The following is a 144,179-nucleotide window of genomic DNA, read 5'->3' on the forward strand; positions in this document are numbered from 1 at the left end:
TCCCTAAATCAGTCTGTAACCTTTCATTTTTTAAATATATATATATATATATATAGATATATATATAGATAGATATGTAAATATATTAATGTTATGGTTAGATAAAATGTTCAGTTTTGAACTCTAAAAGCCACTGAAATCCACTTGTTATTGTTAAAGTGATCTCAAGAAACTAAAACTTGTTCCTTAAGGTAACTGAGTTTTGCGCCCTCACCATGCACTGACTCGATATTACATCATTCATGACACCTTCTTCAACATCATTGATAATATTACTGTGCATTGCCAGGTCCTGCGGCCAATACCCCGCATGCTGCCAACCCCACGCTGTAGGGGGTTGTCCCCAAGGCCTAGCTTATGGCCAGATCCTGTGGCCAAATCCCCCACAAGTAGCTAACCCCTCCCTGTGCATGGACAAAAGGCACGAGCAATGGGGGGGTTGAACACAATGTCTCGCTTGCAGTCAGGCGCTTTGGCTAAGTCCCCCCCAATGGCAGCCAACCCCACTATGGAAAGAGCCTTCGGCTGTGTGTAGCAGGAGGTTGACGACAGGGCCGGACCATGGGACCCCCAGGGCCACATGGACCCCTCCATGAACCTATTATGGCCCTAGAGACCCCATCCTGCAGGGCCACTAACTAAAAATAAGGGGAGGGAAACACACCACACCCCCTCCCTGAACCTATTTCAGCCCTGGGGACCCCATCCCCTGGGTCCTGACACATTATTTGGGGGAAGAGGGGCACATGGTCCCCCTACCCTGGCCGATTTGGCCCTGGTGACAACATACCCCTGGGCCTAGCGCATTGTTTTGGGGGAAGGTGGGCACAGGGCCCACTTCTCTGGGCCTCTTTTGGCCATGGGTACCCCATCCTCTGGGGCACAGCAATGTATTTTAGCATGAGGGGGCACACGGTCCCCCTCCCCAGACCATTTTATCCCTAGGGACCCCGCTCCTGTGGCATGGGCTGATATGTAAATGGGGAGTGTACACATGTCCACCCTCCCCAAGTCCTTTTAGCCCCAGGGACCCCATTCCCCCTGACCTGGCACATTTTGTGGGGGTTTATGTGACCCTTATGTGGCTGCATTTGGCCCCAGGGACACCATCCCCCCGGGTCCATCACATTTCTTTAGGGTAGTGGGAAACGTGCCTGGGAGCAGGCTGGGCCAAGAGTGGGCCCGTTCGAGGGGCTACCTTGGGTGGGCTGGTTCTACCCTCTAGGTCTTCTCATCAATGATCCCCAAGGAACCATTCTTATTTTTGGCAACAAGTAAGCAAGGCATCCATTTGCTTTTATGTGTTCCTACTCTCCCCTGTTTTCATTGATTTTGCGCTTTACCTCTAGCTTGGACAGTGGTCTGTTTGCTGCCATGCTTTTACACTTAGATCTGTGAAAAAGAAATGTTCTGAATCCTAAATCCACCCTGGCCCCTTACAGTATGACTATAGTCAATTTTCTGGCCTGAGCAGTGGGTGTAATCACTAAGGAAATGGACGTGGCAGAAAGATGCCCCATTCCTTGGACCTTTTTGGCTCATCAAATTTATCAATTTCTGATAATTCTGTTCTGCAGGAGGAGACCATGGCCATATTGGATAAGGAGGACATCCCACCCCCCTGGTCCCACCCAGGCACCGTCAGTCCAGCCGTTGCCTTATAATTGCACCCCAGCTGAAAAGCAAAAAAATAAGTCCAAGTATGTTACCTTAGGCTCAGAAGGCACTGTCAATAATACCGTTGGCCCTTCCATCATCTTGGCCAACAAATTCCCCTGCGCCCTCAATAACTTAGCATGGGCTCCCCTTTTCACCCAACTTGCAGCTATCCTTAATAACCACCTTGCACCTGTAATTGAAAAGCTTGTTAAAATCAACACTAAAGTCACCAAGATTGCTAGATCTTGTCATTTTCACTCTAGCACACCCCCGTCAGGTAACCTTGGTCCCTAATCCAGCAGCTGTGCTCATGTCCAAGCCCAACTCCATCATGCTTAGGGATCCTTCTGCCTTGCTCAACAATACCACTCAAAGCTTTTGCTTTAAGGCTCCAGAGAGGCTAATATATTCATCTATCCCCTAATGTGCTGCAAATGCTTCATATCACAATTTTCCTCACTCTAGCCCTGATCCATGCTTCAACAAACTTTTATCACATGTAAGCATATCCCCTGAAGGTTGTGCTTTAATTAAAGTCCTGACAAATATTCTGAAGCTAGAGGATACTAGAGCAGAGTCTTTTACTCAACTAAAAAATAAAGTATGTCATTGGTTAGCAGGCCACTCGAACTTTTCCAAGTGCCTCTACCAATCACATCTTGATGGTTCATGAGCTGATTGGGTTGGGTCCTCTGCAAAGCCAATTAATGGTGATTGTATATTCATAAATAAGAGTGGTGGAAGTTGTAGAGTTTTCTCAGTGGAATTCAGCTGAGTTAATTAAAAACTCTGCACAATTCCATGGAGTTCTACAAATGCCAACAAGTAAGTCAACCACTGGCCTGATGGGTCCTGTGAGCCATGTCACTGATCTCTGAATGACTTCTAGTTCAACATGCTGCTCAGCTGGAGCAAGGTGTCTTCCCCTCTGATTCACAGTGGTGAGCTTGCCAGAGGAAGTATCTGCAGGGAGTGCAGATCAAGTTGTGTTGGGCCCCTCTTTGTACCCTTCAATCAGCTGGATGTGATGGTTAAATCCGACTGGTGTCTTTCACTCGGAGCATGGACAGACTGGCCCACTGTGTGTACAGCACTTGGAGCATGTGCAGACTGGCTGGACTGCTCCATGATAGAACACTTGGAGCATGCACCATATTGGCCTGACTTTACCGAACACTCTGTGGGACTGTGAGCATGCACAAACCTGTATTCTTTCCACTTAAAAGTAGTTACTGACCATCGGAGCATGCACAGATGTGCACATCCGTCTTGTGGTACCTTAAGCTCCAAGCATGGGCAGATTTCACATCTAGTGATTTAAGGTATGAGCTGAAATTAATCAAAGGCTGTTAGAGTTCCTTGAAGTGACATTTAGTTTGTTGGTGCCTTTCATACCTTAATTAGAAAAAATAAGATGATGCCTGCACGCGACCTCTGTGTAATCTGACAGAGTGGGCTGGACGGTAAACTCCGCCACTCCATGCAGCAGAGTGGCTGCTAAACTTTTTAAGCCAAGCAGAGTGCGGAGTGGCAAAACTTTGCTCACTCGACGGGTTAAGTGGAGTTTGCTGACCAACCCTAATCATACACTTTAGACATCAGCTTTTAGCAAGGCATTTCCGCTCCCACACCAGCAGCTTGTGGCTACAGAAAGAAACATATGTATGCTGCCCATAGGTTTTGTTTACAAACATCTACAAAAAGACCTGGCTTCGATCCCTGCAAAGTGAGCACAAACTGCAGCTCAGGCTAAAGACTCAAATATCCCTTGAAGAAATCGCTTTGCTCCCCTGGCAGAACTTAGGAATATGTACAAAGGTCATCAGCATTTAGATGGTCCAGACAGTATTTATATGTGGCCAGGACCTTCATGGGGTATACCCAAACGTAGCTCACAAGGTAAACCATACATCTGTTGTTTCACCTTCCCCATGCAGCTGGGTGATAGGGGATATTGAGCCTTTTAATCTAGCTCTTACCACTAACCTACCCAGTCTTTTTGGGGGTGGTTGCTCAGGTTTTCTGTTGAAACTTATCTAGTGAAATGTATCTGGTTGGTTGTCCAAGTTGAGGACTGGCTTAGTTATGTCACAAGGTTTGACTTTATTCTATTTTAAGAAATCTGGTGCTTGGACAATCGCACCGGGGATGGGTCTCAGAGTTTTTGTGTGCCAGCCCGGAGATCCTGCAGGAGCTGAGCCAGCAGGGGTCTAACGCTTCTTGTTCATGCAACATGCAATTTTATGATCGTTCTGGTGCCTACAAAGCATGTAGGAATACAAATGTTATGGGCAGTATATCCCAATCAATTTAACTTTTGCATTCTTAACTTCCTCTGGCAATATCTGAAATATTGATGATCTGTATTTTCATTGTGCAATGTGTGCAATGTCTTTGCAGAAGGTTTTTTTCATTGTTTAATCATTTTAATATTCTAATTTGGGGGGATTTCAATGCAAAGTTGGGCCTGAACCATACCATGCTTCAGCCATTCCAGGTCTACCAGGAGGAATGCACATATGGGTACTCTGATTGTAGCGGAGACAAGTTGACTTTGGGTTGCATTATGCTATGGAACTACAAAGGAACATCAACTCTATTATTCCCACCTTTACTGGGAGGGGACGGGGCTCAACCATTGATTATATCCTGGTTTCTTCCCTCATGGGTTGGTTAGGTCACTCATTAGCCATCTTTGTAAGTGCCTTTGGTGACCACAACCCCATCAAGCATTCCCTTAATCTTCTGTGGACTGTCAACCCTCCTGCTCTGATTGGAGCAATAGGTATTTCCTCTCATGATCAGGGGATAAGGCTCAGGTGATGGGGTGCCCATGTTCCCAGACTCTTCACCTTGGTGATTTAATCAAATTTACCCTGATTGAAAACTCCAACTAGTGATACCATCCTGCTAGCTTTCCCCTCACTGAATGATAACAGCATAAGTAGTCTCTTATGTCTGGTGCAAGTTAGTAACAACTCTGATCCTGGCTGGATAAACAAGGATTTGCAGGGTGCCTAACAAGCGGTGACTTGAAGTCATCAAGTCTGTCCCTAAGGATAGGTCCAATTTGGTGGCCTGCTTCATCACATATAAGTGATCAGGGACAGAAAACGGGCAGTCAAAGAGGAAATGTGGGATAATTTGGTTGCAGCTATCGCAGTTAAGGACAAGAGTGGCTCTTCTCTGTGGTTCTTTGCAGAGATTTTGAACGGAAACCATGTACTTTGTGCTTGCAAGAGACATTTATTGCTTTTAAGAGACTACAGACACCTTGTATGATTTCTACAGTGATATTTTCAACATATACTTATTGAATCTTAATCGTTTTGACCTGCATTTATCCAGATAAATATTATATATTTTTCTAAAATCCGTGTGGTGTATTTTTCTGGTGCTATAATGTGTTATTGCATGATTTATTGCACAAATACTTTACACATTGCCTTCTGAGTTAAGCCTGACTGCTCAGTGCCAAGCTACCAGGGTGGGTACAGGATAATTTGAATTGTGTGTGACTTACCTTAACTAGAGAGAGGGTCCTTGCTTGGACAGGAGGTGACCTGACTGCCAACCAAAGAACCCATTTCTAACACAGGCCAATCTACTTACTAGACTCCACAGTCAAAGTTATTGGGCATATCGTTCTTGATAGGATTAAAAGGTAGGCTAGCCTCAAGCAAGTGATCTCCCCTGTGCAATTTGTGTTTAGAGAAGGGCTGGGCACCATAGAACAATTCCTCAATCCCCCCTCACTTAATTGTCAACAGGCGTATGATTTCTAAAGTATACGGTTATCAAGCTTCTGCCCTTCATGGATCTAAGCAGCGCCTTTAAAATGTTGTTGACATGGGGCTGTATTATGATCTGGTTGTTGTTTTGGTGGGTCTCACATTTTAAAGTGTGTGTAACTGTTAGATAAGGATAGAGAGGCAAACACACTGACTTTTTTGATTTACAGCGAGATGTGCACCAGGACACTGTCCTGGTACCCATCCTGTTTCTTCTTAATGGCCTAAATGAATGCCTTGGAACTTGAGGGAAGGACTTGCTCATGATGAAGTCCACTTTAGTATTGGCTCTGCTTTATACAGACAATGCTGTTTTCATGTCTTGTATCCCCAATGGACTGAGGTCTCAAATCAGATGTTTTGTAGCCTTTATGGATAACCTAGCCCTGGAAACCGATATTTCTCAAACAAAATGCATGGTATGTGATTCCAGAGTGGTTAAAAGAGTGTCTTTTGGATCAAGGGTGGGCACATTCAGCAGGCTACCAACTTTCCATGCTAGAGAACCATATTTTAATCCAAAGTCTTGTGGTTCCCCTGCATAGTAAACTGATGTCTATGCTTCAAACATGCGGTTACATAGAATAAATGCAGGATACCACCCAAAAACCATTTGGAATGATTTTTCCTTCATATTAGACCAATAGCTGACAATTACTAGTAACGTCACACACAGAAGGATGACGGATGCATACAGATTGTAATTACCTGCTGAAACATGTATCTACACGATGTAGGTGAACATTAATAAATGGTTCACCATTGATTATTCAACTATAAGATGTGCTTCCATTGATGGAATCAGATTTGTTTTTTCAGCCCATTTTTGCAGCAGTCAAAGGACCTGTCTGCAATGTATCTTCAAAGTCCAATACCCAATGGCTATAGATCTATAGCACCAGCTTTATTTTTGTCCTCTTCTTAAGTTTGGACTAAATGGCTTTTAGCATCATTTAGTTCTGTCCATAGAGTAATTGTGTATTGTGTATGAAAAGCAGTTTGCTTGAGCCATTGTTACCTAAGTTTTACTGCTATTGGCAAAATCCTTTGGCCAGTGTTGTGATGTTCAGATGTGTTGATGCTACAAATTACTAGATCTTCAGTAACAGATGCAAATTGGGCTACCCCTAGCTGGTTTCCTGAATCTATTGCTCTTCTTTGTCCCAGTCAACAGGTTATTTTGCATTGATGCACCACTGTTGCTAGATGATGCTGCTGTACTGGAACTAGGTCGCCATCTGGGTGAGGTACTACACAGTGCTGAGTCCGATTTTGCAAGTGGTGGCACTTCTGCACAGAGCACAAAATGTGTCCTGTCTTGTGTACATATGTGCCCACTACATGGGAGGCAGATGAAGCAAACAACCATATACAAAACGTCAAGGGCAAATGCTAACTTGTACATAACTTTGCCGTTCAGTACTATCTGGGATAGCGAGAAAACTAGCCACTGCTTTAAGGAGCAGGTTTGCCATTGCCTGCAGGTAAGTTGCCACTGCACCATTTAGCACACAGGAGTCAACAACTGGCTCAAACACACAGACACCCTAATGGTACTTAGTCGAAAAGAGAAGAATGTTGACTTAATTTGAGGTTGATTGATTGATTGATTTATTAATTGATTCAAATGGACTAGTACTATGGAGTCTACAAACAGTGTCTTTAGAAAGATCTGAATCATGTCCTAGGATTAGTGGAACTCTAGGGCTAAAACCACTAATCATTGACACACAGGGATCTACAGAGAGTTCAGAACCAAAGGGGGTCCAATTAGGGATACCAAACAAAGATGAACAGCTGATCAAGATCTCAGATTCTAGAATGGTGGTTACCAGAGTGATCAAAATTTCGGTAACTATGGGAAGAGAAAATAAATAGCTCAGAACCACTACCACGATTGTAACACCGGGTCTAGGTCTTGTAAACCTAAATCAGTGAAAACCATTAAACTAGCAATAAATGAAGCCAATCATAGTACAATCTTAGCCTGGAAGCAAGGTCTTGAAAAGCACAGGCCTCAGATACTGAGTGACAGACAGTGAGTGCCAGGGACTACAGGGCATGGGTTTACCTACTACTGCATGCGATTAGATCCACGGGTATCTCAAGCCTTTCTATAATCTCTTGCTCAAGCACTATCACTTAACGCCCTTTGTGGGTCAAATTGTATGTACACAAACATCCATAGGGTGGGTGGAAAGAGTTGTAAGAGATCAGAGGAGCTGAAGCACCGCTGAAAGACAAAATCTCCCTGCATGGTACACTCTACCTCGAATCAGTTTGCTGCTCCGGGTGCTTAGATCTGAAAAATATATTATTTCTTAAGGTCTGTGATAAAGCAAGTTATTTATTTGGCACATGAAAGTGTATAGATCCATAATGAGCGACAGAAAAACATAGTTAAAGGTGTTCTGTAGCCTGTCTTCATGGAAAGCAAATGAAATATCCTGTCACAATTGAACCATCCATCCAATTTATTGATAGTATCTTGAACAATTACAATAATAATGATGATTGTAGGTCACACATTGTTTTTACAGCACTTACTAGTTGGCTGAAATGTTTGCCTACTTTACTTTATCTTTTCAGAAAAATGAGGTTTTCCCCATGCAGGGGTTTAAACGTATGCCCTGAATATTACATTTGAGTCTATGTAGTAGGTGCATAATCTGAGTTATCCTGCCACGTTTGAACTTGGGAACTGCAGGTGGTTGCACCTAGATGTTTGCAAGATATGGACGAATCATGTAAGGTTTACATGATTCGTCCATATCTTGCAAACATCTAGCATGCGACCCCCTTGATCTTTACATGCGGCCCCCTGGGCAACAAGAGTACAGGGTTGTTCACTCAATTCAGCTATAACAATATAAAGATCATAAATAGAGAGGCAATCATTTATTTCAAGGTTAACTGGTGTTAAGGAAAGGAAGAAACCAGGGAGTCCTGAGCTCACTTTAGAAGCCGTTCATTTTTAAAGACATCTTACAGCAAAAGCGTAAAAATATAACAGTCACTTCAAAATTCAGAAAGTGTGTTAAGTTAACATGCAGTCCATTTCACCTAAGTATAATTTATTGTATCAGTGCAATGAGAAGTATTCATTTAAATGCGATAGTTTTCAAACATGAATTTAGAAACATTCATTTTTACCCCTACCATGACAAATTCGCCAATAGGGAATTAAACAAGTCAGATGTTGTGTGCACTTTTTGAGTGGCCTGGGTTCCTATTATACATGAACAATATTATAGTTTATTAAATTAAACACAGGACAGCTTTGTACAGTGCAGACCCTGATTTCAATGAACTCATATGTGATAATGAAGAAAAAGGAGGGGAAGTGAAATCAAGCAATTGCCTAGGATCACACAATTTGGAAAATTGGGGAAGCCAACATTAATCCCAGGTTTTCTAGTTACATATTGCTCAAATTAGCCACTAGATGTATAGCCTTCGCTACGCCTACCGATACTTAACTGCCAATATTCCCAACCCTTTCGCCCAAACTCCATTCCGTTGGCATCGATGCGGCCCTTGGGCACATCACAGACCAAACATTTTGGCCCTTGGGAAAATGTTTGTGAGTACCAATGATGTAAGCTGTCTTACCAGAGGTCTAGAGATCAAACCGGTGCCCTCCAGATGACACTGGCTGTGCAGAGGACACATTCAAAACTTACTATCTTTTCATCAGTATCGCTGGATGCACGCAGATATTGGTAAAGCGTGTCTTAGTCAGTGGTTGCGGGAACGAGACAGTGGTGGCTGGAACGATGTAAGTAGATCTTTCGGTTGAGACAAAAGATGGACACTTTTTTGGTGAGACCAGATTCGGAACCTCTGACCAGCAAGTTTAAACTCGTTTTGAAAGTAAGAGTCATTAGAAAGATATAAACCACACTCATTGTACTGGAGGACCAATTTGTATGGTAACTACTGGAGCAATGAGTACAAAATGCTAAGTCAGTTCAGCGTTTTACACTATTTTGTGTCGAAATATGTACTTTTTTGATATGACCTTCCAAAGGATCCCTTTAGTTCAATGCCCGCCAGTGTAAAATGTAAGTATGCAAGCAAGACCAGCCCTTTCATTATCAGAAAAGAGGAAAACCATTGACTGAAAGAGGTACTGGTTGGGTAATTAGCTTCATGGGGTGGTACTTGTGGTAGTCATGTCTGCGGATATATCACAACTTGCAAATGGCAAAGAGAAAGAGCGCGGGCCGGGAGGCGAAGCTGGGCATTAGAGAGGCCTGCGGTGAATGCCTCCCGGTGGCAAAAACCAGGAGGAGACGCCAGCAAAAAAGCCCGCAAAGGGCTTATTGTGGATTGGTTGTGGGTTTTGAACCCACCAATCAAAGGCAGGTGAGGGCTGAGACCCAGGTGCGGCCCGTCCTTTAGAGCATAGGGGCCACGCCCCCCCACCAGAGTGTCTGTCAGGCTGAGCAAAGGTCAGCCTGAAAGACACTCTTCATGTTCAAGTCAGGCAGCCAGGAGCAAAGGTGCCTAGGTGCCTCGAGGCCCTCCCCGGGTGACGAGGGAAGCGTCACCCATTGACTTCAACCTGGGCGCTTTAGTTTTAGGCCCTGAAGTGCCCAGGGCCAGTGTCAATCAGTGACACCTCATCACAGAGTGGGGTGGGGTCAGCAGTCTCACTAACCCCCATCCCACTCTGTGACGAAGTTGGGACTGCTGCCTTCCCTCATAGGCTGACCTAAGGTCAGCTAGTGAGGAAAGGCAGCAGTCCCAACCCTCCTGGGGCCTCCGAGGCTGAAGGTTGTGTGTGGGTGTGATCGATCTTTTTAAATGAATGTTTGGTGCGTGCATGTGTGTATGTTTGAATGTTGAGTATTGTTAATGGATGTGCATGCATGTGTGTGTGTGTGTGTGAAAGTGTGAGTGTGCTTATCCTCCTAAAACTGCCGGCCACCACTGCTGAGACCCAAAATTTAGGAAGGGGCCAACCCACCTTAGAATCATCATGGATTCAGAACATGCCAACCCACCCACACAGGGAGCGGGCATCACAGCCACAGGGAAGAGTAGTGGAGGGGTGCAGTCAGCAGTCAAACATAGGGCTCAAAAGAGGAGGAAGTACCCCAATAGCGCCTCTGGGATGCCCAATGGCAAAGACGGCGAGGGGCAAACAAGACTTGGTAAAAAGGGGCAGCAGCAGGCAGGCACGGCACTTGCGGCCCGAGCAAAGCCAGTACCGCCCAAAAACACTTGGCAGCAAGGGAAGCCTAACTACTGGGACACTCTGGGACCCCGATGGGCAGAACATACAGTAGCTTATGAAAGGATTGGTTGTATGGGTCATAGGATTGACTGCAATTTTGTTTGTTGTTAACCTTGTGCGTGTTTGATTTCTTTTAAGTCTCTTTGCCATTAGCTAAATATTTGAGTGATAACAGTCTGTAAGGAATGTCATGTCTCTATGTCTACATTAGAATACTGCAAACCATGTTCTTAAGGAGAAAGGCCCATTGTAAGACGCAGTGAACTGCCAAAGGGACATTGGGTGGAGCATTTAGTGGTCATTAGGCTTGCTTAAATACTCCTGAGGCCATTGGCACCGAGGAAATGGAAGGTCATGGACAGTAACACCAGCTGTTGTGTAAACGGATGCCCCAGAAACCAAACGTATGATACTGTTAATTTGTCACACTCTGAGCCAAATGTGCAAAGCCTCTTTGTTATTACAAAGATTGTAATTAACAAAATCAAAATTGCTTTTTAGAATCTGGTACTCCCAGGGTGAATCACAATTAGGAATAGGAGTAAAAGGGACATCCTCGCCTAATTGCAATTCGGGATGGCATGTATCAATGGCTTGTGACCCTTATTGCAATCACAAGCCATTAATCAGTTACCAATACCACAAAGCAGGTGGTAACTGATTCACAAAGCGGAGGGTGTCCCTTAAGTACTGTAGTGTCTTGCAAGTTTATGATGTAACTCTTTTGGCTTCAAACAGACTCCGTAGTTTTGTGACGTGATGGCTAGAGTGGAATGTAATGAGAGCTTGGTTTAGAATGTCAGAGTTCACAGGCAAAACACAGGAGAGTAAAGATGTGTAATTTACAGCTCTGTGTGTGGTGTAGTCATTGGGGGGTACCTAGGCTGGGGAGGGCACAACAACGGGGAGCGAGATAGAGGATAAGTAAAACGACAAAAGATCGTGCTCTCTGGTGCGTGCTTCGTGTGTCGCTGGTAAAGTACGGAACTGATGCTTCATGCATGTGGAGTCAAAGCACAGGCCAATGGACTTGCTGAGCGTTATATGAGTACATTCATTAAAGCTGTACAGTGTGCAACTCTTGAGAAGCTCAGTTTGAAAACTACTAAATTCTACTCTATGAGCTTATCGTTCAGCACCCCACTTGACCACAGGTGAAAGTCCTGTGACTCTGATGTCTGGGAGTGCAATGAAAACCAAGTTACCCCATGGACCAGCAAGAGATAAACAAACAAGAACATGATTCATACAAGAGGTTAACGTGCAGAAAATAAAAATGTATGCAGACAATAGACGACAAGAAAAGGACATCATGTTTAGGAGAGTAGATTTGGTGATGCCCGATAGATGTGCAAACAAAACTGTTATGCTCCATATGATGCTGAAACATTCCATGTGGTGCCTACCAAGAGACACATGCTGACTTCACAGCACCCTAGGAAACCCGTAACCAGAGACTCGTTAGAAATGGGGTCTCTCATTTGCAGTCAGTTTGCACTCTGTCAAAGCAGGGACTCTCACTCTAGTCAGGTTAAGGGAGTTACATTCCTAAGACAACCCCTGCTCACCCCCTTGGCAGCTTGGCATAACCAGTCAGGCTTATCTCAAAGGCAATGTGTAAATTATTTTTACCAACACACACAGTCACACAGAGAAAACACTACAAAAGGGACACCACACGAGTTTAGAAAAATAGGCAATATTTACTTAAATCAAACAAGACCAAAACGACAAAAAAAATCTAACATACACAAGTCAAGATATTAATTTTGAAAAGAATAAGAGTCTCACTCCAAAGAAAACAATAAAAACTTTGATTATACACAAAGTACCCGGTTTGCAACAAAAATAAAGCTGCATGGCCGAGCAAGTGTCGAAAAAGACAACGATGTGTCAATTCCTTACTCGCAAGTGAGGCCGTGTGTCGTTTTTTCTCCGGTCAGGTATGCACTGCATAATTTTCCTCCCCACAAGAGAGCGATGAGTCGATTTCCGGATAGGGCACCTTGAATCCGAGCAGGTTCACAATGACTTTGACGTCCAGCAATGGTGCGTGAGAAATCTGGTTGCACAGTGTTAAAAAAACATGCTGCGTGGGATTTGCATCGTAATGAGCAGCCGCAAGAGAATGTTGCATCGTTTCTCTAGCCGCGATGCGTCGATTTCCCAGCTGCGATACAGGTGTGGCGTCAGTTTCAGCAGCGAAGCAGGTGGCGTGTCATTTTTCAGCCACGTTGCAGGTGATCCGCCGAAAATGTCCCCGCATGGTGTTCTGTGCATGGATTTCAGTCCTTGTTCTGTGAACTTCACCTTTCAAGGGCCCATGGACTGGATGGGGCAACACTTGGCAGGGCTGGAGTCTCAGCAGAGAGTCCAGGTGCTGGCAGGGGAAGTCTTGATGACCCTGAGACTTCAAAACAAGAGACAAGCTCAGTCCAAGCCCTTGAAGATTCTTCTCAAGCGGTAATGCACAACAAAATCTAGTCTTTTTCCCCTTTCACAGGCAGAAGCAGCAACTGCAGGATAGCCCATCAAAGCACAGTCAGGGGCAGCACTTCTCCTCAGCTCTTCAGCTCTTCTCCTTGGCAGAGGTTCCTCTTGAATCCAGAAGTGATCTTGAAGAAATCTAAAGTCTGAGGTTTCAGGTCCACCACTTATACCCATTTCTGCCTTTGAAGTAGTAAACTTCAAGGGAAAGTCACTGTTGCCCAGGGCAGGCCCCCGACACACACCAAGGGGTTGGAGACTGCACTGCGTGAGGGCAGGCACAGCCCATGCAGGTGTAAGTGATTACTCTTCCCTCCACTCCAGAACAGATGGTCATCAGGATTTGCAGGTTACAACCCAGCTCTGTTTGTGTCACTGTCTAGAGGAAATTCACAAACAGCCCAACTGTCAGTCTGGCTCAGACAGGCAATCCACAAACAGGCAGAATCACAGAATGGTAAAGCAAGAAAATGCCCACTTTATAAAAGTGGCATTTTCAAACTAGCAATCTAAAAACCAGATTCACAAACAAATTGTGAGTTCAGAGACCGACAAATTCCACATTTCTATCTGCTCTCAAATGGAAACTGCACTTTAAGAATTTTTAAAGGCAGCTCCATGTTAACCTAAGAGAGATAGGCCTTGCAACAGTGAAAACCAAATTTGGCAGTATTTCACTGTTAGGACATGTAAAACACACCAGTACATGCCCCACCTTTAACACAAACTGCACCGTGCCCAAGGGGCTACCTAGGGCCTCCCTTAGGGGTGCCTTCCATGTATAAAAAGGAAGGGAAGGTTTGTCCCTGGCAAGTGGGAACACTTGCCAGGTCGAATTGACAGTTTAAAACTGTACACACAGACACTGCAGTGGCAGGTCTGAGCCATGTTTACAGAGCTACTTATGTTGGCAGCACAATCAGTGTTGCAGGCCCACTAGTAGCATTTGATTCATAGGCACTAGGCACCTCTGGTGCACTTTACTAGGGACTTACTAGCAAATCAACAATACCAATCATGGAAAAGCCAATTACTCATACAATTTACACATTGGGAGCACTTGCACTTTAGGACCGGTCAGCAGTGGTAAAGTTCCCAGAGCAACAAAAACAGCAAAAATAGATTCCAGCACACAGCAACAACCTGGGAAGCAGAGGCAAAATGTTAGGGGAGTCCACGCCAAGAATGCCAGGTCTAACACAACTCTTCTAACTTTAGGCCTTTGATTCATCAGTCTTCAAACTGAGATGGTGAAAGATAGACTGAACCTGAAAACTCAGTGACTGCTGTTACCTCTTCACTATCTTTAATGATCTCTGACACTGAAGATGGCAGCGTACAGCTTCCAGTAACCAGATCCGGTCGAGCGACCAAGGTGCCAAGAAGGTTGCTTGAAGAGATAAAGTTGTACATATGTATGTATATATATTTTTTTTAACAAAGCACGCCCTTCCAATGCGAAGAGAACCAGGACACCTCCGTATAAAAGTCCAGTATTTTATTTAAAGCAAACGAAAAACTCCAACGCGATTCGGCGACAAGGCTTTATCACGGATAGAATATTACCACAACTCCTCATTCAAATATCTTAAATCAATTACATAGATGACAGACTAGTTTCTGCTCATACACTATTTAAGTTGTACCAATGGTGGCCATGTTGATATGTCAACATACAGAGTAAAATCTACAATACAATATTCCCAATTCAAGTTTGCAATAATCAAATATATTGTATCCTATTCTTATTTATTTAAGACTTACTCAAAAATATATGCTGCACATTCCTCTCCTTAATTCATACTTTTTAATATATGTCATTACCCATTAAATCATTATATTGATATCAGCAAAAGTCAAGCCTATAATGCCCAAGTGGGCAGGAGATTTTTGTCCTGGTAAACATACTCAATATAATTTAAACATGATCTTAACCTTACTCTTCAATGCTGAGCATAATTCAGTCCTCATCTCATTAGTATAAAAAAATACATTAACCCTGAACAACACTCTTACTTGTGAAATTACATACAGTCCAGCTGTTACCCCAAATGAATACTCAACTCTTCACTAGAGTTCAACCCCACAGGTTCCAAAGTCTCAAAGTCTATGATATATCTTGATTCCATAATTCTCAGTAATCGCTCTCTATTGCCACCCCGTTTATTGAACTTAACCTGGTCGATGACTAAACACTTTAACAAATTTTCATTAGCAGAATGTTGACTAAAGAAATGTCTCGCCACTGGATAACTCTTGTCTTAATTTTTGATCGCTCGTCTGTGTTCTAAAACTCGTTTTTGCGTACTATGAATTGTGCATCCTACATATTATTTGTCACAAGGGCATATTAGACAATATACACAGTATGATGTACCACAATCATAGCTTCCTTTGATAACAATATCCTCATCTCTCCCTGGTATTTTCAACTTTCTACAGCTACTACTTGTTTTACACACTTTACATTTCATGCAACCCCCTTCCTGTATTGCTCTTAGCATTACCCTCACATGCTATGTCACTACGACATAAGTCATCCCTGAGCGATCTACTCCTCTAAAACGTTATTTGGAGTCTCTCATTAATGCACTCATTCAAAAGTGGATCAGTTTGCAAGATATGCCAACTCTTGTTTAGGATGGTCCGTATTTTCTGTGCTTGATTGCTGAATGGCGTTATAAATCTAACTTTATCCTCCTTCTTTCCCTGTTTACTGTTTATCTGATAAAGTAGATCATCCCTATTCAATTTTTCCACTTTCTGTCTCGCTTGCTCAATAATCTTATCCCCATAACCTCTCTCTTTAAATCTTCCACACATTATCTCACATTCTTGGTAAAAATCTGACAAATTACCACAATTCCTCCGAGCTCTTAATAACTCACCATAAGGAATAATCTAAATCAAACTGGTGGGATGTGCACTGCGAGCATCAAGAAAACTATTGCCAGCTGTCTCCTTTCTATGTAGTTTCGGAACCAAACCACTAGTGGTTGCCGTAACTTCAACATCTAGAAACTCCACATTCGTAGGGTGAAGATGTTCCCTAAATCTCAAATTATATTTATTATCATTCAGCTTCTGCACAAATTGCATTGCTGACATCTCATCCCCTTTCCAAATCATAAAGATGTTGTCAATAAATCGGCACCACAGGATCAAATTTCTATAAAATTCAACCATAGCTTCCGATACCTGTTCCTCCCACCAGCCCATGAATAAATTTGCGTAGCTGGGGGCGAAGCATGTACCCATAGCTGCCCCCTGTACTTGTCTATACAGCTGATTATCAAAGATAAACAGATTATTCCTAAGGCAGAACTTCATCATATCACACAACATTTCTGAATGAAAGAACAGTGATAATGATCTTGCTCTCAGAAAGTGTCTGGTGGCTCTCACCCCCAGGTCATGGTCTATACATGTGTACAGACTAGTAACATCCAAAGTTAGTAACAAATAGTCATCCTCCCATTGGATGCCCTCAATGATCTTTAAGAAATGTGTCGTATCCTTCAAATATGACGGTAGTGTCTCAACAAAGGGATGCAAAAAGTAGTCAGTGTACTTTGATGTATTTTCTAAAAGAGAACCAGTAGCTGAAACTATAGGCAGGCTGGAGGATTTACCTTGTCCTTATGAATCTTGGGTAGAAGATATAATATTGGGATTTTGGGATAATCACATTTAAGGAATAAGAATTCTTCCCATTCTATTAAACCTTTCTCACTCCAATCAACCAACATACCATAGTACTCCTCATTCATCAATTTAACATCCTCATAGCAGACCTTTTTATAACAATCACTATAATTCAGCTGTCTTAATCCTTCTGCCACATATTTGCTAACATCTTGCACCACTACATTGCCTCCCTTATCAGATTGCCTGATGACAATAGTACAATCTTTTTTCAAAGTCTTGAAGGGCTTTCCATTGCGCTCCTGTTAAATTCATTTTTTTCACATCTCTTTCATTATATCTCATCTTTTTCAGATGTTTAATAACTTCCCGTTCAAAAACATCTAAAGCATCACATTGAATCACCGGTAAAAACGTAGACTTATGTTTAAAGTTACTCGGACATGTATCATCCAAAGAAATGCCTAATCCTTCCAATTTCAAAATGTAATCCTCATTAGCAGTTGTCCCATCACACAGATCTGTAAGTGTGTGTAAAATTTCAATATCAGTGATACATAAATTACTGTGCTTTCGTCTTTCTACTGTTTTCTCCTTATTCTTCACTTTAGTTTGATACCATTTTCTTAGTTTCAATTTTCGAATAAATTTAAAGGTATCTATCCTAGTTTGAGCATAGTTAAAATGACCAGTCGGGCAGAAGGAAAGACCCAAAGATAAGAGGCTCTCTTCCACATTAGACAATACTCTACTAGATAGATTAATGACAGACATAATATTTACTTTCGGGCGTGAGTAACCACCCCCACAGATCTTGTATCTTCTTCTACGTCTCCTCTTCTTTGCCTGTCTGTTCCTCTTCTTTTTCCTCTGGGCCCACTCCCTCTGCCCCTCTGACATTGAGAGTCTTTGTACTGATCTGTCCATCCCTGGATAATACCTTGTCCGACACATCAGATAAATTACCATCTGAAACATCACTGTCCACTTGCTCTTCCACAGGAGTATTTGTTGTTTCCAGATTTTTTAGACTTAATTCAGACATTTCATCATTATACATATGGTCATATTTACATTGAAAAGTTAAAATACGACATGCCTGATAATCCTTAAAGTCTCGTATGAATTTTCTTTGTTTTTTGTTAGTGTATATTGTCTAATATGCCCTTGTGACAAATTATATGTAGGAAGCACAATTCATAGTGCGAAAAAACGAGTTTTAGAACACAGACGAGCGATCAAAAATTATGACAAGAGTTATCCAGTGGCGAGACATTTTTTTAGTCAACATTGTGGTAATGAAAATTTGTTAAAGTTTGTAGTCATCGACCAGGTTAAATTCAACAAACGGGGTGGCAATAGAGAGCGATTACTGAGAATTATGGAATCAAGATATATCATAGGTTTGAGACGTTGGACCCTGCGGGGTTGAACTCTAGTGAAGAGTTGAGTATTCATTTGGGGTAACAGCTGGATAGTATGTAATTTCACAAGTAAGGGTGTTGTCAGGGTTAATGTACTTTTTTTATACTAATGAGATGAGGACTGCATTATGCTCAGCATTGAAGAGGAAGGTTAAGATCATGTTTAAATTATTTTGAGTATGTTTACCAGGACAAAAATCTCCTGCCCACTTGGGCATTATAGGCTTGACTTTTGCTGATATCATTATAAGATTTAATGGGTAATGATATATATTTAAAAATATGAATTAAGGAGAGGAATGTGCAGCATATAATTTTCGAGTAAGTCTTAAATAAATAAGAATAGGATACAATATATTTGATTATTGCAAACTTGAATTGGGAATATTGTATTGTACTGGTGATTTTACTCTGTATATTGACTTATCAACATGGCCGCCATTGGTACAACTTAAACAGTGTATGAACAGAAACTAGTCCGTCATCTATGTCATTGATTTAAGATATTTGAATGAGGTGTTGTGGTAATACTCTATCCTTGATAAAGGCTCGTCGCCGAAACGCGTTGGAGTTTTTCATTTGCTTTAAATAAAATACTGGACTTTTATACGGAGGTGTCCTGGTTTTCTTCGCATCGGAAGGGCGTGCTTTGTTAAAAATAAATTTGGGTGTCTGGGAGCCCGACCAGGACCGCTGTGTTGCAGCGTCCGCACTCCGAGGAAAACATTGTGGACTGATATATATATATATATATATATATATATATATATATATATACACACACACAAACACACACACACACATATATATATATATATATATATATATATATATATATATATATATATATATTGATATCTTCTTTGTTTGGTTATATATATATATATATATATACATATACATACGCATATATATATATATATATAAAACCAAATGATCAAACAAAGAAAAGCTGTGGCACCAATCCAATATTAAAGTCCAAGTTTGTAAATCCCAAGGCGTTTCTGCATGTAATGTAATGTTTGCAGGAAATAAAAGCAGGTGTGTTATCTACCAGTCTCTTTAAACCATATCTCACACGACTAAATAGATTAAAATGCAGCTACCACAATGCACATTTCGGCATTATTGTTTTACCAAGTCACGTATAATCTCCATATAGCCTAAATAGCATCAAAGGCATGATAGTTTAACAAGTTTTTCGACGTGCATTTGGTGTAATGTACCAACATTATCAACATGCTTTTACTGCTACTCAAGTATAATAATGGCACCCACAAGGAATCCATGGACAGCTAGAAGTGAGGTAATGTACCTCCCTCCCATCCCGTGCACACCTCCATTACACTCAATTTTTGGATAAACGCCATCTTTTGTGTGAAGGTGACGGGGCAGACACCCTCACATTACAATCCTACTTGCACAATCCTACTTGCAGCTGCTCCGTATCGGACCACATACCCCCCAGGGCGGCTGTGGCTGCAAAGGCAAAGTATCCAATTGCCATGTAGAACCAAACAAAGAAATCTGCGGCACCAGTCCGGTTTTGAAGTCCAAGTGTTTTTACTTAAACCACAGGGCAGTAAGCTTGTAAATCCCAGCACGTTTTGGCGTGTAATGCCTTGTTCACAGGAAATAAAAGCAGGTGTGTTATCTGTCAATTTTTTTGTAACACATCTCATATGACTAAATAGTCAAAAATACAGCTCCCACAATGCAATGTTCAGTATTATTCTATCATGCAACACATAAGCCCATATTTATACTTTTTGATGCAAAACTGCGTCAAAAATATTACCGCCGGCTAACGCCATTCTGGTGCGCCGTGCGGGTGTCATATTTATACTTTGACGCACAGCGGCGAAAACCACAGGTGGGAGTCATTTTTTTTATGCACACCGCAGCGTCAAGTCGTACAGCAAAACGACGTTAACGCGGCGGAAATGACTGTGGGTCGATTTACGACCCCGCAAACCGGATATGCGTCGTTTTTTTTACGCAATAGCGTTAAAAAAACCTGCGAACACTGCCATTTCACCAGAGGAGAGCCAAAATGGATCCCAGATGCCACTACAGACCCCAGGAAGATGACAGCAGACCAGGAACCAGCCAGGATGACCTACACAAGAACCAGGACACTTTTAAGAAGAAAAGAAAGTGTCGCTTTAGTGCAGAGGAGCAGGAAATTCTGGTTAAAGAGGTGAAGGAACACCAGAACCAACTGCTTGTCACCTCAAAGTTGCCAATCAGTAGGAGAGAGGCTATATGGCAACAAATTGTCGACAAGATTAACTGTGTGGCTGAAGTACGCAGTCATCGAGTGCAAGAAACGCTGGCATGACTGCAAGCGCAGGACCAAGGAAAAGATGGCCAGGAACAGGAAGGCAGCACTGCAGACTGCAGGGGGAGTCCAGCACACCAGGAGGCCCTGGACCACATGGAGGAGATGGTCGCAGCCGTCATCCCTGAGGAGATCGTCACAGGGATTCAAGGACAGGACAGCGCAGACTACCAGGAGACAACGCACATGCAGGGTAAGTCGCATGGGGAATTATAATGCAATAATGTCAACTGTGAGCAGGGGGGATACCGACCACAAAATGCATGGAAGTCATCTTATACATGGAGTGGCATGGGTAAAGGGGCACGGCAGGGGGGCATGGCCCGTTCTGTAAAGACCTGGGGCACACCATTACACAACACCAACAACAGTCCCATGGGGGCATGCTGTCATCCCAACAATGGAGCAAAGGGAAAGCCACGGCCGGAGGGAAGGCCTCAACGTCAAACTGACATCCCGGCACACCTCAACCACCATACCCCTACATTAACTAGGGCCCTCTTAACAACCTCTAGCCATACCGACAACTGGAATGTAACTGCGACAACAGTTGCCACTACCACCTCTGCTCTGTGTGCAGCTCAAGTAGCCAATGGCAGTAACCTCCCCATGGATCATACACACCTAAATTAGGGGGTGAGGATGACAACTTCAACAATCCCCAGAAACAAGACAAAGGCCCCAGTACTCTCAAATGTCAATTCCCATAGTTGTCGCAAACATCAGCCAATGTAAACAACAATAGAAGGTACACAGCACTAAGGACACACCCATGCTGCATATTTCAGGGTCCATCCTGTGCCTGGGTCACAATGCAACATCCCAAATGTCATACTGCTCAGACAACAGCATTGAGGGGGGGCACATGTAACTGGTCACTGAAATACACCTGCACAGTCAGAGGAGGAAATAGGACACTGATACGATTATCAGGCCAATCCAATGTAACACACATTCCCCAACATCAGCAGTACACATTTCCAATGTCAACATCCATATCAGATCATAACATTGCCATGCATAGGATATGCCACATGTCAAATACATTTAAGTGGATTTGAAATATCAGAGATTGGGGCAGGTCCAGATTGTTAAGTGTGCTGCCAGGGCCATCAGAACACCCACAGCCAGTGAAAGGTCTCACCATGAGAATGGATGTAGACGGAGGCTTGAGTAGGAAAAAAAGGTTGCAATTCTCTATTTGGCCTAAACCAACACCTAGAGGCGATGAGGCTGACAAGTCTAATAACTCAATAACATACATGTGACATGCAGGTGGGCCATAGGCCTGGAAGAATGCCCATCTGAAGGACTGGAGCAATTAACACAAAACAAGATCACAAAGTGAAATCATCAAAAGGCAGGCACGTCACATCAAAATTGCCACAACACAGACACACTAATTGTACCCTGTTTCATTGCAGAGGAAGATGGATCGCCTGCGGAGATGCCTGTCCCAGATTTCCCTGATGACATAGATGACGAGCCGATAAACATTCCCCAGGAGACTATCCAAAAGGTCCTTGAAACCCTCCAGACCCCACCTTCAGTCACAAGGAGGAGCACAGAACAAGCAGCCATCGCAGAGGATCCACCCACCACCCCAATTGTAAGACCTGCCAGCTCCAATACAGCTGAGGACTCAGACGACACTGGCACCGGCTTTGAGAGAACTGTAGTTGGAGTACAGCGGGAGCTGGCCAAGGAGGTGCGGGTGGGGATGCAAAATATGGCAGCCAGCCTTGAGGGGATGTGTTCGTGCATGATGTCATCTGCAGATCAGGCAGCAGCTATGCAAGCCCTAACATCTAACTTGCAGTAACTGCAGAAAACCCAGAAGGAACTCAGCACAGCTGTAATACAGTTGACCCAACACCTACAACAGCAATCCTGTCAACCCGTGCATGAATGCACCATTGAACCCATCAGGGCCGACCTGGCTGCCTACCATCGTGATTTGGCTGCTATTCTCAAGAACCAGCAGATACTCCTTGCTGCAGTACTGCCCTTAAGACCTTCACAGGGACCAGCGACCGGGATGTCTGACTCCACATCTTCTAACACTGAGGTGTGTGTTACCCCTTCACAACCAACAACAACAAGGACAGAGGAGGCAACACACACATCAGAAGAAGAAGACATGGAACAGATCGCATTCACAAGGAAAATGACCCGGAAGCACTAGTCCCTGCCACATGGCCAACATTTACCAAGGTCCTGCGCTTTGTAACTTGCCAGTCTTGCAACAACTGTACTCAAGCACTGTTCTGCAAACCACTGTATATCTTGTCACCCAGCCCAGTGATTGCCTCTCTCCAACTCATTGACAAATGATGTCCCTCTGCACTGTCTGAAACATCAACCCCAGCATGTCAAAAGCATTTTGGTAAACCCTTGTGTTGGATCACAATGTAAGATGTCACTATAATGGGCTCACAATCATGGACAATGTACAGATAGCACTACAGCACTTTTCAATAAATAGCACTTACACAACAAATCTGTCTCTTGTTAATGTGACATATCAACTGTGAGGTAGATAACTGAAATGTGCCTACAGTCAAATTACGTAGCTTGTCAATACAACTGTCCTGATAATATGTAGTCAGAGAAATCTGCACAGTACCCATGATTGCACCATACTCTGCCCATCCTGAGTGACAAATTTGATGAAGTGAGAAAACATACACCATCATGCTGTGTTGGACAGAAGAATGCTTCCTCAGGGGATAACTAAGTCATCAAATAGTGGCCGCAAAATGTTGTCAACATGCAAAAATAACACAAATAACATGGCACACTAATCTAAGCAAACACTACAAAAACTGCATAAATGAAGGTGTCTGAGTTTACATACAAATAGGTAATCATGCTGAACTGTGTCACAAATGATGTATGAGAGACATGAAGACAAGAATACAAGAATGCCAATGAGAACTAATCTTATAAGGGTGTCCATGATCATCACACTGCAGTCAGACCTAAAACTGTTTCCCCAATACCAAGTCTGGAAGCACTGTTTGTGAGTTTCAAAACACACTTATCAACAGAAAAACATTGTCATCCATATTAACTGTGATTGGTGGTTGGTGGTTGCAAGGAAGGGTTGACACTTTGCAAGGTAGCTCTGGGCTAGCTGCCAATCGTACAGCTCAATTGGGATTTGTTTGTAGCATAGGACACAGATGTTATAGTACAAAATTAATGTACACTGAATCCAAACCCACGATCAAGTACCATTTAACACATACTATTAAGGGTTAACCAAATATTTATTAAATGCTAATCACAGAAGAGGAAACTGAGGGAAAAATCTGACCTGCCCTAATCTACCCTGACTACTCATTACCCACAACTGTCCCTAACTAACCTAAGCTACACTTATCACATACAACGAAACATTCTAAACATCTACCCCCCACCCCCCTTATGAGACGGGACATATGGAGGACAAAACATACTAACCTAAACACATACTATACTATCCTAAACAAATATATGTATTTTTTGTTTTTTATATATATATTTTTTTTAACACACAAGAACCCCAACATAGCCCCCCACCAACCCACCCACACACTTAATAAGTAAAAATATTAAGAGTCTGGACCCCCCCCCCCACTAACACTAACTAAACTAACAGCCTAAACTAACCTAACACTAAACCCCCTAAGCCCACTAACTATAAGAACAAGGAAAGAGGAGGGAGGGGAGGGTATCATGTCCATCAAAAAATGTCTAGAGATTGGCCCTCCGGAGGGTCCTCTTAATAGACTTAACACGCCGGTTAATGTGGCGCACATCCCGGCTCAGGTGGCTCAACTTGCGCAGCACACGGTCCATCTTACGTTCCATGTTGTGGAAGGCTGCAGGGTCAACGGAAGGAGCTGTGGCAGTCTGGGTACCGGTGGAGGAGGTCCCTGTGTGTGTGGTGCCAGGCCTAGTGGGCTGTCCTGCACCGGTGGCAATGCTGGGGCCTGGAAGTCCAGCAGATGTAGGACCAACAGTCCCAGCTGTGGGTGGGACCACCTGGCTTGGATTGGTGGTTTTGCTGGTGGTGGGCAAAGTAGGGCCACCCTGTGGGAAGGCTCTCCATGCCCTGGAGGCCCGTTCATGGCGATATCGCCGGAACTCCGGACCTCCGGAACCCCGACTCCACCAGCAGGATGTGCTGGTATCTCATGGCCCGGCGCTGGAATTCACGGACCTGGTCTGGAGTCATGTTTGCAGCTGTGAAGACAAATGCAGATATTCTACATTAGTAACTGCATTGTGTGAAATGGCCCAAGAAGTTAATCAGACAATACATCTACTGTGCTTGTAACAGCTCATACCACACTACAGATCATTGAATGTCCCTGAGGAAGTACATGGCAGGCCAGCCTACAAAGGTCACATCACACATAGCGCATCCATAACCTACAAGATGGGTAACAACTGGCTTTGACTTGCAATCTGAGTTCTGCCAGTTATCAGCTAAGAATCATGCTGCATATCCTCCGCCAAGACCTGGGCTACAAATGTCAGTGTACGGAAAGCAAAAGTAAAGCCACATGGTCTGCAAGTTGTAACTGGACTTGCCAGTATAGTACCAAGTGCCAAACCTGAGTGTGTATACTAGGTTGCAACCAAACAGTCACTTATTCACATGTATGTATAACATACTGGTAGCATCAGTACTAGGTACCCCATTCACAAACCCATGCATGTGTTTGAGGGTGGGGGGGTGGATAAACAACTATCAATTTCCAACAACATGTACACCGAGGAGTGTATAGAAAACTCCACACATGTTTGGCTCTACACACACACCACAGGTAAGGTCTATCAACTATTAGGAGTCAGCAAACCCTAGAGCAATCATAGGGCCACACATGTCAGGAAATGCAGAACTTGGTACACAACATACACAACATATACTTCCAGTGAGGCCTGACTTACATCAGACACATAGAGGGTCATTCTGACCCTGGCGGGCAGCAGGAGCCGCCCACATGGCGGGAACCGCCAAATGGCCGCTCCGCAGTCAGAAGACCGCGGAGGCAATTCTGGCTTTCCCGCTGGGCCGGCGGGCGACTGCCAAAAGAGCGCCCGCTGGCCCAGCGGGAAAGGCCCTGCAACAATGAAGCCGGCTCCGAATGGAGCCGGCGGAGTTGCAGGGGTGCGACGGGTGCAGTTGCACCCGTCGCGATTTTCACTGTCTGCTAGGCAGACAGTAAAAATCATGGTGGGGCCCTGTTAGGGGGCCCCGGCACTGCCCATGCCGTTGGCATGGGCAGTGCCGGGCCCCCACGACACCCGTTCCCGCCATCCTGTTCCTGGCGGTAAAAACCGCCAGAAACAGGATAGCGGGAAGGGGGTCGGAATGGAGATTCAGCCCATGCAGGGGAAATCCGGCGGGAAACCGCCGGATTCCCTTTTCTGACCGCGGCTTTACCGCCACAGTCAGAATGGGCTGGGAAGCACCGCCAGCCTGTTGGCGGTGCTTCTGTGGTCCCCGGCCGTGGCGGTCTTGGACCGCCAGGGTCGGAATGACCCCCATAGTTGCTAGAACACCCCTGATCATGAATTGCATGCACACCTAGGCCATTGCACTCAAGTTTCTCAATACTTGTAGCACTACATGTGGAAGTACATGCTGCTAGGAGGTTCTACCTACTGTTTCATAATTACGTAGGTAAATAGGGAAGCAGATGTCTATTGGAAAGCAATTTGCTGTACCAATCTTGGAGAATGTGGGTCTGACAGGCTGACTAAATCGGAGCTGACTTCCAGTGCGACTCTTGGTGATACAAGTGTCATCCACATGACTAACCCCTGTACTCACAGTGGGGCCTACAGGAATGGCCTACAATCCCTACATTATACCATTGGATACGCATTGGCCAACTCAAAACATGTGAGAAACTGAATTCCTACTCATGGAACAAGAGAAAAGCTTGCCCAACGCATCACACCTTGCTATGCGTTCAACTCACACGAGTCCATAACCAGCAAACACAACACATAACAGACATATCAACACTTACTGGAGTGGTCAGGGTCCTCAAATGTCGCCACCTCTCCCACAGTGTAGGGTGCCGGTCCACCTGTAAGGTATGGAAGGAAGAAATGTGCTCAAAATATGTGCACAGCGCAACCATTTCATAAACATATACAATGTGTAGGCTGAATAAGGAAATGGCAGCCATTCAGACATGATGGTACTGCATCTGATATATCACGGCCAACTTGTACATAGCATGGGTCTCCTGTGACAGTTACACACATATCTGCACACATAGATTGGCCCTAACTATCTTGTGGTTGCAAACATGCCCCGTAATTGGTGAGCAGAAAAAATTATGGAGTGTAATCGTCTCATCATGTGCATCCTAGAGAGACATCCAAAGCCTGGTTACTTGAGGACTGAATTACCAGTCAAACATGCCTTGTGGCCATGACACATTAATGACACATAGGTACAATGTACAGAGGGAGGGGCAGGGACTTTTGTAAGCCCCCCTGTTGTTACATTTGATTGAACTGATGTGGCCCAGCTCTGCTGATTTGCACCAACCATGGAGATGTGAACCCATGTGCATACACTTGGACTGCCATCCATATTTGGAATGTGGCACAACTAACTCCAACAAACATTCTAAGATGTTAGCTGAGGGCACCTTACACCTTTTCACGATGTTTTCAAATCCAGATCTGACACGTATCCAAAAAGATCAAGGAACACAATAATCCCAAACATTCATAGTACTTCTGTGAATGCTTTCCTTACACACTCACCAGACTCACATGAGACATATGTCTGAGCCACTTTGCTATTATTAATTGACGTGAAGGCAGCACTCATTTTCAGCATCATGTAGTGATTTTAAAGTCAGTCTAGCTATTGCGTCAACAAACTTAGCCAATATGTTGGTACATCTTTATTTCTCTGTCAATAGTACCCTATATAGACATGATTGGCTCCTATTTTGTTTGGTTTTCTGTCAAAAAGGCCGCACCAATTTACTTCATGGAAAAGTATCCTGCAAGTTTGCTGAGCATGTGCTATCTGTCAGCTAGCAATTGTGATCCTTGCCATAGTGCATCAATTATCTCTTTATGTTTCCCCAGCATTACACACAGTCAGCAAGTTAGCTGGCAGACATTGTACAAATCCTCTTATGTCACACTCACCAACAGTGCCACCAATCATGATTCCCAGGTGGTCCAAGAGATCCTGCTCCCTGGTGATGAGGTCCGCCCACCGGTGCTTCAGCTGGTGGTCACTCCTTTGGCTGGCATACACACACTGCAGGTGATGCAGCACCTTTCCCCACCGGATTCTGCATGCCTCTGTTGGATACCCCTGTATCACCCTGCCCCCTGCCTGGATCATGAGTGGCAAGAAATGGCACACAAGCCAGATGAACCCCCCCAACTCCTCTTCACCCATCCTGCCAAGGCGTGGCCTACCAGACATACTTGAAAAGTGAAAGGGAATAGGGGTAAAAGAAATAGAAAGGGGAAAAGGGGAAAGTAGGGGTACAAATACAGATGAAAAGTAAACTTAACCACTAAAAGAGCCCAACTATCCCCAAACTAACACTACCCACAACAGACTCCCACAAACAACAAAAACAAAAGATAAATGGACAAATGTATACAAAACACAGTAGTACAGTATATAGCAACAATATTTAATTCACAAATGGACTTTACAGATAGCACACAGGACAAAAAAGCACAAAATCTCAGGACACCACTCTCTACACAGCCACACAGTCTAGAAGGATCATAGACTGCAAAGTGAAAGTGAAAGTACACCCACTGTACATGATCTGTAAACAGGATATCCTATTACCTCACTTCCTGTATGAAAAGTCCCGCCTTTTTCGCGCTATACGTAATTTTTTGTCTACCAAAACTGTATTTGCGTCATTTGTTTTGACGCACCGGAGTGAAAATTAGCCACGTGTCCACATATTTCCAGTGATCAATTGCACATAGGTGTCTTGTTCATGTGTGTGCTCCAATGATGATCCTGTATATTTTTTGGGGTGTAATTTGTCACAGTTCGGTCCAGGACTCATCATGAGTCAGTGGCAGCTATTCCTGTATCTACTGAGTATCCTTGGTTGATCAATGTGAGTAAAGTGGATGTGGACATGTGAACCTACATGGGGATGGTCCCACCCTGTCACTAAAGACGTCTAATGAGACAGTCAACAGGGCAACCTTGGTGTGCTGAGTGAGATAATGTCTCAGGTGTCATGTTCCGGCAGGTGTCATTACAACATTTGTACACAGGTTAGCCTCTGCAATTCCCACTGCATCTGGGAACATCATAGCCTCTGTGCTGATTATTCTCGCAGCTATTCACCACACACGGCCCCTCACTATGTTGTGAGCACTGGGATTCTGTGTGTGAACTGTCATGGTCCTGACATGTGTGTATTTTTCATTGACATTATCAGAGGTTGCTGGTTGTGCTGAAAGCCCCGTACCCAATCCCTGCCTACGGCCCTGGGACACTGTCACAATTTGTAATTCACGCATAAATGTGACCCAGACAAGGGATGGGCCATGAATTTTGCTTTTCCAAGAGGTTTTGACGCAAATGTTACAGTTGAAAGGCAGATGATGCTATACAATGTATTTGTGTATGCATTGAATAAGCCCATGCCCAATACCCCCTGATGAATGAGAGGTTTGCTAACGCAAGTGTGGTACATATGTAGACACAGGGATACTTTAGTGTGACGCACAGACAGATGCCAGTCAGGCTGACAGAATGCAGGGTGATTCAGGATCCAGCAATTTGACAAGTTACATAATCAGTGGTCTGATTCAGACTGTTTGGAATACAGACTAGAGAGGTGACATGTCAAACTGTGTATGTCCTGTGTTTTTGAAGGTGACAAATGAACCCAAGGGCTGTGTTACACGGCTTAATTAGTATCAATGTTTAACGGTGCAATTGACTAAATGGCAACTCCTATGCCGTTCCAGGCATCAGCAGGGGCAGTGCTTTTTGACATGGGTGGTGTGCACGGAGGTGATCAAAGGTGTGGGCTGCATCTGTTTCTCACCAGTCCTGTAGGTGAGACTGGCATTCTAAAGGCCAACAGACATTTTCACACGGGAAGCAATCTACAGGTGCTAACAGGGCTTTGAAACTAGAAGACAGTGTATAAATTAACCTGATGTCCATGCAGTCAGATGTTCTATGGGCTGACATGTACATGGAATGTCATGTGTGCAATGCTGCTCATATGTGTGGCACTTGCGCTGTCTATGTTCTGCTTCTATGGAACTCTGGTCACAGATAGTCCTTGCAAATATTGGATGCAGTTGGACTTACTGCTGTCAAGGGTCTGGTCAGACATTCCTGTTACTGATGCAAGAACACATTGACTGCCTCATGTATGAGGCTTGTTTTCCCCTTATTGAGTGATGGTGTCTTAGTTGTGTGCCATATGCTGCGTTGGACCTTGATTTCAACATGTATGTGTGGAATAGTTGTGGTCCTCTGCTATTGGCCTTCAAAGGAGAAATATACATGATATATGTCATTAACAGTGTGTGTGTATGTGACCATTGTATGTTAGGCATCACATTCGCTCTGGGGTGTTCAGTGTCCTAATCAGTATATCAGCAATGCTCCATGAGGCAACACTCTTAGTAGAGATGAAGGTGTGCAAAAATGAATAGCCAGACCATGATATGGTGATTATAATAGGTGTTTATTTAAATTAGTTAACAAAAGTGGTGAAGGTGATTATATTCAAAAGAAATTGTTGACGATCTGTTGCCGCCTGCGTATACCAGCAGCCGTGTTCTGTAGTTCCCCCTCATGTTGCAGGCCACCATCCTCCTCTTCAGGCATGTGTGGCTCTGGTTCCAGGAGGGGAATGTTCCTTTTGATGCAAATATTGTGTAATATTGCACATGTTAGGATGATCTTACAGACCATCTCCGGGGAATATAGGAGGCTACCACCAGTGACGTCGAGGCACCGGAACCTTGACTTGAGGAGGCCGAAGGTCCTCTCGACAATGCTGTGTGTCCTCCTATGTGCGTCGTTGTAGGCACGCTCTGCAGCAGTACTTGGGTTGCCAAATTGTGTCATAATCAATGGCTGGATGCCATACCCCTGATCAGCTGCAAGAGAAATTGATTGGGATCATGTTGATGTAGCTGGCCCTATTGAAATGACTTTTCATGGCAGTAGTTGTCTTGTGTTGTCTGTGACTCTTTTGTGCTATAATGTAGCATCCTAGACTTGTAGGATGTACCATCTGCATTGTGTTGTTTCCTTGGCTGAACGAGTGTTTGTCTGCTAACCGTTTGTCAGCAGTATGTTTTGGGATTTGCAGTACAGTGTCCCCTCCCTAGCATTGTGACTTGTGATACAGGTGTCCGTGTGTCTTCACTGGGGGGTGAGATGATAGTTCCATACACAGGTTAAAATTGACAGTGTTGTTAACACGTTCATATCAATGTACCCTGGACATCCCATACCTGTAGACTTATGCAATGGATTAATGTAAACGTCATTGGGACACTTTCAATTTGCAAGGTGACATTTAGGCAACCCACTCCACACGTTGTGATCATTGACGTCTTAACATTAGGCTGTACAGTAATTTCCATTGTGTGACAGGTTCAATGGTGACCTAAGAAACATGGCTAGCAATGTCACGACCTCAGTGTGTTCCTGTTCACATGTTGCTGTTGTGGTGTATGTGTTGTGTGAAAAACAAAATGATGATGGACGGAGTGCTGACAATGCAAACACTCTCCCCCAGTCACAGATCTGGGTTTAATCCATCGTTTTTTTGCTGCCCATGCCATTCCAGTTTGGACCCAGCCATATGCAAATCAGTCTTGACCCTGTTCCCTATGGGAACAGTCCAGCCCGAACTGCCAGGCCAGGTCTTCTCTGGACTGGAAACAAGCATCCTGGGACCGGTGAATCCAGTGGCATGGGAAGCACGGGACCCACGTCTGGGCATACCCTTCCCACTTAGGGTGACATTAGCAAAACAAAATGATGATGGACGGAGTGCTGACAATGCAAACACTCTCCCCCAGTCACAGATCTGGGTTTAATCCATCGTTTTTTTGCTGCCCATGCCATTCCAGTTTGGACCCAGCCATATGCAAATCAGTCTTGACCCTGTTCCCTATGGGAACAGTCCAGCCCGAACTGCCAGGCCAGGTCTTCTCTGGACTGGAAACAAGCATCCTGGAACCGGTTTCGGGGTTTCACCCCTCATCAGCCAGGCTAGCTTGAATCCAGTGGCATGAGAAGCACGGGACCCACGTCTGGGCATACCCTTCCCACTTAGGGTGACATTAGCAAAACAAAATGATGATGGACGGAGTGCTGACAATGCAAACACTCTCCCCCAGTCACAGATCTGGGTTTAATCCATCGTTTTTTTGCTGCCCATGCCATTCCAGTTTGGACCCAGCCATATGCAAATCAGTCTTGACCCTGTTCCCTATGGGAAGAGTCCAGCCCGAACTGCCAGGCCAGGTCTTCTCTGGACTGGAAACAAGCATCCTGGGACCGGTTTCGGGGTTTCACCCCTCATCAGCCAGGCTAGCTTGAATCCAGTGGCATGGGAAGCACGAGACCCACGTCTGGGCATACCCTTCCCACTTAGGGCGACATTAGCAAAACAAAATGATGATGGACGGAGTGCTGACAATGCAAACACTCTCCCCCAGTCACAGATCTGGGTTTAATCCATCGTTTTTTTGCTGCCCATGCCATTCCAGTTTGGACCCAGCCGTATGTGTTGTGTGACCTAGAGGGTTGCTGTGCAGTGTGTATATAAGTAGGTTTTTGTACTTACTAACAAGTAGTCCATTGCCATACCGTCCATCCTGGAAGTGTTCATTGATGGTGCAGTGACGGAAGATGAATTAGTTATGTACACTCCCAGGATATTTAGCCACGATGTTGGTGATCAATCCCTGGTTATCGACTATGGCCTGCACGTTGATGGAATGTGTGTGCTTTCTGTTGCGGTAGAAGTGTTCAGTTGAAGCAGGTGGCACAAGGCGTACATGTGTGCAGTCGATTGCACCAAGGATATGTGGGAAGCCACTAATGAGGTAGAACCCCTGTTTTGTTTCCTGCTGCTTCTGCAGTGTGTTAGGGAAGCAGATGTGGTGGGGTGTCAGTCCAATGATGGCATCTAATACTTTGGGCAAAAAGGCGGAGAATGATGGTTGTGATATTCCGGCAACCAGGGCACCAGTTGTTTGAAAAGAGCCACTTGCCAGCATATGAAGTACGGCAAGCAGCTTGGTTTCTGTTGGGATGGTGCGGGGTGTGAGCAAAGTGGGGGCCAACTGCGGTTCAATGTTGCGCAGCCGCTGCTGAATGGCCTGCCAGTTCAACCGGTACCTCTGGATGATGTTGTGTGCCCTGAGGCCCTGAAGGGTGGTTCTGGGGCGGAATATCCTCTCCTGCCTTCTGTGCTGCCTTTGGGGTCCCTGCAGGTGTTGTTGTAGCTGCTGTTGTTGCTGCTGGGCTCTGCGTGCACGCTGGATTAGAATCACCTCCATGGCTCCCTGTTGCTGCTCTGCTGCTCTGCTCTGCTCTTTGTTCTGTGTGTTCTGATTAAATACAGGTGTGTTTGCCCCATTTTAACGCCTGCCCTGACCCAGGCGTTAAAGTTTGACGCAAATCGGGCTGTGCGTCATTTTCCGGCTCCGCCTCCCGACCGTGCGTCATTTTTGCCCGAAAGCATAAATACGACGCACGGCCATTTAAGTCATTTTCTGGAGGGAACGCCTACCTTGCATATGATTAACGCAAGGCGGGTTGCCGCATCCAAAAAATGACGCACACAGCGGAATTTTGTCGTCCGCGGGCTTCAAATTTTAAATACAGGGCAACGTTTGCGCTGAATGTGCGTCAAAATTTTTTACGCACATTCGGCGCAGACGGAGTATAAATATGCTCCCAAATCTCTATATGGCTTAAATAGCATCTAGGCATCACAGTTGAACAAGTTTTTCAACATGCATTGGGTGTAATTTAACAACATTATCTGTGTGCTTTTTCCTGCTGCTCAAGTGTAATAATGGCACCCGCAAGGAAACCATGGATGGCGAGAAGCGCAACCTCGTCCTGCATTGCTAATTATCCCAGATATTACAGCCCTCATGATAACTTTTATAACATCATTAAAAATATCAATGAAACATTAGCAGTAAAATTATTTGATGAGATACCTGTGCATGGTGGGGGCACAAGTTATAGTTACCTTAGGGCGTGAGTTAGTTACTTTATATAACTCTAACGATAACTGCTGCATTTTTATGGTTTTGTGCGAGTAAATTCAGAACCTAACTATAATGTCCCTGTAACCTTTGATTTGTTCAGTGAAAAAAAATATATAAATAAATATATATATACAAATATATATAGAGAGAGAGATTTTTTGTACAAATTGCATATTTTCATGTAACAGAGGGGTAGATGTAGTGTCTTCCAAGTTTTATGACAGAACCCTTTTGGTACAGAACAGACTCCATAGTCATGTGATGTAATCACTAGAGTGGAATGTAATGAAAGTTTGGTTTAGAATATAGGAGTTTACAAGTACATGCAGAAGAATGAAGATGTGTAATTTACAGCTCCTTGTGTGGCATGACCATTGTCAGGTACCAAGGCTTGGGAGGATGCAACAAGTACCAAGGTCCTTTTACGAATGGTGTTGGGTGACTTCAAGTGGATTGGAGTCAGTGGCCAAAAAACTACTGCCTGCTCCCACCAATGTTTTCCCAAATGGAGAACTTTATTTTTAAAAGTAACTTCCTTTAGGGAATGCAAACATGGGGATGATGGTCTCATGTAGGACACAATTCCTCAGTATGTAGCTAATCAATGGGGGGGGCAAATAGCCTAATTATTGTTATTCCTTAGACAAGCCCTTCTGCAACCCCCTGTGAATGGAAGTTTTGAAATCCGGCCTGTTATTACACAGATGCACTGCAAAATTAAAGACTGGTTGTATTGCGTTTGTGCGCATTTGCAAACCAGTTTTTCAGGGCATCAGTTTAAACTGAATATTAAAACTGCCTATGGACCATGAAAGCCACAGGTTATTGTATGCACAGCACACGGATCGTGTGAGCCAACAATGACTGACTGCTGCACACATTTCTGTGGTTTAGGCCCTTTACAATTCCTTCTTTGCAGCACATCAAAGTGGTGCATTCGTAACCCTTGCTCTTAGCACACATTTGATTGTACTAGGCTTTTATTTTCCTAATTGACCACAAACAGACAGAAGCCTAGCGTTTTGTTTCCTTATTGAACGTTTCACGGTGATTAGCATTCTATTTGCCACTGTCACATTAATTGGTAAGCATTTCATCATCTCGCTATAATCCTATTACTTGGTTTCGTAAGGGTTCTAGACATGCAGAGGCAACTCTGGAACTGATTATACGAGTCCTGCGTTGCAGCGCTAGGTATTTCCTAAGAGAAATGATGCGGTCTGGCACAGCGAAGTATGCACCGTATCAAAAAGATGAAACGGCCGAGACTTCACTGTGGAACTGGCATTAAAGCCCCGGAAAAATAACACACATAAGTTGTGACATGATGTCCTGTGCTAAGCAGGAGTACTGTAAAGTGTCAGGCCATAAATTGAGAACCGGATAATACAGGGGCAGATTTATACTTTTTGACACAAAACTGCACTAACGCAGTTTATCGTAAAAAATCTTAGCACCTGCTAGCTCCATTCCTGAGTACAAGCCAGGCACCATATTAATGGAATGACGCAAGCTAGCACAAAGGAATGGTAAGCCTAAAAAAAATTGACGTTATCGATTCACCCTGTCGAAAAGAAAAATGGTTTACTGCTGCAAAAGTGGGGCAAAACCGTTTTTTGGCACGTAAACATGTCGCAAAAGGGTTACCGCCATTTTTAGCCTGCATTAGCGCAAAATTTAAATGCACAAGCAGGAAAAAGTGCAAGTGCACCTGAAAATGGAAGAATTAGGTGAACAGAGACCCCAGGGAGACCCAAATCTGCCATGAACCAGCCAGGAGGATCCACAGCAGTTCCTGGAGAAAAAGAAAAAGCTCAAGTGTCGCTTCAGTGTGGAGGAGCACGACATCCTTTTCAGAGAGGTTACAGAGCACCAACACCAGCTGTTTGTCACCTCCAAAGTGCCAATTGGTCAGAGAGAGGTCATACGGCAGCAAATAGTGGACAAAATCAAATGTGTGGCCGAGGTGAAGAGAACTGTCACTGAGTGTAAGAAGCACTGGCATGATTGCAAGCATAGAACTAAGGAGAAATTGTCCAGGAACAGAAAGGCAGCACTGCAGGTTGGAGGTGGTAGTCCTGCACCACAAAAGGACCTGGATGAGCTGGAGGAGATGGTTAGAGCGGTCATCATGGAAGAGCTGGTCACAGGAATCCAAGGACAGGAGAGCGCAGACTACCAATCACCACCACAAATGCAGGGTAAGTTTCATGGGGGAATTAATGGGAATCTTACATATGACAGAAGGGGGAGGTAGATAGGAGACACCCAATGCATGCTAAAGGAGTGCATGAGGACACATGCACCCTGAATCCAGATGCCCCATCCCCATACAAGCCACACATGTACACACACCTTGGTTGTGCTATGTCCCCCAACATTTACACAACGTGGATATGCGCCAATCACCAGGGCTATTCACCATGGAAATATGCAGCACATTGGCTGGAAGGGATGTGTAAATACTGTACTTGGGGCTGTGCCATCACAACACCCCTTGCATATTGTCGAACTTCCTGTAACCACACAATGTAGACATCTGAGACTAGGACAGAAGTCAATATCATTGAGTGGGTTCGGGGTGGTGTATCTTGCAAAAATGCTCCCCTACCTCTTTGTTGCATTGCCAGTACACGTGTGTCACATCTTTCACCACACATTGAAATACCACCTTAGCTAACATGACTTGTACATGTGCAGGAAGGGACACCACCCTGCACAGAAACAATTCAACCCCTCAAAGCAGCCACTCCTACATCATGCAGCAACAATGCCTGTCTCGGTGCAGGGAGAACAAATCGGTGCATCTGCAGTGGGAATTGCAGGGCTGTCTCGGATCCCAGTAAACATGGCATTTCCCTGCATAACTAGCCTGGTGCAGTGTTGAGCTACACATATTGGTCCTGACCTGAACTGTGCCACAAGATAAAAATCTGTTCTAAAGCTTGCAACCTGTGGAACACAACACATACAGGGTGAACCCACAACAGCTCAGACACAACCATATCCCACACATGGGAATGGGCAAACAATTGAACAAATACAACACATTGTGCATGTCTGTGAACATAATGGTGTCCATTACAAAATTGGCCGCCGTTATGGGCTGCCCCCAAAGTCCTGTGTTGGAAAGACCGCCAGTGCAGTGTTCTCTCCACAGTAGGCATTACGAGATTCCGGCTGGGACGGTGGGTGGAAACCGTGTTTTGTGCTGCCAGCTCTGTGGGAAAGTCACCACAACATTGACATTGGCTTGTAATATAGCCAGTGCCAATGTTGGGGTGTGTTAATCACTGCCTGTAAATTGGGCAGTGGAAAGTGCAAAGGAGCTGCCCATGGGGGCTCCTGCACTGCTCATTCCAAGTGCATGGGCAGTGCATGGGCACCCACGGGCACCCCACACCCCATTACCTCAAGCCTTTGCATGGTGGACAAACTGCCATACAAAGGTTGGTGGGAAAGTTGGATAGTAACCTGGAGGGCAGCGCTGATTGCAGTACTGGCCTGGAGGATCAAGAACGGTGCCAGGCTGTTGGACCGTGGCGCTTACACAATGGTCCCAATGTGCCACTTGGACCGCTGCAGTTGGCAGTGGTCGAGCACCACTGCAAGTCAGGTGGTCATAGGACCACCAAACTCATCATGAGGGCCCATGTGTGCAGTAGTACAAGTAGCTGCAATACCACCATCAAACAAGATAGAGGCCCTGATCAAGCTGGAAATGAAGGTGGGTGCCCATGTACCAAATTAGGCTGGATCACAAACTGACATTTAGTAAATGCAGACTTGACCAAAAATCAAAAGCATATGAGCCATCCTTGTATGCACCCTTGTGCCTGTAGTAAATTAGCTGTCCAGCCCCAACGCCGCATCACTTGCATCATAGTGCAAGGAAGGCTGTGTTGAGGGGCAGAATATTTTTTGTAGGAAGGAGCACCTTCCTGCACAACAAAAAACTGATATGGCAATCTGCTTGGTCCATGTCTGCAGTGTAATGCAGCACACATTGACAAAGGAAAACATGAGGAGGAAATAAAGTACACGTCAACATTGCACCCTGCTAATGTCACCCCTGGGGTGGTGATAGATATTGGCACAGCCTCATGTCTACAAAAACACGTAATCTTGGGCTGCGTCAAACTGCAATGGGTGTTGGCGCAGGCTGCCCAAAGCAGCAGCCATTGCACGCCCCTTCCACGCAAAGTGCTGCAGGGGAAGGGGCCGATTTTTACAAGGTGGCGTCAAGGCAAAATAAGTGGTTTAATGCCACCTAGTAAATACGACTCAGCCAATAGTGACACTCGAGCTTCCCTTTACGTGACACTTCAGTGGCCGTAGGGGCTCAAAATATATGCCCCATAATGTAGAATAACAACCTTGGCCCTTTAACCAGTCACCGAGCCTCCACTACTGAATACATTATGTGCCATGTCAACTGCCACAACAATCTAATATTGATTTTACTCCATCTCATTGCAGAGGATGATGGCTTCACTCCTGCCGACCTGCCTGTTCCTGGATTTCAATGCTGACCTGGATGACCAGCTGACAATCATCAATAAACCAATTCGCCAGGATGTCCTAGGATCCCTCCCGACACCACCTCCAGTTGCAAGGAGGACACACAGCATTGCGGGGTCTCCATATGAGCCACCCAACAACCAAAATATACCACCTGTCAGCACTGACACGGCCCTGTACTCCGAGGACCCATAGACCAGCTTTCAGAGGCCAGTGGTCAGTGTCCAGTGGGAGCTGGCCAAGCAGCGGCGGGTGGGGATGGAGACAGTGGCAGGCAGCCTAGAGGGAGCAAAGATGTGCCTCATAACGCTTAATGAAAACACAGCTGCCATCTGAGGCGCACACTCCCCACTGCGTGGACTCCAGCAGTCCCTAGCAGACATAGCTGCTGCCATGAGGGAGATGCCACAACAATTCCCCTCCCAAACTTGTAGCAGCATAGCAGACATCAGGCTGGAATCCATTCAACAGGAAGTGGCATCCCTCGGTGGAGACATGGCTGTCTACCACAGCGATGTTGCAGCTATATTGAAAAATCAGCAGTTCCTCCTTGCTGCAGTGATGCCTTATGTCTTACCACAAATGGCAGCTGCTGGGAACTTGGACTCTACATCTTTATCCCCTGAAGTGTGTTGTCCCCTCTACCTCTACAACAGCATCACCAATGGCACAAGAGGCACCACACACATGAGAGGATAAAGATGTGGAACAAATTACTTTCAGTAGAAAGAGTACCTTGTAGCACCAGTCTGTGCCACATGGACAATTCTCCTTAGTTCTTGCCTTAAGATCATGCCAGTGTTGTAACAGTGGGAAATGTGCTCTCTTCACCCACCCACTGTTGACTTTTCTGCTATGTACTGTCATTTTCATCAAATAACTACATCTATCTGACCTAAAATAAACTTACCTTACACATGGAACACCACACTCTAAACATTGCCCCCACTCCCCTCAAGAAATAAGATACAAGCAGGGCAACAGTTATTAAACTACACATGTACTAACTTATCCTATGTCCTATACGAATATATACATTTTGGGGAATTTAAAAGAAAAACTTTTTTTTACATAAATACATATACCCCAACATGACCCCCATCCAACCACCACCAATAAAAACATTAAAATAAAAACCCAACCCCCCCAACATATTTAACCTAACTTATGCCTACCCTACACTAACCTAATACTAGCTATCTAAACCCAAACCCAAAACTAACAAAACCTCAATAGTGATGGGAAAGAACTGAGAGGTAGTCCAAAAGTCCTAAAGTTAATTTTTCCTGTTTTTTTATTTTTTCTTTATGAACTTTAACATCCTCCGGTTGTCAGCCAATTCCTCCTCCAGTTTGTCCAGTCGCTTGAGGATTGCATTCAGGTCCCCCCTGAGGTCCAGCTCAAGCTGAGTCGGTACACGAGCTGCTGGTGGCTGTACTTGTGGCTGTGTGCTGACAGGTGGTGCTGATGTTGAGGGCATAGGTGGAGCTGGGACCCTCCCGTATCCCTAAGGTGCTGGCTCCTGTGTCCCTTGGTGCCTATTCGTGGGACCACCATGTGGAATGACACATCATTCCCCCAAAGCTTTCTCATGCCTGAAATGCCTGGCCATCCTGCGGTATCCCGCTTCCACCTCTAGGATGTGGCGGGAATGTTCTGCCCTCTTCATGAACATGCACCTCTGCTCAAGAGTCATGCTGGCAGCTGAAATATGAGGACAAGCAAAAATCAGTATCAGCATTGGGTGACCACTCATTATGGAGTCAAGGTGTGGCCCATAACAATGTGGGGCTGCTAACTACCAACTTGCTATTCCGAGATTAGGTAAATCTAGATTCAGGTGTTCTGGTGTAAGACCTGCATTGAGTATATGTTACAAGGGGCCACCCCATATCCCATTATGTGCCCACATGTACAATTACTTCAGTGTTGGTAGAAGAATGGTTGGGGAAAGTCTGAGCTGCACATCACAGTTGTCAACACATTACAGAAATGAAGCCCCTCTACGCTGTGCTATGTAGTCCAACATGTGTAAAACGGCACACCCAAGGTGGCTGTATGGATGGCCTGAAGCCCACAGTGATATTGGCACAGCGTTGTGTGCTTCAACTGTATCCTGAAAGGTGTTACATCATTAGCACATGCATGTCATACATCATCAAGGTATCAGCCACACACACACAATTCATATCATTTGCATATGTAAATTGACCTACATGAGTCACAATTATTATGGTGGCAGGACCATGTTGTAAAAACTGCAGACATCTGGGCCCATATTCATGGGAAAATGACAGAGCACGATGCAGTGCCAAAATTTGCAGTGCCACACTCTGTCAATTTCACAATGCAGGGATGCGCCGTATTTATTTGGATACAGCACACACCTGTGTTGTCCCCTGGGTTGGCCCTAAATTTAGCTGTCCGTGCCAACGCAGCCATCCTTCCACCATTGTGCATGGATGTCTGCGTTGAGGGATATTATTGTTCATGTGCAGGAAGGTGTCCCTAAACAGTAATTTCTGGCCATTTTGGTCTTTCTATGCATGCTGCAGAATGGAGCATGCATAGAAAAAGCAAAAAACGAGGAGGATAAAATTATTCCTCCTTGTAGTGCCTTGCTAACGCCACCCATGGGGTGGCATTTGATTTTAGCGCTGCCTTAGGTTTATGGAATCTTGTAGATCTGAGGTAGCATCAAAATGCAATGGGTGTTGCTGTGGCACGCCCACAGCAACACCCATTGCATGCCCCTCTGGTGCCGAAAACTGCGTCGGAGGGGGCCATATTTACAAGGAGGCATAATGCCACAAAAAACACAAAAAATTGGTGCTACACCTAAATATGGAGCAGAGGTTAGCCTGTTTTGAGCATCACGTTAAGTGATGCTCCAGTGCCGCTAGGGGCTATTTCATATGCCCCTGGGGTGGCTGGATCATAAACTTTTCCCACAACCATCTTGAGTGGCTTTGTCCACAAATTGTGTACACTACTGACTGTTGTGCAGCACATAATGGATCCATGCTGTCCTACAAACACATTAGATCTGAAGGTTACAGAGGCACCTGTGCTGTGTGTTTTTCCTACATAATCCTCCTAGTGACTTTTGCAGACAGAACCCACATCTGTACCATCATGTCAAAAAGTGTATGCTATATGTGGCACACAGGGCTGACAATGGTGCTGTGACAAAGTGGTTGTCAACAGGCATGCTATGTACATGTGCAGCTGCCCTCTGACCCATTATGATAGACAGCAATGAATATGTGGTCAGCCATAACTATTCCTATTACACACAATTCCGTGTCCTCATATGTTGGCCCATGAACTACAAGCAAGCCATTCTCATTGCATAACATTCTAAAATACATGATGTCACTATTCATCCTCCTATGATATCAAATCATTGGTCAGGACCAAATACTTCTGTCATTGCATTTCACAACTCTGACTGACTCACAGCATTCCCTGGGTTGACTCACAGGACGCACAATATGACACTTACTGAATGCTTTCTGATCTTGTATATGCGCCACCTCTCCATTGGTGTAGGGGGCTGGTCCATCTGCAAGACATTAATGGAAAACACTGCTTAGTGTAAAAGGCAAGTTGCAGTACATTATATAGTGTAAGCTTGTTAGGCTGAATGAGATAGTTGTCCTAGTGGTAGATCATAGTGACTGACCAACTTCTATGATCACCCTTTCACACATACTCTCAGATAAGGTAGACCCACACACCCACAAACCATTACTGTCCCTGACACTCCTGTGGTGCTTCTCACTGCACCATTTATAGATGACATTGTCATGCAGCTGTCTGGTAGCACAACACCTCCATTACCATATGGGACTGCTTGTCAATGTTTATTCCATCTGAGGGGCATGCAATGGTTGTCACAGTGCCTGGCCCATTGTAACACCCATAGCATTTCAGCCTGCATCTGATGTTGTAAACATCTACATCATTGTCACAGAAAACTGACAAACTACTACACTGGGGTTGTGTGGGTATTCCAATGTGTTGAGGAATGGCATCATCATCCTTCAGTCAAGTAAGTAATCTGTGTGTGCCATTTCAAGGCACACATACTTTCAAATTAGCTATAGGAGTGTACACATGTGATATTGATGTACCTACCTGCACATTGACTGGATGAAATCATGGATGTAGTGCCAAAAGTGTGTGGCCTGTCATTGCTGCCTTGGTATACCATTGTTAGTCTAGTGAGGAATTAGTATATGGGCATAGAAATACGGCTCAAAATGGACACACTTGCTCAGTGGTCAAAAGATGCTTCTGGTGGTGTAGGTTAGTGAGTGGTATGCCAATGATGGAGCTGATGCAGGGCAGCACAACACTGTCAGTGAGAAGCGGCAGGCCTGTGGAATGACTCAGCAAATGTGCCTGGTGATTGACATCATAGAGGCTGTCTGTGATACACAATAAACTGGAACATGGAACTGCCAGTAGTCTGGAACATTGCATGATCAATCACCCTTACATGGCCTTGGCTAAATACACAAAGGGCCCGATAGAACTACAGTGGTGCATTACCAATTGCATCTGTACTGTCCTTGTGGCCCTCAGTGCACCCCTTACTCACTGCAATGTGTATGCTTAGTCAAAAATATGTTACAGGATGATGCATGTGTCGTTCAACATCATCTATTCATGTGAACGTCAATGATGCACTCATCAGGAGATGCAAAAGATCATCAAAACTACTGCTGAGTACATGGGGGCCTTTCTCAAACATTTGTATGCCCACATTACACAGCTTCTCACAGCAGCCATACTGAGTGCTGGAAAATGATACCTAAGGAATTATCTTCTGACTCAGTGGATGAAACTTTGAGATCCCAGCAATGTTTTGAGGCCCCCTTTCATGCATGTTGCATGGCACAGGCCTTGTTTGTAGCTGCTCATTACCTAGTTACACTATGCATGAATCACAACACTTAGAGATGGTTATGCACAGTAAATTATACATCTGTCCTGCTTTTCCTTCCTTGTTGTACAATTATAACACAGCCCTAACGTGGGGCATATACTCTTCATACAGGTCTCATATGACATGTACACATCCATTGCATGCAGTGCTCAAACTTGACAGTAACTGTCATGCATATGCTAGAAAAATGATGTTGTATGGCAAAGGGAGACTTACCAACTGTTCCACCAATCTCTATACCCAGATGGTCAAACAGATCCTGCTTCCTCACCATCAGATCTGCCCAGCAGTGCTTGATTTGGTGGTCGTTCCTTCCTGTTTTGAAAATCCAGGTAAGGTGGTGGAGCATCTTGTCCCACCGCAGCCCCCTTGCCTCCGTGGGGTAGCCTTTGATCACCCGGCCACCCAGTTTCAGCATTATGGGGAGGTAGTGTGCCTCAAGCAAGATTAACCCCGTAGATCATCAGCAGACATTCGGATCATCTTCCCTTTCCCAGACATTCCCAGTGGTGAATGGAGTTCACCCAAATGATAAAGAAATAAAACTTAACCCCTACTCCTACCCCAACTACCCAAACTACCTCAACTACTAAACTACCCCAGACAAACTCCTGGCAATACAGAGACAATTACAGTACTCTCAATCGACAAAATATAGGTATTGAGACTAGAATTATACAAAATAGACACAACACACAGCACAATGTACACGACACACAGCAAACACTCCACAAATCCACCAGCACCAAAAACACAACTTCACACAGTCACAGGGAAACAGACAGTAAAGTTAATGTGAAACTACACTCACTGTAGCATGTTTACAGTGCTGGAGAGTTAATTAGCCAATTGCAACATATACAGGCAGGTCTACTCCCACTCTGTTTGGCACTGTCTCTCAGACATATTTCAACAATGCTGTGCATAGTAGCACATTCCACACCTGATTGCGATGTTGGAGGCCACGACATGTATGGGACTAATTGTCAAAATTACCATCATGCACTTGTCCTGTCCTGTGAGCGACAAGGGGTGGTGTGTATTACTTTGTGCTGTGTGATGTAGTTGTACACAGCATACTAGATATACATGCTGTCACATCAAGCATTGTTGAACCTGGAAAAAACTATGCTACCTAGAACATACACCCACACATCAGAATGCACATGTTTAACTAGATTTGGGCTAGCCATGTGTCAGGACAGATTTGTGTGACAAGTGTGAACCTAATGTACATTGTGATTATTTGCTACTCTGACTACATTCAACCCAGGTGAATATGTGGTGGTGCATTGTCCCAAAATATCAATGGGTGGTAACAATAGGTCATGTGTTTGGATTGTGATTCTGCACTCATAGCTGCTTATGTAGTGAAGGCAAGGCATTGCACACTCCACAGCAAACGTGCATGTGCCTTACATGAGGTACAGCCCACCATGTGCCTGGGTTGTGCACACTTGCGGTGCTGGGACACATTCCCATGGACACACTGTGCAGGCTCAGCATGGGACATTGGTTATAATCCCTGGGCTATAACTGAGGGACCACAGTTCACAATGATGTACCACCCTTGTCACACATGTACCATGCAGGCAATGCTACAGTCACCATGTGACAGTGTACTGTTCCTACACAACTTGTTATCCATTTGGTGACAGCCCCTACCTCATGTGTGCCCGTACTGCATTCATCCTGTTATGTGTGGTGTCCTTGTGGTGGATGAGCTATGTATTGCCACTTTTCCCACTTGAGGGGACAAAATATGTGGTGGTGTATGGATCTAGACCTTCAGTAATTTCCACTGCCCGCAAATTGCGCGCCACTGATATTTGATATGGTGGCAGTAGAACCGCTCATGTCACAAACATTGCTGCTACCATACTAGTCACCTTTCTGTTACCTACCGGCTCACTGTGGTTAGAGTCACATTCCAATGGAGTATGTAGTCATGAATGAGTAGACCAAGGAGATTCCGGTGCAAAGTGATTTATTGGTGCTATTTACAAGATTATGTTTAAAGTATTGTGGTTATAGGTAGATGTTCTCCACAATGCGGATTCTCCTACGAACTCCAGCTGCAATGTTGATGTGTTCCCCCTCCACATGATCTGCTCCATCATCATCCTCGTCCTCGCTGGGAACATCATCTTGTTCATCCCAGGGGATATTTGTCTGGACACAAATGTTGTGCAGGATTGCACAATCCAAGGTGATCTTACAAACAAGTGGTGGAGCATGTAAGAGGCTTCCTCCTGTCAGGGCCAGACACCTGAACCTGGATTTCAGGAGGCCTAATGTCCTCCCCACCACATTGCAGGTTTTCCTCTGTCCCTCGTTGTAGGCCTGCTGTTCCACCATTGTGGGATAGGAAAAAGGGGTCATCACCCACGGCTGGATGCCATACCCTTGGTCAGCTGCAAAGGATAGAGAGGAGATGTGTTGGTAAGTGTTGATAGTGGTTTGGAACATCCCATGGCAATTGCACTTTTTCATTGGAGTTGTGACAAAAACTTGCTTGTGGTGTACTGTATGTTCCTGTTATTTTGAAGTGGTTTCTTTGAACTGTGTGGATAAACATGACAAACTTGGGTAGTGGCTCAAAGGCCTGAGAAGTTTTTCTGTTGTTCTGAGACGTGATGGTCATGATTTGGGCCATGTGTTGTGTAGTCCATATATGGAGCAGTGTACTATTCTTACATGGCACATGCCACTTCTTGGTAGCACAATTAACATGTTGCAATATGCATACAGTATGACACTTAATTTTTAGCCCCTGGTGCCCCCAAAGCGTCACTTTTATAGAAGCTCTGGTGGCGCTATGCCCTGCCCCATATTTAAAGGTGGTGTTATGGCAATTATTGTAGCTTGATGCCACCTTGTGACTAAGGCCCCTCACACACAGCCCTTTGCGTGGAAGGGGCGTGCAATGGGTGTTGCTGTTGGTGTGCCACAGCAATACCGATAGCATTTTCTTGCTGCCCCTGATTTGCGAGTTTTTTGTAAACGTGAGGCAGCACCAATACCTAACCCCACCCCAGGGGTGGCATTAGCAAAGCACAATGAGTAGGAATACTTTTATTCCTCCTTGTGCTTTTGCAATTTCGACGTGTGCTGCACGCAGCTACACACATAGTAGGAGCAAAATGCCCAACATGGTAGTTTATGTGCAGGAAAGTGACCTTTCCCGCACATAAACAATCACAGTCCTCAAGGCAGACATCCTTGCGCGATGATGCAAGGATGCAGTGCAGGCTTTGGGAGGGCCCACAGCTATTTTTCACATGGGTCCCTTAGTACGGTGCATATAAGGTTAGGTATCTCCACTATACACCTATCACATCCGACTATGTCATCTATGAATGTTAGTGTTTTTTCACAGACACAAGACCTTGGTGGAGCATTTCTGGTAGTTGGGACAGACATGGTTTTCTTAGTGGGCACTAGGGGTGCATGTGAGGTGACACTGGAGTAGGTGCTGCCCCATTTATCATGATTCAACCCTATGGTCTTCAATAGCAAATATTTTTGTATGCGAATGTGTGGGACACAATGCAGCAGACAGGTGTATGTGAACACTACAGGTATGTCAGGTATGTGTAGTTGATGTATACTTGGTTATGGCACCACTTGGGTGGCATTGGATTTAGGTTCTGCCCGAGGCTTACACACCATGATTTACGTGGGACTGTGCCTATGTGTGACTTCCTCAACATGACCATAGCCTATGCCATTGACATACCTGTGCACTTCTTTGTTTGGTGTAATGTGTGTGTGTAATCTGTATTTAGTTGCTAACCCATGGACATTCGTAGTGATTTGTGAACAGCTTAAACATGCAAAGGAGACTTGGCTCCACCTTTCCACATGTGGTTTGCCAGTCAGGGTGTTGCTGTGTTATGTAGATTTGGGTGAATGAGTTTGTGACATGCAGTACAGTGTGGTGTGGCATGTGGCTTATATGTTGTTGCCTGTACATCTCTGTGTCCCTGCCCATGTGTATTTCTTGTTGAGTTTTCTGGTTTGTTCTTGATGGTTGGTGTGTTGTGTGGTATGATTGGTATGGTGACTTACCTAGACGTAGCCTATTGCCATATTCACCATCTTGGAACTGCTGGTTGATGATGCAATGGCGAAAGATTTATGCGTCATGGACACTGCCGGGATATTCCACCGGGATGTTTGTGAAAAGCCCACGATGGTCCACGATGGCATGCACATTGATGGAATGTGTGTGCTTACGGTTCCTCTAGAGGTGTTCCATTGCTGCAGGTGGCACCATTTGGACATGGGTACAGTTCATTGCACCCAGCATGTTTGAAAAACCCAGCTATTTGATAGAATCCTTGCTTGGTCTCGTGCAGCAGCTGCTGGGTGTTTTATGAAGCAGATGTGTTGTGGCGTGAGGTGTAGGTTGGCGTCCAGGACATTTGGTAGGTAGACGGAGAAGGATGACTGAAAGATTCCAGCCACTAAAGCACCCGTTGCCTAGAATGAGCCAGACAACATCTTGTGGAGGACAGCGAGGAGTTTTGTAATGAGTGGGATGTTATCGGGAGTTTGCAGCCTTGCCGTGATGTGTAGCGCTTTCAGGTGCAGCAAGCGCAAGATGGACTCCCGGTTGAGTCTGTACATCCGGACCAAATCCTGTTCTCTCATTCCTATGGTGGTGATTTGCTGTCTGAAAATTCACTCCCTCCTTCTGCGCTGCCTCTGAGGCTGTTGTGGTGGGGTTTGAGGTTGCTGCAGGTATGTTGGTTGGATCTGCTGTCTTTGCAGATGTCTGTGGCGTGTGCCAAGCTGGAGCAGTAGCACTTCAGTTCACTACCTTTTTTAATGCCGTTTTTGCATCAGTGGATAAATTTAGCGCTAGGAGGTTAGCATTGTGTTTAGGACGTGAGCGCCTATCTTGCATCTCATTGACAAAATGTGGTTTTGCGCATCCTAAAGATGGAACTAACTCCGATATTTTGACACTTGATAGGTCTAGCCTCAAAATACAAATATGGAGTTAGCTATGCGATGTTTTAGTGTCAAAGTTTTTGGGGCTAATACAGAACAAGCCAAATATGAATATGCACCATACTGTTTTCAGGATGCAAAGCAGTAGCCGTTTTTGAGCAGCGAACGGTTTGCGATCTGTGAATCTTTTTGCACTGACAGATGTACTAAAGTATACAAAAGTGATGGATGGAATGTTTAAATTACTCAGCCACTGGTAATTTTTCGGGGCTGCATCCAAGTCCATTTTTGTTTTGCACAACATGCTAACTCAGTTTGGACCCAGCCATATGGAAATCAGTCTTGACCCTGCTCCAATGGGAATAGCCAAGTCCGAACAACCCAAAGCAATGGATTGTGATGCAGCCCTGAATGATTCCCAGTTGCCCAGCTTAATTCAAGCATTCCATTCGGAACTTTTTGTATACTATATATATATAGTAATCTATCATAGACCAAAAACTGATAACTTTTTCAGACTTGCAAAAATTCTGCTCATGAGTATTGAGGCGCGATTTCCTTTTGCAAATCCTACCAACTAGCCATAAATGCAGTGATTGAGGCTTGCAAGGGATAGCAGACCTCAGCTCCCTCATTGCTGATTGCAAATCCGACAAAATTGTAGTCCCCATCCCTATTGCAGACAGCATCTGCAAATAGGCATAGATGGTGTGAAGGGCATAGGGGGATCACACAGTGGAAGATTTATGAGAAGTTTCTTTATTTGAAAATGGATACTACTCTCTCAGGTGTTAATATCAAATCAGTAACTTTTGACTGTAATAGTGATGAAAAATCAATGATACATCTCATTGAGAATCCCTAGTTAGGAAGGGCACACATTCCACACACTTTCCTACTGATTAGTAAGGAGTCGAGTCACAGTGAGTACATTGTAAATCACAAGGACATGTGCAACTCACATTTTGCCTTTAATAGATTACTAGTCCAGATTTTGCAATTGCAAAGTCTGCAATTTTGTGAATTGGAGGCTTTTGTAATCGAAAAAGCCATATGACTGTCCCCTGTTTGCATGTAGTTATGAGTATGCATAGACAACATTGTAACACAGGAAAGCATGATGTAGTGGAAATTTAGAAGGACAGCAAGATCCAAAGTGTACAGAAGGTGGTTTCATTTACACTGTAGATGCTGCAATGCCCCTTTTGCCTGCAAAGCTGGGAAATTTTGCTGTTTGAGGAGATGGGCAATGTTTCCTGACATCACTGAGGAGACGTTTTACCCATCACGGTCTGCACACAGTCGTCACCTCAGCCACAAGATGTCCTGAGTGCAGGATATCCTCCAACTGAAAAGTGACATCTAAGGCACAGCATGTGATGGAGACAGTGTAGGGGGCATTGGCAAAGTGTTGGTAGCTCAAGCTCTAGTGTTATCACAGGAGTGAATAAAATCAATGCTGATGAGAATGTGAAGGATTCAGACTAGTGGATAGTGTGCAGATAGAGGTTGTTGCCGTCCTCAGGGAGAAGTAGGATACTTGTAGGGAGGTGGGCTCTCAGAGGAAACCAGCCAAGTAACAGCAATCTACTCTTTAAATTTTTGTAGCCAGGTGCAGAGCTTACACTACAGCTTCTTAAGTTGCCCTTTTCAGGTCGAGCCTACCAGAAAGAATAAGGTACTTGGGTCCAGATTTATACTCTGTTTGCGCGGAATTAGTGTAATTTTGTTTTTAAGTTAATTCAGTGCAAACTTAACTCCATATTTATATTTTGACGCTAGACTAGTCTAGCACCACAATATTGGAGTTAAAGTAATTTTTTAGATGCGTGAAATCACCTTGCATCAATGAGATGCAAGGTGGGCGTTCCCATCCAAAAAATCACTCTAAGGCCCTAGCGCCTTATATATCCTACTGTACGAAAATGGTGCACGGGAGGGAGGTAGGCCTATATAATGGCACTAAGCCTGCTTAGTGTCATTATTTAACGCCTGGGTCTGGGCAGGCGTTAGGGGATCTGTGGACCCATTTCAATGGTCAAACACCATGGAAAGAGCCCAAAGGTGCCCTCCCCAATCCCCAGGAACACCCCCACTCACACCAGAGGGACACCACAGGATGGGGGACCCCATCCCAGGTAAGTAGGTTAAGTATAGGTAAGTATTTTCATTTTATTTTTTAAAGTGCCATTGGGGGCCCTGAAATGGGCTCCCTACATGGCGCTGGGTGCAATGGCCATGTCCAGGTGAACCTTGTCCCCTGTGCTGGCCATTGGAGTGGCGGGTATGACTCCTGTCTTTTCTTAGACAGTTGTCATGTGGTATGGATGGTTTTGAATCATGAAATGATGCTAGACTGGTTAGAGTCATCTTTTTTTACTCTAACCAGCCTAACATCATTTTTTGGTGCAAAACCCCCTCCCACCATACCACAACCCGCACCCGGCTAGCCCACCCTTTGCGCCGGATTGCACCATTCCATTAATTTGTCTCCCGGCTGACGTCCTGGAATGGCGCAAGCCAGCGCTATACATTTTGACCCAAAACTGCGCAAATGCAGTTTTGCTTCAAAAAGTATAAATTTGGGCCTTAGTTGTAAAAGACCTATTGTGAGTATGCCAAGAATTTTGCTTTATTATCATTGTCATTTGCTTGCTTCGTATTCAACGATTCATCTTGTCCCAGCTTGTATTTCTAGTGTTTGTCCCTCCCCTGTACCACAGCCTCTTTACTATCTCTCTGAATGCCTGGTTTCCACCGCTCACTGTTAGCTATTTACTTTTGTCTTTTATCTTAAGGTCCAAAAAAGAGTGCATGTGCTTTAAAGTTCTTTTCTCATGTGGTCCTCCCACCACCAAGTACTTCCCCCCGAGCTCTATGTTGCTGATTCTTTTGTGTTGCAACACACTTTGGGGGTCATTCCGGAAACCGCCCAAACACCGCACCGCGGTCAAATGACGGCGGCGGTGATCACAACTTTCCCGCTGGGCCGGCGGGCGATCTCAAGCAGATCGCCCGCCGCCCCAGTGGGAAAGCCCCAGCAAAGATGAAGCCGGCTCCGAATGGAGCCGGCGGATTTGCTGGGGTGCGACGGGTGCAGTGGCACCCGTCGCGATTTTCAGTGTCTGCTTTGCAGACACTGAAAATCTTAATGGGGCCCTGTTAGGGGGCCCACGACACCCGTTCCCGCCAGCCTCTTCCTGGCGGTGTAAACCGCCAGGAAGAGGCTGGCGGGAAGGGGGTCGGAATCCCCATGGCAGCGCTGCATGCAGCGCCGCCATGGAGGATTCCCTGGGGCAGGGGAAAACCGGCGGGAAACCGCTGGTTCCCCTTTTCTGAACGTGGCTTTACCGCTGCGGTCAGAATTGCCCCGGAAGCACTGCCAGCCTGTTGGCGGTGCTTCCTCTGCCCTCTGCCCTGGCAGTTACAAACCGCCAGGGTCAGAATGAGGGCCTTTGTGTACTTTTCCCTGTTGAACTCCTCACTTTCCTGTATGACTTGTTGTTTTCTTGCTCGTGTATTACTCCCCTTGTACTCTATGTTGCTCCCCCTTATGTGCTTCTTTTCCCTTCACCCAGAAACTCTCTGTTGATTCCCCCTCAGCTCCTCCATTGCCCCTCGAGCCCACTTTTTAAAATGTATTTTGTTTTGGGTGGTGAGAGGGTGATGGGGTTGGAGGACCAGGCAGTAAGTTGATTCTGATTCCCCATACTAAAAAACACTTTCACGTTAATTCTTCTCACCATTTTTATGTATCCAAACATTGTGTATTGGTAAATAAAAAAAGTCAATAGATCATCATTGAGGTGCACTGCTGTCACTGCATCATTGTGCCTTCTGTCCATTCTTTTTTTATTTCTGGCGATATTTCAGTGCAGGGGCAAAAGGCAATAGCCAAGCTCAATGGTCCCAAAGGGAAGACCTCTTGGTTTTGCCATTGCTTGTTTAAACATAACAAGTGTCATACTGTTTATGGTGTGCAAAGTTAAAAAGAAATCTAATGTTGTAAGTCATCCATTTTCTCCCACTCCCACACCGTTACCTTGTGTGGAATCAATGGACACAAGGTAATGTAAGGGTCACGCAAAACCTAAATGAGATTTACTGTCACCTTGCGTGGCCACGCGATGCTTGGTAAATCTGGAGTAACGGAAGGTAGGCCCCAGCGGTGTGCTCTATGGGAGGAGCTTGGGTGTACCCACACATCCATCCACGGATTTTGGTGCTTTCCCAGAACTTACCGTAAGTAGTATACCTGAGAATGTGTTAAAATGCCATGCCTACGCACGGGAGGTGTAACAAAGAGAAATATCTTTATTTCTCTTTGTTTTTTCCTTTCTACATGTGCTGCATTCTGCAGCACACACAGAAAGAGGAAAACGCCTCAAAGGATTGTTTTTGTGCAGGAAGTTGTTCCTTCCTGCACAAAAACAATCCTGCCTGCAATGCAGTCACATGCCCCATAGTACAAGGGTGCTAAGTGAGCGCTATGCAGCACATAGTGCACCAGTGCAAGGAGGGGACAGGAATGTGCCACATAATATTAAATGTCTCATTCCTGCCCTCTGTCTGTCACGCAATGCAGTACAGCAAGGTACCTTACTAAGCTGTGCTGCATTGCATGACATGCTAATAAATATGCACCGAAAGCTCCACTACACAGAATCAGAGACGAGACTGCATCAGCCTGCCTATGATCTTGTCCAGTGCTTAATTTGTGCCAGTGTTTACTGGTGGTAGGCACCAACACTCATTTTTGGGGCACAGGAGGTATCTTTCATCATCAGACTTTGACACAGAGCTGGCTAGGGAATGGATGAAAAGACAGTAGAAAGGAGGTACAGAAAGATGTGAAAATCGTGACAAAGGGGGGAAGGAGGGGTGGAACAAGACACTGTAAGGTGAAAGATGGAACTGTAGGGTGGTGGAAAAAGGAAGCATGAAGCAAAATCAAGAAGAGAAAGCCTTGGCATTCAGGAATTTCGGAATTTGGGTGTACTGGAGACGTGCACCTAAGAAAAACTCCGGACTTTTATTTTTTTTAAACACATCTGCAGAACTGTGCTTTGTAACACATTTGGCCTCACTCCTTTGCAAAAGACATATTTGACATTGATGCTCCCACTATTTTAGCCACTCCAAAACACCAAGGTGATGGATGGAACACTTAATTAATCTCAGCCTCTAGCAACTGCTGAGGGTCACGTCCCAATCCATCACTTTTTTGCCACATGCCACCCCAGTTTTCACTCAGTCATATGCAAATCAGTCTTGATGCTGCTCCCCATTGGAACAGTCCAGCCTGAACTGCTAGGCCAGGTCCTCCCTGGACTAAAAACAAGCATTCTTGGATTGGTTTTGGGGTGTAACTCCCCTGTCAGCCAGGCTAGTTTGAATCCAGTGGCACTGTAAGCCCAGGGCCGACGTCTGGGCATACCTGGCACACTTAGGGTGGCAAAAGGAAAAAGTACATGATGGATGGAATGCTTGAATTAATCTCAGCCAGTGGCAATTGCTCAGGCTGCATCCCAGTCCATAGTTTTTTGCTAACCATGCCAGCCATATGCAAATTAGTCTTGAACATGCTCCCGTGGGAACAGCAAAGACAGGGGTCATTCCCCCCTGCCCAATGGCCATGCCCCTGGGCATGGCCATTGGGCACAGTGGCATGTAGGGGGGTCCAAGTTAGGCCCACCTATGCCACTTCTATGTAAAAAAAAATACTTACCTCTACTTACCGTAGATGGGTCCCCCCCATCCATGAGTGTCCTCCAGGGGTGGGCAAGGATGGTAGAGGGTGTCCCTGGGGCAGGGAAGGGCACCTGTGGACTGCTTCCATGGTCAGAGAACATTGAAATGAGCCCACAGGTCCCTTAACGCTTGCCCTGACCCAGGCGTTAAAAAATGGCGCTAAACCGGTTTAGAGTAATTTTTTAAGGCCCTCCCCCTCCTGTGCGTCATTTTTGCACGGGAGTATAAATAAGGCGCAAATGCCTTTGAGTCATTTTTTGCCCGGGAACGCCTACCTTGCATGTCATTAACGCAAAGTAGGTTTCCACTGTAAAAAAAAGACTCTCGCTCCATTAATTTGGCGCTAGATGGGTCTAGCTCCAAAGTTTAAATATGGAGTTAAGTTTGCGACGAACTTGCATTAAAAAAAAATTCTGCAAAGTCAGCGCAGAGTATAAATATGCCCCTTCGTCTTTTCGGTTTTCGTCATTTGTTATTATTAGCTTTTCAAAGCAGCTGAGTACATTCATTTTTTATCATAATTGTAGTCGCTCCTCCAAGCATGCTCCACTGTTTTTAACACCAGGATTGCAAAGAGCTAGGCCTACAATTACAAAATTGTTTAATTGGAGGAATAGAGTTCAGGAAAGAGCTAATTCCGGAGGCAAGACATTTGCTCAATGAGTCTACATCTTTTTATAGTCTGAAGGTGCAAAGTAGGCAAACGCCAGGAATAATTCGTTCAAATATGATTAAGTAGTTTATTCTGCGGTCTCCAACTGAACTGGATGCGATATTGACCTGTCCAGGCCAGGGGAAAAATATCTGTCACCTGATCAAATTTGATAGAGAGAAAAATAAGATCAATTTGCAGCCTTTAATTGGATATTTGGTTAGCCGCACAGAGACATCTATAGCCATTAAAAGTGTCTGGGGTGACGTCCAGATTAGAGGCTTCATGTAACTAAGTTTTGTTGAAGAACAAGACATCAATATCAAGTAATTCATATATGTACTCCCTGTGTTTGGATAAAGACCCACAACATAATAGTGCACAGTGCAGGTGTGAGTGCTTCTGACCTTATTTGGATTTTTATAATTTATTAATAAGGGGACGCTTTAGAAGTTCGATGGACCTTTTGACTGCGCTTAGAGAAATCTCACTTTCCCTTTCTAATAAAGCTCATAACCAAATCAAGTGACAATACTATTTACAACAATCAATTTATAAAAAACCTTGAATCAGTAAATTTCATGCACCATGACCCATGTGGCCATGAAGAACCACACCTTTTAGTAAAAGTTAGTAAAGTTTTCCTATATTAACAAAGCTAGCATCACGGATACTAGACTCAATACCAAATGATGCACGTATATGAATAACACCGGCTGACCAAATCGTCTAAAGAATTTCAATTTAACTAATGCATTTGCAATAAGCATTCAAGAGTCACAGTAGAAATCAATAGCAACAATAACTGTGCCACAGAAATAACATACATCTGAATTCAACAGGTAAACAGAATCAATTCTTGATTAATAACATGTATCAACATTGGGCTTCCTAACTAACCCTTCAATTAGAATAGCCTGTTTGGAGTTCATGCAAGAGCAACTTAGTCAAAAGCTAATTTGAAAAATATCTAACTGCGTCTCTATCAAAATAGCAGTTGGTACCTATACAAGATTAACAAAATCTGTAAAGAACATTGGCGGTTCATATACCTCTCCTCAAAGGATCAGCAAGGTGCAATTATCTTCATTAGTTGGACATCCATCTGGTCAGCTTCAGCAATGGGACAATGAAGGGAATGGCTCAGCCACAGTTGGTCTCTAAGCTAACTGTGCCATTTGGAAGCAATTACTAAGGGATCAGCATTCACCACTGGAAGTTAAAGTTAGAAATAAAAGACCTCTCACACCGTCATTGGTCAGAGTATCGTACGTTTACAGTAGGCCCAATGAAAACTAAAACCCAAATCTAAGATATAACCTAACAGTCTTTCACAAGTCGATGATTGTCTCCTCTTCGCCTGTTCCCATTGTCAGGCTCGTCAGGTAACTCTTTAGTTGCAATCCATACACCAGTTGGTTCATCCATTGTCTGCTCCTGAGAAAATTTCTGTCTTGCATCAAATCTACATTGTTACATTTTCTAGTACAGCGTGGTTACAAAGGCAATTCTCATGAGAAATGTAAAAACACTTACAGATCACTTGGTCAGCACGATGTGAACAATGTGAGTATTAATCCGGTACATTCACAAAACATTTAAGAACATTTATTAAAACAATGCAGCTTGACATGAGGTCTTGCTGACTAGGCCCAACCTCTAAATAAGTCAATGGTTAATGTCATTAAGTCAAGTACATAATATTAATTCATTAATGAGGTCCACTGGTACATTTTACTCTACATATACATTTATTTAACCATAGACATGAATTTAATAATAATCATTGCACAGGGAATGATGGCCACTCAAAGGGGCACATCTTCCAAGACGCACATTATTTTCTATGTTAGCCTAATTCATGTAAATTTTTAATTAACAATAAGATGCAAATTCAATAGTAATTAATTTAACTTTCACACAGGTGTATTTTTTAGAGTTTAAGTGCCGCCCTGCCATAACACGGTGGTGGTGAGGTACTTTGTGATGTCTAATCTGGGGAGCAAAAGAGGTGAGACGAGGATTTAGGAGTTGTTGCCTCTTGTACATGATGCCTGTTGTCCCGGCAGTAAAACCGGAAACCGGAATCATGGCTAGTACTGCATGCGGTCTGGGCACACAGCAGTGGGGGCTGGTGTATTTTAAATGTGGTGACGCGCAAATGTTACACCAAAGTGTAAGTCACGACCAAGTGCAGCAAATGAGCCCAAACCTAAAAAGGTGTGTAGCTGGGGAGGTGGAGTGGTGTACACTGAACTCAGCACCACCCAGTAGCATAAGAGATGTCACACAGACAAGACACCTCAGTAGTTAACCACATTCCTACCAAAACTAAAATTGCTCAACGCTGCAAAATTACAATAGTCAAATATTTCCATTTGTCAGCCAGCCTACCGATGTTCATCAACACAATGACACACTGAAGTTTGTGTACCACAATAGTGGCTACAGCTACAACATATAATTAAAGTCTCTCGACAGGCCTAAGTTATAGTTAAACACTATTCCATGCCGGTAGTCACCTTTTAACTCATTATTTTTACCCGCTCTGAAGCTTATTATTTTTTTCACCGTCTCTGCCTGCTCCCTTTCAGCCAGGATATGTAACACAATCAGAATGAACACTTGGCAGTGTTGCTGCGGAGCCGAGAAATCCTAGCTATTATCTCAGACCAAAATAGTGGATCTTGCGCCTTAGGCTGCTGGACCGCCCCAACATTGATTACAGAGGATGTCAATAGTGCTTGTCATAATCATCACAATAAACATCAATAAACAAGAAATTGGCAATCTGATTTCAATGTAATGTCCACACCAGTTTATTAAGAAGATTTATAAAATGTATTTCCCTATATTAACAATGCTAAGGTCACCAAAATAATTCTCAAGCACAAATGATGCATTTTATAGAATCATTAATGGTTGATTAGAACGTCTTATATATCTGAGTTTAATCAAAGAAAGTAAACACATTAATTTGAGGGTTATAACAAAACTTAATAGCACCAGAATCTGCGTCAGTGAGATAATATACATTGCAGCAATAGATCAAAGAACGTCACTATGAATCATGAGCATGTGATGATAAACTCCCTCACTAACCACTAATTAGCATTAACATGTTGGGCTTCATGTAAAAGTTTTAGAAACACAAGTTTAGAAAAACATACTAACTCGGGTTATAACAAAATAATATTATTATGCAGTAATTAATTCACAAGTTGCACCTGGTACCTGTAAAACAAAAGACACATATAACAATTCACAATTTATACATTACCCATAAGATAACAACAGGAAGATCGCTTCAGTATGGGGACATCATCAGTAGGAATGATCTATAAATCCCCTAAGTCTACATGACTGGAAAAAAAAACATTAATTCTAACTCTGGAAATATCACTGGAAAGTTTCTGGAAAATCTTGTGAAGTCTGCCAATAGCTCTGAACCCAAAGAATAAGTGACAAAATGTTATATTAACTTTCACAAAACTCATGATCGGTCAGGACATGGGGTGTTGCACATTCAGCCAATAAAACTACTGTTAGATAACTCAAATTAATTGACAACATCATTAACTAAACACAATTATAACAATTTCTTCTTCTCTTCCGTCTCGTCTGTGGCTAAATTGTTCCAACTCATCAGAATCTCAGGTTCAGAAGGAAACGTCTAACAATGTTGCATCTACTTCCACCCTTGAGGAAGAAACCACACGTTAGTGACATTTTCTAAACAACAGGACAGTCAAACTCTGGCAATGACCTAATATGTCTGGCCTTGTAAGGCATAACACAAAACTCCACTAGGAGAAGCTATTCACAGGTCTATAAAGTATTAAACACACTCTCTTTTGAATAAGCATTGAGCAATGAAAAGCAACTGCAAACTTAGCTAAAGTTAGCCTTAGTAGAAAACAAAATGGATTATGGTGGCCATTTACAAAAGCCACCCGTTTTGTTAGCAATCATTAGATAAATCACACATTAGTTCATCAACATCAATACAGTATTAATTATAAATTTAATCAGTGAAATCTCTGCTCTTGCAATCCCTCCTCTGATGACTAATTATGTCATCACACAAATCCCAAATAAATGTATTTATTTTCCTTTCAAACATTTATTTTTAAATCTTGTTTCTTTCACCTTTTCATAAATTTTCTTTTTCCTTGTATTTTTCCCATAAAATCTATCCATTTGAACATCAAACCGATTCTTTTTTAACCTTTTCCTTTTCATCCATTTTAATATTTTATATGATCCCCAAATTCCAATTAGACAATACACAATTATTGAAAACTATTTTAGTATTTTTAATATAATCCCTTTTCCCAAGCTGCCAAACCAATTTCCCACAGCTGCAATTCCCTTGCCAGCTTTCTCCCAGATAGTAGTTTCAGTCAGTTCCTTTAAATCTTCTTTGTTATTTGTTGCATTATTAATCAAACCTCTAATTTCTTTAGAGTTATCCGGTATATACATGCAACAATGACTCAAACCAAGTAGTTTGCAAACTCCGCCCTCTTTTGCCAAAAGAATGTCTAATGCAAGGCGGTTCTGAAGAGCCATGGCTCTTGTAGCAGCTAATTCACTATCTAGGAGTATGATAGCTCCAGAATAACTCGTCAACATGTTATCCACTATTGTAGACAACTTCTGTATCTTGATTGAATTCAGAAGTACTCCCACTGAAGGAATTATAGCTCCAAAAATGTCTCCCACAATGCTAGAAACTGATTTTCGCTTGTGTCTCGTTTGAATTTTTGTCAATTTAGGAAATGTATCCAAGTCTTCCAGTTGGTATATTTTTGGAAAGACTATTCCCAAATAACATGTGCCTTACCATCCTCTAGGAAGATGGTAATAAGCATTTCTTCCAAAAATACAGTAAACACCAAGCACTGGTGGGTCCTGTACATTCATCATAAAATCCCATTCACTCCGACACATAAACACATGTCTACATTCACTCATGCCCAGAAACACCCTATCACTAGTACTCTGTGGCCTATATATAGAAAGCTTTCCCACATGCTCAGCATCCAGTGTTAATTGTCCTTGTTTAGTAATGTCGGAATCTGCGTACAGACATAACAATCTTTGGCATCCATCACTTCAACATACCACGCAATAAGCGATAGAAAACATTAGAAGAAAGCTCTTTCTCTCCATGTAAGTATTTGACATCTATTTTAATCTTATCTTTTGTTAGTGATAATAGTAGTCTCTAAAGAATTGTCAATCTCCACAATATGGTTGGTTCCACTCATCTCATAAACAATTACACCTAAAAATAACAATAAGCATATTAACGCACTTGCTACGGCCAAACCAATACCTACACATTTGCAGCGACTAATTCTACTGTTTTGATTACTGAAGTTTCTCATGGTCTTTTAAGAATCATGAAAAATAAAACAAAAACAAAAAAGAAATGCTCAAATAATTTCAGCAAACAGTAAATCCCTCCTCATTTTTTTTTTCAAATGTTCATTCACACAGGACAGTTTCCTTATCAAATCAGGTATAGCAACTTGTCATAATCAGTATCAATGTAAAAAATCAGCTATCAATGTCTCTTTTAGGCACGACTTTTCAAATCTTCTTTTTATTTCAACTCTTCCAACCTTCACGTGCCAAAATGAAAATTTGCAAAGTCTCTATCAAAACAATAACTCAAAAATTCTTCTTGCCATTCATTGGTAGTTACATATGCCCATTCTGGACCAGAATTTATTTTGCTTGCAACTCTCTTCCTTTTTGGTCGTTTACTACTTTCACCTTCTTGTCTACTAGTATTTTCTACTTCATTCAATTTTTTCTCCTCCTGAAATGGCGGAACTCCATTTATCTTCTCTCCTTTGGAACTTTTCTCTGGACAATTATCACCTTTCAGTGGCTTCCCTGTCAGCAACTTTTTCAAAATTGGATTCGAACTCGAACTTGAACTTGAACTCTTTTCTTCCGAAGTTCCCACAACTGGTTCAGGAAGAGTCAAATCCACTTGGGTGGGATCTGTCTCAATTCCTTTTCCAATGGGGTCAGTCACTTGTTCAAACCACCTACTGCTGAGGTCACCCTCCTCTGAGCAAGATTTTCTCTCATCCCATTGTCTCTGATCACTCTCTTCTGAGGACACCCTCCTCTGATCAGAATTTCTCTCAACCGGTATTTCTCTTTGCTCTTTCACCAATTTTCCCACTACTCCACTTGTTGGGGATTTATTTCGTCCAAGCTTCTCTCTTATTCATCTGTCATAGGAGTAGGTACATCTCAAACATCTTCTCCAGTTCCTCTCTTTCTTGTTCTTGACCTGGAATGCTGTTTGCTGTTGGTAATCTCAACAGCTCTTCTTCTTGTTCTGTTGGATTATTCACCTTCCTCCTATGGCTGGCATGCAGCCAGTTCGGTAAACCTGCACACTTCACAGCTGTCGTTGTTACGAGGATAATTTGATACCGTGATTCCAAACACGACTTCCTCACGTGCTTTCGTATGATGACCCAATCACCAGCTCTCAGGTTGGCTTCCACTTGATGAGAAAAAGATCAGACCACATCAGCCAAGCCTTTGCAGTAGTCTAACACCATGTCATCTGTAATATTTACAAGTGCATTTGCAGGTATTGCTGGCAATCTCATTGCTCTCCCCATCAGGATCTCGTGAGCAGACAAGCAAGCCTTCCTGTCAGGAGTACTTCTCATTGACATTGGAACCAATGGCAAAGCATCCGGCCATTTCAAATTCGTTGATGCACACATCTTTGCCAGTCAGGACTTTAGAGTCCCATTGAAATGCTCTACAAGTCCGGAAGCTTCTGGGCGGTAACTACAATGTAGCTTCTGCTGAATGTTTAAAACTGAAAATAATAGCTGTATCACCTCATTGTTTAAGTGACTTCTTGTATCTGATGCTAAAGAGACCGGGAAACCGAAACGTGGAACCAACTCTCTAAGGAGTAACTTAGCTACGGTTCTCCTCCAGTGACTAAAAATGCACACAATCACCAACACATATCTCAAATAAGCACACGCAGGCATCTCAATAAAATCTATTTGCATCCTGCTGAATGGCACTCCTGCCATGTCTATGTGTCCCATGTTGACCACTGTTCCTTTACCAACATTCATCTGCTGGCAGACAATGCATCTATGGCAAACTACTTCGGAGGCTTGTCTAAATTTTGGATTGAACCAAAACTGTTTAAAACTCCTACTCATTGCATCTCTCCCTGTGTGTGCTTGACCATGGTAGTATCTGGCCATCTGAGTCAGCAAACTGTTTGGCAGAACTACCTTTCCTTCCACTGTCACCCAAATGTCATCTTTCCTTTGTATACAATTTTGTTTCACCCAGTCTCTGTGCTCTTCTTCTGGAACATTGTTTTGTACGGCTTTGTATACACGTCATAATTTTCAGGCATCAATTCCCACTTTCCCTTGAAAGAGATACCACTTAAGGCACAGATGTTTGCAACCTGATCTGCATAAGCATTTCCCAAAGTCACATAATCCTGTCCTCTTTGATGTGCACTGATTTAACCACAGCAATTTTCTCAGGTTTCTGAACAGCTTGTAACAATTCATGTATTCTCTCACCATTTCTTACAGGTGAAACAGACAAAGTTAGAAAACCTCTCTGTGACCAAATCTGTCCAAAATCATGCACAATGCTGAATCCATACTGACTATCTGTGTAGATTATTACTTTCATCTAATCTGAAATTTGGCATGCTCTAGTAAGAGTCAGCAGTTCTGCTATCTGAGAAGAAAACAATCCTCAAAGCCATGAAGCTTCCAATATGCCAGTAACTGTACATACTGCATATCCTGCTCTCATTGTACCCACGTTATCTCTCAAGCAGGAACCATCAACAAAGATAATTTGATCACTGACTTCTAGGCAGGTGTCTCTTATATATGCCCTTGGTTTTGTGCATAATTCTGCAACCTCCAAACAATCATGTTCAGTGTCATCCATCTTATCTGAATCAATTATTTCAACTGGTAATAGAGTTTCTGAGTTAAACACTGTACATCTCTTCATTGTTACATTGGGTGCTCCTAGAATCGCTGTCTCATAACTTGGCAGTCTTGCATTGGTCAAGTATTGCGTTTTTGATCATGTCAACAGAATTTCTATTGAATGAGGTACCATTACTGTCAGAGGATAACCCATCACAATATTCTCATGCTGTGTTATACTCTGCTCAACTGCTGAACTGCTTACAAGCATCCTGGTAAGGCTGCTGTGAAAGGATCCAAAGAAGCTGAAACATTTGCTACTGGTCGATTGACACCACCATGTGTCTGTGTCAAAACAGATAAGAAACATCTATCTAGTTCATGACAAAACAACAGAAAACTTTTTGTGTAATCAGGCATACCTAAATCTGGAGCTTGGCACAAACTTTCTTTCAATTCAGTAAATGCTTTCATACAGTCTTCATCCATCATTATAGGATATGAAACATTCTTGTGTGTCAGCTTTTACAAAGGTCTTTAAATAGCTGAAATATTCGGAATCCACTGACGGCAATATCCTACCATTCCCACAAACATCCTCATTTCCTTCTGAGTACTGGGCACTTTCATTTGTGTAACTGTTGCTACTCTTTCCCTTGAGATTCTCCTGGCCCCTTTCTCAATCAAATGACCCAAATATTTCACCTGTCTCTGACAACATTGCAATTTTGCAGGGGACACCTTATGACCATGGTCTCCCAGAAAATTCAACAATGCAATTGTATCCTCCTTGCATCCCTCTTTGGTCTTTAATGCAATCAATAAATCATTTATGTACTGTACCAATGTCGATTGGTAAGGCATTACCAACGACTCTAGGTTCTTTTTCAAAATTTGATTGAAAATCAATGGTGACTCTGAAAAAGCCCTGAGGAATCCTACACCCACAATAGACTCTTGTCAGGTATTTGAAACAAAAGAGATACCTACTGTCCTCATGAAGAGGCACAGAGAAAAATGCTTGGCATAAATCTATCACAGTAAACCATTCAGCATCACAAGGAATCTGAAACATAATCACAGCTGGATTTGGCACAACTGGACAACATTTAACCAAAATATCATTTATTTTCCTCAAATCCTGGACAAGATGGATCTTCCCACTTGGTTTTCTCAAAGCCATTATTGGTGAATTACACAGACTACTCATCACTTCTTTCAGAACTCCTTGTTCCAAAAACTGCTCTATCAAAGGTCTTATTCCTTCGATTGCTTCATTTGTCATTGCGTATTGTGCAGTCTGTGGAAACACCACATTCTCGTGGACTCCTTCAACTCCCTTGATCAAGCCAATGTCCTTGCATTTCAAAAATTGGAAAGAAGTTAATCAAATCAACCAAACTATCCTCATTTTCTGGTTCATCAAAATTAATCAGAGGAAACTCTCTGGACACTTAATAGTAGTTAGCAGCAAACAATGAATCTTCTTCATCACTGTTTGTCTCAATCTCAATTCCTTGAATTGAACAGTTAATTGAACAATTTACTTTACACAACAAATCTCTTCCCAGTAGTGACACTGGACTGTAATCGCAAACAACATATCTGTGTAAACCTTTAAAATTATCAACTTTAACAATAACTGGTTCTGTAAGAGCATTAGTCAAATGCTTGTTCGCAACGCCTACGATCTGAACTGACTTCTCTGATAAGGGTAAGTCTGGAACCTCTACAGATCTTACTGTTGAGCGTGTAGCTCCTGTGTCAACTAGGAAAATAACTTCATGACCATGTAATTTACCCTTTACATAAGGACCTTTCTGATCCACTTCTAATGATGCTGCCATCACATACTCATCCTCGTCTGAACTACCCAACAACCATTCATCGTTTATTCCATTCTCACTGTGTAAAGGAAATTGATCAACTGTTTTTCATTTTTGTTTGATTTCTGATTTGTGACCACCTGCGAAAGCATCACCTGTTGTTGATCAATTGGACCCTGTGTCATTTGAATTTGTTGTGCAGACACCATCTGCATTTGTGGCTGCAATTGTTGTACCTGTGGCATTTGTACTTGTTGTACCTGGGGTTGTACATTTTGCATCGGCTGCATCGGCTGCAAAGGTTGAAAACCCTTCATAGTATTTACATTATTCTGGAAATTCTGATTTTTACCTCTCACTCTTGGTCCTTTCATGCTCTGATACGAATTGACACCATTGGTCTGTTGAACGACATCACCTTGATTTAAAAATGGACACTGTCTTTTCCAATGTCCAATTACCCCGCAATTATGACAAGGTAACACTCTTCTTCTTTGCTGCTCATCCTGTATCATCACTGAATTCAAATCCACATTCCTATTGACAACCGGAAGCATCATTCCACTTCGGCCTTTACCGCTGCCTTGACTCTGAAACATGCTATTTGCTTGCAACTGCAGCTGGGAATTTCCCTGCATTCCTGTCTGTGCAGCCTTGATCTGCATCACCATTGCTTTTTCCTTTAACTTTTTCTGCTTCATTTCAATCTCGTCACTACAATATTTTGCATACTGCAGCACCTCATCAATCGATTTGGCTTGCCAACAGATAAAATGATTCTTAATCATCTGGCTCATCTCTGGTCTCAACCCTTCAACAAACCTAAACACAAAATTATACACGTGCTGTTTCTCCATTGTCTCTGTACCACTGAAATGTTTAAATGCCTTCAACAACCTTTCATAATATGCCTGAATTGATTCTTTCACTTCCTGTGCTGTTCTATCTATGCGCTGCCAATCAATATTTTTCGGCGAAACTTTTGTTTTCAGGAACTCAACAACTTTATAGTAATATTTCATTATTTCTCGTGATGGTGCACCTGTTTTCAAATCTGTTTGCAGCTCACTTGTCGGTCAATCCACACTCCTTTTGCACTTAATCCATGAATCTGGTGGAGCAACAATATCAAAGAGTATATTCAAGTCCTCCCACAGACATTTTGCAATCTTCACAAACCTATCTGTCTGCTGATACCATTTACTGGCTTCTCTCTCAACCTTGGGTAATCATTTATAAAACGTAAGATATCACTCCTACTCCAGGGTACATGAACAAAATTCCCTCCTGATGTTTCTCTCATCTGTAACATCTTCACCGATTCTCCTGTCTGAGCTACATCTCCTTTTTTTGGCCTTTCTCTTTTCTTGACCCATCTGCCTGCCCATTTGTCTAAGGCTCTCCAAACTTGTACTCTTTAGAGCAATTCCCTAAGATGTGTTTTCATCCCTGCAGACCTCATGTGTGCAAAATCTTCTTCCTCAAGATTTAACCTATAACGTCTCTTCAGGCTTTTCAATTTTGGGAGATCAATGTCATACACATCTGCTACTTCTTGTAACTGCTGGTGTACCTTTCCTGCTCCTTTTGTAATGATCTTACACAAGTCTCTCAATTGCGCTTGAGTGTATGACTCACGTCTGTTCACACCCATTGTTCCTTCAAGAACCTCATTTCTTTCCATCAACAATCTTACTCAGTCTATTGAGTTTTCTTCTCTATTCCGCCTCTCTATGGTCTTTGGACTACTTTGGTCTTCTAACCATTTTGTTATTTCTTGGGTGGACAGACCTTTTAAAGAAATCTCATTTGACTGTGCGTTCGGGCTTTGCTGTACTGTACTCACGCACTGCTGTGGAGACAATAATCTCCCTTCCTGATTGCTGCCGGATCTGATCACAGAATTCCCAACAAATCTATTAAAGACCTAGTCTTATTCAGGTTTTGTTCTTGCTTTGGAGACGATTTTTCCAAAACCTCATTCTGAAACTGGACCAAAGAACTCACTCCACTATTATTACTCTGGACATATAGTGGCATAAGCGGACCCATTGTAAAAGGTAATGAAATTGCATCTGTACTAACAAGAGATCCAGTATTCTGTGTCTGCATTGTTCTCATGCTCTGCATTTGAGGAATCTATATTTGAACAGGCTCTTTCTGAATTAAACTCAGCCCTTGTTGACCTGGAGACAACACTAAATTAGTAGTCATCCTTACAATCTGAACTTCTGGATTAGTCTCAGTAATGTTTATCTCCAACTGCTGTCCATTGTTCATTGAATCATTAAAACTACTCTGCATCTGAACCTGTTCACTGTTCAGGATATCCTGTGACAACCCCGATGTGGAGGGTGTCAAAGAACTCATATTACCAATTCCACTTCCACTAGTTCCACTTTCACTAGTTCTACTCTCACTGGTTCCTTGACCTCCTTAAGCTCTGTATGGTGGTGGATAAGTTCGCAAAATCTCAGAAACTAATTCATCATCATCCAATTCATCATCATTAAACATAACTCTTTTTCAATCTTTTAATTTTCGTTCTCATCATCTTTTGTTCTTGCGTGAAATAATCGAATTGCCTTTAGGGTAGCTTATCTCCTCTCTTTCTGCTCCTCATACCATCTAGCTTCTGCTAGTGTCTTTTCTACTCTCCTCATTCTTTTCTCAAATTTCAATGCTTGTCACTGTTTAGCTACTACCTTCCAAATCGCTAAAGCTTCATACTGAACTGGTCTTGGAGGAGATTTTAAACTGTACACTTTCTGCCTTAGATTCTCTAAAATCCTCAAATTAAAAGTACCATTTTCTGGAAAAACCAAACAACCTTCTTTCTTTGTGATCTTAACCCAGTGTTTCAACCAGAGTCACGCTCCCGTACCCCTCTCCTCAATCACGATATATGCTGTAGTATTTTCCGGTGGACAAATTTCTCCCTCTCTTGCAGGAATATACTCACAACCTCTAAAGGCACTTCTTAAAGTTTTGAGAAACTTTAATTTCAACAAAATCGGTTCGAAAACGATTTAATCAAGAAGTCATTCACAAAATGTATTTAAAAAAATAAAAACATCGAAATCTGTTAAAAAATAACCAATCAGAAAGAGTGACTACAATCCCACAATCCTCTTCGACGCACTAACCTTCCAATCGCACTACATAAATGTCAGACTGATCCGTGCGCAACTCCACTAACCAACCTATCCCAGCACGGCACAACCTACGTCACACTAATACATACACCTTCTCTCAGCGCGACTGCTGAGGCGCTGATAAAGTCTTTCAGCTTGACTTTCACACAACACACCAAACTCGTGCAATATTAGTTCGCGAGCAAAACCGTAAGCCAAAAATAAAGAAAACAAATGTATCTATTTACTACAGGTAGGGTAACACAATTGCTTCAGGAACCTTCCAAATTTCACCTTCAGCTTTCGCATCTACAGTTACTCTGTTTCACAGTTCCCCACGTTCGTAAGCAAAATTCGATCTGCTAATTTCACTTCTCAACTGGTCAACTGGATTATTGTTCTGGTGCACTTAGTATTCACCAAATCCCAGTTATAATTTCAACCGCACAAATTTCTCACAAACTCAATTTACCAACCATGCCAAATCGGTCTACTAAATAGACAAATTACAACATATATTAAGTGTCTCTCTACACTTGTCAATATACTCCGGAGTCTTAAACCACTCTCATTAGGTCCGTCATCAACAACCACATGGACAATTTTTCCTCCATTAAGCACAACACACAAATGAATAACGCTGCTTCCCTACTCTCATACCTATTGGAGTACGCCCACTCCTTCTAAACTCCATTGGAGTACACCCACTCCTTCTGGACTCATGAACACCTCAATCATCTGCAAATTAGCTCAGGCTGTGCAAGCGCAAAATAATCTCACCTCACTCGATTCAATCAAACTCCGCTAAGAGCATACCCTTCAAACTTGAGCATCTCCAAGCACTGGGAAAAGTCACTCAAGGCAACTAGCAACCCATTTTCTCAGGTCCGTAAAACCTTTCAGAAAAATTAGTAAAAACTATTTCAAGAAAATTCTTTCACAAAATTGTGACATCCCCATGACATCATCTAATAATGACATAACCGTAACTCTGCTACCAAAAACTGCTGCAGGCCGGGAAATCCTAGCTATTATCTCAGACCAAAATAGTGGATCTCGCGCCTTACACCGATGGACCGACCCGACATTGATTACAGAGGATGTCAATAATCATCACAATATACATCAATAAATAAGAAATTGGCAATCTGATTTCACTGCAATGTCCACACCAGTTTATTAAGAAGATCTGTAAAATTCAATTCCCTATATTAACAATGCTAAGGTCAGAAAAATAATTCTTAAACACAAATGATACATATAAAGGATCATTAATGGTTGGTTAGAACGTCTTATATATCAGAGTTTAATCAAAGCAGGTAAACACATTAATTTGAGGGTTACAACACAACTTAATAGCACCAGAATCTGCGTCAGCGCGATAATATACATTGAAGCAATAGATCAAAGAACGTCAATATGAATCATGAGCATGTGATGATGAACTCCCTCGCTAACCACTAATTAGCATTAACATGTTGGGCTTCATGTAAAAGTTCTAGAAACACAAATTTAGAAAAACATACTAACTCGGGTTATAACAAAATAATATTATTATGCAGCAATTAATTCACGGGTTGCAGCTGGTACCTGTAAAATAAAAGACACATATAACAATTCAGAATTTATACATTACCCATAAGATAATAACAGGAAGATCGCTTCAGTAAGGGGACATCAATAGTAGGAACGATCTATAAATCCCCTAAGCCTACATGACTGGAAAACTCCCCATTAATTCTAACTCTGGAAATATCACTGGAAAGTCTCTGGATAATCTTGTAAAGTCTGCCAATAGCTCTGAACCCAAAGAATAAGTGACAAAATGTTATATTAATTTTCACAAAACTCATGATTGGTCAGGACATGGGGTGTTGCACATTCAGCCAATAAAACTACTGTTAGAAAACTAAAATTAAATGACAACATCATTAACTAAACACAATTACAACAACTTCTTCTTCTCTTCCGTCTCGTCTGTGGCTCCATTGTTCCAACTCGTCAGAATCTCAGGTTCAGAAGAAAACGTCTAACAATGTTGCATCTACTTCCATCCTCGAGGAAGAAACCACATGTTAGTGACATTTTCTAAACAACAGGACAGTCAAAGTCTGGCAATGACTTAATAAATCTGACCTTGTAAGGCATAACACAAAACTCCACTAGGAGAAGCTATTCACACGTCTATAAACTATTAAACACACTCTCTTTTGAGTAATCATTGAGCAATGAAAAGCAACTGCAAAGTTAGATCACGTTAGCCTAAGTAGAAAACAAAATGGAATATGGTGGCCATTTACAAAAGTCACCCGTTTTGTTAGCAATCATTAGATAAATCACACATTAGTTAATCAAGATCAATACATTATTAATCATAAATTTCATCAGTAAAATCTCTGCTCCTGCTGTGTCTTCAAGGAAGGTGGTAGTAAGCTGCCTCTGAATAAATCAAAGCAAGACAAAAACATCCTGCCTCTTTGCCAGGCATGTTTTGCAAGGTGTGCAATATTTTTTTTAACAAAGACGACTCCTAAAGAGATGTCAGTGTGTCTGCCGCCCGACTGAGCCACCATTTTGCAACTCGTGTGACTACTACAGACCCAGCAAGTAATAAGGACTACTTGATTTTTGAACACGCGGTATCAGTATCAGAAAAGCTTCTTGGATGTTAAACAATTCATCATAAGTTCACTTAATCACATTTTCACAATTAACATTCCTCAAAGTACAATTATTAATTATATAGTTTCATTTGCCAGTGCCACAATACCAGTATGCCACACAGTCTGTCTGATCATTACTGATGTGAGTGGCATCCAGCCTTGAAACCGATTACATTTTATTTATGTGCGTTGGCTTCAAAGCAAACAGAGTAGTTTGAGTCACAGCTACTTTTTTAATACCAGCATAGCACATTACTTATGGTTGCTTTACTTGCCTTGTCTGTGATGTATTACCTTTGTATTCAGGGCCTGAGCTGACCTCCGGGTCATTGTGTCAGACAGGGACAGAAACAACCTACATATGCATCCATGGTTTATTAGAAGTCACTTTTCTAAATACAAACGTACCATAAATTATAGGCTATAAATTATCATGTTTCACAGGTTCGAGTTCAAACATACCCTTGCTTTCCAGCTGGCTTCGTATTAAAAAACTAGCACAATGCAAAAATTTAAAACACAGCCACGACGCTTTAAATCCAAACTCTACTGCTTTAATCTTACGACTGATGGGAGACTTCCATTCACAGCGGAAGAAAAACAAGCACTGCTTACATTACAGAGCAGTTCAATAATATATGCCTAATCATGCCACCTATTTCAGCTCTGGCCACAGCATAAAGTAGTTAACACTATTTCACAGAATTCAGGGAATTATATTACCATAGTCAACCACTGCCTTTCCGATTGCGAGGTCAGGAGCGCAGGAGTTTTATGACTCGCCTCCACCACACCCTCGTGCACAATGCCTTTACAGGCGGTGCAGACGAAGAGGGAGGCAGAGAACAAGGAATAGAAACGACCAACCACTGCATAGCTTCACAATAAAGCCATGCAGTGATTGGACATTGTTCCGTAGTCCTGAACCTCCCATCCCCATGCTGCCACCTGTACATACCCACTGAGCTAGTGCCGTAATCATGTGTCTGAGCCAAACCAGACACTGCTCGCATGCTGAGTTCCCAAAACACGAGACTAATACCAGGATCCGCTCGGTCAGGTGAAGCCAGCACTCATAAGCAGTACGGGGGCTGAGGCAGTGAACTTCCTGGCTCGGCAATTGTACGGGTAGTGAGAGGCCTGCAGTGCGCATGTTGGGCAGGTCTCAGAAAGGCAACCGGCCAACCCGGCATGTGCACTTCAAAGGGCGATGTCTACGAGTGCCTGCTGTCAATTATTTTTAAGCCCCAAACCCGCACCTACCTCTAAGCAACAAGGCCCATGGCTGTAAAAAAAAAAACAATGCAGCGCCTGCGGATAGAAAAAAAACCTTGAACTTAAAATGTTGTATTTCATACGGCGGCTAACGAGGACACTAGCAGGGCAATAAATAGAGGGGGGCAATTCCACGACGCCCCAGTAGAGGAACTGCCACTGGCACACAGATGCAGCTAGCTGCCCTTAACAGGCCTTTGGTGTACTTTTGGCATGCCCCGGGTACACAGATGCGCCATGGCCCTGCCACAGTTTTCTTAACATAGCCCACAGTAGTTTTACAAAGGCTCCCAAGCCCACCATTGCATTGAATATGTTCAATGTGTGAAGAAAAACTAGACCATGGAGAATAACTCAGTCCTGTAATTAGCCGTCAGTACTATGAAATCTAAGCAGAAAAGGTGGTAGTAAAACAAAAGTACTGTCCACTAAGATCTCCAGAGAAAATAACGCCACTTAAAGGACTAAAAATATATATGCTATAGATTGAAAACACAAAGTCAGAGGAACTGAAATGCGTAAAAGTACGGTGAAATGCTCTGCTGTATTACTGAGTAGTAGGTGAAACAATGTCACCAGTGAAGCAATCAGAGCAAGCGTGGTTGCGCAGAAGTCTCTTCCATGGTGGCCTTCAAAATTTTGGACAGGTGCAGCACCAAGGCTGGGACTGAATAGAGCCTGATGCATACACATTCAAAACTGTTTAAAAGAAGTTGGTACCTGTGTGTCTTTCTAGAACACGGGGCCACATATACAAAAGTTTTGCGAGTCGCAAATTGGTCGCAGCGCTATTTGCGACTCTGCAAAAAGCAAAATGGTAAGTCCCAATGCCATTTCGGAGTCCCAAATAGTGATGCGACCAATTACCGACTTGCAAAATTTGCGATTTGAGATTGTGATTCGCAAATATGAAATCGCAATTTGCGAGTCGCAAACCGCATGTACAAGGTAGTTGCTAATTGCGAAAAGTAGCAAAAAGCCAGTTTTGCACACCCAGATTAGCACTGATTCCAAACAGGTGGTAACCAGAACCAGAGTATAAAAGCAGACCCAGAAGGCATCTGGGTTTCTCAAAATGGCTGCACTCTACGTGATTGCATGAAGGAGGAGAGTCCAGGCTGCCCAGCAGAGGAGGAGGCGGAGACAGGAGAGGATATACAGAACTAGGCAGACAATATTTCAACAGACGTGGGAGGAAATATATTACAAATACAGACTGAGCAGCGCAGTTATCTTAGAGATTATTGAACTGCTGAAAGCTCAGCTAGAACGCCAGACTTTCAGCAGCTGTTCTATTCCCACACATGTGCAAGTGCTCTGCTCACTGCACCTCTTGGCCTCGGGTAGCTACCAGGGGGTGATTGCTGTTGCTGGGGGGGTGTCCCAAAGTACCCTGTCACGATTCTTTAGATGGTTCTTAGATGCCATACTCACACACATGTCCAGATACACATACCTTCCCAGGAATGAGGAGGAAATACAAAACACCAAGTTGGACTTCTACAGAATTGCCAACTTTCCCCATGTAATAGGGTGTGTGGACGGGACACATATACCCATTTGCCCAGCTGCATAAGTGACATAACCACAATGAAATTAGAGAAGCCATAGCTGGAAATCCATACAACCAGTGAATACTAGTCCTCTAGAATGCAGCCCAGAGCAAGATATGAAACCCACTGATTAAGCGTACCATACTAGGTAGGTGAGCGTTCATCAACATATGTGAGTATATAAAATGTATAACAATGCCATCACAGCCCTTTGATGCCTCTCACTCACTCTTTAGTGAGTTAGCTACTTATATTGTACTTTTCCTGTATATGTGTGAAAATGTGGCGTGATGTTCCTTATGCTCTGCCATCCACCCTTCACTTATACTTAGTGCTACAGAAGGTTGTGCTTTGCCTGTTCATGTTGCACTAGTATTGTGTTATGAAGCTTGGTGTAAAATGTTCCACTCTACATAAGAAAAATCGATCCATACTGCCAAAACTAGTTTTAATGCATGATGTTAGTGAACATGTGAACCCTTGCGAAGATTTGGGAGGAGGGTTTACTATTGGTTTAACATGTCAAACAAGCAGTTTTTGGAATTGAGTAGGTGACAGCATCATTTTCAAAACCTAGCTGACAAGTGGCTCTGTGTAATGTATTACACATTCAGCCAATTTTGGCATTTTAATCAACAGCACTTTGAATGCTGGGGTTTTGAGCTCATAATGAAACTGGTAAAATCAAAACTACAAGCTCACAATACAACAATAGAAGTTTTCTTTTCATTTTTTAAGAGTAGGCAGAGTAGGCAGTGGTCTTAAAAAATATTTTTGCATGTATTCACAAAGAGGAAGGGGTCCCTTGGGCACCCTTCCCTTTTAGAAATGAGTTACCACCTACTTAGAGTAGGTGGTAAAATGCAAATGTTTTGTAACCACATTGGGGCCACAAAATGTTCCTACATACCACTGTGATTCGGTATTAGAGAGGGATGCCCTTGATAACGCCCCTTCTTAATACCAAATCGGTATGTATTCATAATTCCAAAGTGAGATCCGTAACATGCAAATTGAAATTCATACATGCCAAAAGGCTCTTTGCGGCTGAAAAAATGCATGATACATATCACTCTAGATGTCTAAAAAAATAAATAAGTATATGTATTAAAAAATATATATATGACATATGAAAATATTTATATACATGTATATAACTAACAAGATAGAATACTTGTTTAATATTGTAAGATGGCCGACAGTTTTTCAGCAGTAGTGTAATGTTTTGAAAGTCCTTTGTCTATGTTTATCATGGGAGAAACAGTGCGAGTTGCTGTTTAACATTTGTGTGAAACGCAACTGTGGTAACCTGTGATCAAGGAGCCTTTTGCTCCGAAACGTGTCAGATTTTTTGTATTAATGTTGCCAGATTAATAATAAAAGCGCCTGTGCACACAGGGAGGTAGAGCTCGTCGGTCTTGTCACTCCGAGATTTCTCAGATTTGCAGGACAACGGTATTGGTGGCATCGTATCGTAAGGGTCGCTCCCTTGCCGTGAACCCACCGCTACAAAGCGGCTGGAATTAAGCGTATTTCTGTGGTTATATATATAAACACATGCATATATCAATTACAACTAGCAATTAGAAAGAGTGTGGTTGCACAGGAAATTCCGTTAGTGTAGCTCACCATAGCTTTGCACATGCACCATGCGTGAAGAAAAACTAGACCACAGAGCATGATTCAGTCAAGAAAATGGCTTCTGCTATCATGAAAAACAAAAAGGATAGCTGTTGATGGACACATCCATGACCCAGTTTCACCTTGGAAACAGCTAGAGATTTATGCCTGTCAAAGGGGGAAGTAAGTCTTTGTTCTGAGTGGGAATGAGAAGACATTGTGCTGCTGTCCCTGGGGCTGGTGGGACTATAAATATCATGCAGACACTTGTTACCATACTGGCATGTCCTGGGGCTTGGTTAGTTGTGGAGTGAGGGAACATTATTTCCTTGGTCACTCCCTTTGTTTTTAACCTTGACCTAGACCCTATAGGGACAATAAAATAATTTGCTTCAGGGCCTAGAGACAATTTCAACACACTATCTCTAGTTGTTTACCTTCTTCACACATAGGTTTGAGTCTACTCCTACATTCGACAATGGCACTCAGCAAAAGATCTCTGGCAAAGAGCCCCCTTGAGGGGCCCATCAGGCTTTGTAGTGCTGGCCCAATGAGGAGCAGGCCAAATAATGAAGCATGGCACCCACTGGGGTGTGTGAGGGCTCCTGCTTCTATTGATGGAAGTGCCTAGTTGACCTGTGGTAATTAACAGGGCACCACTGAGTTCCCTCGGAACAGGGTACTTATTTGTTTTGTATCTGACTGGTGGGAAACTGTGCACTGGACCGATTAATTCTCCCAGTCACCCTATTGTATGTAGTATCTCTAGTCACTGTCAAGAATGGAATTATCTGGAAACCAACACAGAAGTTACAACATTGTAGCACACAACATCCAATGTAATGAATACCTGCCATTGTCTGTGGCTCAACCAGCCTTAAAGCCCTAACATAATGCCATTAGTGAACCAAGAGACAAGTCAGTGCACTCTAGTTTTGTCCTACGTCTGTAATATAGACAAAGTTAATTTATAGTCAAGGAAGGTTTTTATACAGCAATGCACTTCAAGGTGCTCGCAAATGTGATGAGAAAGTAGAAGGAGGCAGAGTGGAATAAGGTCATTGCCTTGGATTGCACAAATTGTTCAAGTATGGAAGCTTGTATCTATCCCTGATTTTCTTGTTGCACAGTCAGCAACTAGGTGGGTATCACTTTATCCCTTTATACATCTAAGGTGAATGCTTGGTTTGAACTGTTTTTAGGAGCCACATAAGTACACTGTATTTTGTTTTAATTACATTTTTAAAGTGAAAAGGTATTGATACACATTGTTAAATACTGCTGACTATGCAACGATCATTGCTGGGACCATAATACACGCATGCCACTCAACCATGTGAGGTTGGACCAGATGGTACAGCTACATGAAACTAATGTGATGTCCTGTGCTATCCTAGGTGAAGCGAATAAATTCTCTGGGGTGGCAGTACAATTGGAAAGTCCATATAGGACATATGCCCTGAGGGTTGTCAATGTCTCTACTAGCTCAGACTCGCCCCCTCGTCCAACCTTTAAAAGAGGGGTGACCTCTAGCAATATCAACTATATTTTCTTGGACTGTGCAGTATGGCCATTTATAATTGACATGGAGGTATATGGCTGTCTATAATTGACATGGAAGTAGTACCCAGAATGGACAGTGCCCATCGAGCACAGAGCGCCAAATTTTAAATTAGATTATTTTTAAGTCAAAATATGCCACCTAACATTCTATCAAATTCGATTGAAACAAGTAACAATAGAAGGAACGTCAAATAGGCAACAGGTGCAGGAAATACCATGGTTTAGGCCCAATTATATAATCTATTTGTGTAGAAAATGACTCCTTTATAGCTCCTTGATATGACATGGCTCTCCATTCTGAACTAATAGAACAACTGAGAAACGTTTATGTAAAAGAAAGGCAGAGAGGACACGGTTAAAAAATCCCCCAGGCTGGTAGTCAAGAGAACGCCAACAAACACAAAACATGCTGCTAGATGTAGTAAAAAAGGGTAACCGCATAGAGATAGGCAGCACTAGGAGGGACTTTAGGGCAATCATAATCATGGCCACAAGAGTTTGGGAGTCAGAGCAGTGGAAAGCTCTCACAGATGCCCTCCAGAACAAGGATACAAAGCCTTTTTGGAAATTAGTATCTGTTTGCTCACATACTATAGATAACCATTTTGAAGTAGTGGTCCAGCCGAAAGCACGGGTGGCTCATTTTGGAGATCTCTATAGGGCGTAGCCCAAGAATAAGGATACGGCCCTACCAGAGGAGGACACAGCCATAATCCCATTTAAAAATGGAGGAAGGAAACAAAGAAAAAGAGTAGACTGGTTTTGACCAAGCAGAAACTTCCCAGGCATTAAAAATGATGAAGAAAGGGAAATCTCCTCGTCTTGATGATATCCCTAGTGATCCATGTTTATCTCCATCTGAAATTTGAATTCCCTACCTAAAGGCTTTGCACAATGCCGTCATGAGTGGAAAGGACATTTCATAGTCCTGGTATGGAGCTATTAATGTTCCAATTCTACAAGAAGGGGAGAACAGATGCCGCAGCCACAAGTTTAACTGACAACAGCCACTAAATCTTTTGCAGGCAGGTTCTGCTAAGATTCCAAACATGGCTATCACACCACCACATCCTTGTGGACACACAGGTGTGCTTAGAACTAAAGTCAGCACTCTTGACCAGCTGTTCTGCTTCAAGACGATATGTTGAAACTGTGTCTTCTTGAGGTGGGACCATTTATAGGTTGCTTACATAGATTTCAGGGCAGCATTTGACCTGTTCCACAGGAAAATGCGTGGAGAGTCTTGGAATCCTATGGTATCCCTATGGATCTCCTTTGGATCTTAAAGTCTCTACATGCTGAAACATTCACCCAAGTAAGCTGGATATGGGAGGATACCTTACACCTAGGATACCTATAAATCGTGGAGTCAGGCAAGGAAGCATGCTTGCACCAACACTTTCTAGTCTATGTATTAATGGTGCAGTTGAGTGATTGGCACAGTGTAATCATGATGTCCTCCCCTTATGTTTGCTGATGACACTCCCCTTATATCCAGAACTCCATTAGGCCTCCAGTGTGAGCTAGATTGCTTTGCCAAATTTTATACATCTAGAGGTCTAGAAGTAAATCCTACTAAGTCACAGTTTATGGCAGTGATCCCCCAGCGGCCCCTTGGAGGCAGGGTGACGATATAGGGGGGTTCTGTTGGCACAGTAAAACAGTTTGATCATCTGGTAGTAAAATTGGTGGACAATCTGTATTGGGGTCCAAAAATATGGAAAAGCAGAGCTATTGTTCACCAAAGGGTGTCTGCAATTGGGAGAAAATATAAGGCCATCTCTGGGGGCTCTGTGGCAACAGTTCTCAAAGTATATAGAGCCACTGCCACAGTGGCAGCTATTTACGGAACTGAACTTTGGGGCTATGCTGATGCATCTCTTCTTACACAGACTGAAAACAATTAATGAGGGTGCTCTTTAACTTCCCCTCGAACGCTGAATAATATCCATTTGGTGACATCTTTAAAACCAATAATACATTGGGTGCACCTATTGACAACTGTGGAGTTGGCACCTCATAGAGGAAGTTTGGTGGAATTGAGTAGATTTGACAAATGTACGCACTCCATGGCTGAGTCAAATAAAAGAACTGCGACATGATTAAATTGGACAATGTATGGAACTCCCTGGCAAAAATGAGTAAAAGCATTACTTTGAAATTGAAGCAAGCCTAATGGGAATGTATTTTGACACAGAACTAGAAAGATCAAAAAGAGGGGAGTATTACTGAAACGTTTTTTACTTTACAAGTGTTCCTAGCTTCGACCCATACCTGGATCTAATTTGTCCATTTCAGGCTAAATACTCATATTTAAAGTTTATAAACGTTATCTTGCCACTGAGATCCTTTACATTAAAATGGGACAAAAGAGGCTGCTTACCAACTTACTTCCTATACTGCCCACTGTCCTTGGCGATGAAGGAACACTTCTTTTTCTTCTGCCCAAGGTACGCACTGCCCCGTAAGTGGTGGATTTTTGAAGTATGTAAGATCATTGTTCTTGGCTCAAGTTATTTGATGACCTGTACATCTAGCTGACACACTATGACTCCAATGTTGTGAGCACCTATATTTTACATTACAAAGGGGGTCATTATGACCCCAGCGGTAGGTGTTAAGGTGGCGGTAGTACTGCCAACAGGCTGGCGGTACATACCGCCACATTATGACCATTCATACCACCATGGCGGTAGCAGCTGCCGGGCTGGAGATATCATCTCCAGCCCGGTGGCCGCTATAGTACCCCCAGCGGCATTTTGAGCCAGTCCGCCACCATGGTTTTTGTAGCGTTAGCAATGCCACAAAAACTATGGCAGTAGGCCCTAGCAGTGACATGGAATTCCTTCCCTGTCATTGGTAGGAGGCTCACCCACCCCCCAAACACTCCGTAGACGCCCTCACCCCCCCTCCATCCACGCTCCCCCTTCTAATCCCTCACCCCACCATACACGCATACCCCTGCAGACACGCACCACTCATACACCCACTCACTCACACTGGCATGCATGCATCTATAGACGCATACATCCAGTCATGCTCACACACATCCGTACACATTCACAATGACATGCAGACACGCATTCACATTTCCATTCTTACACGCATTCACACACATGCATACACACACCCAAACAACACTACACACACAGATGCATTCACGCACACACTCACACATTTATGCACACAACCCCACACACACACACACACGAAACACCCCTCACCCACCTCCCCTGTCGGAAGCCCAATTTAACTTCATCCAGCTGGTCTTCCGTCAGGGAACGGGACGGGGCACTGCTACCGCCAGCAGCGCCCACCAGCAAAACACCATCAGGCGGTATCATATGTCATGATACAGCTCGCGGTTGTCTACTGGCGTGGCGGTGCTGGTGGTAGCAGCACCACCTTACCGCCATCCGCCAGTATGGCCACAGCTGGATTTCTGCCCTTCTTGTGGCAGAAGTCCAGCTGTGGTCATAATCTGGTGGATGGATAGTAGTCACTGTGACGGTCTTTGGCGGCCGTCACCGCAGCAGTAGGCAGTTTATACCGCCAATGTCATAATGTGGGCCAAAGTGTTTTCATTCTGTGTATGCATTACATTTATGGCTTTTTAGCCAACATAAAGTATTTATCACTAAAAAAAGTTAACATTTACTACATAAAATCCATTTAATACACTCCTCATAAAATTAAATACTCATACTGTTTTCTAATGACTAGTGCGCTCATGATGAAGTTTAGAACTGCGTAGCATATGTCTGCAGAGGGCAAGCTTTGTAAGTACTCAAAGGCTGTCAGGAATTGTCTGATATTTGACAGAATAACATGAAGTAACATGCTCTGTTTCGCTACATTATTACAATGACATGGAGGTAGTTTATACTGCCAAACACAATGAATCAGGAAAGCGACCTTACAATGTATTAGATTCAATTTATAAAACATTACATAAGATGGATAGGTAAAATGTTCAAATCATAATAAATATGGTTCTTCATTTTTGACAGTTGACACGTGTAGATAGCTCCCAAAGTGTGCATTTTCTGTGCTCTCGCTAGTCTTTCATCCAAATGGGCATCAAGAAAACGGCACCTCACAACATCCTTTGAGTTTATACCAGGGTTTTGTGGTTTGGAAAACATTTCTTTTAGACCCAGTAATTAGAAGGATACTTTTAAATATGCAAACCAAGGTATCTTGTTTAGATTGTCTAGGGGTAAACAATCAGAAATACATATCCTCACCAGTCCCCCATACATTTTGCCAACATTTAATCCACAAGAGGAGTGGGGCCACTCCTATCAGATCTTCTACAAAAGGCAGATCCAACTCCTCATGGCAAGCAAAAGTTGCTGAATTGTTTGCAAACTCAAGCAAGCTATGTGTAAAGAACTTTTCCATGCATTGTAGGACAACTACCCTGCATGAACCACACACACTTGCACCATAAAGGGCTACCAAAATACATTTAGGCCTGGATTTATGAAAAGTGGCGCTGCATACAATGCAGCACCAGTTTTCTTGTGCCCCTTAGCTCCCCTTACTGCCACCATGTGTGCGCCGTACTTAATATACGGTGCACCATGGAAGAGTGTAGGGGCAATAGGGTCAACATTTTTGACACTCTTGATGAACAACATATTGGCGCTAATCCTGCATAGTACATAGGGACCCATTGAAAACAATAGTATGCCCCCTTTTAACGCTGCTCTGTGCAGGTGTTAAAAATAGCTGCTAAAAATGGTGCAGTGGAATTGTTTAGATTCCATTGCACCATTTTTGCAGTCCCCCTAATAGGGAACGCATTCTTACATACATTATGCCTGGTGCATGCAGTATGGTGAGCAAGGGATTATAATGTGGTGTAATGTGTGCATGTGGCGCGACAAATTTGGCCTTGTTGGGCCACATTAGAGTCATAAACAATTACACTAATGTGGCGCAAGGAGGCGCTAGGCCCGCTTACATCTGGGCAGTTGTTTTATAAAGCGTTATTAACTCAGCTATCAGTTTATGTTTTAATTTCTGAGCAAAACGGAAGATGGCTTCAATAATCCTGCCAAATTGTTGAGTTTTCGCTAAAAGAAGGGATTTCCACAAAAGGGATGAACTAAATGTTAAACATAAATAATCATAATTGTTTGTCTTTTCAAAGGATATTCACCCTCATTTTAAAGTGTTTTGGTTTAGTACTAGGGGGACCTAGACTAATTCACTTATAAATCCAAATCCTACACAAAATCCACAAAATGATCCAATAACCCCTGTAAGCCATTCGCCATGCAGGCGATGAGAGTCACATTATCTTCTTATAGGAGGACTAGAATTAATTCATCTCCCATTCTTGGCAGATCCCTTCCTAGCCCTAGTAAATGTTTTGTTAATCCATTTATATGCAGCAAAAAGAGAAATGAATGGCATTTTTTATTACCCTGAGGGCCATAAAGCACTATTACTTTCAAATCATAATGTAATTAGTGTATTAAAATGAGGAGTTCTGAATCAACCCCCATATTCTCCATTATTTACCATAATTTTTCACAACTGACTAAGTAAAATGCACTTGTTAAATCAATGAAAGCCATATGTAAAGCCCCCTTTTTTGCCATCATATATTTACTTACTATAAGGTGAAAATGGAATACTTGTTTCACCATACTTATACCAGGTCTAAAACAAAACTGGACTGTTGACAGACTATTGTTATCTTCTGCCCAAGTCTTCAATCGAGTCAGAATTACTTGCCTCAACATTTTTATGGTTGAGTCAATAAGGGAGATTGGGATGTAACAAGATGGTGTGGATGTGTCTCCTTTTTTAAAAATGGGGACTATAATTCCCAATCTCGAGGACTCCGGAATAGGGTCAGCCACCTTGCTTTATAAAAGAATTATTAGTACAGGAGCCCATTATTGGACATTTGATTTAAAACGGTCAACTGTTACCCTGTCTGGGCCTGGCGCTTTCCTGGGGGTGGACTGTTTGATGGACGTAACTACTTCCTTTGGGTCTATGTGGATAGTAAAAGTCTGTGAAATTGGATCTAAGGTGAGAAGCCTGCTAGAGTCATAACTAGCCTGAGGGCATCTTTCATTTGGCTGAAATACTCTCGAAAAGTGACTCACCCATTCACCTTCCAGAATCAAAGATTCCCCCTTTATGGCATCATGCACAGAAAGGAAGGGGTGATTTATTACCTCCAAACACCTAGTACTATGTACAGTGCATAGCATGCAAGTGGCTAATAAATCCTCCCAACCTTTGGTTCTGATCCACACAATTGTCTATTGTTGTTGTCACTGAGTCGGTAAACTAGTAACAGATTTAGCCTCTATGTCACCTTCCAAAGTTTTAGACTCAGTAATGACAGGGAGTCAATCAGTCATAGTCAAGACACTCAGGCCCTCATTACAACCCTGACGGTCGGTGATAAAGTGGCGGTAATCCCACCAACAGGCTGGCGGTATCTACCGCCAAATTATGACCATGGCGATGACAACATTAGATAGACAGATACTTTACCACAGCAACCGCCAGGGCGTATACAACAGCCACCACGGCGGTAGCCGCCTACAGCCAGGCGGAAGTCAATGTTCCGCCCACCATATTATGAGACAGGAAACTTCCATCTTTTCAGGGGCGCTACCAATGACAGCAAAAGCCTGGCAGAAACAGATCTCAGAAGGGAAAGGACTCACCTTTGGAGACACTGGGAACAACCACAACGCCATGGAGCCCGAGCTGCAAATATTTACCATTATATTTTACGTCCTGCTCCACCACGAACATAAACAACGGCGAAAAAGACCACAGTGAGTACAGCTGCATAGCACACAAGGGAGGGGGGGGGGGAAGAGAGTGACACACACACACAGCATACACCCCCATCCCCAACACCATACACACAATCAGATGCAGTAAGACAGCATATTTACCATGTAACCTTCAGAAATAATGCAAGGATGATGTGAATAGATGAAAGTGAGTGTAATAATAGAAATATAAATACAGTAAATAATTTTTTTTATCCAAAAGTATATACATATGTACATTACAAGGAACACTGCCCAGTCCTCAATGTTTGTGGCCCACAGGACAAAGTCCAAGGCCCCACCTGTCTCCTGCACCAACACGGAGAGAACACTGCAGGGGCATAATTTGGAAATTTGGAAAATAGGCAGGCGCCTCAGGGGGATGGGGAACGGGGGGCACCTCAGCCGGCGGATGGAACAAGACCAATGGTTCTGGAGGGGCACAACATGCCCTGTGCTTGGTCCTGGTGAGTGCAAGGCCACAGTCTCTCAAGTGGGTGACTTGCCCACATGCCCTGGAGGGGGCAACATGCCCTGGGCTTCTGATCCTGGGGAGTGCACGGCCATAATCTCTCAGGTGGGTGACTTGCCCGCATGCTCTGGAGGGGGCAACATGCCCTGTGCTTCTGATCCTGGGGAGTGTATGGCCACAGTCTCTCAGGTGGGTGACTTGCCCACATGCTCTGGAGGGGGCATCATGCCCTGTGTTTCTGATCCTGAGGAGGATGGGGTAAGTGGGTGGCATACCACTGGTTCTGGAGGGGGCATTGTACCCTGTGTTTCTGATCCTAGGGGGGCTGGGTTTGGTGGTTGTCTTACCCACTGGTTCTGGAGGGGGCATCGTGCCCTGTGCTTCTGATCCTGGGGAGGATGTGGTGAGTGGATGGCATAACCAGTGGTCCTGGAGGGGACATTGTGCCATGTGCTACTGATCCTGAGGAGTGCAAGGTCACAGTCTCTAAGGGGGGTTTCATAGCCACAGGACTTGCAGGGGGCAGGCCGCAAAACAGCCATGGAGGCAGGACTACAGACCGTCCGCAGGCTGCTCAGTGGTGGTAGTGGTGCTGCTGCAGCCGCTGGTGGGGGGAAGCTGCACCTGCACCTTCGGATGGCTGTCCACTGGTGGTGGTGGTGCAGCTGCTGGTGGCGGTTGTGGGGGGAAGCTCCAGCCCATCCCCTGCAGCCTCGGATGGCTGCCCACTGGTGCTGGTGGTGCTGCTTTTGGCGGTTGTGGGGGGGAAGCTCCAGCCCATCCCCTGCAGCCTCGTATGGCTGCCCACTGATGCTGATGGAGGGGCTACTGATGCAGGTGGCGGTTGTGGGGAGAAGCTCCAGCCCATCCCCTGCAGCCTCGGATGGCTGCACAACCATGGTTGGTGGGTGGGGGCTCCGACTGAGTCCCAGTCACAGGCCCCTTGTCCTTCCTGCCTGCTGGTGCAGGCACCTTGCCCTTCCTGCCTGCTGGTGCAGGCCCCTTGCCCTTCCTGGCAGCACCTGGGGATGGCACCTTGCTCTTCCTGGCAGCAGCTGGGGCAGGCTCCTTGTCCTGCCGGGCAGCACTTCGGAATGGCACCTCTTCCTTGAGGCTGCCTGGTGCCCTGGATCCTTTACCACCACGAGTGGGTGTGGATACTACTGTGCCCGTGGACTGGGTGGCTGAGATGCTTGCCTGGGTTTTTACTACCCTGGCCAGACGTGAAGGACGGTGGGCGGGGAGGGGTAGGGAAGAGGTCAGTGGTGGAGAGGAAAAGCTTCTTAGGGATACTGGGGCGGGAAGAGGGAGAAGGCTTGGGAGTGAAGGAAGAGGGAGTGATTGTAGGAGGTGTCTGTCTGCTGTGTTTGGGTACAGGTGCATGGGCTGGATGCTGTTGTGAGGTAGATGGCTGTTGGGTGTCTAAGTGCTTGCGTTTGTGTACCTTGGGAGGGACAGACACAGTGGGACGTGTGCATGGCTGTTGTAGTGGTGTCTGCAAGTGAGGTGTGTGTTCTGCTAGGTGTGGTGGTGATGCTGGTAGTGGATGATGGTGTAGTGCATGCAGGTGTGAGTGTAGATGCAAGTGGGAGGAAGATGGAGGAGGAGGGAGACACAGTGGAGGCAGTGGATGTTGGTATGTCTGCATCTGGATGGTGTGCCTGTGGGATGATGTTTGGTTTTTGTGTTTGCCACTCTTGTGTGCTGTCCTGTGTGCATGCTTGTCTGCCTGTGTGCTTGGGATAGGTTGGGGTTGAGGGGAATGGGACTGGGAAGAGGAAGTTGGAGGGGGGAGGGTGGAAACAGGGGCAATGGCTGCCATCAGAGAGGCGGCCAGAGCCTGGATTGACCTCTGTTGGGCGGCCAAGCCAGTGTGAATGCCCTCCAGAAATTCATTGGTCTGTTGCATTTGGGCTGCCAGCCCCTGGATGGCATTCACAATGGTGACTGCCCTACAGAGATGGATCGCAGGAGGTCAATAGCCTCCTCACTCAGGGCAGCAGGGCTAAATGGGGCAGTGCCTGGGGCGAAGGAGATGCCCACCCTCCTGGGTGAGTGTGGAAGGGCAACTCGATGAGGGGCTGCTGGGAGGGCTGTGCTGGTATGGGGGGTGGCGGATGTACCTGTTGCTGGGGTGGGCACAGAAGTGTCCTCCATCACCACCACAGGGAGCTTCCATCAGAGGAGGTATCTGTGTCCGAACTGTCCCCTCCTGTCTCCGCAGTGGTGCTCCCCTCGCCCTCCGTCCCACTGGTGCCCTCAGCGTTGGTGGACTGTCCCTCCAGGGTCCTTTGGGATGCTGCTCCCTCCGTCACCAGTGCCTCTGCTCCTCCGCCAGATCATGCTAATGCACATAAGGACAGGATGACAAAACAAAAATGGGGGGGGAGAGACAAACTATACACATGGTCAATGGCTGCACCAACACCACCGTTGGCATACTTACCACACTCACACAAAGGGAACAGGCCTACGCACCATGCAATTCACTAACAGTACCTATGCTGGCCTCCAGGGCATGGGGAGGGACACATCCCGCCAATTGCAGCATACCTGGGACCCACACAGCCTTGGCCAGTAGAGGATACCTACAAGCTAGGTAGGGGGAATATCACTTCCGAACTCTTCCCAACATGGCACCTACTCTGTAATGTCAGGCCTGGCCTAGGGGCACCCACTGACACACATCCCCCACCCGGATACCACCCTACCAGGCGTAAGTTGTAATGATGGGCACTGTACTCACCCCCTTGTGGCTGCTGTGATGCCCTCAAGTGCCCATCCAGCTCAGGATAGGCCACCGCCAGTATGTGGGCCATCAGGGGGGTCAGGGTTCGACGGGCACCCCTTCCTCGGTGGGAGGCCATTCACAGCTCGGCCTTCGTGGTCTTTCGTGCCCAGCATCTCAGGTCCTCCCAACATTTCCGACAGTGGGTGCTCTGCCTGCTGTAGAACCCCAGGGTACTCACGTCCTTGGCGATGGCACGCATTACACCCTTCTTTTGATGGGCGCTGACCTGCAGAGAAATACACACAGGGAAAGGCATTAGTCAGACCGTCCTAGCTGTTACACTTTTAGCCCACCATACCCTTTCACATCGCCATTTGCACACAAAGGGCCCAGCCCACAAGCTGTACACGGCACAGGGGACATCCACCAACCCCCCCCCACACAAGCCCTTCACACAGACCACTCCAGGGCATTCATGCCCCATGCATCGTACTCACAGTGTACTCACCTGTTGGTCTGGAGGCCCATACAGCAGTCCGTACTGGGGTGGGACCCCATCCACCAGTCTCTCCAACACCTCCGAGGTGAAGGCAGGCGCCCTTTCCCCAGTCACACGCGCCATTGTAGGTCTCAGACACAGGTCACAGCAGCACATGCAGTGTAGGTCCTCTCCTGTTGAAGGTCAGGTAGCAAGTGAGAGAATCGATAGAAAAGGTCAGTGACATCCACTGCGGTGCATACTGTCACCGCTGGAGTACATCACCATTGGCCACTGTACCCCATAGGGCCCAATGTTATACAATGAGGAGTTGCACGGCAGTTCCCGACCGCCTCCTGCAACGGCACACAACGTCAGTGAAATTACCTTACTTCCACATGTACCTCCACACAGGACAGGCGGATGCCATTTCAGGGGGGGGGGGGGGCAGGCCCTGGATTATAACTATGTCACAGTTCACAACTGGACATACAAGACTAATGCCACTTATACATTTAAAATTGACATCATGCATTGTATTGTTGTGGCTCCAATGTTCAGCTTGTGACCAGCTCCTCACTCCTTTGTCCCTTAGACTGCACGGCTGCGGTTGAATAGGAGATGGAGACATACCCCTGTATACAGACCACTGGTGGACTTGGCAACAATGGAGGACAGGCACATTATCCTCACCTACAGACTTGACAGGGCCACTATAACGGATCTGTGTGCCCAACTGGAGCCTGACCTAGTATCTGGTATCCGTCACCCCACTAGGATTCCCCCTCTTGTGCAAGTTCTATCAGTGCTCCATTTTTGGCAACTGGTTCTTCCCAAGCGACTGTGGGCTTGGCAGCAGGAATGTCACAGCCAATGTTCTCAATAGTGCTGACCAGAGTGCTGTCTGCCCTGATTAAACACGTGCAGCTACCTTGTTTTCCTCCAAGAGGATGATTTTGCCACAGTGAAGGCTGACTTCTATCGAACATAATTGGGGCAATTGATGGGACACATATTGCATTTGTCCCCCCCCCAGCAACATGATCAGGTATTTCAGAATCGAAAAAGTTATCATTCCATGAATGTCCAGACGGTGTGCCTGGCGGACCAGTACATCTTCTGTGTCAATGCTAAGTATCCTGGGTCTGTGCATGATGCCTTTATCCTGAGGAACAGCAGCATCCCTAATGCGATCGCCCAACTACAGAGGCACAGGGTGTGGCTAATAGGTGAGCCCTGGTTCCAACCCAGTGGATGTTGGTGTATGGGTGTGGTGTAGGCCATATGGGGTGGTGTGTGGCTAAATGTTGTCCATCCATATTTGCAGGTGACTCAGGTTACCCCAACCTATCATGGCTACGGACCCCTGTGAGGAATCCTAGGACAAGGGCAGAAGAACGTTACAATGATGCACATGGGCGTACAAGGGTTATAGAACATACTTTTGTCCTCCTGAAGGGCAGGTTTCGGTGCCTCCATCTAACAGGTGGATCCATGTGCTACTCACCCAAGAAGGTCTGCCAGATCATCGTGGCATGCTGTATGTTGCCCAACCTTGCCTTGAGATACCATGTGCCTTTTCTGCCGGAGGAGGAGGCTGGAGGTGGCCGTGTGGAAGCAGTGGACCCTGTGCACAGTGAGGATGAGGAGGCAGAGGATGAAGATGAGGACAACAGAACTGCAGTGATCAGACAATACTTCCAATGACACACAGGTAGGACAGTGTTACTTCACAGTTCATTGTCCTTATTTTGATTATCTTTGTCACTCGCATGCTGTTATTTACCACTTCAATGCCCACTCACTGAACCCTCTGATAACTCATTTTGCAGATGTTGGTGCCCCACTATCGCTCCTAGTGGAATCACTGCAGCCAACTACAGGTCGTTACAATATGAACATTACTCTACATTTGAAATGCAATATTTGAATCTGGTTAAACGAATACATACTAAAATCATTTGACATACTCCTTACTTGTAGTTTTTTCAAAGGCTGTTTATTTAAGTGCATTGAGCTGGGGTGATGATGAAGGAAAGTCCAGGGTATAGTTATAGTCTATTGGTAGCACAGGTGCATTGTCCAAGGGGATATAAGAAGGGGAGCAATGGCAGTTCAAGGTGGACAGGGTGACAGAGTGGGACACAAGGGTGGCAATCAGGAGAGTCTCATTTCCTGGTGGGGGTCTTGGCAATAGTCTATGGCTTCTGCCTGAATCACAGGGAACGTTTGAGGGGTGGTTCTCCTTCTGCAGGGGGAGGGGTGCTGGAGGGCTGTTGGTCTTGTGGCGGGCCTCCTGTCCACTAGTGACAGTGGAGGTGGAAGGCAGTTCAGATGTCTGGATAGTGGCAGGGGCCCACTGTTGTGAGGCTTCCTCTCTCATAATGTTGGCCATGTCTGCCAGCACTCCTGCAATGGAGACCAGGGTAGTGTTAATGGCCTGCAAGTCCTCCCTGATACGCTGGTACTGTCCCTCCTGCAGCCGCCTGTTCTCCTGCACTTTGGCTAGGATCTGGCCCAGCGTATCCTGGGAATGTTGGTATGCTCCCAGGATCTTGGTGAGTGCCTCCTGGAGAGTTGGTTCCCTAGGCCTGTCCTCCACCTGGCATAAAGCACTCCTCCCAGTTTCCCTGTTGTCCTGTGCCTCTGTGCCCTGAACTGTGTGCCCACTGCCACTGACCCCAGGTCCCTGATTGCCTTGGGGCGAGGTGTGCCCTAGGGTCCCTGTATTAGTGGACACACTGCTGATTGATGTGTCCTGGGGCCAGAGGTGTGGGTACGCTGGGTGGGTGCTGTGGTGGTGTTTCCCGATGGGTGAGGCTCTGTGGTGGTGTGTGACTGTGGCTGGGTTACCGACTGTCTGATGGGGCAGGTTGGTCATCCAGATCCAGGTGTCCAGAGTCGATGTCATCACTGTGGGCCTCTTCTGTGGGAGGACTGGATATTGCAGGCACCTCTTCTCTGCTGACTTTGGCTTGGGTACCTGTGGAGATGTGAATGCAATGTTATTGTTTCTGTCTGTGACATATTGTGCATCAGTGGACTGCCCACTTTGGTTATCATTGCCCCGGCAGCTTTTTCTTGTGTAAGTTGGTATGTGGTGGGCTAGCTGATTCTCTCTAGTGTGCCTGCTTTGGTGATAGGTGTCCATGCAGGTCTGTGTTTGGTGTCCATAAATTGGTATGGCATGCAGGGTTTGGCATTGGGATGAGTGAGATGTGATGGTGGGGTGTGCGGGAGGTAGGGGAGTGATGTCAGTGAGGGTGAGGGTCGTTCCACCTCTTCCTGATGTCATCCCTGGTTCTTGGGTGCTGTCCCACGGCGTTGACCCTGTCCACAATCATCCGCCATAGCTCCATTTTCCTAGCAATGGATATCTGCTGCACCTGTGCTCCAAATAGCTGTGGCTCTACCCGGATGAGTTCCTCCACCATGACCCTTAGCTCCTCCTCTGAGAATCGGGGGTGTCTCTGTGGTGCCATGGGTGTTGTGTGGGTAGTGTGGGTGAGGGTCTGTAGAGTAATGTGTTGGGGTGTGTGATGTAAGGTGCGTGGGTGGAGTATGGGTGATGGTGGTGTGTTTGTCTGGTCTTGTCTGTAGTTGTGATGTCAGTCTGTAGGCAATGGTTTGTATTCATAAGGGGTAGTGGGTACTGTGGGTGGGTGTTTTTTAGTGGTGTGGGTGTGGTGTGTGTATATGTGTTAGGTGTGTGTAGTTTGAATTGTCCAATGTGGTGTTGTTTTATATGTGTGTGTGTATTTTGTGCGTGGCGGTGTGTACCGTCAATGGTTTACTGCGGTTGAATGTCTGCTGTGGTGATTCGTGGGTCATAATGTGATGGCCGTAGTTCTGTTGGCGTAACGTTGTGGGTTTTGATACCGCCAGTTTATCACTAAGCTTTGGTGTGGCGGACTTGTGTCTGTGGCTGAATAGTGACAGATTGGTGTGTGTATAATATGGTGAACGGATATCCACCGCGGCAGCGGTATGTTGGTGGCAGTCAGCATGGTGGTAAGTGGGATTTCCTGTCATAAAGAGGGCCTCAGTGGGCCAAAACAATTACATACGGGTAAGTTCGGCTGAAGCTGGACGTATTTTGGAATGCCTTGCGTGTTCTGAACAATTGCGGAGTTACGTTGCCTGGGGGGTGGCGGTTTATTGAAGAAACCAAGCAGCTAAGCTTGGATTCCTTCTTGACCATTGGCTAGATAAGTCAGGCGGTGCAACAGAAATTAAACAAAACATGGGTCTTTAAGATTGATCACTGTACAGTCTCCTTTTGAAGTTTTCCTTAAATAACTGACCCAGCTCACCCTCCCAGCTTTCATAAGTTTGTTGTTCAGATCTCCCTGAAACCTAGATTCTATTTGTAACCAGTGTGCAGTCTTGCGCATTAGTTCTTCAGTATCTTCACTGTTCTCTCACGGTAAAGGTATTACCACATACCGAGTGCTCTCAGTGGCAGTTGCAGGGTTCCTTCTTGTGCTTGTGCACCTAGTAGAACATTTACATGATCGCAACCCCTTGCCCTAGGCATAGCCATAGATTTAGGTTCAATTGTTTGTTGGTTAGGGGGATACCCATACATTATGTTTCTCTATAAGGAGCAGTACCTGCCTTAGGGTTGAGTTGTTTGTTAGAAGAGTCCCGGGTTACTTCTATTGATTCCACATCATGACAACTAGCTGTTTTTGCATGAGACACCTGATCGAGATTACTAATGGCTTGATTCAACTCAGCTTTCATTATTGTTGTGATCTTTCCCCCATTTTCCTACATAAGTCATTTAATAACGAATCCATTTTAGAAAAGAAATCTTACAATAAATCACTCCCCAAGGTCTTAAGCCTTTGTATTATTGAGATGTTTTCTGGGTGTTGCCTAGAGCCTTCAGGGTGACTGGTTTTACTCCTGTTTTGCCCTCTGACTCTTTTTGATTTATTCTTTAACTCCCTTCTCTTTTTTGGTAAGGTGGAGCTGTTAACCTAGAAGTCTCTCCATTTTAAGGGTCTTGGCTAACACCCTCTGAGTGTACACTGAAGTGGAGAGCTTCATTAGAAGCTGAGGTACTATGGGTGTGTTGCATAATATCATACTCTCTTGAGTTGGAGGTTAATGTTGGAGTTGATACAGGAGATTTCTTTTTATTATTTTCAATAACCACTATTGACTGCAAGGGCAGTTTTTGTGGCAATTTCCTTGCTGCATTGATTCTTTCTTTCAGTTGTTCTAGCTCTGATGCTATAACTCCCATCACATATATAGTTTGAGATTGTTGGCTGAAAAGAAAGTTGGGCACTACTTGTATTCATCAAAGGTGAAATTTTCCTTTTCCCCTCAATGAATAAGACATTAGATAAGCCTTACCTTCTTTAATAATATCAAGGTCCCTCCACCAGTGTTCCAATTTCTTGGGCCAAGCGAGGTGGCCTGGCTTCTTATGGCTAATGACAGGCAAAGATGAGCCCACTCTTGGCCCGGTCCTCACCAACTCACATGCCCACGTGCTTCCCGTGCACGTCCCATGCTGTGGCCTTTAGAGCTCCCAACAGGTGCAATTCCTTCTTCCTGTGCCCAAGGCACAATGGAACTTGTAGTCTGCCCCTAAACTTCACCTTATGGCGTCCCATGCTGCAGGGCATGAAGCAGCGTTTAGAGCGCCCGATTGACGTGATTCCTCCTTCCAGAGCGCAAGGCATAATGGGGTTTGCAGTCCACCCAAAAACTTCACCTTAACGAGTCATTATATTGTCTATTTAGGTGCACCCTTCTGCCTCTATCACAATGGATTAGAACATGTTAGATATCTCAAAACTATACACAGTAATCACACATTTAAATTGTTTATGTCATATGTGCATTTGCACTGCAGCAGGCTTTTTATACTGCTTATTCAGGACTCCAGTATGGGTCCAAGCCTAAGCCTGTCCCTATCATGGTGACCTATTGGCCTCTCTTATTTTACATATCAGGACAGTTTATCACTCTCTTGTCCCCTTACAGACCTAAACCCCCTTCAACTCCTCCCACACCCATTTCACTGGAGTTCACCCCGCAACACTCTTACTACCCCACAACTGTCTTGTACTGTGGTACAATACAGTTTGGCCTCTGGTGCTAGCCCAGCTCAGCTTGACACCACCCTTACTCCAGAGATTCTTTCTAATTCCACTCCTGCACCTGTACTGCAAGTATTTGGGAGTGCAGATGAGAGGCTGGTGATTCTAACCTTTCTGGTGAGCCAGGAGTTGTGTAGAGCCTTGGGGCAGCATCTCACTTACTGGGTTTGTGCTTACTCTAGGTCTGCGACGTATTCCAGGTTAGGGGCAGATCAATCAACCCTTGGATGCTAGTATGTGAATATCATCTAACATAAGTCCTAAATGTTGTTTTTGAAAATATGACACCATTGGAGGTAATAACTGAAAGCTATTCCAATTGGGATGATATTTTGGTAAACAATATTTAGAACAATATATTTGGGCCAGACGGGGAAGAATCAAGATCAATCAGATGTTTCATATTGGATGTTGCTTCCTGAAGTTTGGAACCAGGGTGGCTGGGCCAATTTTCAGGGCATTCAATACAATGGCTAATGGAGGTATTGACTAGCGATGTCAAGAAAGAGATAAGGGAGAGGTTGATTCTTTTCACTAAATAAGTTAGTACAAAATGTGAGAAGTGGGAGGAAGATTTAAGCTTAGTGATGGTTTTGCATATGTAAGATTAGGAAGTCTCTTGAAACAATGAGCATTATCCTGAGTGTTTACATATAAGGTTGAGGGTATATGGGAGAGGGAGAGGTGAATTTTCCTTATTTTATGGAATGCAGAACCTCAAGAGTTTTTCACAGTTCTCCTTGGAGAATGAAGGTCTGCTGAAATGTTTTTTTACAAAGTCGAAAAGGTCCTTGGATGAACTTTCACCCTGTTAATTTCATATTTGATGGAAAATATGTCTTCTTAGGTTTTTGTTAGAAATAGTGTCTCTAGTTGGCAGACAGTGTACACCCTGTTTAAGTAGGGATCCTTACTCTAGTCAGGGTAAGGGAGTCACATACCTAAGATAACCCCTGCTCTCCCCCTTGGAAACTTGGCACAAACAGTCAGGCTTATCTCAGAGGCAATTTGTAAAGTATTTGCACCAACACATACAGTAAGACAGTAAAAATACCACAAAATGACCCAGTTTAGACAAATAGCAAATATTTATCTAAATCTAACACAACCAAAATGGCAAAAATCCAACATACACAAGTAAACATATCAAATTTTAAAGTAAAAAGAGCCTCAATCCATAAGAATCAATGGATGTGTTGTTTTAGCACAAAGTACTTGGTATGCGTCAAAAATAAAGCCCTGGGGTGAGCGTGCATCAGAAAAGCAAGCAATGCATTGATTCCTTACTCACAAGTGTGGCTGTGCATTGATTCTTTCTCCGCCTGGTATGCAATGCATTGATTCTTTCCTCGCAGGGAAGTGATCCATCGGCTTCCGGACAAGCAACCTCAGGTTCATGCAGTGATGTTGAAGATTTTGATGCCCAGGGATGATGAATGGAAAATCCGGACACACGGCAGTAATGAATCTGCGCTGAGTTTGGGATTGTACATTTTCCCAATGCTGTGCCGATTTTTCTGCCGCGAAGCAAGCGCTGCATCAATTTTTCTGCTGCTCGGCTCCGGTGTGGAGATTTCCAATCAGGTTTGGTCAACTTCTGGGGTCCAGGGATTGGATGTAGCACCACTTGGGAATTGGGGGGTTTCAGCAAGAGAACCCAGGTGCTGGCAGAGTAAGGGTCTCATTTTGAGACTTGCAGTCCATGGACCACCAGACTCACGGTCGCGCTCGGACCTCCGCCACATTATGACCATTGCGGTGCTACCACGGTCCAACCGCCAGCACCACCAGGGTGGCAGCAGCCGACGGCCTGGTGGTGTCGACAGTCTCAATCCACCAGGGCTGCGCGGCAAGCAGTGCTTGCCTCCAGATTACGACCCACATTTCCACCAGCCTTTGCATAGTGGTCCCCATGGACAGCCCCACCTCGCTTTTCATTGCCCAAATTATGGGCAGTGAAAAGTGCGATGAGTGCTGTCGCACCTGATGCAGCGCAACAGTGCCACAGGGTCCATTATGAGCCGCGTCAATGTTGTGGTGTGCTTCCCGCCTGCTAAGCAGGAAACTCATACGAGGTACCGCGGAGGGACGGCCGCATGTGCGGTCATCCCGACGTGGGACTTTGGCGGGCTGCCTCTGCCGCCTGCCAAAGTCATAATGAGGGCCTAAGTTTTTGATGTCCCAGAGACTTCTTAACAGGAGGTAAGCTCAGTCCAAGCCCTTGGAGAATCTTCACAAGCAGGATACACAGCAAAGTCCAGTATTTGTCCTCTCTAAGGAAGAAGCAGCAAATGCAGGCCAACCTAACAAAGTACACACACCAAAGGGGCAGTATTCCTCATTATAGCTCTTTGGTTCGTCCACTACTTATACTCATTTCTGCCTTTGAAGTAGGCAATCTTCAAAGGAAAGTCTATGTAGTGCACTAGACCCTGCCTCTTCCTTGCCCTGTCCCACCTTCACTCTAGGGGGTTAGAGACTGTATTGTGAGGTGACACCACCTCCCTCCCACTCTAGCCGAGAAAGACCCATCAGGATATGCAGGACACTCCTCAGCTCCCTTTGTGTTACTGTCTAGAGTGAATTCACAAACAGCCCAACTATCAGTCTGACCCAGAAGTGGATTCAGCAGCCAAGCAGAGGCACAGAATGGTTAAGCAAGAAAATGTTCACTTTCTAAAAGTGGCATTTTCAAACAGACAATCTAAAAAACAACTTTACCAAAAGATGTATTTTTAAATTGTGAGTTCAGGTTCAGAGTCCCCAAACACCATTTATCTCTCTGTTCTCACTTACAAATTGCATTTACAAGGTATTTAATGGCAATCCCCATGTTAACCTATGAGAGAGATAGGCCTTGCAACAGTGAAATCCGAATTTGGCAGTATTTCTCTGTCAGGATATGTAAAGTACATCAGTACAGGTCCTACATTTCTAAAACACTGCACCCTCCCCATGGGGCTACCTAGGGCCTACTGTAGGGGTGCCTTACATGTAGTAAAAGGGAAGGTTTGGGCCTGGCAAGTAGGTACACTTGCCAGGTCGAATTGGCTTTGCAAAACTGCACACACAGAGACTGCAATGGCAGGTCTGAAACATGTTTACAGGGCTACTCATGTGAGTGGCACAATCAGTGCTGCAGGCCCACTAGTAGTAGTTGATTTACAGGCCCTTGGCACCTCCAGTGCATTTAACTAGGGACTTACTAGTTAATCACATATGCCAATCGGGGATAACCAATCATAATCAAAATTTACAGGAAGCCCTTGCACTTTAGCACTGGTCAGCAGTGGTAAAGTGCCCAGAGTGCCAAAACCAGCAAAAACGAAATACAGCACACAGTCAAAAATACAGGAAGGAGAGGCAAAAAGACAGGGGAAATCACGCCAACGATGCCAGGTCTAACATGTTTCCCCATGTTTCCATGTTCAAAGAAATGTAAGAGATTTTTTTAATCTCTTTTAACACGTGCTCAGAGCAGGTGTTAAAAGGAGGCACACCATTGTTTACAATAGGCTTCAATGAGTTTTGCAGGATTAGCATAAACTTTTTTATGCTAATCCTGCAAAGCTCTGAACTAGCATCAAAAATGTTGATGCTAGTTCCCTAACTACTGCCATGGTGCTCACATAGTGGCATTAGGGGGCTGCTAAGGGGCACAAAAAAGTGACACTGCACTGGGTGCAGCACCACTGTTCTTAAATCTTGCTCTTAGCTTCTTCAGTGTCCAGACCACAGCAAAAGCTTCTTTCTCAATTGTGCTCCACTTCAGTTCCCTGGGGAGTAACCTCCTACTAATGAAGGCTAGAGGGTGATCTAGGCCCTCTTTGTTTAGCTGTGCTAGAACTGCTCCCACACAATACACTGAAGCGTCAGTCTGCACAGCAAATTCCTTGGAGAAGTTGGGTGCCTTCAGTAGGGGTTCAGTGCACGTGGCTGCCTTCAGGGCATCAAAAGCGGTCTGACAAGCATCAGTCCAGATCACTTTCTTGGGCTGCTTCCAGGACGTCAGCTCTGTCAAGGTGACAACAATGGTGCTATGACCTTTGACAAATCTCCTGTAATAACTGGTGAGACGTAAGAAGGCTTTCACCTCTAGATTGGTCTTGGGGGGGTTCCCAAGCCAGAATGGTATCAATTTTGGGTTGTAGGGGGTCACTTGGCCACTCCCCACCTGGTATCCCAGGTAAACCACAGATTCCTGCCCTATTTGGCCCTCTTCAACAGTGAGGCCTACCTTCTGCAGGGGCATCAACAATTTTCAGAAGTGATGCAGGTGATCCTCCCAGCTGGAGCTGAACACTGCAATGTCATCCAGGTGGGCCGCGCTTAAATCCTCCAGCTCAGCCAAAACCTGGTTGACCAACCTCTGAAAGGTGGCAGGGGCATTCTTCAACCCAAAGGACATGACCCATCGATCAAGGCAATCTGCCAGTACCCAGACGTTAAGTCAAATGTGCTGAGGAACTTGGCAGCTCCTAGCTGATCTATGAGCTCATCAGCTCTGGGCATGGGATACGTGTCAGTCTTAATGATGACGTTGAGTCCATGGTGGTTCACGCAGAACCTAAGCTCGGGAGTGGCACCTGGGGAAGCAGCCTTTGGGACCAAGACCACTGGGCTTGCCAAATGACTGTTGAAGAACTCTATCACCCCTAAGGCTAGCATCTTGGAAACCTCATCCTTGATGCTGACTCTAACCTTGTCAGTCACCATGTAGATCTTATGCTTCACAGGTGGACTGTCCACCATGCCCCCATAATGTGTACACAAATGAGTGACCTCTGGGGTCAAGGAAAACATAGAGGCAATCTGTCCCAGCAATTGGCAACACTTATTCTGCTATTCCAGCGTTAGTGTTGAGGAAAGGTTCCCACCCTCCACAGACCCATCTTTTTCTTGGACATCATCTGATACCAAGCGCATAGTCAGTGCAGACCTCTCAAAATGCGTCTTGGGGTGGTTCACATGTAGGACCCCCAAAGGGTTCCTGGGAGTCTGCAAGTTCAACAGATAGGTGACATTACTCTTGCGCTCCATCACCTCAAAAGGCCCAGTCCACTTGCCCTGGTGAGGCTCCACTGGGGCCATGACCCACACTTTATGGCCAGGATGAAACTCAACCAGAGTGGCATTCTGGTCTTACCATTATTTCATGTCCTCCTGGCTTGACTCCAGGTTCTCCTGTGTGAGCTTCCTGAAGCCTGCAGTCTTGTTTCTGAAGGCCAGTACGTAGCTAAGTAAGGTCCTTTGGGGCCTACTGGAAAATATCTCCTAGCATTCTTTCACCAGCCCATACAGCAGCTCAAAGGGGCTAAAACCAAGACCCTTCTCCAGTACCTCCCTGTATGCAAAGAGAAGACATGGCAAGAGGACGTCCCACTTTCACCTTATGGATTCTGACAGACCCATATTCATGCCTTTCAGGATGCGGTTGAACCTTTCAATCAACTCATTTTCTTGCAGGTGGTAAGGAGTGCTGAACTTGTAGGTTACCTCACACTCCTTCCACAGAGACTTCATATATGAAGTTGGTACCCCAGTCAGATACACCTCTTTGGGGAACCCCATGCGGGTAAAAATCCCCATCAATGCCTGGCCCACCACGGGGCCTTCACTGACCTCAGAGGGATGGTCTTTGGGTAACAGATGGGGTGGTCCACCAAAACCAGGATAAACCTGTTGACCATGGCTGTCTTGGGGTACAGAGGCCCCATAATGTCAATTCCCACCTGCTCAAAAGAGATGCTCACTACAGGGAATGTTTGAAGGGGAGCTTTGTATCTCCCCTCACTCTTCCCACTTGTCTGGCAAGACTGGCAAGACCTACAGTATGCATCAGAGTGCCTGCGCATTTGGGGCTCTCAAACATTTTGTCCTGCTAAAGGCACATCATGAACCAGACCCAGTAGGAAAGTTCTGAAGCACTCAGGTACCACCGTCACTCGTGCTGCCCCAGGCTCAGCAACCTTAGGCTCACTATACAGGAGGCCATCCTCCCAGTAAATCCCATGTGATCCAGACTCCTTGCCAGCTGCCTGGTCTGCAACCTTCTGACGCAGACCCTTTAGAGAAGGGCATATCTTCTGCACCTCACAGAACTCCTCCCTAATGGGACCCCCTTGCTGCTGCCAATGGGTCCGCTCAGGCATATCCTCCATTTCAGCCACTTGCTCCCCTATAGGCTCAGGGGCATCCTCCTCAGGTTCAGCCTCCTTCCACACCGTAGGAACTTCTGGGGCGGGTTTCCCATGCCCCTTGCCCCTCCTCTTCCTGGCAGGCACATGGGCCACTCTTTCAGGCTTCAGGTCCTCCTGATCTCCCTGACTGGCTGCCATAGACTGGGTTGTCAAAAATGCCCATCCAAGCAGGCCCAACATCTCAAGTGTGCCTGGCGTTCCACCTCACACCAAGGGGAAACCTCCAGGTCATTACGTTGCAGACAATCTACAGGCATGGTTGGACTCACAGCTACCCTCAAAGAACCTGAGACCCACCAGATTAAGGGAACCTGTACCACCTTACACAGGCATTCAGAGTTGTCTAAAGTATCTACTTGGTGAAGCACACTGGGGGCCACCTGCTCTTCAGATACCAGGTGACACCTGACAGTAGTCACACTGGCCTAAGTGTCTCTCAGAACACCCTCCCTCTGTCCATTGATGGTCACCAACTGCCTGTACTTCTTAGTGTTCTCTGGCACAAGGGTCCTCTGGACCATCTCACTGTCCCTAATGAGACAAGGGTCATAATAGCTAGGTCCCACCCTTCTCCTGGAACAAACTCCTCCCCAAGCGCTACACTGGCCAAACCCTGTGACTGTGCACCAATGGACACTTGGGATCCCTCTTCATGTGCCCCTTCTGATCACATGAATAACACCTGTGGAGACCCTTCTCTGACAGTTTCCCTGTAGAGATCCAAGGTTTCTTCTCACCTAGTGGATGGGAATCCTTAACTTGGGAACTAGGTTGGAACCCTTTTGAGAACTCCCCCTGTTTATCCTTGCTCCCCCCCATCTTCTGAAGGGGGCCCTGCCCATCATTAGCTGGGTCTCCCCAACCTCTTTTGGACCCTGGTACGCTCCCAGCAGTCCACCTCCTGGGCAAGCTTCCTGGGGTCAGTCAGCTTGCTGTCAATCACATGCTGGTGCTACTCTGGAAAACAAAGACTATGCAAGTGCTCCCATGCAAACAAGTTGTACAGCCCCTCATATGTTATTACCTTGCTGCCCTTCACTTACCCATCTAGTGTTCTGCAAAAACAATCAACACATCCCAACCAAGTTTGAAACTCTTCCTTCTTGTAAGACCTAAACGTTTCCTTGCTCTGTAGTGAGACATACCTAGTGAGTAGGATATCCTTCATGGTAGAGTAGATGAGCTCCTGAGGATCCCCTAGGGCTGTCAAGGTGACCTTCCCCTCTGTCTCAAAATGCTTCCACAGACCTGTCTCCCAGTGTTCTTCAGGTACCATGTTCTAGTGAAGAGCTGACTCATACCCCTTGAACCACAAGTATACTGTATGTCATACTTCTTCTTATAATCCTTCACTAGTTATTTGGTAATGTGTACCTCCTTTCAGATTGCACTGTGATACTGCTGCCACCATCTGTGCTGGAACTGCCCTTCAGATCAAGCTGCTTCAAACTCAGCTCTTGAGCAAAGATTAGTTTCTTCTCCTCCATGGCAACTTTGTCCTTTTCTTTTTCCCTTCTTATTCTAGCCAGCTGCAGCTACCTCTCATGCTGGAGTCTGAGCTTCTCCATTTCTTGTTGATCCCTTAAGTTTTCCCTCCTGTCCTCCAGTTCCTCCTGGGTCAGGCATTCGAAAGAAGCACTGCTGCCAGGACCTCTTGGCAGGTCCTGGTTATCCAACAAAACATTACGAGGTATATTTATGAGCTCCTAGCCGCACAGGAGCGTCACATTATGTTATGTGATGCTCTGATGGCGCTATGCCCTGCACTGTATTTACAAGGAGGCATTAAGCAACTTTATATATATATGACCCCTTCATACGCAGCACTTTGCATGGAAGGGGTGTGCAATGGTTGTTTCTGTGGACGTGCCACAGCAACACCCATTGCATTTTGACACTGCCACAGATTTATGTATTTTCGTAAACCTGAGGCAGTGCAAAAATCTAATGCCACCCCAGGGGTGGCGTTAGCAAGGTGCAATGAAGAGGAAAACCTTTATTCCTCCTCGTTTTTTGCTTTTTGTATGTGTGCAGTATTCTGCAGCACGCAGAGAAAGGGCAAAATGCCAGAAATTCTTGTTTATGTGCGGGAAGGTGTTCCTTTTTGCACATAAACAATCAAACCCTTCAACGCAGACATCCTTGCATGATGGTGCAAGGATGTGTGTGGTGGCACAGCTAAATTAAGCACCAGCGCAGGGAGACATGCAGGGCTGCACCGTATTCTAATAAATATGGCGCAGCTCTGCATTTCTAAAGAGATGCAGCAAAATGCTGCCAATTTCAGCGCAGCACTGGGCTGCACCACTTTTTTGTAAACCTGGCCTATGTATGCTCTGCACCTCCTCATCCACAGCCAAATTCTCCTCTGCTGTGTGATACTCAGCCTCTTTTGCTGCCAACCAGGTCCTCAGTGCCTTTTTCAGTTCCTCCTTCTTGGTAGAGCTTTTAATTGTACCCTTGAACTCCTTGAAAAACTCCTTGAGCTGGGCTAATGTGTAATCCTCCAACTTCTCCAGCTCAAACACTACATTTATTTGTTGATGGCCCCCAGGACTGAAACATGCTTGCGAATAAGGCTAAAAAAAGGTGCAAAGTTAAGGAAGGCAAAGGGAAATCCAAAAGGAAAAAGAAAAGGAAAAATCAAAGAGAAAAAAACAGATTGTGGTTGTGTAATGGTCTGCAGTGAAACAGTGCTGTATACCAATCACTGTATGTCAAGTACAAAGTCCTATCCGCCAATGTTAGAAATGGGGTCTTTAATTGGCAGTCAGTTGACACCCTGTCCAAGTAAGGACCCTCACTCTAGTTAGGGTAAGGGAGTCACACACCTAAGAGAACCCCTGCTCACCCCCTTGGCAGCTTGGAACAAGCAGTTAGGTAACATGTAAAGTATTTGCACCAACACATACAGTAAGACAGTGACAACACCACAAAATGGCTCCACACCTATTTAGAAAAATAGCCAATATTTATCTAAATCAGCAAAACCAAATGACAAAAATCCAATACACACAAGTAAAACTAATAAATCTTAAAGTAAAAAGAGTCTTAATCCATAAGAATCAATGGATGCACTGTTTTAGCATAAAGTACCTGGTATGTGTAAAAAAATAAAGCGGCAGGGGCGAGCGAGCGTGTGAAAAGTAAGCAATGTGTCAATTCCTTGCTCGTAAGTGAGTCTGTGTGTCAATTTTTTCTTCACTGAGTAAGCGATGGGTCGATTCTTTCCTTGCAGGGAAGGGATGGGTCGGTTTTGTGACAAGCAATCTTGGGTCCATGCAGGGATGTTGAAGATTTTGATGCTCAGGGACGATGTGTGGAAAATCCAGATGAACAGCAGTGAAAAATTTGTGCTGCCTCTTGATGAGTCGATTTCACATGCACTGCTTCACTTTTTCAGCTGTGGTGCAGGCGCTGCGTCGATTTTTCTGCTGCTTGGCTCTGGTGTTGGGATTTCCACTCAAGTTCTGCCAAATTCTCCTTCCAGGGGCACAGGGATGGGATGTGGCACCACTTGGCAAGTCAGGAAGTCTCAGTAAGGGACCCCAGATGCTGGCAGATGAAGTCTTCAATGTCCCTGAGACTTCTTAACAGGAGGCAGGCACACTCCAAGCCCTTGGAGAATCTTCACAAGCAGGATACACAGCAAGGTCCAGTCTTTGTCCTCTCTCAGGCAGAAGCAACCACTGCAGGTCGACCCAGCAAAGCACACACAGCAAAAAAGCAGTACTCCTCCTCACAGCCCTTCAACTTTTCTCCTTGGCAGAAGTTCCTCTTGATCCAGAAGCGTTCTAAAAGTCTGCGGTTTTGGGTCCACTACTTATACTCATTTCTGCATTTGAAGTAGTCAAACTTCAAAGGACAGTCTTTGTGGTGCACAAGACCCTGCCTCTTCCTTGCCCTTCCCCTGTCACCCTCTAGGGGATTAGAGACTGTATTGTGAGGGGACAGACACAGCAATTTAAAGTGCAGGTGACAGCTCCTCCCTCCCACTGTAGCCAAAGAAGACCCATCAGGATATGCAGGACACACCTCTGCTCCCTTTGTGTTACTGTCTAGAGTGAATTCACAAACAGCCCAACTGTCGTTCTCACCCGGACATGGATTCAGCAGCAACGCACAGAATGGTTAAGCAAGAAAATGTTCACTTTCTAAAAGTGGCATTTTCAAACAATCTAAAAAACAACTTTACCAGAAGATGTATTTTTAAATTGTGAGTTCAGAGTCCCCAAACACCCTGTCTCTATCTGCTCCCAAAGGGAAACTGACTGATTGACAAAAATGATATACCATTATGTCAGTTCGACCCATTTGGTTGCGGTGATATATAGGGTTTATAGGTTTTACAGGAACCCAAGATATCGAGAGCCAACAACTGAGCTGCACCGTACAATGGTTTTTCATTGAGGACCGAGTATAGACCAATTCTTATAGCGAAATAGGCTAAGTAAAAAATGGGTATCAAGGAAACTTATATATTTCTGAAATGGGCACAAGATATAGAGTTTAGGATCAGTGGTTGTTTGTACATCTCTGAGTTTGTGGGTACTTGTACTAGCATATGCCACAGAGGGTAGTTTAAAAATGTCACAAAATCCAATTGGTAGTAACAAAAGTTCTACTATCCTATGCTCCCACAGGTCTCCCAATAAAAATGGTATCTCACTTGTGTGGGTAAACCCAGTTCATGCGACAGGAAACAGCCCAAAATGCAACATGGACGCATCACATTTTTCCACCAAAAACTAACCCTTTTTTCAATGTGGGTAGCTCTAAGTTTTGGGCCCTAGCTCATCCGCCATCTAGGGAAATCTAGCCAACTTGTACATTTTTAAAAACTAGACACTGAGGGGTATCCAGGGAGGGCTGCCTTGCGTGTGTCTCACTAGGGTTTGTTTACCCAGGATGCCTTGCAAACCTCAAACTTTGACTAAATAACACATTTTCCTCACATATCTGTGATGGAAATTCTGGAATCTGGGGGGAGACACAAATTTGCTTCCACCTAGCGTTCCCTCAAATCTCCTGATAAAAACGGTACATCACTTGTGTGGGTTGGCCTAGCGCTCGCAACAGGAAACGGCCTAAAACGCAACATGAATGAATCAAATTTTTCCACTGAAAACTGACTGTCTTTTTCTGATGTGGGTATCCCTTGATTTTGGACCCAAGCTCAGCCAACACCTTGGGAAACCAAGCCAACGTATACATTTTTTAAAACTAGACTCCTAGGTAAATCCAGTATGGTGTGATTTGCACGGACCCCATTAAGGGGCATATTTATACTCTGTTTGCGCCGGAATTGCGTCGTTTTTTTTTACGCAATTCCGACGCAAAACTAACTCCATATTTATACTTTGGCATTAGACGCGTCTAGCACCAAAGTCCATGGAGTTTGCGTCATTTTTTAGCGTGGACACCTACTTTGCGTTAATGATATGCAAGCTAGGCGTTCCCGTCTAAAAAAGTGACTCCGAGGCATGTGCGCCGTATTTACACTCCCGGGCAAAATTCATGCCCGGGAGTGGGAGGGTCAAAAAAAATGACGTCCAGCTGATTTTGCGCCGTTTTTTTGGCGCCTGGACAAGGCAGGCGTTAAGGGACCTGTGGGCTCGGAAGGAGCCCAGAGGTGCCCTCCCATGCCCCCAGGGACACCCCCTGCCACCCTTGCCCACCCCAGGAGGACACCCAAGGATGGAGGGACCCATCCCAGGGAACTTAAGGTAAGTTCAGGTAAGTATTTTTTTTTTTTTTTGTGGCATAGGGGGGCCTGATTTGTGCCCCCCTACATGCCACTATGCCCAATGACCATGCCCAGGGGACAGAAGTCCCCTGGGTATGGCCATTGGGCAAGGGGGCATGACTCCTGTCTTTGCTAAGACAGGAGTCATTTCAATGGTGGTTGGGAGTTGGAAAAAATGGCGCAAATCGGGTTGAGGCGAAAAATTTGCCTCAGCCTGACTTGCCCCATTTTTTGGCGCCCAAGCTCCATATTCCCCTACGCCGGCGCTGCCTGGTGTATGTCATTTTTTTTCACGCACACCAGGCAGCGCCGGCGGCTAACGCCGGTAAACGTCATTGAATAAATACGGCGCCCGCATGGCGCTTCAGAATGGCGTTAGCCGGCGCTAATTTTTTTGACGCAAAACTGCGTTAGCGCAGTTTTGCGTCAAAAAGTATAAATATGGCCCTAAGTTTTCTTGCCCACAATGCCCTGCAAACCTGGAATGTTTCCTGAAATCATTCATTTTCCTCATATTTTTGTGGTGGAAACTTCTGGAATCTGCAGGAATCCGCAAACTTCCTACCACCCAACATTGCCTCACCTGTGACAATAGAAACTCTGCCTCACTTGTGTGGTTCAGTCTTGGTGCGTGACAGCAACGGATCAAACCAAGGACAATGGGAGTGCTTGCGTGGAGACCTTGTTTGGATAGGTTTCTGTTGCTGGTCCTAGGCCCAGACGCACAAGTGAGGCAGAGTTTTTATCGGCACAGGTGGGGCAATGATGAGTGGTAGAAATCTTTTTAATTCCTATAGATTCTGTCCGTTTCCATCACAGAAATGTAGGGAAAATACATGACTTAGGCAAAGTTGGAGGTTTGCAGGGCATTATGGGTGAGAAAATGGTGTGGAGTGCATTTGAAGCACACCACCCTGAACTTTCACAGATGTCTACTTTTCAGGAGTGACTTGATCTGGTAGTTTTCCCCAGTATCCAAGCCAAAAAAGTGAAGCCATTCTCTATTGCAAGTAGGGCAATATTGGGAATTAGTCAAGGTCTGTTGGCCCTTATGTGAAATCAACACCATTGTCATGTCCATTCTGGGCAGCCCCCACCCCTACACTTATAACAAGAAATAATTCCCTGTGCCTAGTGCGCTTTCTGCCCGCATGGTGGCAGATCGGGGGCTATTGCCCCTATCTGCCACCCAAGGGGGGCAGAAAGACTGTGGCATTTTTTTGGGGGGGGAACATTGTCATGGCTATTCTGAGCAGACCCCATCCCTACACTAATTAAAAATAAATCCCTGGTGCCTAGCAGGCTTTCTCTCCCCGTGGGCAGATCAGGAGCTAGTGCCACTATCTCCCCCCCGAGGGGGATGCGGAAAGACTGTGCCCATTTTTTTAAAATTCGTTGAAAGGTGGGGGCTGGCTGTCAATGTCCCTAAACCTACACTAATTCCCTGGTGTGCTAGTGAGCTTTCTGCCCCCCCCCCCATACAGGGCAGAGAGAATGAAAATACTCAAACAAAACAGGGGGAGCAAAATCCCTTGCTCAAGGGGCCGCTCCCCCTCTCTGGTGTCTAGTGGAGTTGATCCCTGCTTTGAGGTTGCCTTCCTTGAGATCCTCCCCTTTCCAACAATACCTCTCCCATCTGAATTGATGCTCGAGGGGCTGAGATAGCCCCAGGAGCGCCTATGCAGAGAAAGTGAAATGAGTTGATTGGCTCATTTCACTTTAGTTTTTAATGCAATGACATCAGCATGTAGCGGGCGCTGATCATCATTTCCCTGAAAACAAAGAAACAGCCTCTGGAGCTGAGGAAGCTCTCCTGAAGCTCCAGAGGGTGTTTCTTTCTAAAATAAATCACTACGGTATCAGATGGCTCACAGCCGTCTGACTCATACAACTGAAAGAGGCTTGTTTTTAAATTGGGTGCTTTGGATGGATACAAGGATGTTGTTCCAAAGCAGGGGTAGATAAATGGAGCAGGACTGTTGCTATGTTTTTTTCATTTTTACTCTTCTTCATCTGCAGTTGGATGGTGGCCTGGCTGTGGTTGTGGTGAGTGCCACCACAAATGTTGAACCAAACAGTTTCTTTTGTACGGCTGCTGCTCTTTATGGGTTTGTAAGGGATGCAGCTCGTCTTGAAGATATTGTGTGTTGGCAAGGTGAGCCGGATAAGTTCCATGAGGTTGGTGGAGATGTGGGCATATTTCTTTAGACCATGGATGAGACATGCTATGAAGTGTAGCATGCCCCTGAGGGGGACAGGATAGAATCTGGGAGGCTGTGAAGCTATACGTTGTAACCACACAGATGTGACAGTATGAGGTCTTGAACAGCAGTTTTGAAGTCACTTTCTAGGAGGAATGATTTTGATTTCTTTATTAAAGAGGGTAGGGCACAGGCTGACTTTCTCATGTAAATGTAATCATTTGGCTGAGCCTTGTGCCCATGGGTTATTCAAATGCCTCAATAGTGGGTGGATGTTGGTGTTCAAAGCCATTAAGTTTCATGTAATAGAAATAGGTTTGGAATTGTCACCTTGGAAAACAGTCTTTCCTGCTGGGCCATTGTCTGCATGAAATCTGTCCAAACATAATCTCTGGCTTCTTCTCAAAATCAGAGTTTACCCCATGCAGTTGAGGTTATCATTGGCACTATGGGGATTATGAATATTATAGGAATGTGAATTGTATTTCCTGCTTTTGCATTGCCCTCTTGTTAAGAATTGTCTAATAAATGTCTCCATATATCATTTAAAGTCACAGAAACCTTCTTAAAGCAAAGATATTGATCTTAGCAAAATCTACCTTTCATAATTTTCAGATTATAATCAACATAAATTCGGAACATATAAACAACAAGAGAGTCCACACCATAATCTATAATGTGCGTTAATGGCATATCAATTAAGTCACCCTTCACACCCAATTTAATTAGAACAGGTGATTCTACTGAGTACTAAGGCCCTCATTACAACCCTGGTGGTCGGTGTTTAGGCGGCGGTAATACTGCCAACAGGCCGGCGGTAAACAAAATGGGATCACTATCACAGCGGAAACCTCCAACATAGACAGCCACTTTAACACTCCGACCGCCATGGGGGTAGCGACAAATGCCGCAGCGGTAACCGCCAACAGACAGGCGGAAGACAATGTACCGCCCACCCTATCACAACCCGCCAATCCACCAGCTTTTCCGGGGCGGTACTAATGCCATCAAAACCTCGGCGGAAACAGGACTTGGAAGAAAAAAACACTCACCTCCCGACAAGCAATGAAGAACCAGGACGCCATGGAGCCCGAGCTGCAGGTCTTCTCCATGCTTGTGTATCTTCTCATACACTACGGATATGAAAGGCGGCGGCGACAACCACGGTGAGTATTGCACCTAGCACATAGGGGAGGGGGGGGGAAAAAGAGAGTGACACACACACGCAACACGCAACACGCAACACCCCCACCCCCACCCTCACCCACAACACCATACACTGAAAAACATGCAGCAACATTGCATTTACACCCCGTAACCCCCTGGAAGAACGCAAGGACAAAAGGAATAGAGTGCAAATAGTGATATTTTGAAATATGCAGATGCAGTTAATGATTAGAAAAACATCATGTACAAATATTTACAATATGTACAGGAGGCCGTACACTGTCCTTGGCAAATGTCCATGGCCCACTGGGCCAAAAAATCATGAGCGAAGCCCACACTTGACTCCTGCCTCAAAACTGAGAGAACACTGCAGGGGCATCAGGTTGAAAACACACTGGCACCTCAGGGGGAAGGGAAGGCGGGGCACCTCAACCGGAAGATGGTACTACGCCACTGCTCCTGGAGGGGGCAACATTCCCACAGCGATGTCCTGGGGAGTTCAAAGCCACAGTCTCTCAAGTGGGTGGTTTGCCCACTGCTTGAAGCCACAGTCTCTCAAGTGGGTGGTTTGCCCACTGCTTTGTCCTGGGAAGTGCAATGCCACAGTCTCTCAAGTGGGTGGTTTGCCCACTGCTTGGTCCTGGGGAGTGCAAGGCCACAGTCACTCTAGTGGGTGGTTTGCCCACTACTTGGTCCTGGGGAGTGCAAATCCACAGTCTCTCTAGTGGATGGCATCTCCACTGGTTTTGGAGGGGGCCCTGTGCCCAGTCTGCTTCATCCTGCCAAGGATAGTGATAGTGGATGTATTTCTCCACTGGTTGTGGAGGGGGCCTTGTGCCCAGTCTGCTTCATCCTGCCAAGGATAGTGATAGTGGATGCATATCTCCACTGGTTCTGGAGGGGGCATTGTGCCCAGTGATGCTGCACTTGGCGTGTGGCAGTTAACATTCCCTCACCTGGGTGCCTGAGGCACGAGGTTTGCAGGTAGCATGATACTCCACAGAAGCAGAGCCAGACTCCATCCTGTGGCGACTAAGGCTGCAAACTGGTGGTAGTGCCTATGCTGAGGGGGTGTTTCAAGTGGTGGTGGGAGGGTCCAGGCCATCACCTGGGGCCCCGGATGGCTGCCCACTGGGGATGCTGCTGCTGACAGTTGTAGTGGCGCCGGCTGGGCATGTAGCGGTGCTGATGGCGATGCAGGTGGTGGTGGCTGCAGCGGTGTCTGCGGCGGGGATGCTGCTGGTGCTAGCCGTGGTGCAGGTGCTGGTAGTGGTGGAGGGAGACACCAGGCCATCTCCTGCAGCCTCGGATGGCTTCCCACTGGGGATGATGCTGCTGACAGTTGTTGTGGCAGTGGCGGTGCAGGTGGCGGTTCAGATGGTGGGGCAGATGGCGTTGCAGGTGGCGGTGCTTTGCGCGGTACAGGTTGCGGGGCTGTCAGTACTGATGGTGGGCACCAGTCCCTCACCTGGAGCCTCTGATGCCTGAAGTGCCTTGCCTTGGGTTTTCTTCCCCTTCCCCACCTTGGCAGATGCTGCTGGGACCTTGGCACTGGCAGCTTGAGTTTTGAAGGAGGCCTTGCTGGGGGGGTTGTGCTTCTTGGCTGTGCAGCATGCTGGCCCCTTCTCCACCTTGGCAGGTGGAGGAATGGGTTGGTCCTTTGCAGGTGTCAGTGGCACACTGGCTGCCCTGACGGGTGCCCCCTTTGATCCTCTGAGACTTGCAGGTAACACAGCGGACCCCGACTTGGTGGCTGAGGTGCTGGCCTGGGATCTTGACACCCTGGCCCGAGGGGAAGGACGGTGGTGGTTTGGGGGGAGGCGTAGGGAAGAGGTCAATGCTTGCCCGGAAAAGTTTTTTAGACCCACTCGGACGGTAAGATGGAGATTGTTTGGCAGTTAAGGAAAAGGGAACTGGTTGTAGGAGGTGTACGTCTGCTGAGTTTGGTTGAAGGTGCATGGGCTGGATGTTGTTTTGAGGTGGGTGGCTGTTGGGTGGGTGGGTGCTTGCGTTTGTGTACTTTGGGAGGAGGGGTCACAGACACACTGGTAGAGGACACAGGGGGTGTGTGCATGGTTGTGGGGGTGGTGACTGCAAGTGAGGAGCATGTAGTGATGGACGTGCTGGTGATGGAGGTAGTGGATGAAGATGTAGTGCATGCAGGTGTGAGTGGAGACACTACTGGGAGGTAGATGGAGGTAGATGGAGGAGGAGGAGGGGGATACGGTGGAGGCAGTGGATGTTGGTGTGTTTGCATGTGCATGGTGCTTGTGTGAGTGCCTGTGAGATGAAGTGTGGTGCTTATGTTTGCCACTTTTGTGTGGTGATGTGGGTGCATGCTGGTCTGAAGGTGTGCTTGGGATAGGCTGAGGTAGAGGGGATTGGGTCTGGGTAGTGGAAGTTGGAGGAGGGAGGCTGGACACAGGGACAATGGCTGCCTTCAGTGCTGAGGCCAGAGCATGAAATGCTCTCTGCTGGGCCGCAACGCCAAAGTGAATGCCCTCCAGGTATGCATTTGTTTGTTGCAAATGCCCTGCTAGACCCTGGATGGCATTCAGTATGGTTGACTGCCCAACAGAAAGGGATCTCAGGAGGTCAATAGCCTCCTCACTGAGGGCCGCAGGGCTGACTGGGGCAGGGCCTGAGGTGCCTGGGGTGAAGGAGATGCCCACCTTCCTGGGTGAGCGGGCACGGGAAACACACTGAGGGGCTGCTGGGAGGGTGGTGCTTGGAGGAGGGGTGGCGGCTGTACCTGTTGTTGGAGTGGGCACAGAGGTGTCTGCCCCTGCCAGGGAGCTTCCATCAGAGGAGGAGTCGCTGTCAGTGGTCTCCCCTCCTGTCGCTGTCATGGAGCTTCCCTCGCCCTCCGTCCCACTGGTGCTTTCACCCTCGGTGTATTCGGCCTCCAGGCCCATGTGGGATGCAACAGCCTCTGCTCCTCCATCAGATGATGCTAATGCACATAAGGACAGGGTGACAAAATAAAAAGAGGGGGAGAGACAGAGGATACACTTGGTCAGTTCCAGCAAAAACACCACCGTTGGGGTACACAACACAGGGAGCTGCCCTATGCACTAGGCCATGCCCAACCAGTCACTAAGATAGTCACCAGCCCATGGGGTACAATGCCTAACGCCAGCATATGCACACCTGACACCCACAGGACCCTGCCCAGTAGTAGATGGCCACTTACACCATTGGAGTAGGAGTGCGCCAGAGCCTGCACACAAGGGACCTAGCCTGCTATGATCGCCCTGGCCTAGGGGCACCCACAGCTCACACCCCCCACCCAGCTACCTCCTAAAGCGCCCAAAGTCAGCTTTCTGATTCTGTACTCACACCCTTGTGGCTGCTGTGATGCCCTCAAGTGCTCATCCAACTCCGGATAGGCCACCGCCAGGATGCGGAACATCAGGGGAGTCATGGTGCGACGGGCACCCCTTCCATGTTGGGAGGCTAGCCCCTGCTGGGTCTTCGCCATTTTCTTGGTCCAACGGCGCAAGTCCTCCCATCTTTTGCAGCAGTGGGTGCTCCACCTGTGATGGACCCCCAGGGTCCGCACCTCCTTGGCGATGAGATGCCAAATACACTTTTTCTGGTGGGCGCTGACCTGTGGGGAAAAAACAGCAGAAAAGGAAATCACTCACACGTCCGGACCAGCATACCCATTGCCCACCAGTTCCCACCCATGTCCGGACGCCCATACACTGACCACCTCTCATGCAGCATTCAGGCCAGGACGCCTCAGCACTCCCCAACATGTGGCTTACATCCACACCACTCCAAACATGCATTGTCCACACATCACAGTGTACTCACCTGTTTGTCTGGAGGACTGTAGAGTAATGTGTATTGGGTAGGACCCAATCCACCAGTTTCTCCAACTCCTCTACAGTGAAGGCAGGGGCCCTTTCCCCAGACATATGAGCCATTGTCACTTACAGACTCAGGTCACAGCAGCACTTGCAGTGTAGGTCCTCTCCTGCTGACGGCCAGGTAGCAAGTGAGTGAATAGTTAGAAAATGTTGGTGACGTCCACGGCTGAGCGCACCGTAGGCGTACATCGCCATTGGCTCCTGGAACCCATAGGGCCCAATGATAACTGATGCAAATTTGCACAGCGGTCATCGACTGCCTACCGCGCTGGCGCACTACGCCAGTGCACTTACCTCGTTTCCACTTGTCCCTCCTCACAGGTTAGGCAACCACCATTTCAGGGGAGCACATGGCATGGCACCTAACTGCGTCACAGCAGACATTGGCACATCAACTGACTTTCGACTTCACATACTGCTTCTGTGACGTAAATTCTGCAACAGTAGTGCAATCTATGTGGAAATGTGACCCTCTGCTCACCGTTATCCTCCATAGGCTACAACCGCTGAGGCAGATTATGAGATGGCAGCATCCTCCAGTGTACAGACCCCTGTGGACCTGTCGACAATGGCGGACAGACACATCATCATCCCATATAAACTTGATCATGCCACAATCCAAGAACTGTGTGCCCAATTGGAGCCAGACCTGATGTCAGCTATCCGCCAGCCCACAGGAATCCCCCCTCTAGTGCAGGTCCTGTAGGTGCTCCATTTCCTGGCAAGTGATTCCTGTCAAACTACAGTGGCCATGGCAACAGGGATGTCTCAGCCAATGTTCTCCAATGTGTTGACCAGAGTGTTGTCTGCCCTGCTGAAACACATGCACAGCTACATCGTGTTCCCCCAGGTGGATGAATTGGCTACAGTGAAAGCTGACTTTTATGCCCTGTGACATATCCCCAACATCATTGGTGCTATTGATGGCACACATGTGGCATTTGTTCCGCCCCGGAGAAATGAACAGGTTTACAGGAATAGAAAAAGCTATCACTCGATGAATATGCAGATGGTGTGTTTGGCGGACCAGTACATCTCCCATGTGAAAGTCAAATATCCTGGCTCTGTGCATGACACCTATATCTTGAGGAATAGCAGCATCCCATATGTGATGGGCCAACTCCAGAGGCACCGGGTGTGGCTAATAGGTGAGCCCAAGGTCCCCACACAGTATGAGTAGGTGTCTGGGTATGGGGTTGTTATTAATGGTTAGTGTGTCTAACAGTTGTCCCTCGATTTTACAGGTCACTCTGGTTACCCCAACCTCTCATGGCTACTGACCCCATTGAGGAATGCAAGGACAAGGGCAGAAGAACGTTACAATGAGGCACATGGATGTAAAAGGAGGAAAATTGAGAGAACCTTTGGCCTCCTGAAGTCCAGGTTCAGGTGCCTCCATCTGACTGGTGGATCCCTGTACTACTCACCCAAGAAGTGGATGCCAGATCATCGTGTCATGCTGTATGTTGCACAACCTGCCGTTGAGACGGCAGGTGCCTTTTCTGCAGGAGGGTGAGCCTGGAGATGGTCTTGTGGCAGCAGTGGAGCCTGTGGACAGTGACGAAGAGGAGGCAGAGGAAGAAGATGTGGATAACAGAACAAACATAATACAGCAGTACTTCCAGTGACACACAGGTAAGAGACTGTAACTCCACTTAACCTTTCAGTAATCTGTTGGACATTGTACATGGCAGCCTCTTACCCTATGTCTATGGACACTGACTGTTCCCTTTGGAATCTCTATTTTCAGATCTGTGTACCCCATTCTGCCTCCTGCTATATGTACTGCTGTCCACCAAAGGTCATCCTGTAGTATATTTCACTGTACATACACGTTGCAATGCTTTGATAATGTTGTACTAATACATTTGAGATTCATTACACTGACTCCAGTATGGTATTTGTTTCAAGGGTGTTTATTTTTGTGCCAATAAGTTAAAAGGGTATGTGCAAGGGGCTGGGGTGATGGTGGAGGAATGTCCACTTAGAGTCCAGTCTCTTGGTATCACAGGTGCATTGTCCAATGGGGCATAGGAATGGGAGCAATGACAGTTCAAGGTGGGCTGGGTAACAGAGTGGGACAGAAGGGTGACAATCAGGAGAGTCCTGTTTCCTGGCTGGGGTCTTAGCAATGTTCTCTGTCTTCTGCCTGGATCGCAGGGACTGTTTGCGAGGTGGTTCTCCTTCTGCAGGGGGTGGGGTACTGGTGGCCTGTTGTTCCTGTGGCGGGGCCTCCTGTGCACTTGCGCTGGCGGAGGTGGAAGGTTGTTCATCGGTTTGGCTGGTGTCAGGCGCCCTTTGTTCTGCCACTGCCTCCCTCATGGTCTTGCCCATGTCAGCCAGCACCCCTGCAATGGTGACCAGGATGGTGTGTATTTTTGTTAGGTCCTCCCTGATCCCCAGGTACTGTCCCTCTTGCGCCCGCTAGGTCTCCTGCAACTTGGCTAGTATCTGGCCCATGGTTTTCCGGGAATGGTGGTATGCTTCCAGGATGTTGGAGAGTGCCTTGTGGAGAGTGGGTTCCCTGGGCCTGTCCTTCCCCTGTCGCACAGCACTCCTCCCAGCTTCCCTGTTGTCCTGTGCCTCTGTCCCCTGAACTGTGTGCCCACCACCACTGATCCCAGGTCCCTGATCGTCCTGGGTTTGTGGGGATGCCTGGGGTCCCTGTAGTGGTGGACACACTGCTGATTGACTTGTCCTGGGGACAGTGGCATGAGTCTGCTGGGTGGGTGCTGTGGTGGTGTTTCGTGAGGGGGGAGGCTCTGCGGTGGGTTGGGACTGTGGCAGGGCAACCGACTGCCCAGAGGTCCCTGATGGTCCAGGTTGGTCATCCTGATCCAGGGGTGCAGAGCTGCTGTCATCACTGTGGGCCTCTTCTGGGGGGGGACTGGATGTAGCTGGCACCTCCTCTCAGGAGATGTTGGTTAGGGGTCCTGTTGGGCTGCAAACGCATTGTTAATGTATCTGCGTGTGCCAACTTGTGCATGGGTGTGTTTCCCTCTATGACTGTGATTTCCCTGTCAGCTTGGCCTTGTGTGAGTGGTGATTTTGTGGGCTGGGTGAGCCTCTCTATTAGGCATGCTGTGGTGATGGCTGTCCACGCAGGTTTGTGAGTGTTGTCCACGCATTGGTGGTGTATACAGGGCTTGGTATTGGGATAGGTGGGTTGTGCTAGTGGGCTATATGTGAATTGGTGGAGTGATGGGGGTGAGGGTAGGGGTAGGAGTTTGTGATGGCATGCAGGTAGGGTGGGGGGTGATAGTAGTAAAGATTTGCCTTACCAGAGTCCAGTCCTCCTGCTACTCCTGTGAGGCCCTCAGGATACATGATTGCCAAGACTTGCTCCTCCCATGTTGTTAGTTGTTGGGGAGGAGGTGGGGGACCCACCGCAAGTCCTCTGTACAGCAATCTGGTGTATTGACACCACGGAACGCACGTTCCCCCGTAGGCCGTTCCACCTCTTCCTGATGTCACCCCTGGTTCTTGGGTGCTGTCCCACGGCATTGACCCTGTCCACGATCATCCGCCATAGCTCCATCTTCCTTGCAATGAGCGCCTGCTGCACCTGTGATCCAAATAGCTGTGGCTCTACCTGGATAATTTCCTCCACCATGACCCTTAGCTCCTCCTCAGAAAACTTGGGGTGTCTTTGGGGTGCCATGGATGTGGTGTGAGTGATATGTGTGAGGATGTGTTGGGTGATGTGTTGTTGTGTATGCTGTGATGTGCGTGAATGGTGTATGGGTAATGGTGTTCTGTGCCTCTGATTGAGTGGGTGCTCCTGGCTTATCTCTCTCAGTTAGCTATATGTTTTTCATTGTAAGGGGTTGTGGGTATTGTGGGTGTGTGTTTTATATTGGATTGGGTGTGTGGGTGTGGTGTGTGTATATGTGTGTATTTTGAATTGTCCAATGTGGTGTAGTTTTGTAAGTGTGTGTGTATTTTGAGTGCGGCAGTGTGTACCGCCAATGGTTTACCACGGTTGAAAGACCGCTGCGTTGATTCGTGGGTTGTGATACTGTGGGTGTATTCCTGTTGGCGTAATGGTGTGGGTTTTGCTATCGCCAGTTTATCACTGACCTTTGGTCTGGCGGACTTGTGTGGGTGTCTGTATTGTGGCGGTATTCTATGTGTGGGTCATAATACCCGTGGCGGATTACCGCCGCGGTCACGGTATATTGGCGGCCGTCAGCACAGCGATAGGCGCCATTTACCGCCAGGGTTGTAATGAGGGCCTAAGTGTTTGTTTTGTGATGTTTTCAAAGTTGATGAGCAGTGAGGATAGCATCACTCAATCCAAACATTATAGTAGCTATTATAGAAAATTCATCACAATCAAACCTTGGTCATTACTATCTATTTTATTTTTGCATGAAGAATATCATTATTTCTAATCAATAGCAACTCAGCCAACCAAAATCTGAGCAATGGGGCCCAGTTTAATAGATTAACTCTATTTCTTGCCCTGATCATTTTGTTGCACAAAGGAAAGATGCATAACCCTTAATGCAGATCAACTCTAATGATCAGGTTTCTTGTTTCATTATTACACCATATGATTTTTATAAACAAAAGTCCATAGTTATAATCAAGGTTATGAGTAATGCAGCTAAATTGCATGACAATATGCTCAGTTTTGAGAAACATGAGTGCTTTTGACCTGAACCCCTGGCTTTTCACTATATTTCTGAATGACCTTCCAGTGGCATAACATACAAACCATGCCCCCAAAAGAAAGGATAGACAGATCTACACCCTGCTGTATGGCGATGACATGGTATTACTATCAAGCACATCAAATGGTCTTCACACCTTTCTTTTTATAGCATAGCATAGCTACCTATCCTCAACAAATACAAACAAAACAAACCAAGATAAATCCCATTTGATGGTCTATGAGAAATAGTCCTAAAGGGACAGTAACAGTGCATTTTTTCTGAATGGGTGAAGGCTGGAAAGGTGACATACTTTGACCATCTATAAGTCTGGTTCACTTCTTAGTTTTCCTCGAGCACACTTAGAAAAAATGTCAACACAAAGCTGGCAATATCTTCAGATTTACCAATTGCTGTTGTAGCACCTGGATACGAGATAATCTAGACATCCAAGTTATGAAGCTGTTTAGCAAGAGTGAGATCGGGCTGCAGGAGGTCTTTGCCATAATTTTCTCTCAGGGCTGTGTACATTCAGCTCTGAAGAATGATTTGCATGTTTTAGTGTGTGCATTTTGACATCTCTGAATATTGCAGTGGGTCTGACTGAGATTGATATCAGACATTTGAGAAAGCAGTTTGATGGATAAGAAGTATAAGGAGACCAGCAAAGCACAGCATGTCTCTCGGAAAGCCTTCACAAAGGTAGCCCAAGCTTATAGAATGACACAGGTCATCTGTCCTATCAGATTGTGCGAGGGGCCCTTTATCCCTTAATGTTGCCCCCAAATATTTGTAACAAACCTGTATATTACTGTATTTAATGAAAAGAGAGGTTAACCCCAGAAACCACAAACTTACTGGTCAATCATCAGAACCCGACCTTGAGTGACTTTAATGGAAGGTATAATCCCCAGCACAGAAGGCAAGACTGAATGATGCTGGGACTTAATATGGTCTACTAGAGGCTCATTCCCCATTTAACTGTTAGAGATTTGTGACCCAGAGAAATCAACCTCCTTTTTAATGTAGATTTTCCTTGTAATTTATGAAGCAAAGTCTTAATTTTATGAAAGACACACAGCCACACAGTAGATAAATTAGTCTTAGTACGTCTCCTAACATTAAAAAGAATACACGTAGGAGTAAAATTACTTGCAGTTATGTCTAGACCAACAGACGTTTAAATGAGCATTAAACACAACAACATTGTTAATTTAGCTGAGAGCATTTTGAGTGATAGGGAAATATTGCCAGGCCAAGACAAAAACAATTGCAAAACCACATTCACTTTCCATAACTCACAATAATTTTGTATAGGAGGATTACAAAATGTTCTTCCCTTCAACAGACATCAGCTGATAAGCTGATGTTCACCAACAGGTTTCCCATTAATGTGTGGATGGTTGATAGATATTGGGGAACAGTAAAGATTTACTGTCTGATAAGATTTGCCTGAACTAGTTTGTGAAGCTAGAAAATTTACAATCAGAGTGATATCTGCTGAAAAGGGATTGCAAAATTGTCCCATACACCAGCTAGCCCAAAGTGTCCAGGCTGATTTGTGTGCTTTGGTAGTGCTTGGATCCCAGGATTTACTGATGTACTCTGAAGCTTCTGTCAAAATACCTGGATAAGATTTGGAAGTCCCGTTACTTTTAAAGCTGACAGAAGTAGTGTACTGTTCAGAATTAGATTGTGTGGGTGTCCTTCCAGATTGAAGAGAAGATTGGGAAAGGAAGGGAGAAGAAAGAGAAAGTCTATTGTGAGTTCTAGCAGGGCATGATATCATACCTGAGACTGTCAGAATGGTACAACCAGAACTACAACCAGAACTAGGATGATGAACCTGTGAGAAGACCCTCTTAATCATCAGGAAAGGAGGAAAAGCATAGTTGGTTGTCTGTGAGCAGTCCTGAAGAAGTGCGCCTGCCGCTAATGCTAATGGACCTGGTCTCCGACTGAAGAAGTGGGGAAGATGAGAATTTAAACGGGATGCAAAAAGATCAATTTGAAGAGTTCCCCATTTGTGAAATAGCATATTAAAGACTGATGGAAGGAGTCTCCAATTGCTCGAATCGTGTAGGTAACGAGAAAACCAATCTGTTAGCGAACTGAGTTAATCTGGTAAGTATTCTGCACGAACGGAGATTTTTTAATGGAGATAAAACTCCCAAAAGCTTTTTGCTAATTCTGATAAGGGTTTTGACCGGGTGCGGTCGAGGTGATTGATGTATTTTACCACTGAAAGATTGTCCATTCAATTGAGAATGGATCACTGGACTTTGTTCTTTGTGAAGCTTTTGGAGCCTGCAAGCATCTCTAAACAGATTATGTGAAATTATGAAAAACTACAACATATTCAGAACTCAGCTGCCAGGCTACTATTACATGTAAGGTCATGAGCCCACATCTCCCCTGTCTTGAGAGCACTACACTGGTTACTGGTTGCCAGAAGATACACCTTCAAGCTGTGTTGTATTACTCACAAAGCTATACATGGAAAAGGACTGCTTTTCATCAGAAACAAAATAACCAAATACATTCAACAAAGAAACCTCTGCTCAAGATTGGCACCCCACCTTAAAACACCACCAACAGGAAAAAGACAATAGGGGGTACATCCTCCTCTGTTCAAGCAGCCAAACTATGGAATTCATTCCCACCAAATATAATGTCCACGGATAACTATCTTGTCTTCGGAAGGCTACTCAAGAGTTGGCTCTTTACTTCATAACCACCAATTCCAAACAGCAATGAACTGCAATAAGCCTGTGTTGATAAATATTTATAATCTGACTATGTGTATGTTATAGATATTTATAGTTTTTTAAGAAATATGTATAGTTACTATTTCATAATTATAAATTATACACATACTCTTTAAACCTGTTAAACAAATGTATATTTACTCAGTGTATATATGAGTGTGTAGGCATGTGTGTGCATATGTATATATATATATATATATATATATATATATATATATATATATATATATATATATGTATATTATTCTGTGCTTAACATTTTCATAGGTCATTGCATAGCTCCTCGATAAGTTGTTATGTGAGATACTTATGAATCCCTGCTTTCTTTTTCATATCTTTATGAGCAAATGTTATCCTAACTATTTAACAGCAAGCTTTTCGTTATTGAAAAATCGAGAAAAGATAAATGAATGTTAGAGAAGTACACTTATTAATTAACAACAAATATTACAAATCTTGAAAGTCTGTGTTTATACAATACAACTTAACTTCTCGTATTATTATACCCATTATTATATTCTCTGCACGTATATTCCCTTACTATGTATTTAGAAATCTATTTATTTATTACTCTAGTCCTTCTGCACTAGAGAAAAAACAAATATAAATAGGTAAAATTAAATCTATAAAAAAAAAATTTTAAATTAAAAAACACATACATAAAAAATAATATAAATGTTACTCTCTTGTAGACTTTCTCTGTCTCCCCATCACCCCATGTCTCTAGCAATTATCCCCCATCCCCTCTCTGACTCATCCCAAACCCACTCTACTACTTTGATCTCCAAAATAACGCAGCATAAGCTCTTCCCTCCTTTAGCGCATCTATCTCACCAGAAACCTCTGTTTACTACTATGATCTCCCAAACAACCCTACTATATTCTCCCTCATTTATTTCACCTTTGACTCATCCAAATCCCCTTCTGCTACTATGATCTCTTTGCACAGACTCTTCCCTCCTCCATCTCTCCTTTAGTCATCCCAAGCCTCATCCTTTTTCTATAAACTTCCAATTAACACTTCTAGTTTCTTCCCTCTTCTATCCCTCATTACTCTAGTCAATCCAACTAACAAACTCACATATCCTCTGCTTAAATTAACTCATTCTAATACTAATATTGCACTCATATTTCCCTGTACTAATCCACCACTAATTCCTCTTGGGTTCCGGAGTAGCGTGCTACTTGCAAAAAAGAGATTTGATGCCTCATCAGTGGTAGTAAGCGATATAGAAATACAATTACAATACAATACAATACAATGAAGACTCCTGTAGAGACCATGTACCTCCAGTTGATATTTGACCACACCGGGTGTCCCAACTCATCAGGCTTGCATTGTATTCTAATACAAGTTATGGGGCTGGGGGGAAGATGGTTCTGCCTTTCCAGGAGTCTAGATGACCTAACCACCATTGGAGTTCTGTACGGGATTTGTGATTGAGGGAGATAGAATCGGAATAAGCAAGTCCCCTTCACAGGTGATGGATTTTTAATCTCTGAAGCACCTGATAGTGTAGTGGGCCCAGGAAGATGGCTTGAATTGAAGAAAAAAGCAGCCTGACAATCCTTGAAAGAGACCTGAGGGAGATGGTAGGAAGGCTTAAAGAGTGTGTTATCTCTTTAAAGCTTTTACCTTTGATCGAGTAGGTGAAGAATTGCTTCTGTAGAGTTTATAAGTAAGTCTAGGAACTCCATGTTCTGAGAGGGAGTTAGAATTGTTTTCTTCTTGTTTATAAGGAAACAGAGTGATGTGTATTTGGGTATGAAGAGTAGGAAGATTCTGACACATCAAGAGTATACCATCCAGGTAGATAATTAATCTGATGCCCTGAGCTCAGAGATAGGCCACTATTAGTTTCAACAGACCACGGGGCAGACAAAATACCGGAAGGGAGAGAGGATAATGTATAGGTGTTTCCCTGTCATTGGAATTGGAGGTATTTTCTGTGATCTTGGTGAATAGGAATAGTGAGGTATGCATTGTAAAGTTAAACAAATCATCCAATTGTCCTGTACTAAGGCAACTCTGAGATGTAGAATAGTCTCCATTGTGATGTGATGATAAAATACAAACTGGTTCAAGTATTTTAGATTTATGACTGGTCTCATTTTCTTGTTTTTTTTAACTAAGAAAATTGAACTTAAGAAACCTGAAGGGTGAAGGACAGCTGCCTGAAACTCATCTCAGACAAAAGCGAGGTCCTCATCCTGGGTCCCCCCCACCTGGGATGACTCCTGGTGGCCCTCAATGTTTGGAACCCCCCCCCAACACCCACCGACCACACACACAACCTCAGCATCATCCTCAACTCCTCGCTCTCAATGAACTGCCAAATCAACAGCATCTCATCCTTATGCTTCCACACACTCCACCTGCTCCGGAAGATTTTCAAATGGATCCCGGTCGAGTCCAGTCACCCAGGCGCTTGTCAGCAACAAATTGGACTACGGCAACACACTCTATGCCTGCACCACCCAAACACTCCAAAAGAAACTGCAGAGAATCCAGCATGCCTCGGCCGGACTCATCCTGGACATTCCCCACTGCAGCCACATCTCTGGTCACCTGAGAAACCTTCACTGGCCCCCGCTCAACAAAAGAATCGCTTTCAAGCTCCTCATGGATGCATACAATACCCTCCATAACATCAGACCCACATACCTCAACAGCTACATTAAATTCCACATGCCCACCTGACACCTCAGCTCTGCCCAACTGGTCCTTGCCACAACCCCAAGGATATGCAAGAACTCAGCTGGAGGAAGATCCGTCTATTACCTCACAGCAAAGACCTGGAATGCTCTCCTGCTACACCTCAGGCAATCACCTTCACTACCTCAATTCAAGAAGGACCTCAAGACGTGGCTCTTTGACTGAACTCCTACTACCCCCCAGCACCTTGAGAACCTCATGAGTGATTAGCTGTGATCTATAACACTGCACAGTGTTTAGAACCCAAGGATCAGAAGTGATTTCATTCCCATTTGCGAAGGAGGAATTTTAGATGTCCCCCTACAGACAGAGGTCCGCAAGATACACTTACTTACAGGATAGGACGACCAGAAGTTTCTTTGTCCCCAACCTCGATAGCCTCTTGACCTATGACGGTAGAATTGTAGTTGGAATTTTTGCAGAGATGAGTTGAAGGAGCCTTTTGTAGTCTTGAGATCTAGTGTTCCAGATGGTAAAGTGACTCCTTCCTGTATCGGTCCTGGCAAAACCTGATTGGCAAAAACCTTGTTGTGCTTTATCCAGCGAAGCAAAAGTGGTCACGTACTTACCCAACTTCTTGATAAAAGAATCTCTGAATAGTAACCCAACAGCCTTAGAACCAGGATCCATTGTTGCCAGATTTGCCAGTTTAGAGTCTAATTTCAGCAATAGACCCTTATGTCTTTCATGTGTGATTACCGCATTGGTATTGCCCAAAAGGCAGAATGCTCTTTGTACCCACTTAGACAGTTCCTCTGCATCAATAGCGACGTTATCCAATCTGGCTGTTTCAGCAATGTCGAAAATACGTGATAAAGGACTGACAACATCCAGCATTCAACCCTGGCACAAGGACCATGCTCTATCCATGCTTTTGTGAGGACAATTGCCAAATTTTGTGAAGAAAGTCAACATTGTGGGATGAATAACAGGTGTAGCAGTAATATGAAGAGGAAGGGAAGGCCTGGGGCATTCAGATTTTAACTTGGCTCTCGTTTGTTTATCCAGCAGTGAATGTAAACTGACAGTAGTATATTCTCCCACATGCTCCGTAGGAAACTACCCCATAGATTTGGGGTGTTGGATTAATTTGGGATTGAGCATTGGATGAACCTCCGTGTCAAGTATTGTTTTTGAGAAGAAAGGGTTGTTAGAAGGAAAAGACAATGTTTGTTCCTTAGGTTATGAGCCAAACAAAAAATCCGAATTATATAAGCCATCTAGCTCATTATCAGAATCAGGATCACCCATATCGTCATCAGTATCCTGAATCAAAGATATCACAATCTTATGTGCACCGTCTTCTAAGTGCTTTGATTTGCTGTTACTTTTTGTAGCGGTAATGTTCCCCTCCTTAGAAGGAGGCCTGGGAGGAGCTTCGTCCTCTAACCCATGTGAGGAAGCCTTACATTCTGTGAGTGCAGATCTTGATTTTAATTGTTGAGATTGTAAAGCCATTGTGGCTTTGCACTTTCTGCCATCCAATGCAGACAGGGCATTATTGGATTGTGACATAATACATAAAACAGTATTTTCAGATTTTGTTTTGGTTACTTGTTCATTGGAGTTGAAACCACTCGGACTACTGAGGAATGGATAAATTAATTGATATTATTTTTAAAAAACCTCTGCATTGTCATTATTGTCCTCCAAAAACGAAGGATTGCCCAGCTCCATAATTGGGAAGGAATACACTTTAAGTGTCAAGCACCCAGAGGGTTATTTGTATGAGAGAAGTAGCCTCGGAGGAGTTTGGCTGGAAGAGGAGGGAATTTCCCCACCATAGAAAGGCAGAAAGCTGCACCCCCACATGAGGAAGAGTATTTAATTCAGCAGAATGACAAAAGCATGTGCAAAATGAGTCTGTTTGGAGCCCTCAGCCGTCAGCTACTGATGCAAGTAAAGCTATTGCTAAATCGCACTGTGCCACAGCATGGCAGTCGTAACCACAAAAGCGGGAGGAGGGAGCCTGAGAAATGGTTAAGCGCTTGCATGCCTCGCTGAAGTCAAAATCAATATAAAGCAGCGTTAGAAGACCAAAACATCAAATGGGCAAAATGCCATAAGAATAACCAATTATAAATCACATAAAAGTGACAAATATGAGGAGGGAATAAAATATATACTTATCTTGACAGCGAGCAGCAGGAAAAAAGGGCTGCTTGCAGTCAAGTTATGTATACCAGAGGGTTCCTCAATACTGATTGGTGTGATATGCTAATACTATTGTTTTCCCATTGGCCTGTCGTTCCTCTTGGGAGGTGTAGTTTTCATTCTTGACTACTGCTGTATTAAATAAATCAATACTAGAGAAACATAATAAGAGACTCCGGTCTTGCCATAAAATTGGAACAATTAAGGTGTATATGCGTTTTCCAAATCTTTTAGATAATTATAGAATAACTTGTCCACTAGGATAACAGTTGCTAATAGTGGCATCATGCAGGGCTGTCAAGACTAGGAATCAAAAAATTAAGGGAACCTGATGGATTGAAATCATCACATGGAAATGGGCTTCACATACATTGAAGTTGTTGGGACTAGGGAGCCATTTAGAGTTTGGCAGAGTAGAGGCAGCAGAATTCTTGCTCCACCAAATGTATGCTTTCCCTGCCTCATTTAGGGGTAGGTTAGCCACTCCGTTCGAATGGCCCAGCCTCAGCTGGTTCTGTCATTAGAAACCAGTGACCTGGCAGCCTACCCCAAAGGGCAACGGGGTCAATATATATGGGAGACCAAGCTTATTTAGGAAGAGCCTTCTGATGAATATTTTCCCTGCCTCTGCCTGAGGCATACAGCCTTTTAAACCAGGGTTGTAAAAGTGATTAATTGCAGCATGCACATAGGGAAAACTCCTTGAGCTTCAGGGCAATTGAATCTTGGTATTACAAACAAGCCATTTGGGAGTGTTTGTTTCTGTAGTATAAAAAGATGAATTCCAGCCAGCTGCGATGACTTGGTGGTTTGCCAGCATTAGTTATGAAGTTTTGATGAAAGTGGTCCGCGATGCAGGCAGAAATACTTTCACCAAAATGATCTCACCACGCTGGCAGAGATCTCTAAGTATGGAGGGTGGTTTTGTGCAAGGTGTGCGGTCAAACAAGTCGACACTGTACTGGAGGATTTGGAACACAAGACCACTTATGATGACTTTTAATCCAGTACTAATATTAAGTGCATAGTAAAAGGTTATCTGACAGGTTAATTGTAAGGATAAGATACCATTTGACGGGTTTCTCTGGAAATCTCTAAAGCAGAAAATCGTATGTCAGATATATTTCATGTACGTTGCTCATTTTACAAATAAATAGATTGTGTGGCACCTAAACACTTATGGTGTTGATAGACCTTCCCTCCAGCTAACTGGTAAGCATGTGCAAAGCAAAGTTTAATTATTACTCTATTACTGCCTAGTTAAAGTCAGGGTGGAGGCACTTGCTATAGGGTACTTGGCACAGCACTGAGGTATAACAAGTTTAAGAGTCTATATAGTTATTGGAATATCCAGGATTTTCCCCCACACATTCTACTTTTCACATCATCAGGTAATTAATTCAGGTTTATCATTATAGTGTCACATTTTGAGGGAACAGCAAAAGGGGGTACTATGCCTTCATTGTGCCAACATAATGAAAGATTCCAGCCGAAGAACTTGTTCCACAAAATTTGTTACTAAAGAAAAGAAAAAGGCTTCTACAATGAGTTAGCTGATTCCTCAGGGTACACTTCTGGCCTGATTCATGACAGTTTTTTTGGGTCATAAATCCTGCAGACTTTGCAGCTGTAAAAGCGTAACCTGCAATGTACTGAAGATACATTTAGAGTCACAAATATCTTTGCCAGGCACAAAGTACTCATTGCAACTCCATCTAAATTGGTGGGAAAAGGACGCCCGCAAAGGTTTACACCCCTTTACAGTTATTCACAGTAGGATCCATCAATAGGTTGTTGATTACAATTGCATTTGCAAACCATTGATTGAATACCGAGGCATGAAATTGTGCGCCATATTTCTCAAAGTGGAAATTGTCTGTGAGGGTTATCTTCCACTTTGTGTATTGTGGCTTTAGTAAGCGAAGGGAACACACCTCATTATAGGGAATCACTTTTTGCTCCCCTCAGTGTCCTGCGCATCATGTCAGTCCTTTAGGTCGAGCCTAGACAGCGCACATGTGCTGTCTGCAAGACCTGTTGGATGGAGTGTAGGACTTTGTTCCTGCCTGCCACTGCCTGCCGCTTACCATAGGTTCAAGGCAGTGTTGCTCTTGTTTTGCTGCCTCCTAACTGGTTTGGCAGCCGATACATCACTTCCTGTACTTGGCTGAGGAGCACTGGCCAAAAACAGTTTAATTAAGCTTGGAACTTTTTTTGTTGCTTAGACGGACTATTTTTCTTTGTTTCCTGCCTCTCATGTTTGTCAGTAAGCACTCATGCGCAGTTCGTTATCCCTGTTTGCCCTTCACATGGTTCTAACTTTACATAATCAGTAATTACAAGTAGGTGTGTTTTGTATGTGTGTTTTGTAAATTGTTTTTTGGCTTTATATAGCATGAAATCGACCCAGAAATGAATCCTCAACAGTGGCTCTCCCCGCACAGTGTGAGAGCCGATACTACAATATTTGCTGCACTCAGGGATACTCACCCCATAATGCATTGCAGGCATTCCTTTTACGACACATTTTGCCCATAACTCAGCCTGTGGTGGTCCAAGTGTTCACCACCAAAACATTCAGAACAGTGTGTTCTTTCTGTCCAAGCCACCTTGTGAGTCACACTAGTTTAGAGGGGGCAAAAATCACAACCTCATCCACTATTCAATGCATAGTTAGCTCTCTTATAGCAGGAACTTTTGTTTTAACATCTGAGAGGAGTTTGTGTTTAAAGGGCCTTGTTTATAATAATATTACAACAGCCTTGCTCTGCCTGCAAATGTGTAATATACTATGCTTTCCAAGGGCCTAAGGATGATAATTGCTCCAAAGCACTACTAACTCAGTTGGTTCCACAGGGACATCTAGCCTTGACCAGTGATATTGCACCTTCTGCTAATACACAAACACAGTTTGTTTCTGACAGAGGTTTAATGTATGCGCAAACACAGTTTATTTCTGAGAAAGGTTTAACCTACAGCATAGTTAAATATTTGAGCCATTTCACTTAGGACCTGGTACGTCTCCAGCTGTTTCCGTGTTTGGGAGACATCTGAGCTTTTGACATCAGAAGATGTTCTGGTAGTGTTCTGTGACACTGTACTCTGAGTGCTTTTGGCTCCACAGGGACATCTAGCCACAACCAGTGGTACTGCACCTTCTGCTGTTGACTCAACAGAGAGCCGGTGGCACTGCACTGTCTGTTGTTGACTTTACAGGGACAGCTAGCCATGCCCAGTGGTACTGCACCTTCTGTTGTTGACTCTACAGGGACATCTAGTAATGACCTGTGGCACTGCACCCTTGTGCCACTGACTCCACAGTTGAATGATATTTAAAAGACCTGCTAGGCCTGAAAATGTGTAAAACACTATGCCCTCAAGTGGCTGAATATATGGTTACACTGCAATGTTCTTTATTATTCTTTTCTATGTGATTATACCATCTAGGGACTGATTGTATGGTTACATGACCATGTTTCTTCCAAATGCTATTTTTACTATGTTGTTCTGTAGGGGCTGTTCAGACCATTACAGTTTAATGCCAAGTGTATGAAGGAATGCACAAACACAGTTTATTTCTGATAAAGGTTTAACAGGCTGCATGTCTTAATATTTATAAGGTCCCAAATGCGAGATTGACATTATCATTTACAATGACAACAGCTCTAACTCTCGCTAATGCGAGACCTATTGCATTGCAAATGCTTGTTTTAATTGCTGTCCCAGTTCCCGTTGCAGAACTGGACTATAATTTTTCATTTTGCGAATGCCAGTATAGGAATGTACATCTACACTTCCCTTTCTAATTGTTAGCATTCAAAAAGGGAATGCTGTCTCACTGTAAAACGTGTGAGGCAGTGTTTCCCAAAATCCTACAATTTTTGCAGTGTGACTAATTAATACACCTGTCTAAATACAAAAAAAGTCTTGGTTCACACCAGGGGCCATATTTACAAGAAGGTGGCACATCACTACTGATGGGCCACTTTTCTTTCGCCACCTTGTGTCCCCTAATGCCACCATAGTATCGCTGTGTTTACAATTGTAACGCTATTGTAACGCTATACTGGATTAGCGTAAAAAATGACAAATAATGACGCTAGAAACAGCGCAATGAAATCTTGTAGATTCCATTGCTCCATTTTTTGTGATCCTCTAACAAAGGAACGCCCCCTTTGCATACATCACTATATATATAATGCATGATGTGACGCAAAGGGTTTACAAGGTGGCGCAAACCTGGTTTATGCCACCTTGTAAATATAGCACTATGGTAGTGTCCCATTAAGGTCACATTTGTGGCAAACATTTTGCTGCAATTGTGGTGCTAAGGGGCGCAAGGGCCTTGTAAATCTGGCCCCAGGTGCTGTGTAAAATCAGTGACAGCTTTGTGACCCCGGAACTGCACAGGGCCACAATATGGTGTGGCATATATTACATGACAAAAATTTAGCAATCACTGCATGAAGCTAACCCCAACATTGTTTGATATGTCTAGGCAAGTAGGCGTGGTGTTAAAAATATTAAGTATAAACTTCTCATGATGATGCAGATACAGACAGTGCAGTTAATATGATATTTGGTGGAAAAACAGTGACATACAATCCCAGTGATTAGTACATTGGGTGTCATAGTGATGGGATTGTTGATGCATCAATATCTTAAAGTGGCTACCATGAGAAATGTACTAAGAAGACAAGACTTGCAAGTTACATATGTTGTTTCACCAGTGCATCACAGGATGCAGCCTTCACATTTACCTGTTTATTGAATACAAGATGATCAATGCCCAATTTAGCATGAATGCCCTACATCAAGAAGACATTTGTCCAGTCATGTCTCTGATCTGGACAGTTGTAAATGTGGGAGTCTTCCACAGCTCCTTTTAATTTCATGTGCCTCAGAATTACATTCATGATGAATAAAATGGGCTCTGATATATGTAATTTTGAAGACAAGCTAGTCAAAGAAAAGTTTAAAGATGAGTCTTAAGGAAGCTCATACTATCTGTATATTTGTGTGATGTTGGAAAGGAAGCAACAGATTAAAGTGTATGTCTAACAAGGTTGCTAGATGATTTAGAGAGACTTGACAACATTGATGGAACAAACTCCTGGCTATCACCAAGAAGACAGTGTCTGGATGTTGGGTGGACTTTGCTAGCTCCAACATCATGGGGTAGGTAATGACGTCTAATATACAAAAACGGTGACATTTTGGGTGTTCCAGGTGTTGCCTGGGCGTGAAATGCCACAAATGTCGGCTGATGCTTGTCATTCCCAAGAAGCAAGAACAAAGTTATGATTTGAAATTCAAAAGTGGGATGTGCAGGTTAGAGAACATAGCTGTCAAGTTTCCCAGGTCCAAGCGTAATGTGCTCCAGTCCAGGTTTTTTCTTTGAATTCTGGGACATGAAGTCATGTTTTGTATTGGGATAAACAAGACTACAAGTCCCTAAATTCCAACAAAAATCCGCTACTAGAGCAGCACAACACACATAGACCTGGGAAACTTAGCAGTGCTGAGAGAACGAACATTACATAACCATGGAAATGATTAAGGCAGGTATATTTAGGCTACTCCATGCCACGCTTTCACAATTTGATGGTATTGGAAAACTCAAGCGAGAATATTTTTCCCACACAAGGTTACGAAAATGATTGATCCTTTTGATCTGGAATTAACTGAAGGCTAATGTCAGAATATTAAAAAAGAGACATATGTCACAATGGTCAGGTACTGCACAAAAGAATTAAGCAGAAGGAACAGTGAAAACTATAGCTGAAGACCAAGAGCCAAGACCAGAAGTTGGTATATTCTCAAAGAACTGCAGAGATGTTTATGTGAGCAGTTCATTGCCAAGAAGGAGAATGAGACTGGAAAGTTACCAATTGAGGCCTTCATTGATTTGGGTCTATTTGTGGGAAAGTTTATGAAACACAATCCTGAAACACACTTGCCCTAATTTATGAAAAGTCTGTGTCGCCTTTGCATAATTTCATTTGACGCAAAAGCATGAAAACCTACTGCCATATTAATATTTTTACTTTAGACCTGTCTAGCATCAAAATATCCGAGCTAGCGTCATTTTTGGGGAACACCAACCCACCTTGCATCGTATTGCAACAATGATATTAAAGGTAGGTGTTCCCCTTCAAAAAAATTATGCTAGCCCTCCAGCGCCATAAGGAAGCGGACCCAAAAAATGACGCAAAGGCCAATTTGCGTCAAATTTTAATGCCTGGTCAGCCAGGCAATAAAAAGAGGCCCACACAACACCTCTTAAGGAAAACACACAGAAGGAGCATTGGCAACTTCCAGAACAACATGGAACTGTTACTGCTCCAGGTTGGCACACGCCACAGACGTCAGTGATGACAACAGGTCCCTCCACCACCACCGCAGCAACCCCAAACACCAACAGAGCAGCCACAAAGGCAGCACAGAAGACGTAAGAGGATCTTTCGACAGCGTACAACCATAGTTGGGCTCAGGGAACAAGATGTCCTCAAGAATTACCATCTGAACTGGAAGTCAATAGTACGTCTGCTGCACCTCACTGAGCCAGAAATCACTACAAAGGTGGCAGCTCCAATAAACATACCACCCTTGACCAAACTCCTCGCTTTCCTCCATATGCTGGCATCAGGATCTTTTCGGACAATGGGTGCCAAGTGGCTGGTATCTCCCAGACATCCTTCTAGGTCTTCCTTCCAATAGCTCTGGAAATAATCATATGCCTCACACCTCACCACATCTGCTTCCCCAACACCCAGCAACTGCAGCAGGAGACCAAGCAAGGTTTCTATCTAATTGCTGGATTCTCACATCTGCTAGGTGCAATGGACTGCTCCCATGTCCAACTGGTGCTACCTGCAGCAACCGAACATCTATGTAGGAACCATAAGCACACCCATTCCATAATTGTTCAAGCCATTGTGGACCACCTTCTCAAACATCCTTGCCAAATACCCCAGAAGCATATATGATGCCTACATATTACGGAATTCCACCATCAATAAGCGGTTCCAGGATGGGCTCTATGGCAATGGCCTACTCGTAGGCAAGCCACCATACCAATCAGTACACAGACAACACACCTACCATGTAGGACAAACAAGACATACACCTCACTAAACACACATATGCAGGGAAACACAGATGTACAGGCAACAACACATATGGCACACTACACCGCAATCATTGCACATCACACACACATGTACACCCACATGTACATAAAACAGCCACAACCTGGCTGGCACACCACATGAGGACAGGTGGAGCTATGTCCCCTTTGCATATAGAAGCTGGGCACCAACCATTACAAGTGTCCACAGGTTGACACCTAAATACGGATCCCACACACATTACAACTAACAATGTATAGCTCAGCAATGTGAATGGCATAGGCAATGTCAATGTAAAGAAAGTCACACATAGGCATAGCCCCACATCAGTCATGGGGTTCAAGCCTCTGGCAGCACCAATATCAAATGCCACCCAAATGTTTGCGTGACCAACTACATATTACCTACACATACCTGACATACATGTGGAGTGCGCGTTCACCTGTCTGCTGCATTGTGTTGTACACATAAGAATATAACATTATCTGCCATGAAATACCATGGGGCAGAATTAAGAAAAGTCGTGCAGCACCTAGTCCATTGCCCCCTTTAGCACCCCCTAACACCACCATGTGTGTGTCATAGACAAGAAACAGCCCACCATGGCGCAGAGTTTGTGGAATACTGTAAAGATCATGGATGCCATAGCAGGACTCTGTGGGAGTATAGAGGACATTCCTGACCTTTCAGGCACCATGCATAGGGACCCATGTAAAAGAATGGTATGCCTCCTCCCAACGCCTGCACTGTCCATGCGTTAAAAGTGACTGTGATGAATCATGTATAGGAACTTAGGAGATTCCACTTTACCAACATTCTCCAATTGTGTGATTCACACCCTAGTACACTTGATGGCTAGCACAGCCCTCATCTGCCACAATGAAATCATTTCACAAAACAGGAACATACACTATATCAGAAGCAAGTCTGAGTCACCACTCCAACTAAAACTAACAACTGCCAAGGTACATACCAAACCACTATCAACCATTACCAACACATCTCCTCTCATTCTTTTGCTGCCGACCAAGGTTATGGCATACAGCCATGGGTGATGACTCCATATGGCAATCCCACAACGGTGCATATAATGAAGGGCACAGAAGAATACGAAATGTGGAGGAGAGGACATTTGGGCTTCTGAATTCAAGGTTTAGGTGCCTGGCCCTGACAGCAGAAAGCCTGTTGTATGCGCCACCGTTGGTTTGTAAGATGATACTGGTAGGTGCAATCTTGCATTACATATGTATATGGATCAATGTTCCCTGGGATGAACCGGTAGATGTCCCCAACGAAAACGAGGATGACAATGGTGCAGCACATTTGGAGAGGGAACTACAAAACACTACTGCAGGAGTTCGCAGGAGACTACAAATTGTACAAAACTTCTACATATAGTCACTGTACAAATATAATCTATTTTTAAATATCACCAATAAATTACTTTGGCACCTGAATCTCCATGGTCTACTCATTCTCCACTATATATACTGTTGGAAAGCAACTCATACCTCAGAGAGCAGGAAAGAAACACAACAGTTACAAGTATGGTTGCAACATAGTTTGTGATGTAAGAGGGTCTAGTGCCTCCATGTCACATATCAGTATCACATAACTCATGGGCATGTGGCTCTTGAAGGCCTAGATCCATGCACCACAAAATATAACATGCATTAAGTGGCCAATGTGAAACTTCCTGGCCCTTTCACCACATCATCACCACAACTGGCAGAATGTGTGCAAAGGGGGCATACATAATGTGGGGGCTGTTTACAAATGGTGTTTAAGTAAAGTAGGAACCAAAAAGTGTCACATCTCAGGGAGGAATGTAGGCAGAGTGTTTTCTACTCCCTATGTACATTCTATACTCACTTGTCATACAGATCTGCTGTCTTGACACATGCCTACAGCAAATCTGGATATACATGTAAAAACTGATATACGGGTATATGGCCTAAGCAGAAAAGGGTTTGTAAGTGCCAACAATGGTCATGTGTCAACAAGGTAACCTAGTATAGTCTGTATTACACCATCAGCAGCACATATCAATACACACCACTCATTGTCACTCACATGCCAGACCAAGAGAAAGTTACCAACTATGACAAAATTCCCTAATATGTCTAGGTTTCCAACATGTTAATCAGGTATGGGATATGCAAGTGTGTCCAGCAATGTCCAAACATGTCACAGATCTATTAAAAATGAATGGGAGTAGAAGTAGACAGATATGTTGCATGTGGCTAATAAAAAAGCAGCACTTAGATGATTTCATACACTAACATCATACACTCATGGCAAGAGTGGCATAGGTTGTGGAATGCAGGAATAAATGCATACCCTTGTACAACGAAGGATGTGGATGAACAGCTAGGAGATACCTACAGGTACTTGAAGATACAACATGGGAGGTCACTTGGAACAACACAAATGCTGTGGCCGGTGTAATATTGTGTGTGTGGAAGTCATTTAATCTTGCAAAGGCAGGCAAGAGGACAGTAACTATCATGTAGTCAGAAGTAGAAGATGTGTACATCTACAACTTACACAAGTCACACTTTGCATCCTGTTCTTGTAGCCTAAAGATTGGCAGCCATGTACGGCACAAATTATTCCTAACAAGTTATGCGGTAAAAGGTGGAGAAGGTACACACACCCATCGCATACCAACATGACAGGAGGCAGCAACAGATAACACCATCTGTCCCCTGGCATGTTCCTAAATTATTAGTCATAACAGAGATACAATTCCTAACCAAGCTGCCCATGGAAATTACTAAGGACATAAAACATGCCTGTCAGAGCATGTCCTACATGTGCAAGTAGCCAGTCTTCAGTACATGATAGGGGAAGGCTGACATCAAGTACCCCAGAGGAAAAATTATATCCCAGTCCTGTTGATCACAAATGTGCATGTGTCTGTCTGCAGGGGACAGGGCATTGCTCTGCTGAAGAGCAACCATGAAGAGGCTAGATCCTCACCCAAAACACCCCAACACCACTCCTCAGGCTACATAGACAACTGAAATTGTCAGGGGCATGATTCATGTGCACCGTGGACTGAGTAGTGTGTGGAGCTCCGTAAACCTGCGCCTACACATGCAACCATGGGTCTGTGTGGGCATAAAAACTCCCACAGCAGTGATGATGAGCAGGCTGCCATCTTCGCCAAACTTCAACACTGCTACACAGTGGTATGAAACTGTATGTGACATTCATAACAATCATGATGTGGTTGATTGTGAGTACCTAGTTGGTTGCATGCACACATATGCCAGATATCTCTGCACACATGTTCCACTTAAATGGCACAGGTCTAGTAATGTGTATTGGAGTCTGTACAAAAGGCAACTTTCTACAAATGTATGTGCATATGTATCACAAGATCATTGACAAAAAAAATGGCCTTCACATGTGTTCTGACATACGGAAACATAGGTGGCACTGATAATGACTACACAGGCATTTGTCAAAGTCCAACATGTGTCCACGCAGGAACATAAATATGTGAGGTTTCATATCCCATGAACACACCGCTGTGTTCATATTTTACTGAAATGACACTACACATGGCTTTCTACACACACAGTACATTCTAACCTTCATTGATACATGTGTGTACACCATCTCCTGCCACTAAGAAGCATGGGGAACTATATGTCACACATGTAGCAGAGCATCATGGAGGCATAACCAAACAACACACCACAGAGTGGACACACATGCACACACATTGCCAGGGGTAACGTGATTTCAACCCAGTCGTAGTCCACTGCAATCTCTGAGTACAATTTATCATGGCTGTCACATGCTTTACCATGTATTGGACATAGCCAATCATATCTATTGTGTTGTTGGTATAAGTACATTCTTATATTAGACATTACAATGTGGTACACCCACAAATATGTGTAAGAACAGATATGTATACTCATGGTACACATGTGCTAACATGTATGTGGACACAGTTTAGCTACACATGCACATTTGCACACAGGATCAGTCATCGCATGCATCACACACATATACAAACATATAAGTAAAACGTACCGATGTCACCGTCAAGATATGAATGGACTTGCACACATATGTAGCAATACCATACTGACAATATAATTACATAGCCCCTGTGACATGGTATGTGAATCTGGATGCACTGTAAGCCTTTTAAATAATTTCAACGCATTGCCATCATGCGACAAAATATTTTGACACAAACAGCTAAATTCCATACTCAGCAAGACCAGAAAATTACACCTGGCCCCTGAGCATCAATCGCATGGCCACAGGCTTTGTCAGGCTGTATGGAAATGAATAGCACACATGACCATCATGCATCAAAAATTTAGACACAAACGCCAAAACTTCATAATTTCCTATGCAGAAAAATGACACCTGAACCCTGAGCGTCAATCACAAGTCCACAAGTCGACGCACGACCGTCATGCATAAAAAAAAACACATATCTGAAAACATGATGCACAGGCCCAGGAATTGATGAAATAGGACATCCTGCCTGCATACATGGTACAGTGAGTTCACTTCACATCTTCTTGTCTGTGACTATGTGAGGGTGTGTGAAGCTGGTGTTGTTGGTGGATTGGAGTTTTTGGAGTGTTTTGTGCTGTGTCCTGTTGCTGTTGTGTTGTATTTGTCTTTTCATCAGTCTTTTGTAGTGTTTATGTACTGTTTCTGTCACTGTATTGTGGGGTGTTTGTCTAGCAGTAGTATAGTTTGTTGGGTATTTGGAGTAGGTGGGGTAGCTTTATATTCATTTTTTTGTGTTATTACATTTGCAGTATAGAAAAACTGCATAATGTCTGGGAAAGGGAGGATATCAAAGATGATGGCTGATGGACTGGGGGGCTCTATATGTCTCCTGCAGCATCACCTACCAGTGCTGCTGGTTTTGGGTGGCTGTGTTAGCCAGGTCTAAACCACAGAAGCCAGGAAGCTGCGGTGGACCAAGGTGTTCCACCACCTAACAAGAGTTTTTGGAGCCGTACACAATGACCACCAGCTTAAACACAGTTGGGTTGACCTGATCTGAAGAAAGCAAGACCTACTTGATCACCTGGGGATTCAAATTGGTGGAGCAGTTGGCAAGTATCCCATTTGCATAGCAACACCATTATTTGCATGTGCGTGACAGATGGAGATAAGGTTGAGTGCAGCATGTTTTGTCAAGGGATCTAGACTGGTTTTATTGGACCTATGTTAAGAGCCCCGGCGCCACATTAGGGCTGCCCTTATGATTTACATTAATGAAGCAGAGCCAGGGCAGAAGTGCCAGCTTCCCTGCACTATATTTACAAAGTTGTGAGATGCATGCATAGCGCCACTCAGTTTAGACAAGCACAACATGAGGCCTGCGCCAGGCATCATTTATGGGAGGGGGCCCTACCACTGTATGGGGGCTAAAGTACATGGCTCTGGGAAATATGATATATTTCCTATTGCCATATTTCCTTCACTTTGAACGGCTGCTCAGAGCAGGTGTTAAACAGTGGCATATCATTGTATATGGTGTGCCCCTATGTACTCAGCAGAAGTCGTGTTAATCTTTTAGTTGCTACTCCTGCTGAGTACATCATTTGCATCCATATAAATTGAAGCAATTGGCCCCTACCTGCACCATGCTGCGCTGTATGTTTCATAAGGTGCACACATGGCAGGGGAAAAGGGTGCACTAAGGAGGACTGTACTGATGCACTTGGTGCAGCACCACTTTCCTTAAATCTGCCCCTTTGTGTTGTTAGCCAACATCATTAAAGGTAGCTTGTCTATGCACTCGGTCCAGACTTCTGGCACTTTCCTCTTCCTATACATTGTGTATCACATACACCCCAAAATGTGTCTATTACCCTACACACATTTGCTGAATTTGTACCACAGGCTTGCCACATCTTACAGACAGTATGTGGCAGGCCTGCATCTGCTCCAGCACTAGCACGTTACTCAGAAACCTGCACCAACACAGGCATCTTTGGACCACAGAGTAAGTGTATCTGTGTTGAGACGAATGTCTATGTGAATGTTGTTATCCCTTCCTGGAGACTAAATGGCATACCTTGGCAACACTGGCTGGCCACCCAGTATTGGCAAGACATCCGTAATGTAATTCAATTAATGTGCAAGTAGGATCAACTAAATTAACATAAGCAAACTGCCATGGCATAATAGCTTGTGTGTGTGTGCTACTTGTAGTGACACACACATATTGGAAACAAGAAACAAGGATGAGATGTATCAATGTATTCCTCAACACTTTGCAATACTCACACATCCCCTGGGCAGTTGTCCATTTTTTTGAAGTGACAATGAGTTAGATGTCTTCAGCATCTGGGGCAGGGTCAAAAGCTATGGGTGTCGCAATGAGATTGCCACTGCAACAACCATTGCATGCCCCTCAGATGCAGAATACTATTTCATGGAGGCCCATCTGGTCATGGAGGCATAAAGCAACAAAACACCTGCATGACAATTCCATGTACCTATAATGCAGTTAAATGCACCACATAAGTGTCAGGAAAAGTGATGCTTTGTAGGTGCTAGGGTCTCCATTATCTGACCCTATATCTGACTGACAGATTATAGATATTTAACAGTTGTTCTGATCTACCACTAGGTTGACTTGCTTACTCAGCTTAACAAATTGATTTTGAAACTGTTGTCAATGCACAGAAATGTCTAAATACCACAAAGCTATGTTTTCCTTTCAAATATTGCAGGTGGGCAACCGCCCTACACCAGACGAGAGGGGTCCAGATTTGAAGTCCCCATTGCTGGCAATAAGTGTCACCTTGTGCATCACGTGTGGCAATCCAGGGTTTTGTGTGAGACAATCTGATGTGTACAATGCAATGATTAAAAGTGTTGCGTGACCAATGCTGAGAAATCATCTCAGCTAGGATATTGACGTCATGTCTGATGCAATGTTGAGCATTGAGAATGGCTTGATTGTTGCACAAGTGGCAACGTGTGCTGCTATGGAACTGTGGTTGTTAGGAAATGGAAAGCATGCCCACATACACATTGATGTCAATCATGATAGGTGTCAGGAGCTGCTGTTTATATGATTAGCATGCCTTTTGCCAACAACTTTGTCACATCACTTTTGACAGCACTGTGTGCCGCATGTAGCTTACAGTTACTCATGAAACAGTACAGATGAAGGAAATGTATAGAGGTTTTTAGGGGGCTTATGTAGGAGACACTTGCACCACTGGTACGTATACAACTCAACTCCAGATGGTTGTGGGAAATATCTAGGATTGAAGCAAGCTAAATCTCAGCAGATTTACCAACATGGTCTAGCCATCATGATATTTGTGAGTGATCTTGGTCACATCAAATGTGCATATAATGTGAATGCTGAGTGTGTACCTGGTACTTAGGTGATGTTTGACATGCATGTACACATGTTGTTCAAAAGATAGGTATACTGTAGCAGCCCCCAGTGGAGTACCAACCTAACGTTAGCCCTAAGGGCACCCATACAGCCACTATTTGTGTGCCACATTACACATTTTGCACAACATAGCACAGGGTAAGGGGCAATAGTTATGAAATCTGTAGACAACTTTGATGTGCTGTTTGGGCTTGGCCCTAACTATATGGGAACTTTACATTATTTGTAAATGTGGCCACATCATGAGCAATGGTGTGCCCCCTTGTAACGTATGCTCAGAGCAGGTCTTAAAACAGGATACTTGAATGAAGCTTTACCAATCCTTAGAGTAGCCAATGGGAAGTTTCCAGCCGCCTATCAGATGACCCCTACCTTGCATCCATGATGCCTGGTCAAGGCTTGATGTAGCACCAGGGGTGTCAAAGTGATGGATTTCATACAAAGTGCCACATACTGACAATGGCACAGGGAATCTAGACTTATTGGGCCTTTTGATCTTCACTAGTTTGTTCAGACAAATGTTGAGCAAGGACTCAGTAGCCCTGATGGTCAACAATGGATCCCAGTGACATGTACATTATACCATAGATGGCTGGTAGGAAATAGTTATAGATTTGGAGTAAGTCATTGTCGTGGAATGTGTGGTGGACTGCAGATATCATCTGCGGATGCTGTGTACATTGCATGTCTGTTCAACCTCCACCCAATGCAGTATTTAATGCTTTATTCTCCTTTATTTCAGATGCCAATGTGACCCCAGCAGAACAACATGCTTTCCACAAGCGGGAAGACAGGTACAGGCACATATTGGAGGTGAATGCCAGGCACCAAAGGATGGAGGGGAGATTTCGGAAGGAAAAGGCCACAGGGGCATAGCTTGCATTCACACATGGGGGACCTTCGCAGCAGCCACAAACAAAGTAGGCCACGTTGGGAAAAAAATCTGGGGTCCAGGGGGCCTCTGCGGGTCTGAGCCTCTCCACATCAGCTGCACCTATCTCAAGCCAGGCACCCCTACAGCTACTTGCTGCAGCCACAACATCAAACTTTGATTTTGACATGAGACGGGACATGGGCACCATGATGGTCAGATTGGAACGGTTGGAGAAGGAGAGTGCTAAAAAAACATAAGTTGCTAAAGTACTGTAAAACAAAACATTTAAAAAATGTGAAATGGCAGTGCTACAACTTCCCAGTTCATTCCCTCTCCCTTTTACATTTATTACATATTTATATTGGGTTTTAGAAGGGAAGAGCTAGTTAGAAGGTTAGTGAAATAGTGTAGGGTAGGCATAGGTTAGAGTAAGTATAGTTAGGTTGGGTTTTAGGATATTTTTTATCTTGGGGGGTGTGTGGGGGGGTTATGTTGGGGTCTATATGTATAAAACAAAAATAATTATATATATATATATATATTTGTTTAGGACATAGATTAAGTTAGTACATGTGTAGCCTTAGTTTATGTTGTCCTACTTGTTTCTTGTCTCATAAGGGAGGTGGAGTGACAATGTTTAGAGTGTGGCATTACATGAGTAAGATTAGTTTAGAATAGGTTAGATGGGTGTAGGTGTAAGTTAAGTTAAGTTAGTTTAGGTTAGTTTAGTGTAGGTTAGTTTTTAGGATATGTTTAGGTATGAAGTTTTAAATAATTTTAAATAAGTCCTGTTTGTATTAAACTACATTTTCTCATGTTGATTGAGTGTCTGTGTGTTCTCATGTGCGCACTGGCCAAGTAGGGGGGAATGGTTTAGAGTATGCTTCCTGTCTTTATTCCCATAGATTACCATATGCATCCCCTATGACCAAGGAGCTGTCAGATTGTCTGCTAAATAACACCAACTAGTCAATACATTTTTCATCCACTGTTCCAGCCATTCACATTGTGTATGTATATGTTATCTTGGACAGGCAAGTATTCAACTTCAACTGTCATTGGTGGGGTCAAGCAGTATAATTGTTGGAAAGTGTGGCACATGTGACAATAGCCAAATTTAGGACTGTATCCTGCAACACTGACAGCTGCCTGTCACTGATTAGATTAGCCTCTTCTGTACCACACATATTAGTTGTACTGGTAACCCAAGCTGGGAAAATTACCATTGACTTGGTTCTGACCCATACGTGCCATATGTCAATTTCCAAGGATTTCTCTTCCTACATGAATCGAAGACTCTGTAAGTTGCTTGTAGCCCCCAACACCATCATTCACCTTTTTCATTTTGAGTTTCTAGTGTATGGCTTTGTGTCTGACAGTAAAGCACTCATGTAATTATGTTCTGTATTCATTGACATGACTTCAAACAATGCATTCATTTAGCTGAGTTGATGGATCACAGTAAATGTAGAAATGTTACATGTGAACAAGTTGATTTAATTTACAGGTGCAAGTGTATTTTCCAATGCTATAGAATGTCCAGTTCACAGATCCCATGAGAGATCTTGAGCCACTTGTTGTACATTCAGAGTCCAGGGGTGAGGGACGTGTATTGTGACGTGGTTAGGAGAAGTGTGCATTAGTGTGGGGATGTCCAAATTGCCAATGACAGTACACAGCAGACAAGTCAACAGTGTTTAAGTGAAGAGGGCACATTGCCTGCCGTCACAACACTGGCATGATCTTAAGCACAGAGCTAAGGAGATACTGTCCATGTGGCACAGACTGGTGCTACCAGGTGTTTTTTCTTGCTGATGTTGCTCCTTCCACATCTTCATCTTCGATGTGTGTGATGCCTCCTGTGCCATGGTTGGTGCTGTTGTGGAGGTAGAGGGGGCCACACACATCAGGGGATAGAGATGTTCAATAAAAGGTCCCAGCAGCTGCCATTTGTGGGAACACATAAGACATCACTGCAACAAGGAGGAACTGCTAATTTCTCAGCACAGCAACAACATCACTGTGGTAGGCAGCCATGTTTCCCCTGAGGGAGGCCACTTCCTGCTGCATGGACTCCAGGGTAGTCTGCATAGCCCCAGCCTGTTGTCTATCGTGCTGCTGCCACTTTGGGAGGGCAATTGCAGAAACCTCTGCCTCATGACAGCCTCTATTTCAGCCAGGGACTGCTGGATTCCATGTAGCGGGGAATGGGTGCCTCTGATGGCAGCTGAGTTGTCCTCGATTGTGCTGAAACACCTTTGCACTCCCTCTAGGCTGCCTGCCATGATCTCCATTCCCACTCGCACCTGCTTGGCCAACTTCCGCTGTCCTCTGGAAGGTGATGTCTGGGTCCTCGGAGTCCAGGGCTGTGTCATGACTGGCTGGTGATGTGTGTTGGTAGCTGGGTGGCTCATGTGGAGACCCTGCAACACTGTGTGCCCTCCCTGTCACTGGAGGTGGTGTCTGGAGGACACCTAGGACATCCTAGAGATTCTCTTCATTGATGGTCCGCAGCTGGTCATCCATGCCATCTGTAAAGTCCTGGACAGGCAGGTCGGCAGGAGGTAAGGCATCATCCTCTGCAATTATATAATTACATGCCTATCTTGGATTGTGGTGGCTGTTGACAGGGCACACCATTTACATTATTAGGAGCCCCTTGTGCCACCAGAGCATCACTTTTCATGTGCTGGTTTTAAAAGGTGGCGCTAAGTGACTTTTTGTGGCTTAATGTCACCTTGTAAAAAAGGTACCTTCACACGCAGCACATTGCGTGGTAGGGGCGTGCAATGGGTGTTGCGTGGGTGTGCCACAGCAACAAGCATTGCATTTTGACAGTGCCTCAGATTTATGAGTTTTCATACACCAGAGGCATTGCCAAAATATAACACCACTGCAGGGGTGGTGTTGGCATGGTGCAACGAAGTTAAATGCCATCTTTTCTCCTCATTTTTAACTTTTTCTATGTGTGCTGCATTTTGCAACACATATAGACAGAGCTAATGGCCTTTTAACAATGTTTGTTTTTTTGCAGAAAAGTGTTCCTACCTGCACAAAAACAGTCTCCCCCTCAACGCAGCCATCCTTGCACTATGTAGCAAGGGTTGATGCGTTGGTCCACGTCAGCTAATTTAGTGCCACTGCAGGGAGTAATACAGGGGTCACCCATATTCTAGTAAATACTGCACATCCATGATTTTTTAAAATGACAGTGAGCAACACTGTCAAATTTTGGGACGCGTGGCACACCATCATTTACTATTACATCTGGTCCTTTGTGCGTTGATCCCACACACCCTACTTCCTTGCAGACATCATGATGGCATGTAATTAGCCTTCCTATTCACCATGGTGGACATTGCCACATTAGTGTAATGTGTGCTGTCACTCTTGATGCTATGATGCATTGGCACCATGAATGATGAGATTAGTGCAGCATAGCACAGTTAGGTATATTGCATACAATGCTTTTGTTACATTCTCATCTGCCTGTGGCAGGCCCCACACATGTGCTAATTGGAACGGACAGTGCAACCATTATGAATTGTCTGCCCCATTAGATTGTCCCTCCCTAAATTTGGAACATTTCCTTGCACACAATATTTCGGCAACATGCATGTGTTGGTGCAAGGATGTTGAATGTTGATCAATGCATGCATTTTCTGACTTTGTTGATGTGGCACAAGGGGAATGTGCAGCTCTGTTTCACATTGGCTACTAACTGAATGATGGTACAGCTGCATTACGGGCTAGTGACATTGTGCCGGTCATGCAGCATTGATGTCACTTGTGCCATTTCTTACGCATGTTGATTGTACCACTAAGCAGTACAACAACCATTCACAGAACACACTCTATCTTTTCAGATGGTGAGATTGCAGCTACTTGTACATCTGCAAACATGATGTTCACAAACATGCCCCATGTGTTGCATGTGTTGAATGTTGTGACCGTTCCCAAATGGTGCATGGAGTTGTGTGAAAGTCGTTGTGGGTTCACCTTGTGCAGTTTGCGTTCCACAGGTTGCACACTTTAGGCCTGATATTTGCTCAAGTGGCACAGCTCAGTGCAGCAGCAATATGTGTTGCACAATACTTCACCAGTTTAGAAACACAGGGATGTGCCACGTTTACTGGAATACAGTACACCCCAGCAATTCATCTTGCACAAATTTGTTCTCCCTGCATCAAATCAGGCATTGTTGCAGCATGAAGAAAGGGTGCCTTCGTTGAGGGGATAGATTGTTTATGTGCAGGGAGGTGTCCCTTCCTGTACATGTACAAGCTATTTTTGCAAGGTGGCATTTCAATGTGTGCTGCAGGATGCAGCACACATGACAAGGGCAATGACAGA

The sequence above is a fragment of the Pleurodeles waltl genome, chromosome 1_2, assembly GCF_031143425.1.
Source record: "Pleurodeles waltl isolate 20211129_DDA chromosome 1_2, aPleWal1.hap1.20221129, whole genome shotgun sequence".
NCBI classification, from domain to species: domain Eukaryota; kingdom Metazoa; phylum Chordata; class Amphibia; order Caudata; family Salamandridae; genus Pleurodeles; species Pleurodeles waltl.